General features: G+C 38.8%; 1 protein-coding gene across 1 annotated transcript; it reads left to right on the top strand.

Annotated features, from left to right (window-relative positions):
- The first annotated feature begins 3413 nt into the window (after nt 1–3413).
- Nucleotides 3414–112343, top strand: LOC139741668 (receptor-type tyrosine-protein phosphatase N2-like). Its single transcript, XM_071652247.1, has 11 exons — nt 3414–3476; nt 64138–64338; nt 64771–64950; nt 66130–66277; nt 67980–68053; nt 68719–68796; nt 71275–71463; nt 76718–76812; nt 97456–97509; nt 108307–108445; nt 111939–112343. The coding sequence occupies exons 1-11, from the start codon at nt 3438–3440 to the stop codon at nt 112008–112010; spliced, it is 1269 nt and encodes a 422-aa protein (XP_071508348.1). The 5' UTR covers nt 3414–3437; the 3' UTR covers nt 112011–112343.
- Nucleotides 112344–125071: the final 12728 nt, after the last annotated feature.

Here is a 125071-nt window from a genome sequence, read left to right as displayed (position 1 = left end):
TATCAATTTTCTTTCCTGAAACACAGCTGTGGCTGTTTTGTTGTTGTTTTTTTTAATTTAAATCAAATAAGACTCTGTCAAAGATTACAAAGGAGAACTTCATACATGAATTCTTTTATTTGTCTCAGTGTTTGTTGAATTTTGCTCAAATTATGACTGGTCTGCAGCTCGTTAGCTAGAGATACTCAAATTAAATTTTCTTGTGATCCAGTGCTTCTTTAAGCACACTTAATATCTGTCTGTCTGTCTCTCTCCCTCTCTCTCTTTGAGCATAAAGTCCCATAAAATTCCACATTAGTTTACACTTCTAGCAGACTGAAAGGTGCCTTGTTTTCTATAGTTTCAGTGCAGTAATAGCATGCAGATTACAATGTGTAGATGACTTGGCTTGAAAGTCCAGGCATGTTTACATTCTTCAGCAGTTGATACATTTGTTTGTGTGTTTGTTTTAGCAATCATCTTCTCACATTGAGGTACGCGAATGATTAAAAAAAAAAAAAAAAAAACAGCAAACATTAAATTGGCATTGAGACTGTACATAGTGTGAAATCAAGGAAACCCAGACAGCCAGGGGCATTGTCATTATATTATAATGCAGAAAACTTCATGCCAGCACACTGTTTTAAAGCTTGACGTGTTCTTCTTGAAACAGTGATTCTTTAGCAATCAATTTCTGTGATAAAACCAGTAAAAAGGAAATTAGGTGTGTGAAAGGATACTAGGTAGAAAAAACAAACTGTGTAGCTACATACTGCTTCATGCCAGCCAAAATATGTTGAATGTAATAACACGTCAGAATCCTGAAATTCAGAGAGTAGGTGATTAATGATTAAGATGATAATTCCATTGTTTTAATGTCCATCATCTGTAACATCATAATTTACAAAAACTGTTTCCATTACCACCACCATTTCTGAATGGAATCATATCATAATCAGTGCAATCATAACTTTCATTATCTTATTAAACTGTCATCATAACATGAAAAATCCTTATGTTACAAAGAAGATCAAATATAATTCTGCATTCATTCATAACAGTGAACCAACACATACCCTGGTTTTAAAACATCCCCCTCCTTTATGTCAAACCCTGGGTCCTTTTGTTTATTCATTAATCAAATCAAATCAAATCAAATCAAATCAAATCAAATCAAATCAAATCAAATCAAATCAAATCATTACATCATATCTATAATTTTGTGAGACTATTTCACTGTTGAGTACCTTCCACACACCTTTCATAGTTCCTACTTCGCAAAAAGATTGTGATATTTACCAAGCAATTCTAGACTTGATAAGGGGAAAACATTGAGCACACCCTTCCTCCCCCGTCCCTTCACCTTCCACCCTTCCAGAGAAAGAAATGATGGTAGGAAAACACTAACCATTGGCAAATATTTGTCTTAGCATTGACATTATTTGCCATGTGTGGTTCCCAATCACAGACTTTTCACAGTTTGAGGATATTTTAATAGAGAGAAGTGGTTTTCTGCACAGAAGCAGGATATGTTCATCTGGATATGTTCCAAAAGGGTGAAAAAACAAACAAAACAAAACTGAACACAGGAAGCTGATTAGTCATTCCTGTCATTTGTCTATTCAACATGAATTTTATGTCCGTGATTGTCTACAAACTCTGTTGTATGTGCCATTACTGATGTAATTGCTTCCGAAAGAAGAGAAAGATAATGAGGAAGGTCAGGGCTCTGCGGCAGACAGAGTTATTAAACTGTTTAACCTTTTTTCAAAACTACTGGTTTTGAAAAGACCAGAACAGAAATTCTGTTTTTGAAAAATAGAACTTTTGAGCTCTGTAGTATTGAAATCTGTGCACCTTCCATGAAGAAGAAGAAATATTAAAGGTAGATGTGTCAGAATTGTTTGTTGTTGTTTTTTGCAAAAGGAAAAATGTTTATAGTGTTGTCATTGTTGTTGTTGTTGCTGTTGTTGTGGTGGTGGTGGTTGTTTTTTCGTTGGGGGGGAACCAACTAGTGTGTAAGTAGCAAGACTTAGTTCTGTTCGCCTTGACTAATAAGCTGAAAACTCTTTTGTCCCTTGCCAAGTTTTACCATTTATTACAAAAGAGAAAATTGTCGTGGGAGAAGATGAGACTGCTGCGATTCTATATCAGCTGATGACGGGAAGCAATAATCAGATGAAATCAGCTCATGGACATGGAACTAGATCCTTGAAAGCAAATCTTAATAAAACTAATTTAATGTGTATAACAGTTATGATTACATTCTAAAGGCACAGAGATTTTTTTTTCTTTCTATCTTTTCTTTTCCTTTTTTTTTTTTTTTTTTTTGCTTTGGAGGACCTTGTTGCAAGGATAATAGGGCAAGACAAGGAGCTTGTTATAGTGATTATTTTACCAGCCATAGATGACTATCGTAACCATAACTATTAAATCGTGCTTTTATTGGACCTACATTAATATGTATTAATATTTCCTTGGTTGCTGTTATTGCTAAGTTATTATTTGAAGTTAATAATATGGCAGTGTGTCTTTGGCAGGATATGGGATTTTTATCGGCTGTCTTTTATCTCGCAAGCCTCCATAGCTAAACATTGATTTGACAATCTGTAGGTAATACCTTCCTCTCTCATGACCAGGTAGGGACTCTTGGAGTGCCTTTACATTTCAAAAGCATTCAAGGAACCAATTTGCAATCACAAAGAACATTAGTGTGATTATGACATTGCTAACAAAGACACTCTGCCATATACTGTAAAAGCGGAAATTTTCGCGGTGTTGAAATTTTTGCGCATTTCGCGCAATCAGAAACTAGCGCGAAAATAAAAGCATGCAAATATTTTTGCTTGCCATATGCTCCTGTGCGTGATATCTCGATTCCGCGGAATTAAAAACATGCGAAACTCTTCTTACCCGGTCAAGCGTGAAAAATTAGTCGCACGAAAATATCCACTCTTACCGTAGTCCTGAGTGTTCTCGGGCAGGTGTCTATTGGAAATGTGTGTTATATTACAATCAGCTCATACTCAATAGGTTAAAAGCAGATTTCTCAACCAGAAAAATGTGAGCTGCATGGTCCTACTTCCAAGCAAAGTCACTGATATTGTGTGAATATGAAACTACAAGAAAACCAGGGTATAGAAAATAAATGCTGAATTCTTCAAAACAGGTGAAAATCTGAAAGTGACCAGCTTGGCTGTACTCATAAAGTATAGTGTCCAAATACACCATTCAAATTGGTTGCTAGTATGTTAATATTTGATCTTACCAGATAATCTTGGTATTGAACTCTAGGTGAATTCTCGTGCAAAATACGAGAAAGTGTATGGGATTGCAAATGTCTGTATGATGTTTTGAAAAATGTTGGATGGAAAATGAGTAAAGATAGTTTATCCTGGATTTTTTTTCTTCTTTGTTATTTTCTTACAGTCAGCACCAGAGTAAGCCTTGCTGCAGTCATGGGTGTACACATAGAAGAGGCTGTTGTGAGCAGTGAGGTAAGTACAGGAAACTTTCATATTTATCTCTGTGTGTTTTCTGTACAATGTTGGTTTGTCCAAGAAATGTGTGAACAAACATTGGTGTCAGCATATACGTCGTTGTGATCATATTGTGATGATGAGTGGATGATGGGAAATTTATCACAAATTTTGTCCATTTTGAGTGGGTGGTACATTTTTTCCGTTCAAGATTTTTCACATTTCTATAGCTTACCTGCATATGAGGATATACATCGGATGATTATTATTCTATAATTACATTTTATTTCATAGTTGGTTTTGATATCCCTGTTTTGGTGTGTATTTAAGTGTGGCCAGTGTTCAAGAGCTGTGTTGTTTGGTGTCAATCTAATTTCTTTTGTGTCGAATCTCAGATTTGGTGTCGTTGCTAAATTGCATTTCTCATGGAGTATTTCACAGTATATTTTCTGGGGCTGGATTGAAGTGTTATATTTTTCGAAGAGTTGAATGTATGATTGTCTGTCAAAAAAAAAAAAAAACAACAAATAATAATCTACATTTGCGGGAGTCAGGTATGAATTGAGTAATCAATAGTATCTGAGAGTATGCGAGCTGTATACTGTGAGCTTGTGGATATTGAAGATGATTTGAAATGTAGAAGGTTCAGAGTATTGCAGTGAAGTGCCACAAAAAGAATAAGAACTGGCAAGGGAAGGAAATAGAGAGAGCAAGAAAAACCTGTGATAATGAAATGAAGACAACAGCCTTGACACTGTTTCATGAACTCCATTCAACACCCTCAGATTTGCATTGTCTCAGAGTTCCAGCATATCTGCAGATGTTTTTCAATTCCGGTTTATTAGGGGTATGAGGAGGGAGTGTTCTGGAGGGGAAGTGGTCCTTGAGCCGAAGAAAGAGGGGTGGGCGGAGTACATTGGAGGACACCGTTTGTGTCTTCCATTTAAAGCCTTGCCCTTTGTGTTAAAACTGGATGAAGAGTGGAAGATGGATCGGCGTGGTCTGGCAGAATAATGGCGTTATTGATGAGATCTGCAGCGGGGAGCTGTCACTCGACGGTTGCGTGACTTTGACCCGGTCGTTTGCCACGTGTCTGATAAATATTTCATCCCCTCAGCCCGAGAGATGCAGGCATCTCACTTGTGTGGATGAGGTATCTCACTTCCTTGACGACTTACACTGTAAACTGGGACGAGGAAGGATAAAACTTGCCCTCATCTCTCTTGGTGTGGTTGTTGCCACGGTTACCGCTGCGGCAAACACTTCTTCCTCCTATTTCATTTTCGCAGTGAAACATTTATGGCTGCCACTTATTCTTCTTCCTTTTCCTCTTCTTCTTTCTGTTTTCTCTCTCTCTCTATTTTTTAAATCCTTATTAAAGTACCCTGAGATCTGAAAGCCAGAGCAAGAAACACCTTAGACAGTGCGTGGGTTTATTTTCGGGCTTGAAATACACAACTTTCTCATCACCAATATCATGAATTTACTCACTGCTTACTCGGGCTGGAGTGAAACAGTATATTATAGCTTGCAATTACAGTTTGTGTGTCTCCATTGCAACCCTGCAAATTAGATTCCTTCCATAAGCTGGTATATTGTACAGGTTTCCTCAGAATGACCAAAAACTGGAAACTTCTTCATGAAGGAGGGGGAAACAATACTATAGACATCCAGTGAACTTATTCGAACACCCGAAAAATTCCGACCGTTATTCTTGGTACAAAAGGGGAGCGTATTCTAGAGTTAAGTATATTGGGTAAGTTTTGATTTTTTTAAAATCTCTTGCAGTGTATTATCATAATATTTCATACAGAAGATTGGTAGACATTATTCTTCAACTTGCAAAATTGTTTGACATTTGCAAAAGGGATAGCCGACGTTGACCTATCAAGTCTCACAAAACACACCTTTGTGGTTTGGCGCCTCTTTCTGATGACTTGGACTCTTCATTGTTTAAGTTTCATATGTTGGGCAATTCCGCAGTTAGGTGGACATGACATGGATAAAAGAAATGTGCCTCTTTATCTTACTCTTTAATCTAGGTATCAACTAATGCCATGAATGTTCACCAATCATTAAGGTCTTTCAAATTCAGTAGATTTTATCTTTCGTATTGATTGATTTCGCGAGATCTAAAACCATCATTTAAAATGTACATGTGGGACTGGGGATGCTGAAATTCACTTAAATGCAAATTACAGTGGGTTCCTTTGAAATTTTTTCCTCAAAGTTTTGCTTAAGGGTGAAAGATAAATACATTTAAATACTCCAGAAGTCATGTGACATTTTGTCAATTACAAAAGGGTGAAATGACCTGCGGAATTACTCCGGACAAATGTAACGTTACTAACCGTAACGTTACTAACCATGCTTTTGGGGGTCTAGCTAAGAAATTATTGGTTGAACTGCTAAAAAACATTGTGTGAACATTTGTCATGATGCAATAATTGAAATTAATGCAACACTTTGTTTGAAGTAACTTGAATATTTGCACACTTTTTGTTACAAGACATTGATTTTTTTGTCATGTCCTTTTTTCGTAACGTTACTAACCAGCCCTTTAAGTTGCCATAGCAATGCTATTATTTCTTGGATTGTATTCATTCTTTTCTGTATCATAAACCTGGGAATGATGAACGTGTTTTTGATATAATTTTGGCTTGAAATGAATAAATGGTAATTTAGTAGTAAAAACAAATATCTAAATTTGTTCAAATGTAACGTTACTAACCGCGGAATTGCCCTGTTGGTGTTCACTTGTAATTGCTTGTTTTGGTTGCAAAGTTGTCTAAAACCACTTTGAAGTACAATATTTTTAACTGATAGGAGGTAATTATCTTTCATGATGGTCATCTCTAATCAAAGATATTGAAAAGTCAGAATAACATTATAAATCCACATTTTTTTTCTTATTTTGTGACTCTGGCAAAGAAAATTTGATTTCTTGGTCTTTGTTTTTTCTACTTCTTCATTTCATTTTCTCCACTTCTTTATGTTTTTTTCCCTTCCTCCTCCTCCTCTTCTTCTTCTTCTTCTTCTTCTTCTTCTTCTTCTTCTTTTCTGTCTTCTTCTTTGTCTTCTTCCTTTCTCTTCCACCATTCCATCTTCATCGTCTTCTTCTTGGTTGTACTCCAATGTTCCTGCACTGTCTCAGTTGTAGTGAGCCCTCATGTGGCAGAAATAAGCAAAGCCCACACTAACTTTGTCAATGTGGACCCTAGTATGTGGGTATGTGTATATGTGTGAATTCTTGTGTGACGCAGGAACACAAGTAGTATTATGTTAATGTCTCCATTCAAGCTTGTATCCCATGTTAAAGTGTTTATCATTTGTCACGGTTTCTAAACAATGATGTCAAATAATTCTTTTCTTGAGGTTTTTGAAGTTGTTTGCTGCTGCTGTTCTTTTTAGAAGGATTTCAAATCCTTTTTGAGTTCCTGTTTGGCTACCTCCTGTAAAATGCAATAATGCTTCGAAATTTTCCTTAATCCTCCTGTATGCAAATGTTAAGGAAATTTGGAATTGTCAGGAAGTGAAAAGATAAATATTAAAATTGTCATTGTGTGTGTTCACAGCAGTTTGAAAAGTAGAGAAGTAATATCTGGTAGAGATTTAGTTTCCTTTGTTCTCAAGAAACTGAAACCTTTCTATGTCATGGACTGTGGACAGTGTGTATAATGCTTTGGAGTTTTCTGTGCCTATCAGTAAACAGAGCACAAAACTGGTAAACAAAACCTGCATTCTTCAAGATTTTAGAATACCCCCAGAGATAGTGGGTCTACTGTGATATTCATGGAAACATGATCGCCAATTTGCATAGATCTGTTACAATTTCTGAGAGAGTTGTATGTACACATATAGTTTTGGACTTTGAAGCTGATTACATACATCTCTATGTCTGAGAGAGTTGTGTTTACATCTCTCCTCATTCCTTTCAAATCAGGCTGAATAAAGCAAAATGCACTATACTTTCAAGGACCAGGTACTTGTATGATGGCTGTGGCCGAACGGAATGTTGCCTAATATTTCTAAACTGAATAAAAATGAAGTGCATTCAGTACGCGTGGGAGGTATGTGACTGCAATTATATGCCGGGAGGTGGTTGGGAAGCGCTGTGTCTTGCTTTGACTTGACTTAAATGTATTGGAGCAGAATGAAGGTGAAAGGCCATCGCCTTTGCCGTCACGCACTGTTTGAGCCCAAAAAGCGAGCTTGCTTGCTTTGACCTTTAATACATTATATAATGTAGTATGCATACCTGAGCATTTTGGGAAGCAGGCTATGCCCGGCAAGAAGTGGCAGTGTATGGTATTGATGAGATATTTCTGTGTTGTCCACAGAATGGTTCTATATTTTGCATTACACATAGGGTAATAGTCTCCCCTCAAAATGAGCTACATTTGAAATGAATGTTACTCTATTAAAAAAAAGCAAAGCAAAGCAAAGGAATATAAAAGTGAAGAGAAGTGTATTCCAAAGAGCTTTTCATTTCCAATGGTTGGTCTGAAAGGAATATAAATCCTCCTTTTGCAATAGATATATACACACATATAGTGCTAATTTATAGTTATCAGCTTGAATTCTACCTATATTTTATTTCACATGGTATTAGCGATAGACGAGTTGCACATCCCTGCTAATGAACTTTAATCAGAGGGAACTGTTTTCAGTGAATGGGGTAATGCAATACTGTAAAACATGATATATTCACGGCACAAAATTTTCGCGAATTGGAGCCGACGGCCTTTTTCGTGGCAAGAAATTTTCGTGAATTGCCTCTTGCGTTCAATGCATATAGTGTGGATAAGAAATTTCGTGTGCATTTTAATTTCGCGAATCTTGGCGCTCGCGAAATTCGCAAAATTAGAATGCACGCGAACATTTTTCGTTTTACAGTAACAGTTTGTGCCAAATATATGACAAATCAGTGGAGAAAGTAATATTGTTGAAACATCTGCCCCCACATGAAGTATAGAACATGGCATTCAAATTCTACACACTCCTGTCTATCCATGGGGGGGGGGGGGGGGGGGATGGGGGATGGGAAAAACAAAAGAAAGAAAATAGATTAAATCATTAACGATAGGTCACTTATTCTCACAGTATGTACTTGTCTTCCTCTGTAGTCGTCTTTCATTTTCCTTTTAAAAGCACCTTGTATCATTGACTTGCTCCCATACAGAAATAATGTTTGAATAGCGCTTGGAAATACACACTGAAGTTTGAATGGATTGACCTTTAACATTTGTCTGAGAGTTGTTGGTTTTTTGTTTGCATTTTTTTTTCTTTTTTCCTTGTTATTTCTACATCTTTTGACAAGGGCTGTTTAGGAGTTTTTGGTATTGGATGCTTAGGTGATCTGTATGAGTTGTGTATTCCCAACCAACCCTTATTGCATTGTTTAAATTCCTTTCAGTTCTGATTCAACCCTCTGCAAAGAAATCCATTCATCTTGGTCCATAAAACAAATATTGACCACTACGACGACTATACTTACAATCCATTGACCCAAGATGAATTGCACAAACGGCATCTGTGACCTGCATTAAGTTCAGAGGTCATAACGTGATTGGAACTAGACTCTCGCCTTCTCTTTCTGTCAACAATTTCTAGTCTTCCCCAAATTGTATCATAAAATAGCTAATAAATGTGTATTTTTTCATATACCAAATACGTCAAAGATGGCGTTTGAAGAATAGAAGATTTCTGCACCAACTCAAAGCACAGACTGAAATACACTGTCCGCATATCATGGGATAACATTACTTCTGAAGCAAAGCGTGTAGCTGTCATGAAAATGTCTGATTTTAAAAGTCACTATACATTGATTTTTCTGATTTCACATGAACAGTAATACTCTCATGCTTTACAATTCAATTTATAGATTTATTTATTCATCCATTCACTCATTCTCATTCATTCATTTGTTGATTCAGAAACGGTCCAAAAGTCACTCACAAGACGAGCACAGGATAATCACCTAGTATATTCTGGGATTGTGAAGAGGCAGGAAGTTTACTTTTTTAAATGCAAAAGTTAAATTCAAAACATCATGAACATGCATCATGTCTACCAGTAGTTTTGTAAATTGTAATGTAAATTGTAATGTAGATTCAAACATCAGGCAGTGAATGTAATTCTTTCCCAGTTTCAGCCAAGTCAACATGTTTTGCAATTCCTTTGCTTTCATATATTCTTGGAAATGTAATGATGGATCACAAAATACTGTTTTTGTTGGGGGGGGGGGGGGGTTGTCCATCCATCCTTGTGCAGAGTGAGGTGAAATTATGAATGAATGAATGAATGAATGAATGAATGAATGAATGAATGAATGAATGAATGAATGAATGAATGAATGAATGAATGAATGAACACATTTCACAGTAACAGTCAGAGTCATACGCAAAACCAGTTGTGAATGGGCTAGTACTTCCATTGAGCTGTAGACTCAATGTCCAGGTGTTTCCTCTGTCGGTGAATTCTCTCTGGGTGAAGCAAGATATTAACCTGTTGCCTACAGGTTCACGGTTAGTCCTGCATGCAATCAATTTAGATGTCAGACTCTGGAAGGGCAGGGGTTAAGTGTATAGTTATTTGCAAAAAGGTTCCTGCAATTTAACAGTGTCCCAATCATCCCAGTTTAGAGGAGCCGTGTATTGCAGAATTTGCGGATGAGGTGAGATACCCACTCTGTGTGACTAGGATTGTATGGGGCAACACCCGACATTGTTTGACACCGGGTGCAGGTTAACACCTTCAGTGTCTTTTGGTGTGAACCAAAGGTGGCTACTGTGTATACTTACACAAGAGGAGCGATGAAAGGCTTAATATTTTCAGCTGCCGTTTTCCACTGTTTGATTTTTCACACCTGTGTGTGTATTTTGGGCGGGCAATGCACGCGTAGAAGCTCTGAATACATATATGCAACTGCTGTGGAAGATGGATAGATGGATAGATAGATAGATAGACAGATAGATAGAGAGATGGATGGGTAGATAGATCAGTGGATAGGTAGATAGATAGATACATATAGGTAAGTGGATAGATAGATATAAATAGATAAGTGGATAGGTAGATAGATAGACAGACAGACAGACAGACAGACAGACAGATAGATCAGGCCGTCATGTAGAAGTTAGTGGGAAATATCTGAGATAATGAGAATGCAGGAGAGAGAAAAGGAGAGATGGGAGATAGAGGAGAGAGAATACAGTAGTGTAATATTCCTTTTGCTTACTGTACCTTGAGACTTGTGATTAGACAGATAGAGCATCTCTGTAGAAGCCGCAGTTATTTACTCTCATTGTTGTTGACTTTTTCTCTCTTTTTTTGGCACAAGTTTCTCATCATCCAGTGTAGGGGAGGTAATTGCAGCTGAAATAATTCAATATTTTTTTGTTCACCTGATGTACGTAAATTGCTGTATTGGCAGGGAGAAACATTACAGCATTACACATGGTACCAGGAAGATTGCACCTACATAGTATTATATATGATATAGATAATCTCACCCCCCTTTCTTTGTCTCTCTCTGATCACCCCCCCCCCCTCTCTCTCTCTTTATTCTTGAATACATGTACCAGGACTCAACATCAACTTTTTTTTTTTTTGCTCTGATGGCCTAAAATAAAAGGAAATATGAAAATTCATTTTGAATTTAGCTGTCCGATCGGGCCACCAAGAGAAAAATCCGGTGGTCTGACATAAAATTTTAGTGGTCACAGACCACAGGGCCACCACTAGTGTCATAGCCCTGCATATCTATGTACATACTACTTATATATGTATATGATTATATATATGTACATTGCATAGTGCCGTTGGTTGTTGATGCACCAATGAATGAAAATAACTGGCTGAGCTTAGTTGGTATGTTGTAGGAGCTGTATAGATATAGACTCAATGGCCCGAATTCACGAAGGTGGTACAAATGAAATCATGGTTTAAACCATGGACAAAAACCATGGAGCGCCAAGTGTCGCACGGATTATTTCGTTACGAAATCAGTCATTTCGTTGATGAAATGATTATTTTGTAACAAAATGACAACATTTTGTAACTAAATAAACATTTCATCCACGAAATGATAATTTCGTTAAAGGAATGGTCATTTTGTTGAAGAAATGACCAATTTTGTAACGAAATATTCCATGTGACACTTGGCGCTCCATGGTTTTTGTCCATGGTTTAAACCATGGTTTCATTTGTACCACCTTCGTGAATTCGGGCCAATAAGAGGCATAATCACAGGGAGAAGGGGATAGCACAATGAGACAAAAGGAGACAAAAAAATCATTAGAATGTAAAGTGGCATGCGCAATCTGTACTTCCAAAGATAATGGTATAGATGTAACATTTTATGATGGAGACACAAAGAAATCAGTGTGAAAAAAGACAAACAAACGGAACAAAAGAGAACATGTCCATACAGTCACACACACAAGCAGCATATTGACTGTAAGTTTGCATACACTTGTACCATACACTATATATGGCAACATTTGTGCACACATGGTTTTACCCTCATATTTTGAGCTGTAATTTACAAGGTCTTATATCCAAGTCTACCAGCAGAATTTATAGAGCTGTGATTGTTTTCTCTCCATAATCACTCCCTCTCTCTCTCTCTCTCTCTTCTCTTTTTCTCCTCACACATATTTTCTTTGTCTTCTCCACGGAGGCGTGGATCCACCCGCTTTCCTTGCGTTTCAAATTTGTCACCTTTTCGATGGTTTTTGTTGAAAAAAACAAACAATACAAAGCAAAAAACAAATGTGAGTGAAATAGATATATTGCATACCAGCCACTTCTTGTCGATTTGTATCATAAATCATGATGGGATTGATATTTATGTGTATTCTTGCTCATTACAAATGAAGGGTGCCATATGATACATCTTTCTGTCTGCCTGCCTGTCTGTCTGTCTGTCTGTCTGTCTTGGTATTCAGTATTAAAGTAGAACATGATTTCCTTTGTGTTTTCCCTGTGGGTTACAGAAGCCACATTTTAATGAAGAGCTAGGGGTGCCGGAGATACTGGTGGTAGATTTATCTATATTGCATGGTATGTATGCCATATTAATGCTATCTCAAACTGGAAAGTATACAATACTTGAATATGTATGTACAACTGTGTATATGTAGGAATAAAGATATATACAGTGCACTCCCGTTATAATAAACATGATGTACAAAAATGTAGACCGCAACATTATCAGCTCTATGTCTTTTATTGTATATTTGTTCGGTTATAACGGAATTTCGATATAACGAAAGAAAACTGCCGGTCCCGATGACTTAGTTATAATGGGAGTCCACTGTATAAATTACATTCATATTTATATATACATATTAGTTCATATAGGTATTGATAGAATGTAGCTGTTTCCCTTCCCCAATTACACTCAATGGAGTGCAGAAATGTAACAAGTTGCAAAGGATTTTAGACATTTTTATCGTGAGCGAATTACAAGCCCATCTCTAATTAGAACTACTGTACTCAACAGCAAAGAGAAACATTTTCCTTTTAACTGGTGAATGCTGAAATTAGATACATATCAGTGCATCTATTTTTGCAAGTGTCCAGCATATAGCAAGATGAAGTGAATATCTATAAGCATTCCATTTATACCTTAGTATATCTGTGTGTGTATGTATGTGTGTGTGTGTGTGTGTGTGTGTGTGTGTGTGTGTGTGTGTGTGTGTGTGTGTGTGTGTGTGTGTGTGTGTGTGTAAAAGTGGGCGTAGTTGTGAAGGAGTTAACTGACACGATACCCATGGTGGCAGCTGTGTAAACACTGCTACATGTATCAGAGACAGAAGGAATATGAGGTTGTGTTGTGGGGAAAGCCCAAACAGTTCTGTATCATGTATTGGGCAAGACATATTATATTTGGTAGAACTGAGGTTGTGCAATAGTAAATGCCACTAAGTGGAAATATATTATTTCTGTATATTGCAAGTTCAGACTTGATTGGAAAATGCCAAATCGCTCTCATTATTGTAGTTATGCTAGTTAGTGCTTCGTTTATATTTGTTTGTGTGTGTGTGTGTGTGTGTGTGTGTGTGTGTGTGTGTGTGTGTGTGTGTGTGTTTGCAGAGTATCCTGAATGTGAAGGGTTCCACTTGATATAGGTGGGGCATGATTTTTAATAGGGTGTGGTGTGTTGGGTGTGGTGGGTAGGGCATCATAGAGGACCGGTGTCTTCCATTATTATATCCTCCTATATGCAGTTTGATTAATCCGTTGAGGACAGTTTGATTTTGCTACAACACGCATTTCCCATAGACAGCTGCCCGAGTATACTCCGGACTCGTCCTTAACGGGTTAAAATTGTGTGGAGCCTTATGAGTAATATTGTCTGAAAGTACCAGGACTTCTCTTTCTTCTTTTTCTCCCTCTCCCACAGAAAAAAAAAGACCAAACAAAACAAAGCAAAACAAAACACACACACACACAAAAAAGGGAAAACATTTGTCAGGGCAGGGCAGGATAATTAGCATTGATAATAATAGGCAGAATTAATGCAACACTTTCTTCTTTGTGTTGGTGTATAAGATTGATGTTCTCAAAGGGAGGGGCTGAATGATCATAAATGTTCTCATGTTGTCCCATTAGCTGCTCCCCCACATAATACATCAAGTTTTGTGCAAGTTTCAACTACCTAGGTGATACATCAGAATGTGGAAAGAAGGGGGGGGGGGAGATCTGAGGGGGAAAATAAAAGGTTTCTTGCATGCTTGCATCACTGGTTTCGCTGCATCTCATTCTGTCATGCAGACATTTTCCTCAAAATTTTGCTATTCATTAAATCCAAACCTCCATCATGTGGGTGGGGGGGGGGGGGGGGGGGGGGGAGAAAGCAAGCGTCTTTTGGTGGTATAGTGGCAACAAGAGGAAGATTCTCCGCTACGCAGTTTAAGGATGCGTCGTCGTGGTAACACAACATTATGTTAGCCATCCAAAGCATGCCTGCAGTGCATGTGAAGTGCATGCACAAAGTTGTGTTCATGGTCTGGTGTTGAATGTGAGTGCTCATGTCTCCCTTTAAGCATGTAAGAGCATGAAATATATCTATACATCTAATGATTATTTTTTTTCTATCTCTTGTGCTTTTAACGAAATATATCAGCCATTTTTTTTTTTTTTTTGGGGGGGGGGGGGTGGGAGGGGGGTTGGGGTCTGAAAAGTGAATGGTTTCATAACAATAGTTGATATTGTACCCGCATGTGGTACAGGCTTATGAATGTAAAAATGAACATAGATGAAGAAGTATGAAAGAGGCTAGTTTACAAGTTTTCATATTAGAAAGAAAGATGGAAAAAGAAAAGTTTAAATACTCAGTAACATGCAGTGTTTGTGTTCCCTCCCCCACCACCACCTTTGACCCTTTGCTGGGGAGTTCTGCTGAGATATGCCTCGCCAGCTTTTCATCCTGTTTTGGTAGTGTGTATTCGTAGGTGGAATTGCAAAATATCGGTACCCTGTGTTGTGATTTCATGGTATGATCCGATTCTCATGAGGTTATTATTGATGCCAGACAGACTAATCAAACAGCTCAATATGGTTCCACATCAGCTGCCTACCTCTCCATTGGCTGTGACCAAACCATACGTTGCTAGCATTCTCGGCGGTTTTCTTTTCTAATCACTCTCCCTCCCCCTCCCCCTCCCCCCTCTCTCCCTTCACAGGCGCTATCCTTCTTGCCTGTAAATCAAATTTATATTTTCAACGTGTTTCCTGGGATCTTGCCCAACTGCTGCTCTTTAATTTCCATAGCCCTAAAGAAATTCTGTGCCTACAGCTGCGACCAATGAGTGAAATATGCAGGTTTTTTTAAATATATTTTTGCTGGTTTTGTGTGTGTGTGTGTGTGTGTGTGTGTGTGTGTGTGTGTGTGTGTTTTTGTGGAGGCAGTCTGCTAGTTCTCATCGGAGACATATTTGAATTGCTTTCTGCATTAGATGGCAACATACAGCTACCTTTGAGCCTGAGCACAAGACATGTACACATAGTGGTGTTGCATTCAAACTATCTGATGTATATTGATACACGTAGATGGATGGATGGATGGATAGATGGGGATGGATGGATTGAAGGATTGATAAAGAGAGGGAAGGAGACACTTAAGGTATCATAACTTTCAAAAATTCATGATTAAGGTCATCTTATTTTTCCCTTTGTTTGCTGTATGTCCACATATCTGTTACATGCTTTAATATCTACCTGTATTACTATTATGAACACTTTCTGTCTATGAATTGTATGTGATCTACATAATAATGTATATCATATTCTAGGTGTAGACAGATAGATGATATATAGATTTGCTATAATGGCAACATTAAAGGTAGTTTGACGATGATTAAAAGTGACGATGAAGCTACGAGAGAAATTTTGAGAGGATTCAGTCGTTTCATGTGTATACATGTGTATCCTTCCAATTTCCAGCAAAAAATGGCATTAGTCTTGTAGCTCTTGAACCTTCCTTTACCACACTGCTTTCGGTCTCTCTTATTCTTTATCATTTTCTACCCCCCCCCCCCCATTTTCATGCGGCTCTCAGTCTCCGTGAGGTTGAACGTGAGGTTGAACTTTAAGGCAGTTGTGTAGTCGACAGTTTCGTGTTGCCAGGGCAACTCCTGCAATTTGCATCAAAGCTTCATCAGCACCAAGGATGACAGACTTGTTAAGCCGATGAAGAAGAGAGAGAGAGATGAAAAAAAAAATTGTAGCTTGAAGCAGGTGATTTTTTTTTTCATTTGCCTTAATTTTAGCTTTCTTTTTCCTCTCAGTTTTTAGTCATCAGTGTCAATAAATCCCCACTCTCATTACGATGACAATTTTCTGCATTATCGAGAAAGAGATAGAGAGTGTGTGTGTGTGTAACATATGGAAGGCATCTGTGTGTGTGTGTGTGTGTGTGTGTGTGTGTGTGTGTGTGTGTGTGTGCGTGTGTGTCTTTGTGTCTGTGTGTATAAAGACTGGGCTGAAGTCAAGGAAAAGATTCAAAGTACTCAGTGAGTCTTGGATTTCAAAAGAACAGCATGGGGTCCTACTCTGCATCACGCTCAGGGGATAATGGCTGTTCCTCTGTCTTTTCTTGACTGCCGTTTGCTACACAGTCAACTCTGAGACACAAGAATGATGCTGTCACTCGAGCAAATATTCACCTTTAGGAATAGCTGATGCATGCTGTAAAGCAAGATATTTTTGCTGCATGAAATTTTTGCCAAGTGGAGCTGACGACCTTTTCGCGGCATGAAATTTGTGTGCATTGCCACTGGCATTCAATACACATATAGTGTAGTAGACAAGAACTTTTTACATGCATTTTAATTTCACAAACTTTGGCTCTCACGAAATTTGCGAAATTAAAATGCATGCAAACATTCCTGGTTTTACAGTATGTTGCACACGCAGGTTGTAAGAATTTAATCTGGCTGTGGCAATTTTTATTCTCCATATTTAGTAATTCAACTAATCTTTTCTGCAGTATCACTGTAACTATATGTATATAGATATTTTATGTATTATAGATATACTTCAAGTTGGCCTGAGACATTCACACACCCACATCACAACCGACACCAACCACCACTGCCACACAGCACACACCATCATACATACACCAGGTCTCCACACTGATTTTTGTCTCTGGTGCTAGCCCATTCAGGCCACTAAAATCTTTACATTCGACATTTTTGTGGCTCATAAGAAAAATTTGGCCCCAAATAGAAAACATAGCTGTCAATTTTTAAATCTTAGTTGACTGAATGAGCCACCAAAAGATATCCTTTTCTGAAGTTTGGTGGCCAGACATCAATTTTTAGTGGCCCCAGACCACTGGGCTACCACTAAATGCCGAGCCCTGCATACACAGCACACACTCCCTATACCATTTGCACACACACACATACACATATTGTCACACAAACACACACACACATCCATCTAATCCTGATTGAGGTGACAAGGAGTCTAGCATACAAAGAGTTGATAATGTCCAGGCGGTCATCTCACTGTCCATCCACCTCCCTGTGTATGTCTTGTTCTTTCTTCTTTATGTTTTTTATTTGTTTCCTTTCCATGATGTCATCAACTTTATATACTTTGAGTTTATTTTTCTCTCTTCCAACCCCCTGTTATTCCTGAACACCGCTACTACATCCTCGAAACACCAAAAAAAAAAAAAAAAAAGAGAGAGAAAAAAAAATATTGTGTGACTATGAAGTTGCATTAATGGGATTTGCTTGCTACACCACTCCTGAGAATCCATGAGGTTGCCATAGCAACAGCAAAGCAGGTACCCAAGAGGGGATGAATTAACGGTGAATAAAACAGCTGCCATAATTATGCAGACTCAAGAGCTAAGTTTAGGATCTTGGAGGGTTGTTTTTTTTACCCCCACCCTGATGTGCTTCTTGATTTTTAAATTTGTCTTTATCTGTCTTTTTTAGTGATTAAGGACAATATACTTCATGCATCCCTTGAGGAGATGAGGGATACCAGAGCTGCAGGGAAAATTAGATCCAAGTCAGGAGTCGACTTGATATGAAGACAGTGGCACACATGTCAAGCATTCATGCAACAGCATTCATGCAACATGAATGTCAAGCATTCATGCAACTGTTATCGATTTATGCATTTATTTCACTGCACTTGCTATTCTTTGTCTTTGTACTTTTTGAAATTTGTATTCAAATTGTATCTGATTGAATGCAGATATAAAAACAAGCAAACAAGCAAACAAACAAACAGAGAGCAGAACTTGATTATTTATTGTAGAAAGTTCCATTTTTTTAACTCTCTAACTAAACTGTATACACCATATATTATAGCTAGTCTAATTTTTCGCTAATCAGGACTTCCGAACAATTCAGCGAGTGGTTAGATTGGCATTTGTGGAGCACAACCCTGAACGGAGAGATGTATATGATACGTGCCTGTCACATTCATGTTGGGATCAGAGTGTAATATCTTTGCTTGTTTTTAGATTTTCAAATAGCACCCAAATCACAAAATTCATGAAAGTAAAAGCCTCACAAAATATTCGGCATATTATACAGTTATGTAATGCTTCTACTATGGTATTTGCTCTGATAGCAGTTTAGTTCCAGCGATCAGCAGTATCAACTTGGGCACCTAAATCTTTTGTGAGGTTCTCCAGTATTAAGCAAAGTTTTTCTTGCTCCTCAAAAGTATGTCCTTGATGCAACTTTCCAAATACTTCTGCCCTTTTGCTTTTCAGACATGCCCCTCATTCAGAGATTTAAGAACAGTAATTTACTCTTTGTAACAAAAATATTCTCTTCTTTAGATATCAAATCAAATATGTGATATGCGCTTAAAGAAGATGAAGGAGGGAACAATGGAGAGAAACACATGGTGAACTGAAATGAGGGGAGAGGATGAACATTTATGTCTACCAATAATATCTGGGTGATTTATCCATCAACGCTTTAGTCACCATGTCAAAAAAAAAAATTATGCTTTCATCCCTGTGTTATAAAAATTCATATACACACACACATCAAAGTTTGACGTTAACCTGTTGGAAACAAATCCCCGAGTATACTCGGGCAGGTGTCTATAGCAAATGTGTGTTTTTAGCAGAATTAGCTCGTCCTCAACGGGTTAAACTTGTTCTAAAAAAAATTCCTAAGATAGCTGTGCCAGACACAAATGGATGAAAGCAGGATACGGGGTCAAACAGCAAATGTGAGAGAAGGTCACAAGGATGCCAAGCTCAAATTCAGCCGCCAGTTTGCAACCCTCTTTCCGTGGGAGTGATGAGGAGGCTGATGGCGGTATTCGGAGGATGATCAAAATCAACCCTCCACCCTGTTTCGTTCCGTGCGGGGAAACGGGCAATCGTCACGTAACGCGTGAACTTTACAGGCATGACTTATTCATTGCCTCTAAGTGCCTGTGAACCCATTAGCATCACGACAGAACTTTTTCAGCCTGATGGTATCCAGAGGGGGAAAAGATTTGGAAAAAGAAAAGGGCAGAGACAGACATACAGACAGATGGGTGGACAGACAGACGGACAGATAGATGTCACCAGTTGAGAACATAAATTAAAGAAGTCTTTGAGCAGGCTGTATGAGAAATGGAGAATCTTCAGAAATGGTGGTGGAAGATTATATAAATTTAAGAAGGGGATGGAAATAAAAGGATAGAAAAAAGAAAGAGGAAGCAAAGAAAAAGAAGAAGAAAAAGAACAGGAGAAGAGAAGAAAAGGTAGAAGAAGAAGAAGAGAAAAAAAAGAATACTCAAATTACCAATCTCGTAGCTTTCAGTTTCAAAATAACACTGACAGAGAAAGAGGGGGCCAAAAAAAAAGATATGAAAAAAGAAGAAAATGTAAGTTTTTGAACATCTGACCTGGAGAAACATGCATGATCTATTTTCTTATTCTTTATTTTGTTTTGTTTATTCATTCCAATAAAAGATCAGTGGGTACAGAAAAAAAAATCAATCAAAATGAAATCAATTACATATATCAAGCAAACAAAATTAGAATTTACATTTTTTTTTTTTTTGCCATATCAAGCAGTACATGGAAATAAAAAAGAGAACTAGAGAAAAGCCTTGAGGCCTTGTATGAAATAAGTTCTCTCAGGTATGTATGAGTGTCATACAATTTCAAACAACAACAAGAACAACAAACATGAAAAATGTGAGAATCATATAAAATGTGTGTTTTGGTGAGTAGTAACTTCATTAGACAAAATGCCTGCCCTTCCTTACTATATTTTGCTTGCAGCATGATTTTACTTTCATGGCCCATTTCGAGGGGGATTTTGTAGTTATGTGATCTTTTTTTTAGCTCACTCTCTGTGTCCCCTTCTACTTTTGTTTGTATCCAAGTAAAATCTACTCCAATAGGGGAAAAATAAGGAAGGTAAATTGAAAGTTCCTGTATGCATTCCCCCAACAGTAATTAATCCTGTAGCATTAACCTAGATGTTTCCAGCACTTCAAAAAGGTCACATGAGGATGTAGACATGTGTAGAATTATCCGTCAACATGTTGCGGAGCCTCTTTCCTGACATGCATTCATGACAATTAGTTGCTCATCTCATGGACATCTGTATATGAGAAGGCAGGGCTGAGCAACTTCAAACTGATCATAATACTCTTTTTCACACTAGCGTGGTCTCATGTCTCCTCATTTTCATTCATAATGGAAAAAAATTTGTGCTGCATTCTGACTGATATATTCCTCCTGCGCTAACTCACATGATGTATTTGTTTCTTGACTCTTTGTTTTGTTTTGCCCTTTATAGTTATTTTTGTTTTATTTTTGTTGTGAGTCATGATGCCGTATTAACCCATTGAGGATCGGGTGATTTTGCTGCAACACACATTTTCCATAGACACATGCCCGAGTATACTCGGGACTCGTCCTCAACAGGTTAATTTCTGCCATATCAAGTTGGTCATAAGTTCTCTGGCAAATCTTACATTTGCTTTAAACTGGGCTTGGAAATTCATATCGGGCATGACCCAGAAATTTACTGCTGTCTTGTTTGAATTAATTGCTCCGTGAGTTTTGTCAAATTTCGGCCCATTGTCTCTTCTTGAGAAACAAAGTCGGTCCAGTTAGTGCAACATGTGATTGAGATTTCAGAATTCCAGGGGAAGCGGGCTAACTGAAATTAACCCATTGAGGATGAGTCCCGAGTATACTTGGGCAGGTGTCTATGGGAAATGCGTGTTGCAGCACAATCAGCTAGTCCTCAATGGGTTAAGGAGTGAGAGATTGAGGGACACACACAAAGAAGACAAATTCGATTATCAGATTGTTTTATTATGATTTTTTTTTTTCCGTCGGCAAGAAGATATAAAAATCAAGTGCATTTTGTGGTGCTTTCTGGTCTATCTATTCTTTATCTAAATGCCACTGGGAGTGACAAATTTCATCTTTATCCAAACTTTCAAGTTGAAGGCCATGTTCTGAAATGCAGGCTGACTAATTGTGACTGCATCTTTGCATGTCATACATCTCTCTCGCTTTTTTTTTTTTTATCAGAGCAAGTAGTATGATACAAGGCTTCTAATCTGAGGTAGTGGAATTGACAAGACTGAATTAGAAAATGAACAGAAGAGGTAGGAAACAAAACAAACAAAAATAAGAGAAAATGATGAAGTGGGATGGTGGGACTAAGTGGCAAGATTTTATGCATCTAATATGTTTGGCTGGCGTGTTTGATGTATATATATATCTATGTTTGAGTGAATAGCAAGAGTGTGCTTAATGCATTTCTTATCTGCAACGAATCGTTTCACTGACTTGGTAAGCATCAAAGTATCTTTCTCCCCAACTCTGAGCAATTATGATGCAGCATGAAATATGCTGTTAAGATATTGTGCATAGATATTTCTCTAAAATTTGATTCAGATCAGTTTGATGACTGAAAGTGTCCTTACAGAAAATCACAAATTAGCAGAAGATGTGTTGTTGTACAAGGTGTACAGAGTTAACAGTAGGTGGATAATTCTTTTTGTGTATATCCCTTTTTCATCTCCGACTAGTCTCTATGATATCTCTTGCTGCCTCTTTCCGCAAACAAACACAAACACACACACATTCATCTATATAATGTAACAGATATATGAATATCTAAATACATAGATACAATATAGATATATGAATATATGAATATATGAATATATAAATATATAGATATATGAATATATAAATACATAGATACAATATAGATATATGAATATATGAATATATAAATATATAGATATATGAATATATGTAATCGTCTGTGTGGTCATACATATTCAATACATTCATGTTTGATATATTCAATCATCCCTTTCCATGATGCAATGTTCTATAGATGTGTCTATATCTAAATGCCTCCAAAGATGTTTTATTACAGCTAACTGCAGAATGCACAGTGCGATCTATTAATTAGATACATCAAAATAATATGATTTCGGGCCAAAAGAATTTAGACTAGTGATTTTAACCCCATGAATTATTTGCTGCTATCAATCTTAATTCACCAGAATTACTGTCATTCTTTAATATAATATAAAAGTGTTTCTGGCCACAGTTATCTCAAAGTAACAACTTTGGAACAATGTAACTACTTGGGAATCTCATGGTAAACAACAAGATTATCAGAATCTATACTGAAAAATATTCCACTGTATGCTTCTACTCTCTTTCTTTTTTTTTATGTAGGATATATTTAGTTTCTACAGCACAAAAAGATCATCGCAGTACCAGACATTATGATAAATGCCCTCACATTAAGTTTCTGTGCCAGACGGTAAATGCTAATGCCATCAAAATGAGCTCCTGGCTAAGGCATTGATTTGAGAGGATTTCATGTTTGTATTGTATGTGTGTGTGTGTGTGTGTGTGTGTGTGTGTGTGTGTGTGTATGTGTGTGTGTGTATGCTGCAGTGTGTCTGTGTGTGTTACATCTCTCCTGTGAGACGAAATACATAAAAAAAGATAAAAATGTAGATGCTTGCATAGGTAGAAAAGCCATTCATGGAGATTCCGAGTAATGACTTAGTATTTCCAGCTACGACCTTAATGTATGATCAATTCCAAAGGTTGATAACCAGGTAGATCAGCGGAAGATTGATGAGTTAGATTAATAGATAGCATATATCAGTAAGCATTAGAAGCATACGTGCATTCCTTTCTCAAATATTGAAAGTGTGATATACCCAGGAAAAATACTGTGTATGATTTATGTGCTCTGGGGACCGAAGACATACTGCCAAGCAGATTGTAATTTGCAGATTCCAAACATCTGTCACCTGTCGTCATGGCAACCCTGAGGTCATCCAATAGACGGCCTGCCCTGGGCCTGCCATATTTGCATCAGGAATAGCTCTTTACATAGCCCGCTTTTTTTTCCCTCTCCCTCTCTGTCTGTCTTATACCATTTCTCTACCACTCTCCCTCTTTCTTTCTTTCTCTCTCTCTCCAAAGCATGAATCGTATGGTTAAGTGGTAGAGAAGCGAGGGACGGCAGTTAAAGAAATGTGTGTGTGTGTGTGTATGTATGTGTGTGTGTGTGTGTGTGTGTGTGCATATGTGTGTGATGGCAGGTACATACGTACAGAGTACATGAGGTGTGTGTTTGTGTATGCTGCTCTTTGCACTTGGAAATGCGGGCCTGCGCGTAGGGGCGAACGGCGCGGCGGCGGCGTCTTCGCAAGAGTAGGAAGGGGGGACTTGCTTCATTTCTTCCTGATTTATTTCATATTTCCCTCTCGCCTTGCATTTAGCGCATTTTTTTTTTGTCCGATCATGTTTTTTTCTTCATGCGCCATTGCAATGATGGTTGCTTTGCATTGTTTAGGCTGCAGTCATGTCCGTAGCCAGGTTGCTAAAGCCATTCCACAGAGATGAGGCAGGATATCCACTAAGGAGTGCAGGTAGGACCAGGAAACCTGTCAATTCTTACCCAATTACAATCTTTTTTTTTTCAGATATAATTTATATACTCTTAACTAAGAAAGTTTAAGTGCTATTTGTTATTGTGTGATGAAAAGCATGGCGTGCATATTAATGAAGGGTTGCTAAGGAGCAGCAGCCAGATTCTTCTCAAGTTGTGCGCAGTGATGTTCTTTCGTGTTTGATGTGATGTATGTGCATATGTTTTCGTGCATGTGTGTGTATGTGTGTGATCAATAGAAAAAAGATTGCAGTGTGGTCTTTCAGTAATGTGATTTTAAGCTTCCCTAGACTGAGCTAGCATCCCTTGTCTTCGTTCTTCAGTCCCATGCCTTTCACTTCCTGTTGCCTGTGCCAAAGTTCGTTCAAATCAGCAGGCAGCATAGCATCCTTAAGACTAATATAACGTGCTGGGCATACCATCCTATATCGGGATTGAAGCATCTCTTTAGAGATGCGAGAGATTTTGATGGTGATGATGGCGATGGTGATGGTGATAATGATGATGATGATGGAGTAGATGGTCTATTGCAGTTGTTACTAAAGGTCATCACATATAGTAGAGATTTCTGTGAAATTTGTGTTCCATATTTTGGTGTTAGCCTCATATAACAAGCTGCTTTTCTTCATGGAGATGACACATTCTTCAAAATGCAATTCAAATTGAAAATTAAGTGTTATTGAGAGGAAGACTCCTGCTGATCGTGTGATCAGTGTATCCTTTTTGTAGACGAAGATCACAAAGTGCATGAATAGCGACACTAATTGCTGTGATTTACATGATTATACCAATCAAAAGATGGAAAAAATAAATGAGACAATGATGACCATAATAATTATGATGATCGCTGGTTATGATGAAGAAGGCTGTAATGACCAAATTGATGGTGATAATGCCCAGACATATTTCAGTCTAATGTTCTCCTGGTAGATGAAGTCTCTATGCAATTATCACAATAATCAGGCGTGGACAAGCTCACAGATTATCTTGATGCTGTCAAAATAGTGCAATAATTCTGCAGTGTTTTTCATCATGCAAGGTCCAGTCCAGCAGTCTTACATCTTCAATGGAAGGCAACCACGATACCTTTGGATGTACAAGCACATCCATTCTCCTCACCCGTATAGATGCTGTTGTGAAGTAGACAAGTTATAGGTGTTGTGACCTTTGCCAGTTATCGTACAATTTTCACTGACTCTTTTTTTTTTTGTGAGTTTGAAAATGCTTCATTTAATTTAGGAGAGCAGGTCTCACCTCATCAGCTTCTTTTACTGAGGACCAATTTGTGAGTATAATTGCGCTGCACAACGCAGGCTATGGCAGACAGTGTTTGCCAATTAGATGATACCACACGCTCACATCCTTCAAGCTTGCTCCACCACATATGTGCAGGTCCTGAGATTCTGTCTGCGATTAATACTTCAGTAAAGGATACGGAAACCGAGGAGATGGAATTCACTGCAACTTGGAATGTAAAGATTTTGCTGATAGCCTCTAGAGATGACGATGAGTGTGTTGATAATGGTTTTAATGGTGGCACAGATTTTGTTTGGTGCTATTCCTGATGCTGTAATGCTGTTTAACCCGTTGAGGACGAGTCCCGAGTATACTCGGGCACGTGTCTATGGGAAATGCATGTTGTAGCAAAATCAGTCTGTCCTCAACGGGTTAATAATGAGGACATACTGCTAATTGTTATCTAGATTGCTCAATATTGTGTAACTGTAAGTAGGAGGATGAGAATACTAGAGGTAATGCTGATGGGAGTATAGTGGGGAGGGGGGTAGGCATTGCAACGATGCAATAGCTTCCCACAATATTTTCAGTGTCGATGTAATGACAAGTGCAGGAAAGAGTCTGCTAGATTTTATCAAAAACAGGATGGGAAGTCAGAAGGCTTAAAATGATCTATCAAATTACCGTGCAATTACTGGTCACCTCGGAAATGGATGGTGGACCCCAACATGAACTATGCCGCAGCTGGATATGATGGGAAGAAGCAGGTAAGGAACAAAATTTACGAGGACTCTTGCAAATATGGCTGATAGCTGGTACGCTTAGCCTTTACATCAAGTCGATGGTTGATAAAGGAGTCACATTTATGAGACGGATAGAGAAGGGGGGGGGGTTATGAGAGGGTGCGAGAGTCAACACTCTTGGTGGGAATGACAGATGAATGTTTAGGAGGATTCCATGGTGTTGTGAAGAGAGTGTGGATGAGGGGGTTGCCATGGCAATGTCTTTCTGGTGTCAGGATCAGGAGATCATGAATTGTGAGGGAGCCCATGAGGAGTGAATAGATCGAGAATGGAAGTGATGAGTGAAAAGGGAGACTCTTTGTTGGAGGAATGGTTACAAGAAGTTTATTAACCCCCCCCCCCCCTTCCAAAAACCCAGTGGATCATGTACACATGAGGTCTATGTGGATTTCAGAGTCCTGTAAGGTATACATTAGGATAGTCATATTTTATTCTTCATCCATGGTCCGACGCTATTGATTTGCTCACAGTGATTGTGTCAGTGTGATATTTTGTCCTGCTGTCTGTTTGTGTGTGCGTCTGTTTGTTTGTATGTGTCTGTGTATGTGTCCTTACCCTCACCCTAACCTAGTTAAAAGGAATGGCTACTACATAAAATTCTGTGCATCGTTTTAACCTAATTTACAAATGGATCTTTGACAAAGTTAAACAGCGCATACATCTTTCAGGTGATTCCAAACATTCACCTCATCCCATCCCACCCCCAGTAATCTAATGATCATCCTAGTACCGACCAATTATCATTTTGATTCTGAAGACATGTAATGTTATGTCTGTTGAAACATTAATGCTGGACTGTCATAGTTTTGATGTGAATGTCAAGAAACTTGATGCATAAATGTAAAATGATGAAGAATGAAGCATGCTAATGTATGACTTCTTCTGTATCTCTGTATTTTCTTCTGCAAATCACACACATACACCTTAAGTATAAATGATGTGTATAAATGATAAATAGAGAGATAGAGAGAAAAAGATAAAAATTGCTAGATATGATAGATATAAACATACATGGAGAGAGAGAGAGATAGAGAGCACAAGAATGGAATTGTATTTTATGGGAAATACTACCACCTGTGTTGAGTTGAGAGTGTTGCAGAATTGATTTTTTTTTTTTTTTTTTTTTGGTGGGGGGAGGAAACAATACTGCACAAAAGCTTTTGATCAAAAGAGATGCTTTTCACACGCAATCTGTAACCGCTGCTATCGATTGTTCACATAGCAGGCCAGATATCCAATTCAGCTGCCTGGGCAAATGTGTGCTACCGACGTGCGACTCCACGCCTACCATCAATGGCAAATATTGCGTAAATCTCTTTGCGCGCATCCCATCTGTTGGTATCAAGTGATGTTAAATTACCATGAAAAGAAAAGAAAGAGTAGACTCACGCTGTTAATAGCCAGTGATGACGGAGTAATGTGATGGTAGTGGATTACTCACCTCAGCTGAACTCACATGCACAATTCTCATAAATGCAAATGGATTGCAGTGCTGCTGTAATGTAACTACCTTGCACTAGAATCCATAATGATAGTGTTTAATGCCTGCATGGTGTGTTTTTTCTTTGGGTGTACAATGTAAGTTGCTTTTTAGTCTGACTGAGTGTACAGGATCAGAGATATGTATTCTTTTTCTACCATTTTAGAGCAAATTTCTGCCAATTTTGCCATGCTGATCTTCTATGTTTATCCCATATAGTGCCCAAAGCTCAAACACACACACACACACACACACACACACACACACACACACACACACAAACTGCACTTGAAGAGTGGTTGTGTCAGTTGTCCGTGTAGAACCATGAGCATATGAATTTAGCTGGCATCATTTTTCAGAGGTTTGGACATTGTCATGGAGACAGTGAGCACTGCTTCTTCTCAGTCTGATGTTCTGGTGCTTCTAATTTGTTAAAGGCGAGCTGATTTTGCTATGACATACATTTTCTACAGACACCTGCCCAAATATATGCGGGAATACTGTATACGCTATAATTTTCGCGTGCATAAATTTTCGCGAATTGCCGCTGTCGCACATTTTCGCGAACGGTTAAATTCGCGATTGGGGGACCAGAGAAAATATGAAGTGGCAAAGAAAGTGTGAATTTTCAACTTACTAGCAAATAAGAATGATACTAGTTATACACTGCATGAAAAAAACTTACCAAACTCTGCGAACTAGTAAGTTAGAATTCAACATTTTTGAAGTGGTTAAGTCCATCGCGCTAGATTTCTGACGAGTGGTCCCCTTGCGATAATGGATTGGCTCTCTACAGTATTCGTAAGTAGACGTGGACGTGCGTAAACAAGCTTAACCAGTATGGTCTGTTCGGTAAGCCATGACATGGTATACTAGTACTGAAATGTTCGTATCATCAAGGCAAGGGATTCATTTTGGAAGGTAATATTTTCGCGTGTTGTTAATTTCGCGAATAGCTCCCGACTCGCGAAATTCGCGAAAATAAAACCCACGCGAAATATATAGCGTATACAGTAGCCTTCAAAGGGTTAATTAAGGTTCATGTTAAGGTCCCACCAGTGGTGTAGAAACCATGCCTGAAGACTGTCTGTTTCTTTAGTGTATCGATTAAGAGCTTGAACTCTCTTAATATTGAAAAGAGAGGAAGGAGTTTGATGTTAGCAGCATACCTGCGCAACCAAATCCAAGTCTTAAAGATTGGCTGTGAAATTTTATGCCAAGAGGAGAGAAGCTCGCCCAGTGATGATGCAGGTTTAGTTTGATCTTTTTCCAACTGTGCAAATGGTGATCAATCTTTTTAAAGAATGAGCATGCCTTATGTGGGATGTTTGATTGCAGGACTGTTTACTGTTTGATGATGAGCCGAGCTTTCATTATTCCATCTTCCCCCCGCTGCCAAGCCGCTGCCAAGTCACCACCGGCTGAAGGACCCTTGACTCCGGTTTGGTGGAGCGAGGATTGAACTTTGGGCCTCGGCCATTAGCAAATAATGCGATTAGCTGTTTGCCCACGCCATGTTCTTGGTTGCTAAAGAGGACCATTTCAGGGCCGCCCCGAGAGGGAATCTTCCACGGAGTAAGTGCTTGAAGGGCAAGATCGGCTTGAGTGTATCACACTTCCTCCAAGCTCCAGCTGAACTTGTCAATATGTGTGCTTTTGAGCAGAGTGTGGCTTAATCCTTTCTGTTCCAGGGACTGTGGACAGTGTGTACAGTGCTATGGGGTTTTCTGTGCCAGCAAAAATTCAAAGCATGCGGAGGGTTAATTTATAGCAATCATGACCCACTGCTTCCAAGATTGTGCAATTTTCTCATAGAATCAATGTATACCTCACCTGTATCTTGTGAGCATAAGGGTAAAGAGTAGGACAAACTGTCCATCTTTGATAGGTTGCCAGATATTGCTAATAGGAGGATTTTAGTTGACACATGTGACTGCCCAGCTCAAAACTCACAAAAAGTTGCAGATTAGGATTCTCCGTAATGGACAAAAATAGTCATTTCAGTTGACCAACTCAAATTTTTACAGTTTGTCCTACCTGTGAGAGTAGTCTCTTCTCTACCTGCTGTCAAAATTTGGTGACTTAAAACAAAACCAAAATGGAGATATAAGCAGGTTTTTTCTTGACAATATATTTTTGGATATGCCCTGCAATCAATTTGATTTTCATTGATACTTCTGCACAGCATGCCTGAGTGACTCTAATCTTTTAATCCTTTTTCTTCCTTTTCTATGAAGCTGCACCTCCTAACTCTCTCTCACTTCAATCACTTTTTTAAATGGGTTAGAATGGTCCAAATTTAACAAGTTATATATCATTTTAAAGCTTGGTACTGACTCTTTTAAAATATGTAGAAAAGTGAAAATTTATTTTGGCCTACTTATTATGGGTACTGAGGTAGACAGTCACATATTGCTTTTTGTAAAGCAGATTTTCTCCTTCTCCTTTTTAAAGATAGTATTTAAAATCATCAGTGTAGCAGATGAGCACATCCCTGCTGGGAAGAACGCAGTGTTCCACAGTGTGAAACATAATATGAAACACAGTGTGAAACATAATATGAAACACGGTGTGAACACAGTGTGAAATCTCTTCACACTGTTGATTTCAAGCATTTTGTGAACCCATTATGAATCATCAATTCACAGTGTGAAACAGAACATTGCTATGTGAACACTCTGAAAACCTGAATACCTCAGTGTGAAATTACCTTCACACTGTTTAATAAATTTGAGCATTTTCACACAGCTGACTATGTGAACACACTGTGCACACACTGTGGGACACTGCGTTCTTTCCAACAGGGATATACAAACTAACCAAGAGTACATGTAGCTCTATATACTGGGAAGTGCTAGATCTGGTGTATTGCCCATTTAACCCTTTCAATGCCAGGGACTTCGGACAGTATGTATAATGCTATGGGGTTTTCTGTGCCAATCAGCACTCAGAGCACACAGAGGGTTAATCTCCAAATTGATGAATCGAGAAGACAGGTTGTCATGTAGGTCTCCTTGAGAATTCACCCTACCCTTCGGTGTCACCCTGCTCAAATCATCAGCAAGTCATTTTAGTGATCTACTGCTGAGTCGGGGAGAGCATAATCTACATTTTTTTTTCCTTTTATTGCTGTCTTTTTGAGCGTGATGGTAAACTTCCTGCTGAGTATAGGAGGCCACCGTGCTGCTGTAATTACATGAATGTCTCTGATTCTTCTTCTACCGGGAGGCACAGGAAAAAATAACAAACAAAATTGGGGCAGTGCAACGGAAACGGGAGTCTCCGTGGGCTGCCCTAATTCTTCCGTAATTTGCATGATGGGGAAGTAGCATCTAGAGAGTAGAGAAAGAGAGAGAGAGACAAATGGAGAGAGAAATATATTCATTTCAAAATCAATAGAAAGGAGATGGGAGGAAAAGTGAGATAGATAGAGAGATATATATGTGTCGTATATAATATGTTTTATGATATATATGAAATATAATTTATAATATATGTTCACATATGTGTACTAGTATGTGGAGATAGTAGACTGTGATGTGATACTTGTAGTGGGGGAGAAAAAGAATAATATATGAAATAACATGGAGGATGTATTCAGGTTAATGCGTAATGTATATGTAATGTGTGTTTATTTGCATGATTGTTATACTTTAATGCCTCATTATGTTCCACCAGAGAGAGAGAAAGGAAGAAAAATGAACCAGTCCTGTTGGGAAATGAGAATGAATTTATTGAGTAAGACAGAGCAAAAGAGTGCCAGACCTTTCATCGACTGTATATGCCGAATATTTCGCGAGGTTTGTATTTTCCCGAATTTTTCGAGTCAGGTGCTATTCACGAAATTAAAGACACGCGAAAATATTGACTCTGATCCCAATGTGAATGTGACGTGTACTCTTCTCCTTTCAGTACAGGACTCCACGATCGCGAATTTAACCGATCGAAAATTTAGACTCGCAAAATATATGCCGTATACAGTATATGTGAATAAAAGTATTACTTAAAAATTATGTTAGGTGCATGTTCTGCTTCATAGCCATATCCCACCCCAAATGATTTTCACATAGGCTTTTAATTTTTTGTATACATCACAATTTTGTCATAATTACACATCTCCACCTGAAGGGTGACTCTATGGTGGCCTAAGCTATGAAAAATAAAATCACTGCTGATGTTCTTCATAAACTGAATCTAATGAGAGGTTAAAGAGGCAAACTTAAAAGTGATAATTCTGAGTAATCAGTGCCTGTAATAGGAACATTGCCGAAATTCCTGACCCACAAATGATCATCAGATAGGATTTGCAAATGCAATGAGTGTGCTGGGTGGGGTAGGGTTTACCCCTTTTACATTCTTTTGTTTTCCACCCAAAACCATTCACGAACATAGTGAATGTGATCTTTTAAACCCTGTATGCTAATGCTGTCATTCAAGAAATGATGATTACATTAAATTGTCAGTCTCCATGCCTCCCAGATCCTCACAGTAAATCACGATGTCAGCTTTTGCCAGCAACACATGCTTCCTCCCATCGAGTCTGATATCCACGGTGAAGTTAATCCGATTTCATCACCCTGCCTCCTCCCCACTCCCATTACAATCATTTGCTGATTTTTCTCTCATGAGAATACAGGAGTGTGGTGGTAGAGAATGACAACCAAGCAGAGAATGTAAAAAGAGAATTAGTAGTGGTAACAAAGAGCACTTTTGGTGACTTGACAGGCATGGGTATTGTTCAACTTGACACTAACTTGGTATTGAAGAACACCGCCACATTCACTCTCTCCATACAAGGGACTTTCCCCTCATAGAAAGAAAAAGAAATCATGTTCACACGGGCTGTTGAGAAGAGCATCATGACTATGGTCACCACTGTGGATGTATCAATAGAATGTTTCATTGCATTGAGAATGTGAACACATCCTCCTCTCACACCGCTGACATCACACTGAGTGACTGTGCACCTCAAAGAGAATATCCTGTGATGTGATTTGGGGCATCTTAAGGGGAAGATGTCATGTTGAGAACAGCACAAACCTAGCACAGTCCGGTGTCTAGATGAAATTATAAATGAATATTTGATAGCACTGAGAAATTGAACACACTTGGGTTACGCTCAGCTTGATTCACACACAATGCCACCACCTGCAGAGAAAGCAGCATCTCTTCTAAGGGTGTTTGGTATGTTCTCATACTAAGACTTCAGAACACCTGCACTTCCACATGAGAGAGGTTTACAATACACTGTAACCAGGAGGAGAGTTACACTGTATGCTGCTGGAGAGAGGGACCAAAATTCACTCACAATCACATCATACTATAATCATATACACACTGTGATTTCATGCCAAGGGAAATCATACCACTACTGTGCAACCCACAGAGGAAATTGCATTATTACTGTGTGACCAGCGGCACTGGTGTAATCATAGATTAGTGTACTGTGTAACAAAGAGTTATGCTCTGCAACTGTGAAAAACTAGCACACAGTATTCAACTGTGGACCTGAGAGACTGTAGCACACTGTGACACAGTGTGGACATGAGAAGTTGTAACACAGTGACACACCGTGGACATGAGCGACTATAACACAGTAAAACACTGTGGAAAAGAGACTAATACAGTGTGAAAATGAGAGGCTATTGCACACAGTGACACCCTGTGGACATGAGAGACTGTAACACACAGCATCACACTATGATAGAATGTTGCACAAAGTGATACACGTTGGACACAAAAGGCAGTGTGACATAGAATAACACACTATGGCCCTGAAGAACACTGGAACACTGTATGACTCGCTGTGGCTGTAGGAGACTGTGGTACAGTATGGCACAGACACACTGTTGTAGCTGTGAAATACAGAACATGACTGTGGCAAGCTGAAATTTGTAAGATTTGAAGTGTGTGATGTGATACTCTACTAGTAGTGAGTGCTTGTAGTAGCAGAGGGTAGCTTGATTTCTTACTGTGTGTAATACAGTGGCCATACCTTCTTATCACAGGATATAAGCCTGCCACTTACAAGAATTATTCATCTTTCTCCCCGTGGTAGACAAATCCGGGATTGCGGTGGTCAACCTCAGTAATTTCATGCTGCGCTATTGGGTGACAGATCTCAAGGCTGCAGTTACTTTCATGCCAATGGAAACGAATCATAGCATCAAGGTCTCAAAATATTGATCTAGCGCATGACACAGCTACACCACCTTGCGTTGCATCCTGTTTCAACTCCAGGAGTATAGAGGAAAGAGATACCGAGAGAAAAATGAGAGCTCAGATAAAAGAGGAGAGAAAAAAAGGAGAGAAAGCAAGAGATGATTCATATAGAGTAAAAATGGTTTAGTGGTATACTTGTAGGAAAACAAGAGGATAAGATTGGTACGGAAAGAACAGGATCTTTGATGTGAAAATTATGGCAAATATATCATTATGTACTTTTTACACAGTGCATATACATTGACACAAATTGAGACACATTATATCTATCAAATCTTTTTCTCTGTCTCTCTCTTTCTTAATGTATGTATATATCATATACTCTGTATTTTCTTTCTTGTTCTGTTTACACTCATGATTACATTTATAAATACATCCATTGTGACGAGCAGAGGGGAAAATCGAGAGAAGAGGAGTAATAATATGAAAGAGACAGTAACACAAGCAGGTGATGTGTGTGTAGTTCCTACTGAAGGTGTATTGAGAGGGGATTTTTCTTTCTTTCTTTGTTTATAGATTTTCTCTCTCTCTCTCTCTCTCTGTATCTCAGTCCAAGAAGCGTTCTGCACCTGTTTCTGTCGCTACCGTTTTCGTAGTCTCCCTTCCCGTTTCGATTCCCATTCACCAACCTGTTTGTGCTGATCCCTTGAATGGGCAAGGTTGTTGCTAATTAAGCCCCTAATGAGCCAAATGCCTTTGAGTGCCTCAAGAGAATGAAGCCCCCTGGTTTTATTTTTTTTATTTTTTGATTTGCTTTGCTTTGCTTTGCTAGTGAGTGGTGGTCCGGCCCTCGCCGAGAAGGAAAATTGGGTTCGTTAGCGGAGTAATTGGGAGAAAATGAGACGGCTGAACTTGTCACTGCTGTAAAAATTTGTGCATTAGCATAACGTGCATAATCATCTTACTTCGGAAAATGATCACCAACACCTGCATGTGGTGTATCCGCCATCAACTCTGATAATGGATACGCGGGGTAGTGGATGGAGGGATAATGGGCTGATGGAGTGAATGTGATAGGCGGATGAATGAACGGATGGGGTGGATCGATAATTGGAAGATGAGATGGATGGATGAATGAGTGAATGGATGATGCGGTATATTTGTTTCTTTTCGAGATAAGGGAATGAATGTTGCCACATTTCATTCAGACTCCCATAGACTGGTCATAAGAAAAGTCATGTTCTCGTGATAGATTCTATATTTCTACATTTTATATTTCATCCCTCATCTGTTGTTGTTGTTGTTTGTATTCATTGTACCTGCCATAGACATTTATATAATGTAATTGTGATGCGAGATGTGTTTGTATTGTCATGGTCATTCTGGTACAGTGTAATGTCAGTGGAATTTTTTTTTTAATGTCTCTGACATAGATCAATAAAGATGAATTGAATTGAATTGAACTGAATCTGCCAAAGGATACCAGATCTATCACTTCTTTTTTTTTCCCTTGATCACAGTTGAGGACTCACATCAAAATATCCAAACATAATCATTGTTCTTACTTGCATATCTGTGGCCATCCCACCTCCCTGGTATAAAGGCTGATGATTCCCTACCAGTGGGGATTCCCCTCCTTATTCGCACCCTTCTCCTTCTCTTAACCCCCTCCCCCTTCCCAAATAAAGTCTAATTGCGACAAAAATTCAGATTACAAGTGATTCTTCCTTGCTCATTGAACAGGTGTTTCAAGCAATGTGTGGTCCCACCCATAACCTTCGATCCATAGCACGTTGCTCCATGCACTGTTGTTTGCCAACAGTGGAGTTTTTAGGTATGAGCTGCTCTTTTGGAGCTGCTATGTCATGTGTATTGGATTAAATTTGGCATTCAAGATGGCATGACGCAATCAGAAACAAATGTATCCTTGGTTTCTGTATGATTTGGAGTGCAGGATGTGTATTTTTGTACCCATGTTTGCTTTGCGCATTCAAAGAGATTTAGTATCAACTCAAAGGTGAAGGTTAAGACTTATCAACACTTTAACCCTTGTGTTCTTTGAGTGCAAATTGACACAGAAAGATCCTATATCATTGTCACACTGTCCAAAGTTCCTGGCACAGAAAGGGTTTAAAAAGAGAAAATCTCCTCTGTGCATCAGACTGACTTTTTTTGATGAAAAATACTGAAGTCAAGCAGAATGGTAATAAATCTAGCAGTAGGAGTGGATACAGAATATAAAGAGAGTTAATATAATTGTGATCCTAATATGTTTTGGCAAAGCATTGATTATGAAGCACAATCACAATATGCAAATTAGACTCGGTAATGTATTCATCTTGCCCCCATTTGCCTTTACATGATGATATAACACCATTCTTTTGGTCAGAAATCAGCAACTCCAATCTGCCTTGCTAATGGCATCATTTACTGGATTGTAACAGCACAAGCACAATCTAATGGGAAAGATATAACTTCCTGAGTAAATGGCAAATTAGTGACTACGAGAAGATTTTCTTGGATTTGACTGTGTGCTTTGTTAATGTGTGCTTGTCTAGAAAGGGGCTGTCCCGTTCCTCTAATTTGAACTGTACACGTTTCTATTTCCCTGGAGTTTATATTGTTTGCTCTGCTCCTTCGCAAGGTAACCCAAAGTGGTCAATTCACTAGCGGTTACAAATTAAAGAATATATCCATGATGTGTAGCAATCTTAATCACTGGAGGAAAAATAAAACCTAGATGAAATGTGGTCATTTACTAATCAAACAAAGACACAAAAAAGTAAGATACAAAATGGTAACTTTACTGAAGGTATAGACTCCTGAAATACACCATTCTTACTTGCAGATCATGTGCTTGAATAGATACCATTAAACCCATGGAACAATTTTAAGATTGATCCAGCATATGTTTAACAAAATAATATTATAACCTATATATTGACTTTGTAGAAATGAAAAGCTACTAATTTTAGATGTTTGTCCATATCTTTGTGATATTTTAAGCTATGTAGTGTTTTCAGCCCTTTGCCATTCACATATAGTATGATCGTTTGAGTCAGCTGCAGAATTTCTAAAAACCTTGTAACTGTGAAAGTTCAAGGAAATTATCAATTGGTAGCACATTTTAGAAGATTTCTATTCTGTCTTTCGTATTGGCCAAATTGTTTAATATTTTTTTTTAATATTGTGCAGATCTAATGTACGTAATGACTTCTACCTAATAATATCTTTTAGATTTGCAGTGATATTCAGAGCGTGCCTATTTAATGATGATGATATCCGTGCCAAAATTCCTGCATGACTGGCTGGGTTATATTGTTAAAGCAAACTTAAGGTTTGTGTACAACGTGTAATAAACTGTTGTCCACCAATTGAAGCAACTGTGCTAATGAAAAGCTGGTATCACGCCAGTGTGTTGATAACAAGTGTAATGATCTGTCACCTAGCATCTTGTTAGTCAACCTGTATCAAATAAATGAATGTAAATGAGCATATTATGTTCAGCCTTGATTGAATTCCCTCGTTCGCATATATTCACTTTTTTTTTCCTACCAGAGCTTTGCAAATCTTTACTTTTAGAACAGAACGTCTTTCTCAGTGTACTGATTTTGTCAACTATTGCAGTGTTTTTTATTTTCAATCTACTTTTGTACTTAATGGTTTTGTTTTTGAAGCTGAGATCTGTAATGATGATTGTAACTGTACTCCCCTCTTCAGAATTGAGAAGAGTAGCTATGGCACTACGTACAATGTTGCGTGGACCTTCCCATTCTTTGCAGGACAGAGGCATTTACACCTCTTTACACGCAATCTTCGTCGCAGCTGTTGATTCTCCCATATCATTTACTGTTTGTCTTTTCCGAGCACGAACCGCCGCCGTCGCCTTTTGTCCGCCCTATACACGTTGCATGTTATGTCCATAGAGGCCTGTTGTTTGCACAACTGCTGCAGCAAGTAGAAGGCAATTTTAAAGTTCTTGCAAATGAAATTTTCAAAAGTCTTACGTCTTCCTGTGAGATATGATTATGATTTTAATATCACGTAAAATTAAATTGATCAGAAAGGATATTGCCACTTGTTGCACCTCATTCCATAAGGGACATCATGTAAAGTGTTTCAAAAATACATGCTGATTGTAACGGAATGAAAGTATTGGAACTCCAGTCCTTTAGGGAGCATGATAATGCACTGAGCACATGTCTTTGTGTTGCTTGTGAGACTATCATAAGATATTATCAGCTTTAATTTTACTGAAGTTCTGGTAGATATATTGACACAGTATTATGATTACTGGATTATTCTGGTTAGTTATTCTACTTTATCTATGCATAAAATACATTTTTTTCTTTATGTTGTTTTTTTTTTTTTACCCATTCCGTACTGAATTCTGAAATTTCCATAGACTTAATACACAGGCCACCAGGTTCCCGTATGGAACGGGTTAAGTTATCTTTTTCATACGATGTATATTGGTAAATTCCAAATCCGTTTGTTATCCTAATCCATACCAGAAATTATGTGTTGTTAAAGCAAGCACATCACTGATTTGCAGAGATTTTGGAGAAGAAGCCATGAAGATTTTTTTTTTCATCTTTCTTTTTATCTGTCCACTACAGCCATTCAGGTCAATCACAATAGTCCCTGGTGTAGGATTCTGTGTTTGTGGAAAAACACACACACAAAAGCACACACTGCAACTACAGAGGGCAGGGCGTTGGTATCGATGTAGACACTGGCAGTGGAAAGGAGATGAAAATTGGAAATTGATATCGATCTCTTTGTTTGCTTTGTCTCGTATGTTCAGCCATCTGTGAAGTCGGTAGGATATTGCTATTTTGGAATCGAAGGCATCTGTGTACTTTCCCATAGACTGCAAGAGATAGCCAAGATTTGATTTACTTTTTTTTTTCTTTTGCCCCATGCAAAATTGGACAAAGTATCATAGAAGTAGCTGTTTCAAAGTGCTGTAATTCTAGTTGAACATGTGACTCTTTCAGGGTATGATAGTTAGTCAGAATTGTTGTCATAATACTGCAGTTGATGGTTTAGTGATATACAAAAGTGAATGCATTTTCTAATTATCAAAAGTTGTGCCATGGCATTCTTTGATTTTTTTTTTATATACCATAAAGCAAGATGTTTTTGTGGCATGAAATTTTCACGAATTCTCAGAGCGAATGGCTTTTTTCACAACATTATATTTTCACGAATTGCCACTGTCATTCAATACATATATCATGTAGGAAAAAACTTTTGCATGCATTTTAATTTCGCGAATCTTGGTCCTCACAAAATTAAAGTGCATGCTAAGATACATGTATCTCGTTTTACAGTAGTTTTTTTTTTTTTTTTTTTGATTTGTTGTGAGAATTAAGACAAGGCAGCAATCTTATGTGGATTTGTGCTGGATTCTTTGACCTTCTATAGTTCCAGTGATATCCCATTTGTTAAGAAGACACGGTTCTTCTTTTCCGTTCAAGAATCCCCTTCAATCCTACAATCATGCCTTCGTTATCACCCATTCAGATCTTTTCCTCATGCCTGACATCTTATCTATTTGCAGCATCAAAGCCACCCCTCATCCTTTACCGGGTTGTTGGCACGGCGACGGTACCTCCCCGTCTCCCTGCCCCAGATCACGCTGGCCTTTGCCTCCGCTTTCCTCTAATTGATATCATTCTCGTTTGCATCTATTATCATGTCATTCGAAGGAGAGCGCTGGGGGCCCCCAGAGCTCGCCGCTGTCGTCGGTTGGAAGCGGGGGTTAGTGGCTGACCCAAACGAGATGCCCTCTCGTTAATATGTCTCTCTCCATCTCTTTCCGGATCACTGTTTCCATCTTTCTGCCTCTTTCCTTCTCTTTCACTCTCTCGCTCTCCCCCTCCTTCTCTCTCTCCTTCCATCTCTCCTTCACTCGTCTTCTTTGATTCTTTCCCTCCTTATCTCATCTTCGTTCATTTTCTCTCTCTCCCCTCCACTCCCCTCCCCCCCCCCTTTCTCTGGTACAGTTTTATGATGCTGTCTTCGGCACCCTGTGGAGCGGGTCTTGCCTTCTTTGTCATGCGTACCATCACATTAGTCACGGCCAACGGCCCTCTGATGCATAATCAGATTGCGCTGCAATCAATTGCACCTACATGGACCTTACTCGTTCTCACAGGGTTTTTTTTTTTTTCTCCTTTTTTTTTTTTTTAAAGATGCAACAAAATGTCTGTAATGATATGTTGCCAAAACAGGCACTATGAAATATTCACCGTTAAGAGGTGTCCATCTTCTGAGGTACTGAGAATATAATGATGCATTTTAAAGATGATACGTCAAAGTCATCTGTTTCATATGCACTCCATATTTGGAGTTGATTGCTCTTTTTCACGACTGTCAAAGACAGACATATATATTCCAGTAAACTTCAGGAATTTACTTTTTGGTACTTCGTGAACCACAGTCAGGACTTGCATATTATTCATTTATGAAGGTTGTGGTATGTTTGCTGTAGTGATTTAAAGCATGTTAGTTATATACATCAGATTAATTGACTATTATACTTGGGGCCTGTTTCATAAAGAGTTACAATAGATCTTATACTTCATTTATTGAGCATAACTCGTTGAATCAAGCGTAAGTTCAATATTGAGCATTCCAAAAATAAAGTCCTGTTTCATAAAGACACCTACGCTTAATTTCAAGAAAAATCAAGCATAACTTTCAGTGGATTGAGCATTACTTGTTATCAATCGCAAAGTTGTTTATGAAACACAATTTGCGATTGATTGCAACTTACGCTCAGTCTTTATGAAACAGGCCCTTGGATTCAGACAGTTCCTTTATAGCTTGTCATATTGTGATACAGAAACATTTCTTCTGTTACACTACTGCAGTCAACATGAAAAACGAGAAAGTTATAAACCTGCTCAAGATTTATCTGCATATAGTGTGCATCACAAGCATGGTAATATCCCAGCTCATGGGGATAGAAATTGACTTCTATTACTGTCTGTAATTCAATTTCAGTGTACACCATCATGTCTTGTGTTAGTTCCACAAAAATGCATACATATATATTTGAGTCACCATGTAACACATCAATTATGAGAATATGGCATGCAAAGAGGTGATATAATGTGGCTTTTTTTTTAAACCAAACATCTTCCTGATGTGTTGCATGTATTTCTCTGTGATACCATTTCAGACAAGTTCATTGTTGAAGTGACTTTTACCAAATAAGGGGGGTAATTGCTTTTGCCCCCAAGGCCTATAAAACTGTCTCCTGAATGATTTCTCCCCTCTGGAAACTTGTTGTGAAGAGTATCTTTGGGCTGAAATGGGTTGCTATGGCAACGTAATGACTGGGGAGCACAGGGAGACCCCGTGTGTTATCTTGTCGGATACTTTATTTTCCTATCATGAGTGCAGTAATGGGGTGTATCGTTCTATTGATGGGATTACACCGTCATGGCTGTTCTTGAAGTGGATGCTGAATGAATTTGTGAAGGAGACTTTGAGGAGTTTCAGACTTTATACACGAGAACTGGTTTCTAAGCTTGTTTTATGGGGACATGTTTCATACAATCGAGCCATTGTTGCAAAATATGCCATACACGTTTCTCATGCTATGCTTGGCCATGCATGTCCAAACATGCATCCAGTCACTATACACTAATTAGAATCATAATTCATAATAAATGCATTCACAAACAAGAAATATGTGTAGTCTGCTTTCATATTGAACAATTGCTACCTGCAGCAAAGATAGTTACATGAAAACTGAGACCAGTGAAGTGATAGAATCATTCCAGTTTCACAAGAGTGGATGTTTGTATGAAGTTTCTTTCTTCTTTTTTTTTAACTTTTCAAGGACCTTTATAATGCAAATGCATGTTGACTGGTGTTGATTTGTGACACCCCCAACATACTGTACTTATGGGGCCAAGTGAATACATGTATTTAGATATGTTTCATGTATTTCATAATATCTTTTATACTACTTTTTTTCAGACTGCTTGGATACACCCACACACACACACACACACAAACAAACAAACGAACAACACACACAAACCTTCCAAACTATTAAAGTTTCTGCCAGTGATATCATCTGTCCATTAATTGCTAAAGTGCTGACATGATTAACAGAAGACATTGGAATACACCTATCCCTATGATTTTCAGGGTATGAATCAACATGCATTTGCACTGCATACCCGGTAGTTCCTTTAACTGTGTAGATTTACAAGTGTTTTTTGCTGGTCCGCAGATTAAAAAGCATTAGCTTGTCATATGAATGGGTCACGTACATTGAAGAAATCATTTTGTTTGATTTAGCATAGTTTCTGTAAACTGTGGCTGTTTTTCTTCTGGTTTTGATCCATCTGTAGAATATATTTATTTTCAATGAATGTGTGAAACTTCTTTTGTTTCAGCCCTGGGTCACTGTCTTTGTTACTAAGGAGAATCATGTACATGTGGTAAAGCAATTAGTGTGGAGTGAGGGGTTTTTTTTAGTGACATAAATGATGGTATAGTTTTATATTACAGAAACATGCTCTTCTTTTACCTCCCTTTTTTATCACCATGATAATATGTTATTAAGTACGTGATACAGATTCAATGAGGAAATGGTCCCACATAGTTACTGTTTTGATTGTAGAGTGAGTATTAAAGGCATAATTTACCGTTTGCAGATGAAACAAAAACCCATCATTAGTGCTTTTAAATAGTTCTTAAATGTGAGATAGGGATAGAAACAACCACTGTAAAAATTTGAATCCGTATAGTCAATGGTAAGTATTGTTGAATACACAAAATGTGAACAATAGTTATAATAAGAATGCTTCCAGATTAAACCGTCTACTGTTACAGTTACGGTTTACTGAGAAAAATACTGATATCACCTTATATTTTAGGCTTTATTGCTAAAATGGTAGGATGTTTTGTGATACAACAGACCTACACATATGCATCAAATGTGTTATCTTGAACATTTTTAAAATCACTGCTCCCAAGGGTAAAGTGGCCCTTTAAAGGAAGAGTTAAATAAAAGCTGTTACCATATGAGTTCCTAGTGTTAGCTGGTGTACCAATGTGGGGAGAAAGAAAAAAAGGTGAGGGTATTATACCGTGGTATTGTTATGAATCAGTGAGGCTGGTAGCTCTGCAGACCATACGGAGGTCGCGCCTGTCGCAGCTTTGGTGTTCCGTGATTATGATGCTAATGATATAACGGGGAGATGGCAGGAGAGATAGGGAGAGAGAATTAGAGAGGGAGAGAGAAAGGGGCATATATTCATTCTGGTCGGGGGATACAGTGAGTGGAACACTTGATGCTCCGTTCCTACTTCAGCGGATGCTCTTCCCTTCTCTCATACCGCGCGCCATCGAGTGCGGCGTTGGTTGCTTCGATTTCAGCGGCGTTCGCCACCGCGTTCAAGTGTCTTCACCCGCATATGCCCCTGTACGTGTAAGTGTATGCGTGCATATGTGTGTGTGTGTCTAAGCCTCTGTGTGCGTGTGTGTAATTGTGTGTGGGTGTGTGTGTGTGTATGTATGGCTGACTACACTGAGAGAGAAATGCTGGCTGTGTAGCTGCTTTATGTGAAAGGTGCTGTGAAAGAGAGTGGGGGAAAAAGAGAGAAGAGAAGATCGTAAATGAGCAAATGATAAAAGTGCTATTAATAAAGCAGGCTTTCTTGTGCATTCCCTAATGCCTAAAGTGTAGGGTTTTCGTTCGGGTTGTTTTATTTTCTCTCCCTCTCTCCCCCCCCCCCCCCCCCCCCCTTTTTTTTTTTTTTTTTTTCCTTCAGCAGTGTATGTGGGCACCATTGCCTTTGCCCCTGACTGGGTAGCAATCTTACGAGGGGTTGCCAATTTTATGTGCGTCGCTCTTTACATGGCTTTTTGCACCACATTGCCAGTGCATTTGCTGAAACGTGAACTGTCCAACATATGGGACGCTGGGTCGGTAGTATAGTGGTGTAAACCTCGGAATAGAAAGCTGTGGGGAAGCATTGCCAAAGACAGAGGTCATCCCAAGTATCTCATTACTTGTGACATTGTCGTGGAAAAAAAAAATCTGCCCATCTTCCGCCGGTGGAAAATAACGGGGGAAAAAATTTCGAAATAGCTGCGTAAGTATTGCTAATGTCAGAGTGGAGGCGACGGGACTGAGCAGGGGAGAGAGAGGTGCAGCGAATGCGATGTTTATGATATGTGCCCGAGAGTTGTCTGTGCATGTTGAATGCCCCCCATTAAGCTGCAGCATCATACTGGTGTTGACGATGCGGCCTGTACTGTCAAAAGGCCATATGGATGGGTTGCTGTCACTGTGCGTGGGACTGAACGATATGATATGTGTGAAAAATGTCCTCCCCCGTTCCGTTCTGCCCACTCAATATTTGTGCTGTTGATACATTCTTGGAGCCGACTGTTTGATGCTGTGTACTTATGAATGAAAATTTATGTGAATGGAGTATGGTCTGTGATAATTAAACCTCATAAAAGTCGATAAGCCGGCTCGCAGTTCCGTGCTTGATGTTATACCGTCAGTGGTTTAATACCATCTGTTACAAATTGGTCATACCAGCGTAATTTTTGCCGCTATGATATTTGCAATTATCTGTGATGACGTGTGGAATATACATAGATGGGAGTACAGGTTGTTATTGCGCAACCATTCTTCAGATGTACAGTGTGTACACAAAGTGATGCCAATACAGTGTCTGTGTGTGTCCAAATAACACCACTGTGTAGTTTTAAGTGTAGTGAAATACATCAAGTACTCTAGTGCTTGTGATTGCCTAGTCAAAATCACAATTTTGACACTGAAACAGTATTTGAACACAAAAAAGAAGAAGAAAAGGCTACATTTGTGCAGGTGGTACAGTAATTGATTTAAAAACTCTTGTAGACAATATTCTCATTTCCATGTGGTACACATAATATCACACATATGTGTATGTATGTATATAACGTGTGTATGTGTATATTTATGTGTGTGTTATGTATACAGTTGTACAATGTATATCGCACAAATTAGTTCATACCTCAAGGTATTATGTAGGTATTATTCTATCATGGTTTGGAAGAAATAGAGGTTATAGTGGTAATTATGGTAATTGTGGACGTGGTTAATGTAGTTATCATCAATTTGTGTTCATAGAAGTAATTATCCTTGTCGGGATCATACAATATAATGATAACAGATTTCAGATCTGTAATTCTGTGTTTCCCTTGTTTTGCTGGTAATGATGCTGGTAACACTCTGTAGCTACAAGGTTGCCAATTGATATCCAAAGGTCACAACTCATTTTTTTTAACCGCACTTGCAATATAATCTCTGTATCCTTGATGTCTTTCTGTGAATAGTTTTCATTATGGCCACTGTTTCTACCATATTCAAGGAAATACATGCAGTAAATTTTGTTTGTAGAAATTTCAGGTAAAAACAATGTCCAACAGCCTTTTTCCATGTCATCTGATACCCTGCACATTTCCAGTGGCAGATAGATATAAAAAGGATAAAAACTTGTAATAAACTGCACAGTGTGAATGGTGTCTGGGATGTCCCCAGCCAACTGCATGTGTGGTAACATTTTGTAGAATTGTTTATTCCCCGTCATTTTCTTTGATTTTGCACTTCTGCCCATGGAACAGAACATGATGGATTACAACTAATTAAATGCATAGGGCAATACAAAGAATAATTCTCCCTCTACCCGGCATGGCCATGGGGTTCATACTTCATACAGGCAAATTATAAAGTATCTACACATTTTACCCATCCACCAGTGAGTTCTACTTGCCCAGGGCAAGCTTACTGGAGGGGCAAGACAGTATACTGTAAGTTTATCACCTTGCCACTGACCCCTTTGTGAACTCTTTTAGCTGCCAAGAATGTGCAGCTATAGCCAAGGTGTTGTAATCTTGGACTTAAAGGCATTATTTCCCATTTGCAGCTGGAACAAAAACCCAGCTTTAGTGCTTCAAAATGGTTCTTAAATATGGGTTAGGGATATAAACAACCAATGTAAAAATTTTAACTAGTAAAATCAGTGTTAAAGTATTGTTAAGGACAGTATATAAAAATGTTAACAATAGTTATAAATGATAAAATTGTTTCCAAAATAAACCATCTACAGTTATGGTTTATAGAGAAAAATAGTGATATCTCTGTAGGCCTATATTCTAGGATTTATTTTGAAATTTTTATATGGTAGGATGTTTTGTGTACAACTGACCTACACAATTGCATCAAATGTGATAACTGAAACATTTTGTAAATCACTGCTCCTAATGCAATGGTAAACAGTACCACAAGAGGAATCAATATATGAAAGATATTTGATGGGATTTGGTATGTGGTTTTTGAGGTCAGTCATGCTGTACCAATCCCCACATACACATACCTGGTATCTACACCACAGGACTTGAACAGCCACTGAGCAGAATTCCAGATTCGTGGTACTATTTTGAGACAGTATTGGAAGTGCTGCTTCCAAGGATATGGATGTACATGTATGAAGGATGAACTACCCTTTGTGTATGTTCATGGACACTTCAGCTTCACATTGCTAAGCTTTTTCATTAGCATTCAGTAATTATCCAATCGAAACTTGTCTAATTGTAAAGCTAGCAAGCCCACTCAGGTGCAGTATTGTGCATCAGCCCAACAGGAAGGCCACACGTGGTGATACAATGGGAATTATGTTCAAAATAAGGATTGGGTATTAATCTCTATTCATTGGCAATTAGTTTCTGGTCATTTGTGCCATTCAGCGAAGAAAACACTCCAATGTGTGTGTGCCAATCAGTGAAAAAAGGGTTTAAGATGGTTTAAACCTGTATGCATGTGAGTGTGCGTGAATATTTATGGATAAATAGCTTTTTTGGCTACATTTATATGTACATATTTGTTTGTTACAAAGTGTATGTGTGCCTCAGACCTGCTAATCAATGAGCTGTCAAATTTACACACGTAAGGAAAAAACATTAAAAAGTATAATTTGTAAATAGTGGAGAATAAACATAGTTAGGACAATCCAGATGTAACATTTTTTAAATTTTTTTTTTAATATTAAGTAGAGAGTTATCAAGCTTGAGTTCAATGTTGATATCAAGTTTTCAAAATCCTTTAGCCTATCTGTGCCAGGGACTTTTGACAGTGTGTACAATGCTATGGGGTTTATGGTGCCAGTCGGCACTCCGAAGCACGTAAAGGGTTTAACCGTAGTCCACATGTTCAACAATGCTCAAAACTGTGATGGTTTACAATTATTAAACTAGATCCCGGCGAGAGTGGTATCACATTTTGTTTTGTCTGATTGATTCTGGTCACAGATGTGTGTTCTAATGGGGAATCATGCACCAGTCCCACACACCGCAAATGGGCGACACCCTGGCGCGGTGTGTACTGAGTGGTGTGGTTATATTTGCTGTACTAATGAGTGTGAATAATTTGTGGATATAGCTGTAATAGAGCAAAGCGACCAATTACCGTGGTCGCATGCTGATGTATGACAACGACACACAATTAGCATGTGTTGATGTTGTATAACATTTCTGAAAGGTATTAGGCAAGTACTCAAATGAATGCTCCAGACTGCATTAGATGTACCGATCATTCTCTTGTGAATGTGCTGTAACTATTAAGAAATCAAGAGAAGTAGATAGATTGATTGATTGATTGCATGATGAATTAAGTCTGCCGTGTTTTAATGAGAAAATGTCAAAATTACTACATCAGTGGTAGAGAGTATTGCATTGATGGGGAGGGAGCGATAAAGATTTGTACGTTAGGGAGATGTTGCACATCGAGAAGCATATCGTCCACAGGTTTGTGTGTTTTTTAACAGAGAGGCAAACATTTTGTGTACTGCACTAAATCAATTAACCCGCTGAGGACGGGCTAATTTTGCTACAACACGCATTTCCCATAGACACCTGCCCGAGTCTACTCGGGACTCGCCCTTAACTCTTGATGTGCCATTGTATAAACCCTCTGTGTACCACATTATTCTGAGACAGCAACGAAGTCATGCTTTGGGAAAACATTCTGTTTTTAAAGTCTATGTAACTTCTATCTATAGATTTTTGTTACCTTTGACATGTTATGAGCAAACATGTAGAGACTATGCCAAGTTTTGCTTTGATGCAAATTGTACAACACATTTATGATTGTTTTCCTTTCAAGTGACCAGAAGCTATATTATTGTAAAGGCATGGACTTTTGTACACAAAACAGTGACAGAAACTTAGAATTTACTCGCAAATCCAGTAGGGAACATTGCTTGGTAGTCAGTCACCACATAAAATGCAAGCTACAAACTTGTACATGTGACAGGAATGGATTCGCTAGAAACAGTTTCATTGTACTGTGGCATCTGGCGATTTATTGATCAGTTTGGGAGGGTTTGTGCTTTGAGTAGAATATGCAAACTTCACACGCGGTCGACTGAGTCTGGCGTGGAAGGTGGCACATAAAGAGTTAACGGGTTAATATTACTTCAGATAAAAATACTGAATGTTACTTGAAACATTAAGTAGCGATACCATTGTTTTGACATAATTCTGACAAAAGGCAGTTATGCCAGTACATATGAAATTTCATTGGGTTGGTTTTTTTTTTCTTTCTTTCTTTTTTTCTTTTTTTTTCTTCGTGAATGAAAGTTTTCTGGTCAAAATCTGTCTCCTAGGCTCCATTCAACCCTTTTGGTTCAGAAGAAGGTCAAAATTGAAGAAAAACAAAAATACTTTTCAAATACTGCCATGCATTCCTGTGCCCAAAAAGGAAAACGGAACAAAAAATATAACAATCAAAGCTACTCAGCATGAAAACATAGCATTCTGAGTCATTAGCATCAGATTAAACTCTGATTAACCCTGTAAGAGATTTGTTGGCAGCACCATGAAAGGAGCTATCAAATATCCATCATTGTGCCAGTAGTTATTTAAAGGAGATATCCGGACCAGTAAAAAGTTAGTCTGAAAAGAAAGAGTAACATTTTTTTAGCAAAGCAATAAATATTTGGTAAAAATTTGATGAAAATAAAGGAAGTTATGACATTTTGGAGTTTTGCTATATTTCATTAAAATAGTTCTTGAACAGTTGATATATATATATACAGTGCAAATGGTGAATTGATAGACGTCTTCCTGTCGCAAATTGCCCTGCAGTTTGTACATCGTATTTTGCTATTTCCAGTTTGTTTGTTTTTTGTTTTTTTAAAGTTCTAACGCAATTATGCCCCAGTCTCAAATCCTTTTACATACATATGTCTGACTGATCATTATTTTGAAGTTATTCAACCGGGGACAACAGTATATGTTACACTTTCATAGCAGAAATATTGAATTTCTTACATTTTTGGTACAATATCAATGGAAAATTGTGAGGTGATGACATTACATGTATGAGCTCACTCATTTACATATCATATCAGCTGTTTGAGAAACTGTTTCACAAATATTACCAAATCTTTGAAATTTGATAACTTCCTTTTTTTTAAATCCAATTTTGACCAAATTTTCACTGTCAATGCTTGTCATCTTCTTAACCCACTGAAGACTGCCACCAAATATACTTAGGCAGATGTCTACAGGAAATGAATGTTGTAGCAAAATCAGTTCATCCTCAATGGGCTAAGCACAATGTCCTAAACAGACGAAATACACAAACAACAAACTAAAAACCTAGTTTAGGTAGTGACTTAACAGTAACGAAAACGAAACAGTGGAACAAGGATTGGGGGGAAAAAGAATCAATGACTGAATCGAATCCAGCGTGGGCGATATAACCTATGTCTGAATGTTTTCTAGAGTTTATTGCCTTGGTCAAGAAAAGGGTGTGCAGTGTCAAAACTGGTATCCACTAGGATGCAGCTGAGACAATGGTGGTGACCCTATTGTGCACCCCCACCCAGCAAGCAGGTGCTCAGACCGATTCTAAGGATTTCGTCAGACCCCTCCTCTCTTGTAGCTCCAATGCCACGCGACAAATGAGGGCAATATTCTCCCTTTTCTCCCCCTTCCTCCCCCCTAAAAAACCCTCCTAATTCGACCCTGTTCAGCTTCTGGTGATAAAGGCTTCAGTTCTCTCCCTCCCTCTCTCTCTTACCCCATCTTTTCTTACAGGGATGGTGTAGTTTTGGTTAGGTCCATGGGTTGAGATGGGGGATTCAGATTTTAAAGGGGTGGTATGGTTTTGGTTGACATTGGAGATTCAGATTTTAACTTTTTGCAAGATACTGAGAAACCACTCATTGAATGTTAAAAGAGAATACAATTCTGAGAGAAATTCAAAGTTTACAACTCTTGTATCTCAGCTAGGGAAATCAGTTTTGAAATGACTGAGATATCCAAATACAGAGTAAAACAAAGTGGTCCCAATAAAAAATGGGTCCAGCCTTCTATTAGAACCTTTGTTTTTAGGTATTTCGGCCATTTCATAACCAATTTTCATAGAATAAACTTTGAATTCCTCTTAGAATTGTATGCTCTTTTGTATTTCAGAAGAGGTTTCTCATTATCCTACACAAAAAAGAGGTTGGAAACCTGTATCCCTATCTCAACCAAAACTATATCATCCCTTTAATCTCTTCTCTTTTAAAGGGATAGTATAGTTTCTTTTGAGACCTGGCTTCAGGTTTCAAACTTTTTTTAAATGGACAATGATAAAGTTTCAAACCTCTCATGGCATATGAAAGAGATTGTAATTCCAAAAGGAATTTAATGTGTGTTTGATAAAAATTTTTTTTGAAATGGCTGAGATATCCAAAACAAAGTGATCTGAATAAAAGGTGGGACTCACCTTTTTTATTGGGATTGCTTTGTTTTTCTCTGTTTTTGGATATCTCAGCCATTTCAAAACTGATTTTCATCAACTAAACTTTTAATTCCTCTTAGAATGGTATGCTCTGCAACATTCCATAAGTGATTTCTTAGTTTGTCACGAAAAGTTCAAAGCTCAACTCTCATCTCCACCAATACTACACGATCCCTTTAACCACCACCACCGCCCCCCTCCCCCTCCCCCTCCCCCCCCCCCCCCACCATTCCTCCTCTCCTCAGTTTCTCCCTTTTCCATCTCATTCTGGAAGAGACATTCTTCCCTCTCATGCAATGCCTCGTTAAGTGTTGGTAACCTTTGCTATTTACCCCAGTCTCATCCGATCGGTATTAATGAATTGATGTGAATGTCAGCCCAGTGTTCAAGGTTTTCTTTCATCCCCGTCATCCAAAGAAAAAGAAAAAGAGATAGATATAGAGAGAGATAGAGGGGGGAGTTTTTAACTTAACTGTCATCCCACCCATTCTCCTTTTGTTGTTGTTCATTTTTTGGTTTTCCCACTCTTCACGCTCTGTTTCAAAATGAAGCCCTTTACGCCAAATGTTCTCTCTCTCCCCTCCCTCCTCTCTCTTCTCGTTTTTCTTTCTTTCTTTTTTCTCTCCATCATTCCTTCTCTTTCAACTACTTTTTTTCTTTTTGCTTATCGTCCTCTTTCTCATTTTTTCCAATCATTTCCATGTGCTGCTTTAATAAAATTTATGTCATAAATCAGTGTTTTTTAAGGTTGTATACTACAGTAATGCTGACTCTTTCAAATGTAGAAAACCTATTGCTTTATTTTTCCAATGTTAAACTCTTTTCATTTCTCCCATCTTTTGTCCATCAGATATCTTTTCTTTCTTTCCTTCTTTCTCTCTCGTTTTACCTCATATTTTTTCTCTTTTTTTGTTCCTTCCACTGCTGTCGTCCACGAGAGTTTCTAGTTTCAAGTCCGAGGGTGTCTTCCCTGTTGTGTGTGTGTAAAGCAGCTTTCATTCAGCGTTGTGTGCATGCACACAGCCTTTTTCTCCGCACTTGATCCCTTCGGCTTGGTCGGACAGCCCCATGCTCAAAGGCCAGCTGGTGCACCAGGCCATGGGCAGTGCTGTACACAAAAGGCAAAGTAGGGTTTCACACCGACAAAAGGACTCGCTTGTAATCTGGGGGGTTTCTACAGAGCATTTCTTAGTCGTGTTTTGAGCTCAGATGGTGAAATGAGTCTTACGGCAAACAACTTATTCACAAGCTCGTAGACCTTACTATCAATTATGCTACCCTGAATGTGTTTACTTGTATCAAATGTATGGGTGTACAATGTATGCATGCATTGTGTGCAGAAATGAATACTGTCAAACGAGGAATATTTGTGTGAATTTTAATTTTGCGAATTTCGCGAGAACGGAGATTCGCAAAATTGAAACGCACGCTAAAGATCCTCTCTTCACTATTATGCATTGAATGTTTAAGAGGCAAATAGCAAAAATTCACGCTGCGAATAAGGCCACTGGCTCCCATTCGCGACAATTTCATGCCAGGAAAAAATTGTGTTTTACAGCACAAGCTATTATAACAAGAATCATAAGTCAAACCATTCAGATTGCAAATGTGCAACTGAAGTTGAGCCAAATTTGATTGCAAAAAAAACCCCACACAACCCAACTTTCAGCCAAGCAATTATGAAATGTGTTGTTAAGCAGTGTACAAACAGGTTATTATACAAGTGTGAAAACCCTCATACATTTGTAGCTGATGAGGCAGTGAGCCGAGTGTGTGTTTGTGTGTGTGTGTGTGTGTGTGTATGTGTGTATGTTATTGAAAGAGGATAGTAGAGAATATGATTTCATTTGATAGTAGAGAGGTCAGATTTGCATAGTGGCAAGTAGGTACTTGATTCATTAACTATGTGATCTTTTTTCATTATATTCTCATTTTCTATTATTGGTTCTCGTGAACAATATCCCCCCCCCCCCCTTACTCCTTTAGTTACAGCAACACTGATGAGTCGGTTGTTGTGTCCAGTAGTGGATATACCCCAGGAGTGACCCTTGATTATGCAAAAATCTCCATATCTCATATTGCATGAATTCTATTATTCTTTCCTATGGAAAGGACATAGTTTCACATCAAAATTATATCAGATGTGCATCCTGTCTGTCGAGGAATTTTGTTTGGATGAAAAACACACCATCCCCATTAGTAACTCAACACATGTGTGTAGCCTTTTAACCCGTTGAGGACGAATCCCAAGTATACTCGGGCAGGCGTCTATGGGAAATGCGTGTTGTAGCAAAATCAGCTCGTCCTCAACGGGTTAAAGGGATCATATAGTTTTGGTTGAGACCTAATTTCAGGTTTCTAACATTTTTTGGTGAGATAATGAGAAACCTCTTATGAAATATGAAAGAGCATATTATTCCATGAGGAATTCAACATTTATTTGACGAAAACTGGTTTTGAAAAGGCTGAGATATCCAAAACAGAGCAATTCTAATAACTGTGGGACCCACACTTTATTACGATCGCTTTGTTTTACTTTGTTTTTGGATGTTTCGGTTATTCCAAACCCGATTTTCATCAAATAAACTTTGAATTCCTCTTAAAATTGTATGCTCTGTACTATTTCATAAGTGTTTTCTTGGTATCTCGCAAAAAGTTAAAAGCCCAATTCTCATCTCCACCAATACTGTACTATCCCTTTAAAACCATCTTGGCATACCCTTGCAGTGCACGGTTTCTCCTTTCATTAAAAAAAATTGACACACACACACATACACACACACACACACACATGCACACAAGCAAACATACAAAAGTAGATAAAAAGCATAATATGCACTGTAATGCAGGGATTGTATTCTGTAAAGCAAAGTTTCAAAGTTTCTTTCCATATAGTAACTGTATTTAAAATAGTGTTTCATTGTTTTTTTTTACCAGAAAGACAATTTCTGCAGATCTGACAGGTCTCCCTGAATCTTCAGAGGTCTTCCTTGAAAAAAAAAATTAATCTCAAATTAATATCAAAGCCTTCCTGATTGGAAAATTATGTTTGCCGGTTGAAATGCATGTAAGACACGATTATCTCCTTGACTACTCCTTGAAAACTCTCTATTTTTGTGTTACTAACTTTTTTATTATGTGACCTCCTGCAAGTTTTGACTTTTTTAAAAAAAATCTCACTGCCTGAATCTCAAAATCCCCTGACTACATGGAGATTTATATATTTTCTGTGTGATTGATCATTTGAAAGACCATTCCATTTTGTGTTTAGATTTGTTTCTTTTTTTTCAGGAAGAATTCTAGTCTGCAAAGTTCACTGAAACAAAGAAACAAACAAACCTGCATTTACCCTGTTTTTATGTCCTACAGTCACTGCAACACCGTGGCAACCTGGCAAGAGCAATTGCAACAAAGAATCAAGATTAGCTTTATTCAATGTGTTACTTGTTGATATAAGTGTGAACATGATGCCTAAGGTGTGTTGAAGTGCTCTCCTATTAAAGGCCTACTGTACCATATCATACCCAAGCCAGAGGGAGGGCTTGAATGTTCCCAAACTGTACCCGGTACTCTACCATACCGTACTACGTAAGCCAAACCTGGACCACTTCCTGATGTGCTCCAAAAGCGTACCTTCGCATACCAGGGGGGTGTTTCATAAAGCTGTTCGTAAAGTTACGAACAACTTACGAGCGACTGGTGATCAGTTCTGATGTGCTATACTTATCAGAATTTCCATAATTCAGCACAAGAACTGATCACCAGTCGCTCGTAAGTCGTTCGTAACTTTACGAACAGCTTTATGAAACACCCCCCAGAAATGGGCATGAAAAGAATGCGAGTAACGTGCACGTCATACAATGTAATACGAAGAGTTGGTTCTCTTTGTTTTAGTAGGGAAAGCTGTATGTAGCTTTTTAAGCACGCCAGTTGCATGGCCCTCTTGCTACAAAGCGTGCGACCCTTCACCTCTGACTCACGTCCAAGGAATAACTCATGAGGTACACTTTTTCCACAGATCATGAGCGCTTGCATGCTCCCAATCTGGCATGGTACGTGTATGGTACATTACGGTTTGGTTCGCTTTTAATAGTACACTTGAACATGGCCTAAGCTCATATTTGCTGAAGAGATCTTGCAATGTAAAGGTGTATATAATTGATTGATTCAAAAGGGCCACCTCCAGAATCTCCAGGCTACCGGGTCTGTAACACCCCAGTGGCTTGACCAGAAGAAAGACACAGCGAGCTCTGCAAGCTTGAGAAGGAGAAGAGAATATCACAGCTGTTATAATAAAAATTCGGCATTGAACATCGATGATGAAACTGCTGCACCAATGTCCCAGTGACTCATATCAAGTTTCACAGATGCTTCTCGAACGCCATGTGCTGTGGTCCATTTCTTTGTTTTGCCATTTACCTATTAAACAATAGATCATGTCCTCTTATGCCTTTAATAGTAGAGACAAGAAGAAAAGGACCTTCCCCTCAATAACTGGGAAAGATTTTTGCCTGCGAGGTATCCGACCCACCTGTATGATTCACATGCGTGCTGTCTCGCAGAGATAGCCTGACGATTCAGCAAACACAGTGACACGTGTTGACTACATCAATAATCGGACCCGGTGTTTGCTTTCGTGTGCCGTGTTTAAAGGAGAGAGACTTTACACGCCAGATTATTTAGCAGTGTTATTAGCTGCACATATCTATTCTCAGGAAGCTATTAAACATGCAGCTGTGTATGTGCAGACCAGATAATGTACAGAAAGGGAAAAGAAGGAGAGAAAAAAAAATTGAGCTGGAGCTTCAGTATGATGAAGTTGTCTTACATGTTGAAATGCTGTTGTTGTAAAAGGTTGTGTTGAGGTGATTGAATGTGTAGAGTACCCTGCAGTTTCACATTTGTAAGATTTTTTTTTTTTTTTTTTTTGCCAGTCTGTGTATGGATTGGGGCACAGCTGTGAAGCGCCACATCATGCAAAGCTGTGATTGGGTTGGTGTGCATGTATGCACAACTCAGTAGTAGGGAAGTGGAGCGAGAAAGAGAAAGAAGGGGGGGGGAATAAGATTATAGCTGATCTTCCAATAAAGCGGGCGGGTCTTTTGGTAGTAGAAGACTTTAGGCTCCACCCCCTTGCCACGTGGCCGGCATTGTGCTGCCGTGTCAATCATTCGAGAACAACACTCTTTCCCCTATTGTGCGCTGGGAAATCGTAACCCAGGGTGGGAGAGAAAGAGGGAGATATGGGAAGAGGAGAAAGAAAGATTTATTGCTAAACCTTGGAGCAACCAGTCAGTATTCATTCATTCTTCCCCGTGCCCTTGTTGGAGGAGGTAGCAGCTGGCTAGCACAAAGGGAACTCACCAGGTCGTTGGTATCCAGTGGTGGTGGTTATATACCGGTTCTTTTCTCTATGTCCAGTGGAAACTTTCAATGCTGTGTTGCAGGCAGATCATCGCTTGCTCTGTTCTACCGGCGAGATTTGATTGAACTTCTTCCAGCACATTTCTTCTTCTACCTGCTGCAAGAACTTTGGACGAATTTTCTTTTTCTTATTAGCAGATACCAGCTTTATATAATTTTGGCTCTTATATGTTTATTTGATATCAGATGAATATCCCTCTTTGTAGTGAGAGCAAAAAGTAGATTTGTGCATTTCAGCAGCATTTGTTAAAAGATTCTGCTTCACAGTTCAATTCTACTAGGGGAATATAGCGTACTGATTCAAATTTTCAGCTTTTCAGATACATTGCACTGAGCACTTCCTACTTTTCTTATCTTTTTTTTTTTTCCGAGGGAAGTACATCTACCTCAAAGCTTCATTTGCTCCCCTTCCTCTACCTGTAATTTGTTTTGGCACATCCACAAAGAAACGCCTAAACCTAGAAAATTCTGTTTTATTCTTGGCCTGACTCAAATGCAAGAGCCATATGAATATCTTCAATTTGACCTCACTACGGTGCATCAGTGAAAAGGAACTTGGTTTAGTAGCTTCCACGCAATCTTTTCAAAAGCATTTAGAGGGAAAGTAAGCATTTGTGATAGGCTGGTTCTTCAGATATCATGTGTCAAATCCATCTTCCTGAAATCAGGTCAGTGAGGGTTTAAATAATCTTCTTCACGTCTTGCCCGAGATATAGTGTGCTGTGAAAATTCTGCCTTTGAGGTTGACAAAGGCATTCTTGTGAGATGCTCAAAGCAAGTTGAAGATTGCCTCAATATCTTGCTGTGGTGATCCAGACCCAAAGCATAAGAGTACGCCAACATCCAACAGCACCAGCGACTACTCATCCGTGAGCTTTTATACATCAGAGAAGAAAGAGACCAAAGCAAGGCAGCTCTTCTTGCAGTCAACAGGGATTCTGCATCACCTACTAGGCTGTAGTGCAGACGTTGAGAGGGTAAACGCTCAGGGGAGTGATTCTGCGGCACCATTGCCTTGCCTGTTGTAGGGATGATAATTGCGAGATTATCTCTCTTAACGAAGTCTCCGTGGGAACCCTCATTGATACTGCCCTGTCGAAGAGTATCCAATCCGGCCCGACCTGCTTCCAGACTTCGCGATGAAGATTGGAAGACCTCTCTCCTTGTGCAAAAGGGACAATGAGGTGAAATCAGTGCAAGTGCCAGAACGGTTGCTGTGGTCACGGTTTAGCGTTGGTGCATCATCATGCGATCACAAGTGTAGAGTTTTGATCGCACAAAGGCAGTAGAGTCTTTTGCCACGTGAGGTTTTTGTAGAATGGACAGACGTGTGAGCAAGGATGTCGCCCGATACGGTGAGCAAACTTTAAAGGTCCAGTCTACCTTTGGGGTCAGTGATTCGAAAAGTGTTCAAGATATCACCTTTCATGCATATGTGTAGGTCTGTTGTTCTACAAAACACCCTCCCATATAAATTTTTTGCAATAAAGCCTAAAATATAAGACGATGTCAGTATTTGTCTCAATAAACCGTAACTGTAGACGATTTAGTCTGGACACATTTTTATTATCAACTATTGTTCACATTTTGTTGATATTTAACAATACTTAACATTAATTTTACTGCTTTGAATTTTCACAGTGGTTGTTTCTATCCCTAACTCACATTTTTACAACAATTTTAAAGCACTAATGCTCATTTTTCGTTTCATCTGCAAGTGGTAAATTATGCCTGTTTGGAACTTTGATTAACATATCCCTCTATAAATGGTTAAATGTCATTCATAGAATAAGAATAACAGTGAGTGTTGCATACTCAGCTAGTAGAAGAAAATTAAGGGCAGGAAAGGAAGGAGAACTCGAGAAAGAGAGAGGGAGAGAGAGAGAGAGAATGATAGGCGAAAGAAAAGGAGGAGAAAGAAGCCATACAATATAGAAGAAGCATGGCTCCAAATGCTCTCTTGACTTGAATCTACTACATGTAGCATCTGGTCTAGGAAAAACTTTCCAAGTAACTGGTCAATACTGTGATTTCAAATATGGTTACTTGTATCCTAGATATGTTCTTGTATGTATGTATGTATGTATGTGTGTGTGTGTGAGAGAGAGAGAGAGAGCATGTATCTATATCTGTACATATCCTACATGACAGCTGCCAGAGGAAAAACTCAAACCCTTTGAATATTCTGTATAAAATTCCCACTTTTCAGAATTAAACAAAAGAATGGTCATTAACCTTGTTAGGAGAAGTATAGGAGGTTCATGATTACTCTAGTTTGTGGAAGATGGATTTTATCATTTAAAGAAATGAAATACAAATCCTGAACAAAGCAATGCATGCAAACTGTAATTCCTTGAACTTCAAAAGACTACCCAGTAAGGTGAGAGAACTTCACAAAGGGTGTCTTTCCTTTTATTGCAATTTTACTAAAAATCCAAATTTGTAAGGTTTTGTTGTTTTTTTTTGGTCTCTTTCTCACTCTCACTCTATTTGTATCTCTCATCTTTTGTCCCATTGTTGTTGTTTTTTCCACCAATAAATAAATCTCAATAGTCAAATTTTCCACTCGTCCCTTAAGTTCCTTCCTCTTCGATCTCTTTGTGATGGGGGCTGCCATGCCGGAAAAGCGCCAGCTGTCTCAGCCAGGTATGTTTGCTCTGCGGCCAGGCACTTGAGGATGTTAGTCGGGCTGACATTGATAACACCGCTACAAAGGCCGTGCGAGTGGATTGTTTGTCTTACTGCAGATATTCTTAGATATGATCCAGGCAATGAGCTCGTTTTGTTTGGGTTTTTTTCTTTTCCCGCTCTTTTTTCCCCCTCAATCCCTAAGACAGTTGCATGTATGTAATATCCTCTTACACACTGACACACACACACACACACACACAAAAAAAATAGAGAGAGAGAAAAAAAAAGTCTTTTCTAATAAGATTTCATGCAAGACATAGAATATAAAGGGAAGTGAAACTTGTGGTTTCAGACGTGCCATTTATGTCGGTCTTCGGTATCCATGTAGGTCAAGTATCCATGCCTTCGAGTGATAGGCCTACATACTCATATGCACAGATATAGGTGTATATATAGACATTATGTTTGAACATAGAGAGAGAGATAGAGATGTAAACTGCTGCATACGTTAGTTGTGATTGTGCCTAAATATGGCACTATTGCAGGTTTTGTTTCTTTGTTATAGTTTCATCTCTGCTGAGAGATATTTATTCAAAAGCGAAGCAAGGAGTACTCGCCACGTGATGAGTATCTGGTTTCATGGCCCCCTTTGTCTGTCCTCGCAGACAGAGAAAGGAATTAAATTTCAGAGCAAAGTGATAATGACATTGATATCATTTCATCAGATCATTGGACAGGGGATGTATATAGGGTGACAGGAAATGTAAATGAGTAAATGTGTGACAGAGTGCAAAGGTCATGAGTGGAAAGGTCAGGTAAGGTTAGTGACAGAAATTCTCACAGCTTTCTTAGTAAATGAATATATAAAAATCAACATTTACTTTCTCCAAACCATGTGTCGAGAGTAAGGGAAGCATGACAAGGGCAGTGAATGAATCAGATTTGTGCACAAAATTCGCCAGTGATACTTATTGGACTTGGGGTCAGAAGTCAAGGTCGAAGGTTAATGTTGATTTCAGAACTCTGGCTGATGTAAGGCATTTAGGAGTAGGATCTACATTATTCAGATGTATTTCATGGCAATTTGTTAGAGACGCTTTGAAAGGCACCCTAAGGTACTCCTACGGGGCAGATGGATCAGCACTTTTTTGATGATGCACCGCTAATGAAGCAGAGTAAACTCTTGAGACAGAATTTGCACATATATTTCATCATACATGGCTGTATTCAATACAGCCAGGTATGCCGAATTATATGAGCAGTGGACATTACATCGCAATGGCGACTTCTGCATGACCGATTTTGATAACTGCCGCACATCTCAAAGTACAGCACCCTAATTTCACGTTGCTCCCAGCACCAGTATGATGGAAGAGTCTCCGTATTGCCCAGGGGTGCGTAGTCTTATTGATTCCACAATCGCGGGTTCAGGAAAGTGTGAGGATAGGATTAAGAGGAAAACCCCCAGCTTCTTCTCTTTTTAATTCCCGCTGGACGTGTGTGATCGAGATGGGGTGGGGGTGGGGTTCTGTAGCTTTGGTGGACAGCGCAGATATGCTTTAAAAAATAATGATGATTGGTTTCATTCTAGAGAGGAAGAAATGGCTTTACTTCTTTCCATCTTGGGAGGGATTAATATTACTCATGCTTGATGGTAATTTCATTCAGTTGCGACATGCATGGTATGAAATCAGATCATAGAAGTAGCTTGTGTGGCATACTGCATATTTGAACATTTTTACCACCAAGCATATTTTGCAATTTTCTTCTCCGTTTTTTTCTGCACGATGAAGTATCTGGTACTAGTCCTGCTTGATATGCAGACACTTCTTTTTGAAAGGAGAAGACCTATTTCAGTGTAGACAGAAAAGAAGGGGGAATGGCTGGTTGGTAGACCAGAGAACAGTAAATGCAACACCTGGGTCACAGTGAATTGTGCGAATTGATTCTGGATTTTGCAATTTTGGGGGCTTGTCCGGATTTTTTGGAAAAGAATTGATGAGCAGATCATCAGATTAGATGAAGGTGACTGTGCTCACCGACTTCGCTCTGTCAACCTTTACCAGTTGAATACTGTTCATTGCCCTGTACTCTTAAGGGTGGGTCCATATTGCCAGCAGTTGATTACCTGATGATTTCGATTGAACGAGTGTGAATGATGAATGAATGGAATTGACGTTTTCAAACAATCAGGTGCGGGAGCAGATGAGAATCTTGGCAACCTGCCCAGTCAGTGGGTTCTGGAGCCAGGTGCTTCCCACAGGTTATTGGGGGAAGGGTGGGGGAGGAGCAACAAGAATGAACAACAGTAGATTTGTAACAGAATGTTACTCATGGCAAGGGTTTTGCGTAGGAAGAGAGCTGGAAGTGCTCTTATGTGTTCTTTATCAATAGGAAGGTGTGTTCAGGTATTTTAATATAAATCTGTGGATACTTTTCCACAAGGATCTTGCACTAGAGAGTTATAAATGGCAAATGCTGGTTCCTGCTAAATACATGTAAATAATGTTCATAAATACATTTCAATGTAGTGTGTATGCATTTCTTGTTCCTGGAAAAATCAGTTCCTTGCAAGCTTTCTGGCTGTCAAGAATGGCTTTTAAGCAGGAAATATGGACACTGCAAGGTAGTGAACTAGTCTTTGCTGGATATGTCAGACTGATGAATGTCAGAGGAGATTCAAGCTGAATGGTCATGATTCTTGTGCCTTGTTGCAGACTTAACGTCTGATATGTGAGAATGTAATTACCCATTACAGGTGTACAATCTAAGCAGTGAAAACATGAGTACAGAAAGCAAATATTTTGGGGGATGCATTTTGCAAAACTTTGTTAGCTTTTACCTGTCGGGGATTACAAGACTGCAAGCCAGGATGCTGAAAGTTGTTTTACATTTAATAGTAGTTGCAGAGCCAGGAAAGTGATTACAATGTTTTAAAGTCCATGCCCTCTAAGTCATTCTGTTCTATCAAAAGTTAAAAGGGTAAAGCTTGAATTACTTCAATGGCTGGGACAGAGTGACCTCACAGAGGTAATTTGAGAGAGAAAAAGAGACAAAACTGAAATGATGTTGAATTCAGAGACAGAGCTTGTGTATAGGGAGTCTGTGCAAGACATGCATTGCTCATAAATGACTGCAGCATAGTATGCCAGTAGATATCTAGTGCTACATGAATGGGAAATAATGCTTTAAAGGAATGATGCTAGTGTAAAAAGCAACACAAGGGCACAGTATCCCAACGGGAGTGAAAAAAAAAAGACAAAAACTAGATATTGGACAGATAAACACAACTTCATTCGATTTTTATATAGATTATCTACAAATCTCTCTGTGTATCCATCCATCTATTCTCCTACATATTTATCTATCAGTCTATCTATATCTGCCTATCTAAACGTATACTTGCCTCCCCAAATGCATTTTATCTGGATGGTTGCAAAAAGGTCATATACTTGTGCGTATCAGCACAGGTTTACATATTAATAATTAAGACCTACAGATATATGATAGCTGTATATTTGTAAATACATATTAATGCACATGCACACACAAGAAAAATCAAGAACACCTAGAACTCAATGAGGAAAAATTTGAAGCAGGAATCAGGCAGGAAAATAAAAAGAAATTGCACTTGGATTTGAAAGATGCGGCAGTGGGAGTCAGCGCTGCTCAACCGCAGTGGTGTGATAGGTGGATCGATCCCTTGATAAACCAGTTTATTGATTGATCACAGGCAAGATAACTCAATTAGAACCCGTGGGAAAATAAGAGAGAAAAAAAATCCAATCCTACGTGGACGGGCACCGGATGTATGTGCAGGAGGGAGAATAGGTATGAAATGATGTAAAATTGCAGGAAGAAAAAGAGAGAGAGAAAAAAAAAATAGGAAGAGTTTTGGAATGATAGAATGCCTGCAAAGGTCGATCAATGCAGATTGGGGAGGATGCTGGGGGCAGTCTTAAAAGCCAGTCCAGACTGAAATCTCGACACGAGAGCACACACAGACCCCAATCTAGAGACAGTGAAGTAGCTAGAATGCGTCTGCCCATTTTTTCCTGTCTTTTCTTTCCTTGTTCTCTTCTTTCTTTTTACTTTCTGTAATACATTTCTCCTGTTTTTATATTCTTTTTTTTTTTTGACAAGCAACCAGTCTCTATCTTGATATGTGGTACTTGAAATAGTCTTGCTCTTCTTAGTCTTACATACATTGCCACTTGGACCTAAAAAAAAAAGAAAAAGAAAAATGAAATCTGAAGTCGAGGGGTCAATGGTTCGACTCAGCCAAACGTCAAGTTAATTGCGGATGCAGTTCTTGGGTTTCAGGCTGAAAATCAACTTTAGCGCATCACTGCATTATTGATTCCAAATCTGCAGAAACTCATCTAAATTACCGGTAATAAAAAAATTTCTAGCTTGAAGGTGTACAGTGGTTTGGTGTATCATTTGATAGTTTGAGAATGCTGATCTTCTTTTGAAACAATAGGAAAGGGAAGTGGTTGACCTTCAGAGATTGATTGCAGTTTATCCGTGCATTGTATGCATTTTCATCTCCTAATGTGTGTGTGGGTGGGGGTTTTGGTTTTACTGTGGCATTAAGTTCATCTCATAAGGTGTATTTTTCATGTGAACAGTTGAAAGTGTCAGGTTTTTTTTATCAACTGAAACTGCATACACAAAAGAAGTCACGAGGGGTGGAATGGCAGTTGTGTGTGGGTGATGAGGGGGGATGTGTGCAGGTGTGTATGCATACCAAGTGTGTATGTAGGTCTATATGTTTGCATTCATATAATGTCTATGTCATTCTATGTGTGATTGCATTGCAGTTAAAGAACATGATAAGAGGTGAAAAGTGAGAGTTACAATGATATGTTTGCAATATGCTATGGTAATGAGCACTTGATATATTCGCAATCTGGCGCACTTTCTCTCTCCTTTAATATCAGGGAAAGAGAAGGACTAATTTGCTGTCAGCAGCAGATTTCACTCATGTTTGAATGGCTTCATTTTGTTGTGATGCCATACATGCATAGCTCATATATGCAGTAATATGTACCCATTGTATGTGACAAACAAATGTGCTGTATGTAGTAATCCTTTGGGGGAATTGAAATACCGCTGAGGTGATGGGTTGAAAATATTGTGCATTGATGTGTGTCTAATCCTTACCTTTTGTGTCCATATGTAGTATAACAAAGATGATGAGTTTTATAGAGACAATAGTGCCCAATTATAGATACTGGCAATAAACCAGATCAATTTCTGATGTACAGGATTTGCTGAGAGAACTTTATGTGCAGCAAAGAAGGAAACTTTAGAGAGGAAAAAAGGAATGTGACCCATTAGTATATCTTGCAATGTATATATATTCTTATATGTTTGCCTTTTACTCCAGACATTATTGTGAGTAATACATTAAGCTTGCAAAGTACATGAATTTGAACAAAACAAGATTATAGTCTGCCATTTTTGCTAGATAGTAATGATATCAATTCATGTTTCAGATAAATATCATAACAAATCAGAGATTACTGTCCATTTAGATATCCAAAAGTATGAAAATATAGGTGAGGAGATTTTGTATAATACTAAAACTATTGAAGTAGATATAAATGCTCGGGAGTTTGTATCTCTTGTTGGCTATGTTGTATTCAATATATTTGACTCTTTCTCGTCCCTGCAGCCCGTGAAGGTGATCTCATCGAGCAGCCCAGACAACTTTGCTCTGGTCATCCTTACTGTGGTGCTGGTGGCCTGTGTGGTGGGCATCCTCGTCGCCATAGTGACCGTCTACTGCCTGAGGAAGCGGGCCAATGATAAGGCCAAGGTGACGGAGCTGAAGCAGGGAGAGGGGAAGGACAACGAGGCTTCCGCTGACTACCAGGTGAGGACTCGTCTACCCCCCCCCCTCCCACATTCCCTATTCCATCGGTCCTGCCGCAATTTGTTACCCCTTTCTATGCTCCATTGATACATTGTTACATCGTCTCATACACCAAGTTTTGTTCTCGGGCCAGTAAATGTAGCCAAACTTATAGATATTTCTTGTGTTATGACGTGGTTAGCAGCACTCTCTACATAATACATTTTGATACTGTAAATGAGTTTGCAAGCATTTTGTTTTATTTTTTTTGTTATGTTGGTGAAAACGTTGAATAAGTTTGTATAATGATAGTATGGAATGGAGCATCCTGAGCATGCTCCTGGGTCCTTGATACTGCAGTTTGCTTCTCAGTATCTGCTGGAAGTGTATGTCTAAAAGAGGAATGAATATGAATATATACATATATATACGCACGCATATATGTGACTCCAGGATCTATGTCGACAGCGCATGGCTACCAAGTCGGAGAAGCCGGAGCCATTGACCCGTGTGAGCAGCGTGGCGGCCAGCGATGGGGCCCAACCTAGCCCGTCCAGCAGGAGCAGCACCTCGTCATGGAGCGAGGAGCCTGTCCAGTCCAACATGGACATCTCCACCGGTCATGTGGTCCTGGTCAGTATATCGATTGCAACTGTATCTATCTCTCTCTCTCTGGCTCCATCCATTGATCTCTCCTTTCCTCTTTGTCTCCAGTGCTTAAAGGGATGGTATAATTTCGGTTGAGATGGGGCTTCAGGTGTCCAACGTACGTGATCATACTTTGAGATAATGAAAAACCTATTATGAAATATGAAAGAACATATAATTCTAAGAGGAATTTAAAGTTTATTTGCTGAAAATTAGTTTTGAAATGGCTGAGATATCCAAGAAAAAGCAATCCTAATAAAAGGTAAGACCCACCTTTTTACTAGAATCGCTTTGTTTTACTTTGTCTTTGGGTATCTCAGCCTTATCAAAAATAATTTTCTTGAAAGCAACTCTGAATTCCTCTTAGAATTGTATGCTCTGTAATATTTCATAAAGTAGCTTCTAAGTGTCTTGCAAAAAGACAAAAGCTGAATCCTCACCTTAACCAATACCTATACCATCCCTTTAACTCTTTATTTATATGCTTTGAGTGTCAAGTGGCACAGAAAATACAATTGAGGGGGTCAGTGCAATATAGTGCTAACCCACACTTTTGTCAAAATTGAGTTACATGCATTTTCATAATCCTTATCCTTCACTCTAACCTCCGTGAAAATATCATATTTGAATTCAACCAATAAGATGGTAGAAAATGCATGCATTCATGTTTTATCAATGTACAATGTATGGACTTTCCAAACATTCAACAGCAATTATCTCAAAATTACTATTGTGTGGGTTAGCACTATATTGCACCAACCCCCTCAATTGTACCATAGTGTTGTACTCGATGTCCAGAGTACGTGGCACAGCGAGGGGGTAAAGTAACTTGTGCGTAAAGGAGATGTGTTTAATGTGTCTGTGCCTGGATGTAGCCCCGATTCTTTCGGGTTTTTAGGGTAGCTGGTCTAATCATCCGTAGACCTAGAGTTGCTTCAACTATAACTATTTTAGCAGAAAAATTTTCAACATCGAATCATTTACTAATTGTTATGAGGATAGATTCTGAGTTCTTATATGAGCCATCTCGTACAATACGTAATTGAGTTTTGTCTTGTAAAGTTTAGTCATGTCCAGTATCATACATGTATAAGTGAGCTGTGTTTGTATGAGAGCGAGTATGTTCTTTGAGACTAAAATGTGGTTTTTGTTCTTTTCATACAGAGCTACATGGAGGACCATCTGAACAACAAGGACCGCATGAGCAAGGAATGGGAGGCCCTCTGTAACTATGAAGCTGATCCATGCAGCACCGACATTGGCAAGGCACCAGAGAATGTCGACAAGAACCGCGTCAAGACGGCCGTGCCATGTGAGTACTGTATCTTGTGCATCATTTGCCATTGGGATGCTTGTGAGAAAGATTTTGATTTAACTAGTGAAGTTTCCCCATGTCACTAGATAATCTTTCTTTGTTTATAGAGGGCTGTCAGCTACAAGTGTCTGCTGTTGTACCAAATTATCCCTTCACCCCCAAAAGGTGCTAAGTAATATTTAATATGCTGTTATTTTCATGTACAGATATTTTCGCGAATGAGGAGGTCATAGACATTTTCGCGAAATGTTGTTTTTGCAAATTGACGCCGACGCTAACGTAAATGCATGGAAACATTTTTTCTGTTGTTAAATTCACGATCCAACTGTGATTTGCAAAATTCGTGAAAATTGAACTCTCGTGAAAATAACATCATATACAGTAATATTTTTTTGAAATGTCTGTCCATCTGTCTGTCCGCCCCATATCTTGCTGTGGAAATTTAGGAAATAATCCCCAGTGGATTTTTGTAGAGACTTGGCCCAAGTGTTGTATTTGAGGCTTAAAAATGTTAATTAGATTTTGGGGAAAATCACTTTAAGTTCATGCACTGATCAAATGGTCTATGTACAAATTAATGTAAACAAAGCTTGTTGGCATACAATTCAGTTCTACTTTCTCATGCCATACGATCAACATTCCATTACCTGATACTGTTAGTTATTACTGTTTGTTAGTACACATACGATGGACACCACATGGTGAGCATGCTTTTCAAACCAAAAGTTACCCCAAACCAGAGCCCCCACCAATGTTAGCCAACGCTGACAGGGTCTTGTAAGGCAACAGCGCCACCTAGAGTTCAACGAGGGAGGGACCTAAAGGCCAGAGAGAGTGACTCTGTGTTAAGCAGTGCAAGTCTGAAAGCCGTGTCCTGTACAGTCACACAATACGTCAGAGCTCCCCCTTTTGATAATACAGCTCATATGAACTCCTTAGTACATGCCTGATTCCAAGTCCATCCATAAAGAAAAATGTTTGAAAAGCTTTGGGGTTTTGATACATCGTATATAGATATATATATGTATACTATTATATATGGGTTTTTTTTTTCAAGGAGCCGACCTCAGAAAGGAAAAAAAACTTCCATAATTTTCATTTTGTTATTTATTTGTTCATTTATTTTCACCATGCACCAATAATATTTTATATGCTTCTGCAGACAGGGAATGAAAGTTGTATGTTGATGGTATGAATAATAACAAAACAAAACACAATGTAGTATTATAAGTTTTATTTCAAAATATATTTCCTTGCAGTCTGAGAATTGAAAGAGCAAACCATGATAGACATAGAAACAAAGATAAAGCGTATTCAACTGTAATAAAGATAAAGTGTATTCAGCTGTGATATTTCAAGATGCAAACTTTGTGTGCTAGGTATGGTATCCCATTCTCATGAAAAAAAAAATAAATCAAACAAAGAGAGGGGGGGGGGGAGGAGGAGGAGAGAAATTAGATGGACTATTGTGTTATCAAATTTGTGTGATATTTCACCCTTCCCCCTCTGCAAATGCATGCCCCCCCCCCCCACACACACACACACACACCTGTAAGAGGAAGAAAGGGAACTTGGAGGAGGTTTGGAGAAAAAGAGATGCTTTATTGCACGATAATCTGCTGTGATGAATTTATTGAGTCTTCTCCCCAATCAAGCAGTGAACTGTCAATGGTTTTTATTTCACTCATCGCATTTACAGATGACCACGCTCGCGTGAAGCTGACGGAGTCTGCGAGTGCCGGCAAGTCAGATTACGTCAACGCCAGCACCATCGTAAGTCTGACTGGTTTCCCATCCTTTACAGCAAGCCATGTGCCGAGACACTAAAAGCTTACCCTCAGTGTCAGACAAAAGAGTTTAGAGGTCTTTGCAACTAAAAATAACAAATTTGAAATCTAATACCGGTTTTAATGATGGCCAACCGGTAATTTGGGACCTTTAATTTTCTCAGCGATGTTTGTCTTGGTTCTGAGATTCAGCCATTCAGCCGTTCTGTGCTTGTACAAAGGGGAAGAGATTGAACATTAATGGAAGCCTTCATTATCTTTGTTGATACACATGAAACATTACTTCAATTTTCCAATTTACTTGTTTGTTCATATTCTGTACTTGTACTGAAACTTGATGTTCGTGTTCAGACATAATCTTGGATAGTTTGTGTTGGGTGGTTTTGATTTCATTTTCTGCATTATCTTCGAGAGTAGTGACTCACCATGCAGTGTGTACAGTATAGTCCTCAATCTGCAAGAATTAAACAAAACAAATATGCACTTTGCAGATTCGTATTGTGTGACTGTGGATATTATCCCCTTGTGTAACTATATTTTCCCCTTGTGTAAACACAGTTTTGACTTCAATAGCTAATTTCACAATTGAAGCACTTTAGAAGCAACTTTTTATCGCTTGACCTTCCTTCACCTTTGACCTCTCTCCGTTAGATGGACATTGACCCCCGAGCACCAGCCTACATCGCCACCCAGGCCCCACTGCCAAATACACTGGCAGACTTCTGGCAGGTATGGTGGCAGTAAACATACTTCAATTGTAGAAAAATTCATTTTGGCTACTTTTGTAACTTATTTTTTGAGCATTTTATAGTAGAGCATGAAATAGTGATTTTCCACATGTTTTGCTCATGTTTGTTAATCTGTAATGACTCAAGGTTTTCAGCTTTTCTGAAAATTGATTAATTTTGGCTATTTTTAGAACTTATTTTTTTAGTATTTCATAGTAGAGCATGAAAAAGTGGGTTTTTCACATCTTTCCATCATGTTTGTTTAATAACCTGTAATGACTCCAGGTTGTCTGCTCTTCTGAAAATTAATTCATTTCGGCTATTTTTAGAACATATTTTACGAGCATTTTCTCTCTATGTCATCGCCTCACTGTGAACCCACAATGATAGTGCAGTTATAGATTCCCACAGAATCTACTCAGTTCTTGTAATCTGTGAATCTGGTGTGAAGTTGGTGTTTGGTATGAATTTTTGGTGTTGGTGGTTTGTGTTTACCTTGGGGTATACTTTTAACCTGTTGAGGACGGACTGATTTTGCTTCAACACACATCTCCCATAGACACCTGCCCAAGTATACTCGGGACTCGTCCTCAACGGGTTAATAGAAGAGATTGTTGGCTTTTGGCAATTGAGTGCCTGTCCTGTGGGAGATCATTAGATAAATTGGAATTTACAAGTTGTTTCACAACCTGTACTTTTTGTAATTTGACATCAATGATGATGCCAATGATTATTGTAATTATGATCATGATATTAACACTATCCTGATTATAGATGTAGAAAAGATGAAGATAGTGATGGTGATAAATCTCATTATCATAATCATGATTGTTATCATAAGAATCACAATAAGACTGGAAAGGATCTGTGATATTTGGCTTTTGAGGTTGCTTGTTGAGGTAAACCACAAGAAACTAGATAGTCGTCGGCAAAGAACAAATCACTAGATGTATAGGTTACATTTGAGTAGTAAATGAAAGATGACATTCCATTATACCAGTGCAAAAATCAGAAGATCATTTAATAATAAAGTGGCAGCCAACCCCAGTCAGTGATTTGGTATTTCACTTGACTATCACAAATCAGATTATAGATCAAACATTCTCAAAAGTTTTCATTCAAAGGATGAAAATGTGTGTTGGTAATGCCTTTCAGTAATTTTGGTTATCCTTCTGATGTAATATTGATATGTAAATGTTATGTAGTGGCTGTAGTATGTTCATCGAGTGAGTGATCATTGCCAGAGGCTTGTAAGAGACTCTATTGCTGAGCACTGCAGGTTTGCAACTCTTGAATTAGCTACCTCACGTTAGCATCAACATGTGGGACTGAGAGTTTAGGAGTGGCGGCTTGTTGTATGTGAAATCCAGTCTGTGCATCTTAGTCTAGACAAGGCCTGATAGGGCATCTGATGTGGCGTTAGCATGGAGCAGTGGATGAGAGTGAAACTAATTAACATTTTGGATGCTGCTGTGCATTTTTATATCTATAGAAAGCATGTACAAAGCCTGCAGCCCCAGGCTGGGAAATGGATTTATATCAAGCGCAGTTGGATGATTTTGATCCTAAGATTTGTGGAATGGCGTGATGCCAGACTGGTGTGGCGTAAGTCTTGTTTCATGGAGGAAATTCACCTGAGTCATATTCTAGTGCAGAGCAATATAATGGGATTTGCAGAAAACATAAAGGGGAGGAACCTTTTTTTTTTAAATCCATGTATAATGATATGATATTTGATATAATGCATAATGGCAATTGATACACATTAAGTATTTTATATTTCCGACTCATGAATCTGGTTAGTCATACAAATAACCCTACTTATGAGGAACAAGTATAAAATGAATCTGGTTAGTCATACGAATAACCCTACTTATGAGGAACAAGTGTAAAAAAAAAGTGATTATATTATAATGGAACATTTTTAAACTTAAGCATATGGAGTTGTTGCCAATTTACAGTGATTTGATTTCTAGCTGTAAAAGTTATGGAGCTACTTACAACACGAATTCATCAATATCCATCAAGACATTAATCTAGTGATGTACATCACTCATATCAGGCATCAGATGAGTATGAATATTATATGAAATCACACAGACGCAATTAAAAAAAAAAATGCAGCGTGATAGTAGAAGTGAATAAGAGACCAAGCTAAGCTACACGTACATCACATCTTACTCAAGTGTGTTTCAAGAGGACAAAGTTGAAAAGATGACAAGCGGGTGTCCAGAGTTAAACAAAACTTTGATGGGAAAACAACTCAGAATCATGATGTTGCTGAGTAAAATGATTACAGACATATGAGTCTAGACTGCCATAACTAGCAGGGTGGGGGGAACTGGGCACCCATTGATTGGCAATGAGATGCTATTTCTGTATCACCTGCAGAGATTACATTTTTTTTTGTTGTGTGAGCCTTATTCTGACAAACCTTTCTTCTTCTTCTTTTTTTTCCCCATCTCTTTGTCTCATGAAGATGGTGTGGGAACAAGGGTCAGTGGTCATCGTCAACCTGACCCACCTGGCCGAGACGGACATCAACCGCTGCCGCTACTGGCCCGACGAGGGGAGCGCCCTCTACCACTTCTACGAGGTGCACCTGGTCTCCGAGCATGTCTGGTGCGAGGACTACCTCGTCCGCAGCTTCTACTTGAAAAATCTTGAGGTAAGGATGAGCTAGGCTGTGGAGGGGGCCTTGTTTGGCTCACAGCAAAGAAGGGAATGGTCTGTGGTGATGTAAAAAAATGATTTTTACTTGTGTCTCTATCATCTTTATTGTCATTAATAATACTCTTATTACTATGATAAAAATGATGGTTATGATAAAATAACGACAAATCAATAATTAGGATGATAGTAATAATAATCAGTATTATTATTTGTAATTTTTATAATTACAGTATCATTCTTGTCATCATCATTATTATGTTATTATTATCATCATCATCACTGTAATCTGTATATTTAACTGTACAATTGCCATCATCACCTTTATTGTCATGATGATTGTAATTATTGTTGTTAGTATCACCATCACCAGTAGAGTTCATCGTCGTGGCTAGTTGGATTTCCGTCTGTGCGCTATCATGTGACTTCTAAACAAGTCTATCGAAGACGACATAGCAAACACACAAATGAATGCGCAAAAAGGTCATTCCTGACGGCCCCAAAGGCTCATCTGACCACTGAGATGCATAATTTGGTGTCCTGTTCTGACATGATTGTCTGTGATTGTGACAGGGCCTTGTGCTTGCTTTGTTTCTCTGCCGGAGGAAGACCTATCTATTGTAGATACTAGTCTTGCTCTGCAGACCCTGTTGTCCTCTATTCCTACTTGGAGGCAAGGAACTCTGACATACTGTAGCTTTGTTTGCTGTACTTGATGTTCACTTTTATATTCTCCCTTGAATATGCCAGTCCCATCCCAGAAAGATTGTTGAAAATTCTTTTATCTTTTTCTTTCATATCTCTGAAAAATGGAAATCCTGTAAGATGTGAAAAGTTACGTGAATAATGAAACATGGAAGCACTCGCAAGAAAAAGAAAGTATTCAAGCACATGAACTGTGATTGTGGGTTCACGTTGACCCCACATCTGGCAGTGACCTCCTTCTTTTGCCAGTCAGTGTCGGGGTCTTGAGAGTGCAGACTACTGATTGCACCAGTCAGGCCTCATACAGTTAACAGTGCCATCACTTTCACACCTGGTGCTGAAGATCTCGTCAAAGGATATATTTGGCCCAAAAGTGCAGTGTAGCGGTTCACCCACGTACAATACTCCAATGATTTATCACTCCTATTAAGGTGAATTCCGTAATTGTAGTCACTGCACAGGTCCATCTGAGGGACCAGTGACTCATTTATTTTATTTTGTCTCTGTTGGCCTTGGCATGTAAGGAAGTAGCAAGAGATACATTGTATTGAATAGAAACTTGGTTTTCCGAGGAAAGAAATAGAAACCAGCAGAAAAATAAATTCACGCTCTAAAAAAAAAAGAGGAGGGGATATGTTGAAAAAGTGATGATGAATTGTGCCATCCCTATCTTTTTCATGTATGCAACAAGATCTTGTGATTTGTGTTTGTTCGTTTATTTTTCATGAGTTTCATCATGCATGAGCGCCCTTGCCAGCACAAACTGCATTTAAATTATTCAGTGTGAGCTCATTACAAGCATGGGAGTGCAGGAATATGCAAAGATTAGTCGAGATGGACCCCCCCCCCCCCACAATGGTTGTGCCTCCTCATTTTTAATCATGGATTCTTTTCCTGCATTTAAGGTGATGGGTGAGTGTACTTTTTCAGTCCCATTATTACATCACTAGCTGGTGTTCTCTTCTCTTGCATAACCAATTTGCACACACACTGTTACAGTTGACCTGTTTGATTTATAGATAGATTTGCTGTAAATTATGGAGTTGCAACCATGAGCCTGTTTGTTGCAATATTCATTTAATATTCATTATCTCGTGGGCATGGTTCACGACTGTTGGCTGCAAGTAATGTGTGGAACAAGATTACCACAGTATGCAAGTCCGCAGTGCTTCATTTGCAGATGTTAATATCTAGATAGGGTGTATTGAATGCTATTGGAAAAGCAGCATACTAAAGCACTGTGAGCAACATTTCCCGAGTGATGCTCGTCTCTCGGCCAGGCGCTCCCCCCATCCAGTGCTGCCGTCTTCACGGGAGTCGGAAACGGCGACTGTCAGTCAGCCGCAGATGCGATCTCGTGGGTGTTGAGTAACCTATCTCCCCGCCACGCAGACACCTGTGCCGTGGCCGTTTCTGCGGGGCTGCCTTTAGCCGTAGCGACAACACTCTTTGACGAGAATCACAGCACAGCACACATGGCAGACATCGCCCGTGACTTCCCCCGTCAGATCCAATGAATCCGTGATGGATCTGACACGACGGCAAAACGTAAAATCACACATGTTTGACCCATTACACCTCGAAGCCTCATCCATTATAACTCCTCATTTTTTTTGTGGGTGAAAGTGATTATATGAACTCATCGACTGCTAATCACAGTAAAAGGGCTGCTGATATCAATTTTTTTAATCATCAACCCCCAGAGTTGGGGTGGGGGGGGGGGGGGGGTTGAAAGGAGGATGGCAGCTGATCTGGAGTGGAAAGAGAGGTGAATTTCTCACTCTGGTGTAGACGTTGGAATTTCTCCTTTTCCATGTTCCCTTACCATACTATCTCATTCTTCTGGCAGACACGGTGTATCTCAGGGAGATTTGATCCAATTGGAAATGATGACCTCTATCTGACCTATGTCGGATCTGTCCTTCATAGGCTGGTGACATGTAAAACATGCATTTCAGCATCATACGGCCGAGATCATGCATGACATTTTGGAAGTGATTTTCCACTTGTATTCAGTAGTTTTCAGACCAATTCAATTTTATTTTGTGTTTGGAACCTGGTGATTGCAATTTATTACAACATATACTCTTTTTTTGATGAAAATATAACGTCAGTAAAATGTATATGTATGCACACACACCTGTTATATATTTGTGTACATATTTTTACTGAAATTTAGGATTGTAACATATGCACATTTGTAAAGTTCATAAAGAGAGTAAATACAGATTATGCATCCTTTTCTTTAATGTGTGTACTGTCCCCCATGTCATGCCAAAATTTCATCAAATCTGATAGTACAAGTTCTAAATTCTAAACATACATTCTACCTAAAAAAAAAAGAAAAACAAAAGATAGTCTGGAAATGTTGTAGGCATCGCAATCTAAAGTTAAGGGGCATTCCAGATGACTTATAGTACTTTTAGGACACTCTCATATTCCAGTATTGTTGCAATGTAATTCCATTGCTATAACACAAGTTCACCAGTGTAGAATTTATGCATGTGTTCTTCTTTTGATCTGCTTTGTTGAGCACCCAATTATGCATTCTTATGTGAAGCTGCCTTGTCATCATCCTTGTTCATTGTGATTTCTCATGAATTTTGAAAACATTCTTTTATATTCCTCATACCAATCACTATAAATTCTGAAACTCTGTACCTGGTATAGCCAATTTTATAGATGCTGAAATGCAGAAGTCTAAAGATCATCTGGAGGTCTCCTTTAAAGGGGAAACGAAAAACAGTCCTCCAAAAATGTGATAGAGGCATGTAAATGGGAGTAAGAAGAATGTGAAATATAATAGTGATTAATTTTGGCCCCAAACAATGGCAAAGCCAAAGTCTCTGGTTAAGGATTCCCCCAGTGATTCCACACTGGATTTCCTCGCATCGGCGCAAAAAAGTTATATCGGTCTCGATCAGAGACGCAGAGCTGAATCTGATCACAGTCGACTCGAAGATTGCATGCACCGTAAACATGCTTTCAGTTCTATTTTCAATCAAACCCGACGATGGTTGGTGGGGGGGGGGGGGGGGGAGATAGGGGATGGCAACGGAGAAAAAAAAATTGTTCAGGAAAAGAAATGAGTGATAAGAACCCCATCATCGTAGTTAATTCATTAGTGAGAAGCAATGAGCAGAGAACTGCCGAAGCTTCGCCGAGGATGTTGGTCGCTGCGTGACTCACCGGGATGGCTTCCTGTCAGTATATTCGCGGCGACGGGGCATTATGCATACCTGTGCCCTTTCTCATAAACCTGTCACGTTTTGACGAGTTTGATCACAGTGTAATGGCCAGAGAAAGAGGAGTCAAGTGAAGAAGCGATTCTGCAAGGAAAAAATGAAAAAGAGAGAGAGGGAAGAAAGTTGGGTGAAAAAAAGTTGTTTCCATAAATTTGCGTATGTGTAGATGGTATCGCACCGGCAACTTATGAGTGATGAATGACATGCTTCTCCTCTTGTTAGTCTCATTGCTCGAGCTGGGTGGTCGTTGATCTTGAAGGGCTCCCTCTGTAGTTGGGCCCGTGAATATTTTTGAGATGCACACTCATGCGTGGCCCACTTTATACACCCGTATTTCTAGCAAGCGGGAGCTGCGCTTGATTTCAAGTGGCGTGAATTAATTGTAAAGAGAATGCAACAGGTCTTTCTGCATGATTTGTTCACTTTACATGGAGGGATATAAGGCAGATGACTTTAGTGATGTAAAGAAACATTATTTCCAGTGATATATTGTGAGCCTGAAAGATTCTGTTTTTCTTTTACATCCCATTTTTTTTTGTACTACGTTTGTAGATATAACTTTTTCTGCAATTGATCACATGCATTTGCTGTCTGTATTAATAAATTTTGCTATTGTTTCTTATACCATCATTCCTTCCTACTCCATTCCTTCCGTATACACCTCTTTCTGTGTCTGCAATGTGATTTTCCCCTCAAAACTTCCTCACATTTTTCTACCTCACTGCGCATTTTTCCTTGATCTGTATTCATTCCTTGCTTCTTCATCTTTCATTTTCCCTCCTTCTCCTGCTCTTCTCTTCTTCTCTCACCTCCTCCTTGTCCTCCTCTTCCATCATTACTTTTCCTCCTCTCAATCTCTTCCCCCTTCGTCTCCGTGCCTAATACTTACCCCACCATCCCTCCTCTTTTTTCTCTTTCCTCTTCCTCCTCCTCCTCCTCTTCCATCATTACTTCATCTCTTCTCGTTCATTATTACTTTATCTTCTCCCCCTCCCTCCTCCTCCATTTCTTCTCCCCCATCTCTTCCACCTTTGTTCTTCTCTTCTCTCCCTCTTCCAATCTCCTCCTTTTCCTTCATTACTTCATCTTTTCTCAACCTCTTCCCCCTTCGTCCCCCGGCTATATACTTCCCCCTCCCATCCCGCCTCCTCTTCTTCTCCCCCCCCCCCCCTCCTACGCCATTGTTCCTCCTCTCTGTTCTCCCCCTACTCCTCCTCTCTCCTCCAATCTTCCACTCTCCCCTCATCCTCATCCTCCTCCTTTCCATCTTCTCATCTTCCTTTTTTCCCACCTGCCCTCCAGACCCAGGAGACACGTACCGTGACCCAGTTCCACTTCCTGACCTGGCCAGAGAATGGAGTTCCTCCATCACCAAAGTCATTACTGGAATTCAGAAGGTGAGTCCACCAACCTTTACCCCCCTCCCCAGTTTGCTCCCCATCTCCCCCCCCCCCCCCTTTTCTCACCATTGACCAACAACACTTTTCATATACATGTAGACACTAATCATTAACATGAGCCATTCAGATATTTTTTTTCTACCAGTCCAGTATCTTTTCAAGTTTCGTAGTTCCCATTTGATATTAAAGGAGAAAGAAAGAAGGAAAAAACAAGCTATTTGTAGCTCATCCTCCTAACATCATCTTTCAACTACGCCCCCGAGGGACCATTTGAGTACACTGTACCTGCGCGAGGTGTAATATGCTCACCTACACGTGCCTTGGTGTTTTTCAGTGGTGGGTTAGGTTGCAGCAGGTAGTTGTTGATGCTGTTGTAATATTGTTCTTCTTTGCCTTTTGATTTATTTTATTCTAATCCCCTTTATATTTTTGGGACCAGATGTACAAATGTGCTATATGGAGGAATACTAATTGATAACAACAAGTTTTTTAAATATTTTTTATTGATTGTGTTTTCTCTCATTTTTTCAGGGGGGGGGGGGGAAGGGGTAGAGTACTTATCATTTTCAGTAGCAAACTTGTCAAATCATCCTAGTTATGGTTGAGATCAAGCAGATACATTTGACGTGAATCAAAATCACAAAGATAGATTTTTGATATGATGCCTAGATACAGCAAAAACCTTTGGCATGTATTTGTGTTGTTTTGTTGTTTTTACGTTATCAGGAATTATGCAGGTGAATGTTTATACAAATTAATGACATAGTCAGAATCTTGTCTTTTTGTCAGAATCTTGAACATCATTTGACAATTCTTTTGAAATTCCTAAAAGTGTAATGAACTCTTTTAAAAATAACTTCTAGATCATTGAAATGATTCATTGTCCTAAGACTTTTAGTGGGATTTGTCACTTTAACAGCAATATGAGTGGTGTTCAGCATATACCCATAAGTTTGTTACACCTTGCCCCACTGCGAGATAAAATCTGTGCGGCTACTGTCTATAGGAATAGTCTAGAGGTGTAATGCATGTGTGAGGCTGACCCCAGCAGAGGAGGCATTAATGAGTTTGCGCTCGCAGGGATCGGCAGTAATTCGCAACATCTTCTTGAGGTTTTCGGGCCCGCATCGGGCAGAAATGGTGCGGGGAGGAAAGCACGGCTGACAGACGACTCCTAAAATAGGACTAACCCAAACTTTGAGGCCATCACTCGCCTTGATAAGAATCTTCACCTCAATTTCTTGCCTTCGGATGATTTTTTTTTTCTTCCTTTCCTCCTTCGTTTTCTTTGCCCCTTTGCAAAGTATTATTGCTCAGATTCGTGGCTAGTTGCTAAAGTTTGGGAAAATTTGGATTCTGGGTCTGTTTTCCCAAAGAAATTGGGCTGTTGGCATAGAAATGATACACTCAGACAATACAGAGAGAGAGAAATGGTAGGTTTCAGGAATATTGGCAAGGTCTCAAACGCATTCAGTCAACAACGATTTCATCCGCAACCCTTCGTGTGCTTTGATTGCCAATTGGCACAGAAAACCTCATAGCATTGTACACACTGTCCAAAGTTCATGGCAGGGAAAGGGTTAAGACAGACTGTGATGCTCATTGATATGGGAACTACTGAAACATGTACGAAGAAGGCTTGATAAATGCAAGAGTTGAGGAAAGAGATATAGGGAAGCAAAATGGATAGATGGACAGTGAGAGAGATAGAGAAACAGACACAAATAAAACAACAACAACAACGGGAGAGAGAAGGCAGGGTGAGATATATATATATATATATATAGACAAGGTACATGTAAAAGGGGAATATATTGATACTGTAAAAGAAGAAGATATGGAGAAAAATGCAATTCACATGATGTCATAGGGAGATATATGCAGATGTATATAAACAGACAGGAAAAATGTTTGACTGTTTACAATAGAGAAAGATATAGGGACAGAGATGAAGAAAGAAAGATAGAAAGATACTAGAGGGAGACAGGTGAATTATACATAAAGAGAGATAGAGGCAGACGGACATGTATAGTGGGTAGAAAAAATTATCTTTATAGAGAGAGATAGTACAAAATTGGCAGTTGATGTTGAATAGCTTTATTTAAGAAATAAATGCTGGAGAATGCTAGGATATAACCAGACAAGTTTTATTTGAAGACCATGAGAAAAGATGGTACAGTTCAACGTGGATTATCCGGCCTCCTTTTATCCGGAAATCTCTATTATTTGGAGGCATTCACGCAGTGAAGGACTTTTTTTTTTTCATCTAAAATTTGAGGAAAAAAAACAGTGACTTTAACATCTTTTCATGGATCTATTTCACTAATTTCATAAGATGTGCATGATAGGTTTGCAAATTCTCAATATCTAATGAGGTAAAACATGTATGAATTTTACATAAAGATATACCTTATTTTTGTGAAGAAGGGAGTACAATTTTGTGCAGGCTAGCATAGATTACACCACCGTTGCGGGGTACGCTACCTGCCTAGCTGCCAGTGCACTGGCAGCTATATACATTTGTACATTAACATTGTGTCTTCCATATCCGGCCAATTCGCTTATCTGGATGAGCGCCGGTCCCTACATGGCCGGATAATCGAGGTCGAACTGTATTGAGATAAACAGTATAGATTAAGATGTGAAATGTCCTGTGACAATTGCTCCCATGAAGTATCTGCATGCTAGGCGAAACATAAATGTTATCAACAAACATACCCTGACCCTAATCCTAATATCAAACTAAACCTACATTGTAAAAGCCCCATCACAACCCTTACCCAAAGTCCTTGGAGAAAATAAGACCGGAGCAATTGTCGCAGGAGCAAATGTCGCGTCAGCGTAAAATCATATTTGTTAGGAAGGATATCACAGTTGAAGAGCAGTGAGTGTGTGTCGTGCAGAATCAGCTGAACCTCAACTTCTATCCCTTGCCCAAGGTAAATCCTCCAAAAGTGGGTGGGGATGGTGTATGTGGCTTGGATGCGGTAGCAGTGCACCTGGAAAACAGATGATGGACTGTACACTAGCTCGTAATTAGAGAGATGTTCAGAGGCCACAAGTATGAAATCATACCATTAGCCTTCACCTCATATCTATGTCTCTCATAATATGTTTTGTTTTCCGTACATATCTTGTATTTTCCTCTCTTTTTTTTCCTGTTTAGTTTTGTCTCAATACTTCCTGAGCCTGTTAAGGGTAGATCTGTTACCCTGATGCGTAATTCCTCCCAATTTCCTGAAAATTGTCCCAGCAAATTTCATTCCATGGTTCAGATATCATATGTTACACAGAAAGAGAAAGAGGGACACATACACACTAGATGATTTCTCAGTTGTGCCTCTTCTTCATCATCTTTTTATTTTTTTTTTAAGTTCTTGCAGAAGATCATTTGCTATTTAATTTTCAGGGGAGAGAGAGAGGGGGTAAAAAAAAAAATACAAATGTTCAATTTTCCAATGCAAATGTCACAAAACTGGCAGCCCTGAATATCGAATGTCATTGACTGTGTTCTCTTGTTGGATGCGTTTGTTGTTTCAGTTTCCAAAGACTCTGTATGACCTCTGTCAGCAGGTGCAATTAGCTCACCTTGTCCCTCAATTTACCCCTATCCTGCTATGCCCCCCTCTCCCGAGAGGATTAACCCCCTATGTTCCCTAAAGCCCTTGGGAGCGTTCCCCCGTGACCCCGTGGTGGACCCCCCTGTTATCTCATTTCGGGTACTATCTTGTCATCTGTGAGAGAGAGGGAGAGAGAAAAAAAGAAGAAGAAGAAGAAGAAGATGGTTATCGCGGGAGAGAAAAGGTTTCTTGGGTTTTGGGGTGGGGAGAGAGAGGGACTCTCAAAGTTCTCCTGAATTGTGTGCTATAAATCCTGCGCCGTAATTTGCTTTTTCCCTACTGGAGCACGGGATTCTCAACTCAGATTTGCAACCGTGGTTTCAAACCTTTTTTTCGCAAAACAGTACTGTCAGTTCAGAAGCAGAAATATGACAGGTGCGTTTGCTTTATAAAGTTCAAAATGTATGTTTAATTCTCAACTTAGATTTTTGTATGTATACTTTACACATCTTCAAGGAGAAGAAATGAAAGAGAAATGACTTGAAAAAAAAAGATGACATTTCCATAGTTACCAAGTTTCTGTAATTCTGCAGGAGGCTCCTTGAAAACTGAAATATTGGTTCATTACCTCGTCAAGAGAATTCAAAACTGCCCTGTTTTGGTAATCGTTTTCTTTCACTGGCATTCATCTAACATGCAATCATATCCTCCATTGCTCCTCAAAATATCTCAGATTTTGATGTGTTGATATGAGCAGCCCTGCTTTTTGGAGGGTTTCATTTCTAAGTTGGGAGAAGCATGTAGATGTGGCGCAACCAAATGTGAGAGGTACATTATGGAGTTTGCTTCTTTTTTATTGTGCACCTCCCGACCCTCACGTCCTCGTGGTATGACTAACTTTATGTTGAATTTCTGCAACTACTTTTCAGTGCCTTTTTGTTTCTAACTTCATTTACCTGTCTGAAGTTGCTCTATCCATCAAATTCAGTATCTAATAATGAGTAATCATTCCGCATCGCACTCTCTTGGTGATCAATCTGTCCATTCTTTTCATGTTGTTGCTTTCTTTAAACTTTTTTTTTCCAGCCCCTCTCCTCTTACCGTTATAAACATTTACATCATTTGTTACCATGGGAACCGTTCCTTCACTCCCGATTGATACTTCCTACATCCCTCACCTAGACCTAAATATCGTCTATTATAAAGCATATCTCTTCTTTACCTCACTATCCCACCCCTCCACTCTCCCCCTCCCCGTTCCCTCTGCTCCTGCAGCCCCCCCCCCATCTCCATCTCAACATCTTGCTGAGCATCTAATCCAGTAAGGAGACATGCCTGTAATGCGATCTTCCTGCTACTGTCCTGAGCAGCCCCCCCCCCCCCCCAACCTGAATCAGAAAATAGCCAACTCACCTGACACTGGGGGGAGAGAAAAACAAAACAAAAAAACAGCAGCAACGACAACAACAACGATGTAGAAAAACATGGTGATATGTCAAAAATTTTCAAGAGTTGACCCTTGTTCGTGTATGCCAACATGTATCCCTATCCCAAGCAAACATTCTGTAATAGCAGTGTGCGTGTAAGACCATTACCTGGATTACAGTTTGCTCCACTTTACCAGGACTCTGTCGTGTGCGGAGTCCATTGTCGCGATGGAAATTGTATCTTCAGTATGTCAAGCTTAGTTGTACCAGTGCCTATTTGTGTTACAGATATTTGTTGTTCAACATTCTTTATTACATCAATAAACAATGTAACATGAAAGGTCTCTAGAGGTTGTCTCCTGGATTAAACAGGAGGTACAAGGCAAAGACAAAGGTCAATACAGAAAAAACATGTAAATACATCTTACATATTAAAAAAACACACTCGACAAGTACAGTTACATAATCACAAACAAATTGACCCCAAAAAAATACATTTATACACAAACAATTTGAAATATGCAATATTTGATTTCATATCATACCTTTCTGTCATAATTGCAGCTTTATCTCATTCTTTTTTTTTCATCTTTTATGAAAGGGACAAAAAAGAAAAATTTGGAAAGGTGCCCAGAAGCAAGTTTGTCTACTGAGTTATTTCAACATACAGGTGTACAGATCATTTCTGTTGTTACGCCAGAAACACCTCAAACATATTTAGCATAAACATACTGCTAGAGAGAACTGTCAGTATTGTATGTCTTAGTGAGGCTAGGGAGATGAAACTTAAAAGATGATTGATGTGCTACTTGTTTAAACTATTTCTTTCCACACAGTGCTAAACTCCCCCCCCCCCCCCAAAAAAAAAAAAAAAAGAAAGAAAGAAAGAAAGAAAAGTAGGTTAGATCTGTCAAGTAAATTTGTGACATATTTGTAAACTTGGGATCATGAGCAATATCTGGCACCGCTGATTCATACTTGTGGAAACACTGACTATTCATATTTGAACAAATGTTGGGCAGATTTCACAAATGTCATCATGTTCACGGGAGAAGCTAGGCCCAATTTGAAAGCAAATTTGTGCTAGCTCAATTCTGTACGTGCTGTGTAATTTGTGTACTCATGTGCAGGTGCACAATGTACTTGTGCAGCTGCAGCATACCTGCAATGATGTGACTGAGAGGGGATGTGCAAGGTACTACTCAACTACATTAACCCGTTGAGAATGACCTGCTTTTGCTATAGCACACATTTCCCATAGACACCTGCCCGAGCATACTCAAGACTAGTCTTCAGCGGGCTAACAACACTGAGCTCTATAGCAAATGTTCAGGGAGCTACTGTAGGCATGAAAAGGGTGCTATATGAAAGGGTGGGGTCTTTGGCTGGCAAATCCTAATGCATGTACAAGAGGGGAAGGTGCTGTATCTAACTTTCAAAGTGTATCACGTCTGAAGATGGCAGCCAAAAGTTTTCTCGGGTTTATCTGGTTGTTGAATTGTTTTTTTCTTAAACCTGTTAGGTATCAAAAGTGGAAGATGTTGAATATATGCTTGTTCCATTCAAAGTGCTGTACTAGATCTGGTTTCAAAGCAGACACAGGAACTGTACTGCCTCCCACTCCCACTGCCCTAGTCATACACGTAGACGTCTGTTACAGGGAGAGATCATAAATCAATTCAAAGAAGACAGGGAGAGGATTTCAGATCATCGGCATCCTGTTTTTGGAATATCTTGATTCCCCCAATTAATAGTCCCTTCAAGGCACAAATTTGCTGGGTCACATGAAACGTCGGGTCAGTATGGCTACCCACTTTGACCGAGCGAGAATTGTTGTAGCACAAAAGGGAGTTGCATTGGTATAAACTTTAATTTTTTTTTTTGTCTTTTTTTCCTCTTTTTCACATTTTTATGTACTTCAGGCCAGGAGCCCAATTGGGAACTTTCTCTCATTGAGATGTGACAAACCAAACCCCTGGGGAGAAAAACAAAAAATGATTCTATCATTTCATGGCATGTGGCTATATAACGTGTTTCAAATGTGGTAGCATGTCCCATTTTGTGTGGAAATGATATCTGTACACCACATGTTGTTTTAATAGGTGTTGTTTTGATTGTCTATTAATTACATGCTCTTGTTGCTTTGAGACAATGTTAAATCATCAGCATTTCTCCTGCACTAAGAACAGCTATCATACATCCCAGTCTAAAAGCAGCATCTAATCATTTTAGTGCCACAAAGCTGACTTTTGCTTGGAGGTTAGCAGGTAGATGTAACATGAGGGCACATACATAGAGGCAGTAGCATTCAACTTTTTCTCCCTTTTTTTCCCCTTGATTTCTTCATAGTAGAGATGAAATACAAAGTACCTTCTGCGATTTTATTTGGCTGAAAGCATCATGAGTGCCTAAAAGCATCATGCACTTCATATGCAAGTGCTGGCATTAAAGTTTTTCTTGGCCATTGTGTGTCGAGTTTTGGTTGTCGCAATAATGCACAGCTACATTGTACATATGACACAGCATCACGTTGGCTTCCAACCATCTTCATTCAAATCACACTTTTCTACCATTCATCTTAATTCAGCCCTCCCCCCCCCTCCCCCCCCCCCCAAAAAAAAAAGAGTACAAGCACAAATATCATATTAAATTGTAGGTGAAGACACAGGTTTTTCCTCCACTATCAGACGTAAACACAAACGTTCAGAGTTAACTCTATTATGCTGCGAGTGGGTCCCGTTTCAGGAAGACGATGAAACTTGCATGACTGTGCAGGAATAAGTACTCCTTACAGAGTTTGTACAACTCTTGCAACATTTACTTTTGTGGCTCTAACATTTCTCAACTAAACTAAAAAGAAGAAGGGGGAAAAAAAGATTGTGGCCAGTCCTTATCAAATTTGACTGCCATGTCAGGAGCTGTATAATGCTCAGCAATCATTTATTTGATAAGAATCCATATCTATATTCATATTTATCCATATATATATATTTTTAAAAGTGACTGTTATGCAATTCTCTTCTCTCTTTCCTTTTTTTTCTTTTTGCCAAATCATGCGCAATTAAGTCATATACTGTAAAACATGATATATTCGCGGCATGAAATTTTCGCGAATTGGAGCCGACGGCCTTTTTCGTGGCATGAAATTTTCGCGAATTGCCACTGGCGTGCAATGCATATAGTGTAGACACGAAATTTCGCGTGCATTTTAATTTCGCGAATCTTGGCGCTCGTGAAATTCACGAAATTAAATGCACGCGAACATTCCTCGTTTTACAGTATTCGGAAAATGGATGGCAATAATGGCAGCTGAAAATGTTTGTATGAGATAACGTCTATGGCTTTGCCTTGATAAAGACTTGTTCTATTTCCCCCTAACACTTCACAAAAAAAGCTAAAAAAGAAAAACAAAAAACAAAAATTCAAAACAAAAAAACAAAAAAACAAACAAAAAATTGAAACAGAACAAAATAACCCAGGAAAAACCAAAGCTAAACAGATAACATCTGTTGATGCAAGGTTTTGAAACAATATATGCAAGAGATGAAAGTCTTCGTGTAAAGATAATGAAGGGGAGAGAATGAAACACCGAGATGTGGAAAGAAAATGGAAAAACTAAAACAAAAAGCATCCACACACAGACGCACAATCAAAATGAAACTAAAGTAAGTTTTTATCTTGTTATCTCAGTTGATATATTTTCAGGCACTGTTCAAAATGTTAGCGTTTCTTTGTATTATTTATTATTTCATTCATTTTTTTCCCCCTTTTTTTCTATTCCATGAGTTATGAGTACTGTTGGGAATTCTTCTTTTTTTTTTCTTTCTTTGGCAACAATCTTTGAAAATGAAACATCAGTATTTCTTATCACCAGGGGAGGAAGCTAAGTAGGGCAAATATTTCACCCAGGTGTTATTTTACGCTGCGCTTGGCTGGCGTTTTTGTGTCAACGGTGCACTCACTCTGTTCCCACCCGTCCGAGTTCAAGGCCAAGTCGGGACTGCGTGTGCCCCAGAGTTTGGGGCAAAGCGTTGGTTGTCGGCTGGGAAAGGAAGCGGATTGGAAAGGTGGTCTCAAATTTATATGTTCTTTTTTTTTTTTCTTCTTTTCCGTACAAATGTGCCCACAAATTATGCAGCTCTTTTGAATGCTGTGATGCATTGGTAAAGGGTTATCAAGATATTCACTCATTTTCGATGGTTGATTGAAGGAAACAGGCATTTTTTTTTTTTATATGATTCTGCTCTCATACATTTTTCATTCAAACAAAAACACACAGAGAAACAAATATTTGACAATTGCCCTAACAGAAATGCTGATGTGTACGTGTATTGGTAACATTTGTTTAACCTAGTTCTGCCAGTTCCAGGCCATAGAAATCCATCTAATTGTAAGGTGGCTTGCCCTAATCTGATTTCATATCGTTTGAGTGTTGCGAAGATCAAGTTCACTTTATGCTTGCGGTGGCAGTGTTGCAATGTGTGCTGAATGACTGAGGTATACCCTGCATTTTTTTTTTCTAATATCAGTCAGAGCCGACTAACCATAATTTGTAGAACTGAACTCATACATTGTAAGTAATGTAGTGTAACACCATGTATGGATGCGCACACCACTGAACAGGACTAACGTCACCCTACCACCACCAACCACCACTTGGAAATGGCCCCCCGTGGACTAACCTCCTCCTTCCTTAATCCATCACTCACACTCCTCCCGCCAGCCCAGTCATTTTTGTGTTTATGCAACTCTTCTTGTTAAGAGTTGCTCGCTCGGGGCGCAGTTGCATAGTCACAAAAGTGATTGGGACGGGTCGGGGTCTAACATCTATGCAACGCCGTTGAGAGCAAAGAGGATGATGAGAGGGGGTCGGGCTCGCCCCCCTCCTCCCTCCTTCCGACAAGTGTGTTCTGACTAACCACACCCTACCTTGTAACCATAGCAACCAGATGCAGGCGTTGGAGCCCACTAACTCATCTATCCCGTGCCGTCATCATCCGAGGAAAACATGTTTGCCATCTCTCCTAACCTACCAAAATCCAGACGGAATGTTCAAAGTTATCGTTTCCATATGTCCATAATATCTTCTGTTCGTTTGTTTGTTTTTTTCTTCTGGAGAAGACATTGCATGAGTAGCAACATTACTCTCATACCATTTCCAGCGTTATGTACATAGACACTGCATGTATTTTCATGGGTTGTAGTAACATCGACATTTACCACAAGGTGTTTGTACACATTTTTGTACTTGAAGAGTTTGTTCGCAAAAAGCGATAAGTCCATATTTGCCAAATGGAGATATTTGCGATTAAAGGTCAAGAAAAATAAAGAGAATAATAAGCAAATTTATGCTTCTTTTGACCAGAACTTCAAAAATGTACCTTTATATGTAGTGACCAATATATCATTTAAAAGGTATTATTTTGTACTTTATGACAGAGACTGTACTTCAAAATCTTCAAAAATGGACTTATCAGGTTTTGCGAACAAACTCTTCACTTTATCCTTCTGTTTAACATAAAACTTCAACGTGTTGTTGTTGATGCTAACAAGTGGTACCAATTTCTAAACCTGGAACACCATATTTAATGGAGTAGATGTCTTTTTCTAACTCAACTTCTTCAAGATGCATTCAAATCTAATGAAAAATACTAATATTCTGTGATTAATGAGTAGATGATACTGTTAGGTTGACTTGTCAGTTATCCATATGCTGTGTTTACATACGAGGGCTTCCAAACTTTGGCTTAGTTAATGCTTAATGGAAAATAATTTGTATCGTTATTATTTGCTCAGTCATTATCATTACCTTTCAAAATATGTGACGATTCAAGAGAATTAAATGTTTTATTTTTTAATGAATTAATCAAAGATGGAAACTGACATTTCTAAGGTAGGAATGAATATAGTGGGAATTTGGTATGAAGAGAAAAGAACAAATAAAAGATATCTGCATAGGAGCAGTACTGTTTTGTATGCTAAGAGAGTAATATTGTTGTCAGGATTTCAAAACGACTTTCAAAAGAACAAACAAGGCTGAGCTAGAACTATGCATAATGGAGAGCAAGTCTCATGGCATCACAAGACTTTGATTGGTGCAAAGCTGTGTGCGTGATGCACTGAGGAAAGAGAAGCCAGATCAGCCCAGCATTTCATCTCCAAATCAGTAGCTATATGCTTTCCATCTTTTTTTTTTTTTTAGTACAGTGTTGTTTAAAATGGAAGCATAGTGGCTATTATTTAAACCTCAGAGCCTGAAAGGAGACTAGTGTACCTTGAGCTGGTGGTGATATCACAGAGCTACATGGTAATATGATGTACTTACAAGACTAGATGATGGATTAGTCTTCTTTCTTCACCCTTGGTTTTTTAAGCATGAGAGGGGAAGAGGAAAAGATGGCCAAATATGGAACGGATCTCGGCTTTTTGCTGTTTATCTTGGACGAGTCATTTTAACTGACACCCTATGCCTGGATGACACACTCTAGAGTGGAGGATGAGGACTTTTATCACTGTCGCTAGGATCAGCAAGAAGTAATTGACCACGATGAAGGCAAGACGTGCGAAATGACTGGCTTGGTCGAACGGCGTGGATCCTCATCATCGCCCTTGACGACAGCATCTCCGGGAATGCATCTAAGAGAAACATGGGGGACGTGCATCGCACAAGGTGATGAATCACCATGAAGATGGGGGGAGGGAGCAGTGGAAAACATGAATTAATCATCATCATCATGGACAGCCCCCATAAATGACTCCCAACGACTTTGCCCTGGATACCGAGGGATGTCGAGCGAGCTTTTTACGCTCGTGCCGCGACACGGGAGGACCGAAAGACCTTGCAGCGTGGTGGATATCCAAGAGAATACACGGTGACTCATCACCATGGTAACATGCACACAAAACGAGCGGTGGAGGCGAGGCCGCGGCCATCCGTCATCTGCCGTATTTTTGCACGTAGTGAGCAGAGTGACTCCAGGATTTCTGGCCAATATCGTTGAGTGATATCTTGATTGGTGGCCATTAACATTAAGTGGAGTAAGAGTGCTGGAAAAATATTTTTTTATATCTTTGAGGGGGGGGGGGCATTGGTAAGACATTTTATTGAGTTGTCCTGAGCTATGAATTGGCAATAAAAGTAAATTATTCAGCTCAGTGAAAATCTAATGAAAGTTCAAAGCAAAGATTATGAATCCATGTAACTTGTCCATTTCAATGTCAGTACAAAATCAGCTAGCATGTTTACATATACAATTGTACTTGATCATCCATGTGTTATATTACAGATGCAAGCAGATCTCGTGGTAATGTTTGATATTCATGGGTATAAAGCATATGACAAAAACCAGAAGATGGGTTATGGTGCCAAAGTGAATACTGATGATAGAAGTATCCATGGCTAGAATGAGTCGGCTAACCCATTTTGGGTGATTTTGGGTTTAGACAAGCCCCCTTATTCTGCCAAAGTACATGTACAATACACCTAGCACATCTTCTCTCTCTCTTTAACATTAACATCATTCTAACCTTCTGTTAACAAGGTTAACCCGTTGAGGACGGACTGATTTTGCTCCAACACGCATTTCCCATAGACACCTGCCCGAGTATACTCGGGACTCGTCCTCAACGGGTTAAAGCAGGGGCTACATTATGATACCTATTAGGGTGTGTGGGCAACTTATGCTATGGATAGCTGAATGCCCAGATCTTCAAAATGTAAAAATGTGTGCAGAAAAAGTATCATTCGTCTAAGGTTGTGCCACCAATTGTATGTGTACTATGGAGCATAGACACTTGCAATTTCTGAGCATATGTGTGTGTGTGTTTGTGTGCTTGTTTGTGAGTGTGTTACAAAGTATGATCCAAATGTTTCAATGAATCAATTACCAGTAGATTGTGATATTAAACTATGTTAACTGTCCATCAATTTTTACAATAATTGTAATGTAGAATATGTGTGTGAATATATCATAGTTTTTGATAAGTGTAAAATCATACGTTGTATACATCAAGTATGAAGGGTTAAAATGAGTATGTACACATCAGATTTCTGTATGAAAAGAGTCGAATATATGTTGGAAATGTGAAAAAAAAAAGTTGGTAGTCGTGAGAAGCAAATTTTGAAGTGTCGAGTTTGAGAGCTTGTTGAGGAAATTTTGGGTTTGCTAACAAAGGAAGCAAAAACTGAAAAGACACAATGGAAAAGTAAATCATATTTTGGACATGCATAAATAAGCTCTCTTATGACTGAGAAGGGGGGGGGGTGGGTACTCTCCACATAATATTGCAGACAAGCTTCTCAGCTCATACAGTGTCTTTATACTCTTTGTAAAATTATATCACACAAGATTGGGTTGAACATTTCCCAATTTCAGTTATTTTGACAGTTTTTTGTCATTGTATTACATTTCTAATTGCCCCTTAAATCATTTTGAACATGGTTTGATTTTCCTCTCTACAACACTCATTCCCATTTGCCCCAGCCCAAGAATATTCGGGACAATTGTAAGTCTTCAGTGGGTTATGGTATGAAAAAGCAATCTTGAGTTGATACCAATTTTCTGTGGACGCGATGATGAAGCAGATGGGTACGACTTTTCACCTTGAAGAGCAGATCTTGAGAAACCAAATGTTGCAAACTCTATGCAGTTTGTTTGATTGTTTGTTTGTTCATTTCCATCTGAGAAGATGGCTTGATAGCCCTTATTCAGCTACATTAAGCTGGTCTTCCGTGGGGTCCAGTTGGATGTGAGGTGGGACCACTTCACCGGGTTAAACACCCTGCTCTTTGCGATGAATGAAATAAAGCGGGATCTTTTGCGTGCATGAGTTGTTACTCTCTCATACACGGGACCTCCATTTTATGTCCTATCTGAGGGACAGAGTGTTTTGCCTCTTGATAGACTGCTGGTGTCTCTCTGGTTGTTCATGTATAAAATGTATGGGAATTAGGGAAATCTTGTAGGAAATGGGTAAAATGTATAAAGCAATGTGATAGACACACCAAGGACAAATTCTTAATTTTGGCTTTATTTGTTGGTATGGTTTTTCTTTTGTTTTGTTTTTTCTTTTGTTTTGTTTTGTTTTGTTTTTATTTCATTTGTTTTAGAATGTGTTGTTCATCATGCATTGCTTCAACTTTCCCCCCAGAAAGCTTTGGAATTTTATCTCCAGCAGGATTTAGAGTCCAAACTGTCCGATGCTGGAGATGATGTGGAGAGTGTTGCAATTGAAAAAGCTTGGGGCAATGCTGTACAAATTTGTAGTTATCAAAAGTCCGGAGGGAATGATTGGGGGGGGGGGGGGGCTTGAAGAGGGTGATGGGTTATTTTAGAACTCTGCAATCAGCTTCATTCTGGTAATTGATAAACTCGGTGTGATTTGATAGCTCCGCAGACGTAATGTGAAACTAAAACCAAAATGTTGAGGAGGTCGAATGGAAACAAGGTTTTGTGATTCTCAGGGGGTAGTTTGAATTTCCTCGAGCAAGATGGATCCATGTCCTCAAGTTAAGTTTACACAATTGCATCTTCTTCTTCTCTTTTCCTTTTTTAGAGGGGGGGGGGGGGAGGAAGAAGATTAGTCGATGGAAAATATGGCACTGTTCACATCTTATCTTACGCATTCACTCATTCTTGTTCATACCAGATCTTATGGAATCTAGGGCTGCGTTCACATGAGAAAAAATATCCTTTGCAACGGGGATTGCTGCAGAATGTACTTTTGCATACCATATATACTTCTCTTCTGAATTGTCTATATGATGGATGGGAATATGTGGTGAAAGTAATAGCTATACCTACGTAAAAATTTTGCGAAAAGCATTATTTTGTCAACTGACTTGATTTTTTTTAGGGGGTGGGGGCTTTTCAAGTTACCGTAAAAGCGGATATTTTTGTGTGAGTAATTTTTCGCGCTCGGCTGGGTAATATGAGTTTCACATTTTTTAAATTCCGCGAGATCAAGACACGAACCACTGGAACATATTGCAAGCAAAAATATTTGTGTGCTTTTAATTTTGCACTATTTTGTGGTTGTGCGAAATGCGCGAAAATTTTAACACCGCAAAACAGTCCACTTTTACAGTAAGCCAGGATTAGTCTCTTAACCCTAAAAAGACTGGGCTTTTTTGGTAGCTCGAAAGACTGGGGGGGGGGCCTAAAGGGCCCCCCCTTAAGATCTCGGCCGTGGATCGCGCAATCGCCGCGGAAATTTGCACAATGGTAGTGTGCGATGTAATCTACAAGATTATATATTTAAATTTTCCAAAATAGTCTTCTTTCATTTTATTTTGATTAATTATGCTAATTTATGCGAGAAATCAGACTTTTTTATCTAAATCAGTAAATAAAGCTCCAAAAGTGCTCATTTTTGGTCTAGATATTCTTTGTATCATTCTTAGCAAATGTACTTGAAAAAAAATTCGGTATCAAAATTAATTTCTTATTTATTTTATTGTTTTATGAATTTCTTATGTATTTCTTTGTTTTTTCGACCTTTTGTTTTCGTTGTTTTTTTCAGTAAAATTTGTGGCAGACCCTTTTTGAAGCAAAATACTACTAAAACAAATTGATTTTAGCCATTGAGAGTAAAAATAAGCATATTTATATGAACCATGTGATAAAACTCAATTTGTATTGACTTTGTACACAAAATCACATTTTTGAGCCATTTTCGGTCTCACGTGCATGTACAAAAAGTTATGTAACTTCAAAACCGTACCCCCGGGCATCACAAATTTGGTGTCAAAATGTGCGGGAAACTCAAAAGAAAAAAGTCATAGAGCATCGCGGCGAGAGCATTGCGTGTTGCTGAGTAATCGCGCGAAATGTCGAGGGGGGGGGCCTTTTAGGCCCCCCCCCCAGTCTTTTTAGGGTTAAGTCTGATTCGTCATCATAGCAGTATATGAAATTCCTTATCCCGATGAGAACTGAGGATGTTTGGCAAGTATCAAAAAGCTTCATGTATTTGATACTCTATCGACACATTACTGTCACAACATCTCCTGTGTTTAACACTGGAGTGTTATTTCCCTGCGGCTCATATTTTGTACATCTTACACGACTTGCTGGCTTTCAATTATAAAGTCAGTGTAATATTGGAGCTGTCTGATGTAATTAGCATCTGCCTGCAACTAGGAAGACAATTCCATTTCAAGACATCCCATGGTTAGGTGATTTGATATGCTGGAGCCATTCAATCATGACTGGGCCTGTATTGCCACAAATCTCAGGCATGCCGGTGTAATTCAAGGGATACACTGCAGGATGAGTGCTAGTTTAAAATGTGTCGAGATCTAGGAGGTCATTTTAAAGGAGAAGTTTCCCCAAATATGAATGTGAATTCAGCAAATGCGGAAAGGTTTAGTGAAACTCTTGGTGAAGGTATGAGGAAGATCTCATGATATCTTCTGGAGTTATGAAGTTCTTAAAGGGATGGCATAGTATTGATTGAGGTGAGGATTCAATTTTTTACATTTTGTGATATACTTAGAAACCACTCAATGAAATGTTAAATAGCATACAATTTTAAGAGGAATTCAAAGTTTACCCGATGAAAATCGTTTTTGAAGTGGCTGAGATATCAAAAAACAAAGTAAAACAAAGCGATCCTAATAAAAGGTGGGTCCCATCTGAATTCAAAGTTTACCCGATGAAAATCGTTTTTGAAATGGCTGAGATATCAAAAAACAAAGTAAAACAAAGCGATCCTAATAAAAGATGGGTCCCATCTTTTATTAGGATCGCTTTGTTTTGGATATCTCAGCTATTTCAAATCTAATTTTCATCAAATGAACTTTGAACTCCTCTTAAAATTATATGCTCTTTCATATTTCATAAGAGGTTTCTCATTGTCTCAAAAAAAGAATCAAAAGAAGTTAGGAACCTGAAGCCCCATCTCAACCAAAACTGTACCATCCCTTTAAAGTTAGAATCCACGCACCTATGCTCAGAGTTTTTAGGTGTCCGGTTTAACTCTGAAATTACAAAATCAAATCTGTTTAAAAACCATCCCAAAACATACACATATAAACAATTAAAAACACTCACATACTGCAGAGCACAATCCAATCCAATACAATGTAACACAATGCAAAGCATCGGAGCATACATGTATAACCTAAAATTAAAATGCAGGTTTTACCGTGCATTAACGCGCCCCCCCCCCCCAAAAAAAAAAAAAAATAAATAAATAAATTAAAAAAAAAATAGATAGATAAATAAAAATAAATAAATAAATAAATAAATGAAATGAAATGAAGTGAAATGAAATTAAATGAATAAATAAATAAATGAATAAATAAATGAATAAATAAATAAATAAATAAATACAAATGAAAAAAAAAATGTATTAAAAAAATGGATATCAGCAAGCCTCTGGCACCCTTTATGATCTAATTATGTAATTCTATTGTTATGTTTTTTCTAAATTGTGACTGACAGGTAGGCCCACTGCTAGAAATCAAAAGAGTGAGAAACTAAATCACTGCCCAGTCACAAGATAACTTGCTTGGTCTCGGATTGGTGTACTCAAATTTAATGACTCTTGCATTGAGTTGTTTTTATCATAACTGACTGAGAAATTGCTCTTCATTGATGTAAATTAGCTCCGATTATTCAGTGTTTAAAGTAATAACCATGGTAAAAATCATGGGTATATATTCTCCGGTGGGATTCAAACATATTAGTTACGTTCAGATGACAAGCCTTAACCTCGAGGTTAAGCTCGTAGTTAGGGACCGTGTAGACGCACTCGTAGTTAGCTAACCTCGAGGTTAGCTCGATGTTAAGAGCCACGAGATATCTCAGGGTTAGCGCTCTAACCACGAGCCCCGGCGGGGGGGGGGGGGGGGGGGGGGGAGTTCCCACTCCTTGTTAAGCACTGTGTGGACACAAAAATCAATGAACTCAAAGGGGCAGGAGTTTAACCTCGAGGTTAAGCTTCGTCGTGTGGACGCACATCGAAGTTAGGGTGCAAGAGCTTAACCTCAAGGTTTCCTAACCGCGAGGTTAGGGCTTGTCGTCTGAACGTAACTATTATCTCCTGGACAGGCTTTATATCCATTAGACTACCAAGCTTCAGCCGATAAACAGTGACAGTTCTGATCCCTCGCAGCAGTGGGTGCTGCAAATTGACTCATGAATGATTCTGGCATTAAGTGGTTTTTATTGGAACTGATTGACAATTTTTATCTTGGCTATTACTCTAAAAAATAAAACACACACACAGACACACGCACTAGAAAGTCAGTGCTCATTTACTTCAGTGAAGGGCAACTTGGATTGGTGTGTTGTGTATGTGTTCCTATCCTGATGATTTAAATACTCGTTATGAAATATGGCTTGATCCATTTGAAGGCCTACATTCGTACAGGTAAATGTGGAAATCTCACATTAATGCTGCCCAAACATCCTGAGGATGGTGATGGACCTTCGTTTTTTCTGGCCAAAACATCCAAAAATAAGCCACGGTTTCTTCATAAATAGATGTAAACGAGGTGTTAATTCATTCTCGCCGTACTCGTTCTTGACGAGACACCCGCAACGTAAAAGAACCGCAAGTTCTGTGATTACATTAACACCCACAGGGTGACCAGTGACCCTAACACACTTCCCCCACCCCAGGCACAGGTACTTCCCATGTACATCATGCGGACATTAATTTCTTGGAGTGGAAGCGGTAATTGGCGCCGTGGAAGTAGCAATTGATACCCTCCTAAGGTCACGTGACCAATGGAAGGCTTGACGTAGGAATTGAAGTATCCTCCCATCCTCCATAATTAAAGTGCCCACCCCCTCCCTGTCTGTCCCCCTCCTCTCCCTTAATCTAACCAAATCTGCTTTCTTTCTTTTTTATTCCTACTGTCGACACATCTTCTATTTCCACCCCTCCCTCCCCCACCCCCACCCCTGCATATCAGGTGGGTGTGTACCCCACCCATCCCTAATAGTTCATCTCATTTTGCAATTGGTAGTCAATGCCATGATAAGCAAAGCCTTGTGCCCCAGTCACATAGACATCCCGGATCACCCCGGATCTGATCCGGGATGATCCGGGGAGAGATCCGTGCTGACGCCTTGGACATCCTTGGACATCCGTGTAGATCCGGGGACATCCGGGAGACCAATACGGCAACTTTTGGAGGTCAAAAACATCCGGCGTCATCCGGGGATTGCCGTGTTGGCAGAGCAATCCGGGGTGGTCCATGTGGCTGCCGTGTAGCTGCCGTGTTGATCCGTGTAGATGCCGTGTTTGTTCGTGTAGACGCCGCGCTCTTCCAGCCTTATCCGTGTAGCTGCCGTGTTGATACCATGTGTACAATCATACCAACGCTCGTCGACACTCCATCGAGGTCGAAACTATCGCGGATCTCCCCAAATCACCGTGTAGATCCTTGAGGGATCCATGTTTTAGATGTGACTGGGGCCTAAGAGAAGTGTAGGCCTATCTTTCTTTACATACACATGCACACTTTCTTACTCTTATGAATAATCCTTCATCTTCATACTGTACCAACAGTCATTCCAGCAACAGCAACAAAGATAATATCCACAATTAACCATATGGTGCCAGTTGTATGTCGCATGTATTAATGAATGCGCTAATGTATGGATTTTCATGCAGACATTCAGAAGCAAAATATTATACAGATACATATGCCCCACACACTCTCACACACATACACACACTTGTACTGTATCTCTCTATCTTTGCGATAGTGTGTGTCACATTTTGTCTCGCTTTATACAGTTATCAAAAATCTATGATTACATTAATCCAAAATTTCTCTTCACCCCCAAATCAAATGTATTATATAACTACTGTAAATCATGACACATAGTATTCCAGTACTAATCTTCTCTGCATAGAAATTATCTACAAAGGTTAAGAAGCTTGTGTAAGAAAAAAAAAATGGCTGTCACACTCCCTTGTCAACAGACTCAAGGCATTTCTTTGTGGATTTTTTTTTGTGTGTCTTTTTTTTTTTTACATGTCTGATATCACTTGTAGCAAATTAGAGGAAAAACAAATACACAAACAATTTGACCTCTGGTGCAAATTGACAGGTCAGTTTGTGGCCGGACACTGCTGCTGTAAAAGGTGAAATGATTTTTCCGTTTGATTTGTCTGAGGTTTGCAAGATAAGAAACCACAGAGATTTTGCTATGAGATTATGCAACCACGGGACCCGCTAGTGGAAGCCGTGAAAAACGATTCTGTAAATAAAATGTTGGGCAAATTATGCATTATATTTCGGTTGGATATGATGATACAATGTAAATTCAGCATCTCTTGTGTATATTCACCCGTTGAAGACGAGTCCCGAATGTACTCTGGCGAGTGTCTGTGGAAAATGCGTGTTGTAGCAAAATCAGCCCGTCCTTGACGGGTTATTCTATTGAAGCCTAGTCCCGAATATACTTGGACAGGTGTCTATGGGAACTGCATGTTTTAGCAAATTAAATTAACTCATCCTCAATGATTAAAGTGTGTTTGAGTGTGTGTACGCAGATGTCTTTTGTATGCATGTGCTTTTGGGGCAACAGAATTACCCTTTTCATGGGAATGAATGTTGTAGTTACAGAATTTACTGCTTCTTTATCATTACAGATTTACTTGACACACTGCTAATGTTTTATCGTCCCATGCAGAAAAGTCAACAAGTCATTCCGCGGCCGCGCCTGTCCCATTGTTGTCCACTGCAGGTGAGTTTGATGTCAAAACTAGGTGAATGCATTAAAGGGACTGTACAGTACTGGTTGAGGTGGGGATTCAGGTTGATAACATTCCTAAGTGACATAATGAGAAACCTGTTATGAACTATGAAAGAGCATGTAAGAAGGATTCAACGTTTGTTTGATGAAAATTGGTTTTCAAATGGCTGAGATATCCAAAAAAGTGATAATAATAAAAGGCGATAGGCCACGCCTTTTATTAGGATCTCTTTGTTTCACCTTGTTTTTGGATATCTCAGCCATTTCAAAACTGATTTTCATCAAATAAACTTTTGATACCCCTTAGAATTACATGCTCTTTGACGTCTCATAGAGTGGTTTCTGAATATCTCGCAAAGCGTTAAAAGCTAAATCCTCACCTCAACCAGAACTGTACAGTCCTTTTAACCTATACAATGCTTTGCTCACCGATTGTCACAGATGTCTTAAATCAAATTGTCAATGCATAGAGATTAGCTAATCCTCCTAATCCAATTTGTGCCACCATGGCCTTCCTGTTGAACTGAGGCACATTGCTGCACATGAGTCGACTTGCAAACTTTACAGTTACATGGAGGTCAAATCTGGTTGTATTACTGACTGCTGACAAAAAAGCCTGGCAACTTCAAGCCACAGTAGCACCTGGGCACATGTGGCATTAATGTAGTGATGTGGGGCATGCGTGGATGTCACCATATTCACGTACTGTGTTATAGACAGCAAGGATAAGGAAATGGTGCTGTCCACAATGCTGACCAGGTGACCATTCACAGAAGCAAAGAAAGGAGTGGTCACTTTCTTTCTTTTTCCCTTTTTGGCCCATCCGTCCCCCTCTTTTTCAAGTTCCCTAAAGACCTGCGACAAGCTTGTATGTAGCTTTTAATAGTCATCTATACCAAATGAAATGAAGTTGTTATCATTTCTGTGTGACTAGCGCTAAACTAAACAAGCAGATGGCCGATTCACCGCAAAAAAAAATAGAGGAGTTTCCATTGCGACAGAATTTGTATCACCCTCTCCCATCCCTCATGGGGATGGATGACTTTTATGCTATAAACTGATGAAATGGGAAGTAATTTTGAGGATTAAAGGTAATGTGACGCTGTGAATTCAGTAATGGATTCTTTTTGTTTTGTTTCAGTATACAAATCTCGTTCCAAAGTTGGACATGACTGTTGTTTGTTTTGTTTGTTGTTTGTGTATAGCACATTCAACCATTCACTTCTTTGTAAAGAAAAGAAAAGAAAAGAAAAGACGAAAAAAAAACTTGGTTATCGTTCCGCCATCAGTCTTGCGAGACCGGAGTATACCGCTGGGATGAGGTATTGATTCGGACACCATACTCATTAGAGAGCCTTGCTCGTATCGGCTTTCCAGGATGTCTGTCCTCGCCCCGGCCAAATTTCGGACACTCAACTGATAGGACAAGGGGGATTAGATATCTGTCAACACTGCTTGGTAAAGGGGGGGGGGGGGATACACTGGGGTAGCAGGAAGCAAATGAGAGAGTTTGATTCCATTTGTCATTTTATCCGCTTGAGAAAATAAAACAAGCTAAAAAACTGGCGCTGTCAGTAGTAGTCGTACGAAGTGAGAGCATTTATCGACTATCTTTTTTTTTTTTCGTACAGAGGTTTCCTCTTTTGCTGTCACTCTTTGTGAATAAGATTGTTCCTCCATCTGTATCATCAAAGGACAAGTCCACCTTCATAGATATATAGGTTGAGTGAATGCATCTGTATTCAGTATCAGTAGAACACATCAGTGAGAGTTTGAGGGAAATCAGAAAATCCATTCAAAAGTTATGAATTTTTGAAATTTCCACTCCCTTACGGCTGGATGAGAAGACTACAACAGCTTGTGATGTTACACGTGTACAATGATGTAAAGAAAATATGAAGAAAATTCAACATATTTTCACTTTTCTCGCATAATAAAAAACACTTGACTTGCCTCTTTCCGAAGGCAGAGGGAATGATGGGAATGATACAATATAACCCTTAACATTAAAGTCAGTGACAAGTAGAGGAAATGTGTTACCAAACTCTTTCGAAGCAGTCGGGATTGACCCACATTGTAGATCTGACAAAATGGATATCCAAGTTTAGCTATCTTCTTTTTGTGCAGAGCTTTCTACTCAGAAATGGTAAATTCTGTTATATTTCTGCATTCCCTCATATTCTTTAGTGAAACTTTCTGTTCATCATTTTTTTTTACTGCTGATCTACAATTCACAACACATCTCATTGATACACACCGATTCCTAGTGTGATGGCTCAATATTTCAAGTTATCTAACTTTACAGACTGTGCCATCTGATAATGTTTATGTAGATGAAACACTCTGAAAGCATACACAAGTTTTGAAAATCACACAGGACTAATAATAAGGAGATCTCCATGAACAAATGTCATCGTTCTGGTAAACCCTTTCAGAAACTGTTTATTCTTTTATTACACCACGGTCTATTGATTGATTGATTTCATTTCCGCAAAATAGAATATGTACATTACTTCTTATCAAAGAATACCAAAAAAAATTATCACAGAACTACATGAAACTGCGACTGGATGGCTCTACTCTATGAGGAAAATTCAATAAGACTAATGTGGTCACTCACAAACTTCCATTTCTTTTTCTTTATCTAGGATTTAACAATTATTTTCAACTGTATTTTGGTTTTAAGCTTCATTTTTACCCAGTATTGAATACATCAGTAGTGTGATGGGCCATACATTTATGTACAGTTCAAGAGTTTCCAAATTGGAGACAGTGTTGACAGCCCCATACAAGATGCTGTAGTGCTTGGCATAACGAAAAGAAAATGCTGATCAATGTTAAAGGTAATGCTAGGGTCAAGAGTCGAGGGAGGCAGAACATTGGATAGTCTTTAAATATCAGACAAGAGATTCAAATTGTCGCTTGGGATAGTCATTAGTCAGAGCCCAGGTAAAACGTTGAGCGATGGTGGAAACATAATGCTGGCCGAGCTGAACATTCTCGCTGTTTTGATGGCGACCAGGGACCGATGATTCACGCCCCTGCGCAAATAGCGGAAACGTTCAGGTGTTTCGCATCCCGAGGGCACAAAAGGAAGAGAAAATATGAAAATAAACAAATGAATGAAATGGACCGCACAGTGCAGATTAAGTCTTCCTGCGACTTTCTCGTTTTTCCTTCGCTTTGCCATTGTCCGTCGTTTCCGCCTTCGTAATTTGTCTGGGGAGGCGGGCAGGCGGGAAAGGGGAGTTGCGTTACGCTGGCGTCTGAGTGAGGCCCCGCGTGTTGTCATGAAAGAGAGAAAACAAAACAAAGCATTGCCAGAAAATGTGTCGAATCATGCAACATTCTAGCATTCGCCCGCCACATTTGTATATCGGAGGTTGTCTGTACCCCTTATCACTGGGGAGAAGAGTTTTGGGAGGGTAGGAATACTTTCGGCCGAGTTGGTGAAAAATGAGCAAAGGGTTCATCCCCAACGGGCGTAGCATGTATACTTTCTTCTATACGTTGATGTACTATGTTCGGGGGAAGGCAGCTACAGTACTGTACGGGATGACATGGGGTAAATGTTTTCGCTGTCGACACCTTCTCCCCACGAACACCGCAAGAAATGCTTGGTCATGTAGGATAGAATGTGTCTCGTGGTCATCCTCGGCGGGTTTGCCGACATCCAAAGTCCCCAAAAGCTTGTAAAGTGACATTTAAAGTGCATAGAATATTTTTAGAACCACTCTGTACACCGTTGGTACATGACATTTGACCTTAAGCCTGCTCTCTTTCTTTTTGTAACAATTAAGTATGAACATTCTTCTCTGCTTGCATCACCATACCTCATTTTATCCCTTTGGCATAGTTTTCTGGGTTTACATCTCACTAAAGTTTAGAGTATGAAATGCTTCCTGTCTAAAAAAAAATAAAAAATGTTTTTCCTTTTCCCCCATGGCACGTGATGGAATTTTGTTACAGCATTGATAGGGAGGTGCTGATGGTAGTGTGAGATTGTGATATGGATCCCAATCCTAACATCGATGGTTTGATCTTGATCCAAATGTCACTAATTTGTCGTGTGCACCTATCAAGCAGAAAAATTGTGATTTGGAAAAAAGACAAATCTATTTCTTGATTGCAATTATTCAGTAAGAATATTTGTGTTGTTGTGAACTATGATTTGAAAAGTGAGATTTGGATGGCGATTTAAATCACAATTCAAATCTCACTCCTGCCGTTCGGAACGCACATCGTGACAGTCTGGCAGCTCCACTGAAATGTTTTTTAGGGTATGCTCGACAGGTGGTTTAGATGTGAGGATTTGTGCCAATTAGGTTACAATGAAAAATAAGGTATTGGTGGATTAGGTAACTCTTTGTTTTTTATTACTGAGGGTAAAGCAGCAGCGAGAGGTGTCACTGGTTTTGATAATTAAATGTTACCACTTTTTTTGGGGGGGGGGGGAGGGGAGGGGGTAGGGAAATAGGCTCTTTCTCACTTCTGGGTTGGTAACAATGAACAGGGAAGCGGCGACAATTTGGTGTTATTGATGTGTTCCTCACCTTGTAATTGGCTTCATTAGTTGGCTTGAACTAAGCACAGTTTGGAAAGATTCAATACAGCATCTGGTATTCAAAGTGTACTCTACAAATTTGTATGTGTGCCTTGTGCCTCAAGTGGCTTCATTCAAATGATGGGATTATATGTAAATTTCTTGAAGACTTCTTCTCTCTTCTTCAGATTCCATAGTTCTGTTATAAGAATCGAGCCCAAGCAGATTCCGATGTTGAGATATGAGCAACAACAATTGAGAATTGAATATTTCAATATCAATATCTAATGTAGCTTCAAGATGTTAAAAGTAGAAAGTGATTTCCCTTGATACTATATAGCAGGAATAGATTTAGGATATGTCACAATTTTTGAAGACTAGTCCTGCCCTGTTGAAAATATAAAAAGTATGTGTGCTAATGTTCATGTGAGGCTTGAAAGCAAAAAACCTGCTGTGAAAAATGCCGGTAGTCCCATGTGCTTATTTTCAAGGAGTGATGCAATATTGAAACCATGTGTGACTTGGCACATTTTTTGCAAATTTGCTAATGCAATTGTCATCTTGGTTGAGGAGGGGTGGAAGAATTAATTAATGACCGTAATTAAATGAGCCAAAGGCTATGGTGGTGGTTTTTCATGGAGGGGGGGGGGGGATAGAAGGAAGGGGATGGAGAACCGCAGGATGTTACATAATATGCTGAAAATATCCTGTTACAATCTATGGTGCTATATAGGCCTTTGTCGCATTGCCGATGTTAATTAGAGTCCCATTTTTCTCTCATGCTCCCATTATAGCGTTTCCCCTCCCCCCTTCCTGTCCTTTTCCCATAGCATTCTTCTTTTGTAATCTGGCAGGGCGGTGCGATATCTCCTGTTTGTGGGGGGGGGGGGGGGGAAGTGGAAGGGGGCAGGGGGCAGGGTAATATGTCTTCCGTGAATGTGTCACATAATAGCGCCCTCGGGGATATGACAATGCAGATTTATTAATGTTTTCCAGGACCTAATTTGAGACAATGAGTCTTAAGCAATGCTGCAAATCTAATTACCTCAGGCAGTGTTGCGGAATGACAAGACGACGTAGAGAACAATAAGAAAAATCATACAAAAAGAAAATTCAGGAGTCAGTAGGAGCTTTAAAAAGTAATGAATTTATTAAAGTGAAGCCCCTACCAGTTAGGCAAATACCTGAGACTATTTTTGTAAATTGCGTTTTCTTGATAATCCCCTTTTAACCATACCCTTATCTCAGAATAATGACATGGCTTGGCTTCGTTTTGATTTTTAGTGTCTGAGTCATTGTTTTTTCTAACCATTTTCAACAGATTGTGTGGTAATTTTCCATGATGTTCATAGCCTATGCATAATATTAATGTGAATGAAAATGTATCATTTGTGATATGATTAGCTTGGATATTTTCTGTCAATGCCGAAAATTTGGAGAGCATTGTTTATCTCAACTTTGTTCTACCATATCTGGAAAATGGGGTGTTATGTCTGAGAGCTTTTAAAGATCTTCCAAAAGTAAACTTCTGTTAAAGATTCACCAAATATTGAAGATTAAAGGTAAATGCAGATTGGGCCTAATTAATTCAAATCAATAGTCTTGCACAAGATATGAGAAAAGCAGCAAAAATGAAAATGAAACCTCCCCCCCCCCCCCCAAAAAAAAAAAAAGAAGCTTTGTCTGCCAGATGCAGAACTCTAATGATCAAAACTTTTTTAAAGGAATCATGCAGGTGAACTGTGTTTCCTGTACTCAATAGTTACTCATTTTGCCCTCTTTTTTTTCTTTTTTTTTTCTTTTTTCTTTTTTAGACAATGCACTTACACTATTTTCCTCATTTCAAAGAAATTGTGAGGTTTCTCTGCAGAAAAAGACAAGACAATGAAGAAAGAGGGGGAAGGAACTTCTTTCAAAGGGCTAGGGCAATTACATGTACCCCTTTGGCAATTACCCCAGACCCTTCCCCTGACCCTAACCCTAATCATAATCCTGAACCTAAACCTAATCCTAACCCAAACTCTGTCCCTAAACCTAACCCTAATATCTGTACTCTAACCTTATCACTAACCATTATTTTGGGGGTGGGGGGGGGGGGGTAATTGCTCTGATACTTCTTTCAAGCATTGTTCCACTGTATAGAGAGGTACTGTACCTGTTGTTTACAGCTCTGACTCCGTTTTATAGGCAGTTCCTTCCACAAAATTCAAGGCATGCTTCATTGTACATCCAGGTTTTGGCAAACTACGTTATTAGCTGTGTCTGACTATGATTTTAAAGTTACACTGTAAGTGCATGTATCATGATGTAGTATTCTCCCATGAACAGATCTGTAATTGATAACATTTGCCTATGAGCAAGTGATGTGTGCAGATCACCTCATGTCAATTCTTACAACCTAGCTGTTGACTATTTGTCAGAGTGTTTTCTGTACCCATATGTATGTAGGTCAGACTGGATTCTTATGGACTTACTTCAGCAACCACTGATCTTGACATGAGGATTTTCGTTACATGAACAGTGGGGCCCACAAGAAGTCTACACATTGAGCAGAGAACACCCCAGTTTGGGGAGGTGGGGGAGGGGGTGGGATGGGGTGGGGTGGGGTGGGATGGGGGACACATGGACGCTCATGTCAGTCAACACTGACTGCAGTCCCAGGTTTTTTCGCTGTCAGGTGTGTCATAACCCCCGGGCAGTCTCGGGTTCTTCCCCGCCTTGACCTTCTCTCTCGCCTGTCAATATAATCCGGAGAGATGAAGGAAAGTGCAGTGAAGGGACAATGTGTCAGAAACGAGCATTAAACAGCATGCATGTTTCCGTCCATGACATCTCAGGATATTCTTTCTTTCTTTTTGAAGCTTTTCTGAAGGACTTTGAAAAAGTTGTGACAAAGTTTTTGGTTTGTTTTTGTTTGTTGTTTTTTTTCTTCTGAACTTTCTTACCAGGCATCATTGGAAGATGTGAAGCCACTTTTCCAAGGCCCGGTATTTTATTGAGTTTGAAAAGTCCTTTAATGACGGATGATTCATCTGTTTTGTTGCCACACATTGTGAGGTTTTGTTGTTCTAGATGCAAACAGAAACATTCACTGTTGGCCTGATTATTTGCTTGCAGGTGACTTTCGTTCTCAAACTGGAAATGCTAGGCAAGGAGATACAGTCGGAGACGCCCTCTGATGAAGTACATGCAAGCATCATACAATCTTTTTTTTAAATCAAATCTACATTTCAGAATACTCCTCTTTTGTTTTCTTTTGCCTGCATGGATTGAGGGGTCAATAGAAGTTCATCCAGTACCTTGCTGTATATGAGGCATAATGGTTTAATAACATACATCATGTATTTTACATAGCCTTGACTCTATGTGTGTTTTTACTCTGAAATATAATGCTATGTACTTGATTATAGCATCTTCAGAAGAAAAAAAAAATCTTTCCATTTCAAATAATGATTGTGAAAAAGAAGATGAAACCAAAAACACCTGTCCAGCCTCTTCCTGGCCCATCGAACAGTATCACTGTTGTGATTGTTGCCATGCCAACGGAATCATAGCTAAACTCAAAGGAACCTAAAAATAATCTGCATTTCAACTCTAGAGCATTATATGAAAACTCAGAGACAGGTGCAAATATGTAGAGTCTTGTTGGTGAAATATTCATTTTTATGAAAATGGAACGGTATGACTGCATTGTGGGAATACATCTCCCCATTGGTACATAAATGCATTTGGGGCTTGCCACAAGGAACAACAAACACCGCAGTATTCCAGGTTTGGAAAAAGAACTACAGTAGATTATTCCTATGGATATGAATTATCTCTCAGACATAATCTGGAGTGTCATCAGTGTGTCACTCAGTCTCATTGTTTCCAAAGGAAATTGAGGGTTGTAGGCCTGAGCGTTCAGAACAGAACTTCTCATGATATAATGATATATTATTTTGGTGTCTGTGTATTAAAAGTAAAGCCAAAAAAAGGAGTATGAGTGATGTTCTGCTTCTGTCTCCTCAGCTAACCTGCTAGAGATGACAATTTGGCAGATGTAGGAGAGTCGTGCTAGCTTGGACATGACACGGCCAATTTGTCAGAACTTCTCAGCCTGGCAGAATGATTTGTTCAAGGATGGTGGAGTTGACTCTGACATCTTTGTCATTTCCTCTTCATTTTGGGGATTTTGTGTGTGTGTGTGTGTGTGTGTGTGTGTGTGTGTGTGTGTGTGTGTGTGTGTGTTTTCTTTTGTTTTGTGATATTGTGATATGCATTTGTTAGATCTGTCCTCCTCTTTCTTTTTCTTTATCAATCTGTCTATCTACCTATCCATCCATCTATCTGCATGTATCTATCTGTCTGTCTATCTATCCATCTATCCATCTGTCTCTCTATTCATCCATCTATCCATCCATCTATTCATCTATCTATCTATCTATCTGTCTATCTATCTTTCTATCTTCAGCCTGTTCTTCCTATCTGTTTTTCTGTCTTGTTTGTGTCATTTGTTTTACATCTCTCTGTACTCTCTTTCCTTTTGCTGTTACTCTCTCCTCTTTCTTGCCCTCTCCTCTGTTCTTCTCTCTCTTTCTTTCTAATGTCTCTCTATCTGGTCTCCTTTGTATTCTCAATCTCTCTGTCTCTCTCTCTCTCTCTTCCTTTCTTTTTTTATCTCTCCCTCTTGTCTCCCATATGTTCATCTCTCTTTTATCATCATGTACTCTTTTTCTTTCTCTCTTTCTTTTCTATGCTTGTCTGTCTGTCCCTCCTTCTCCCTATTTCTCTGTCTTTTGCTTTGTTCTCTCAAGTTACCTCTTCATCTCTTCTCCCCTCTCGCTTTATCCGTGATGACTCTGTTGATTCTTTTTATTATTATTATTTCAATTTCCATGGCCATTGATATGCCAAGACCAGGTATGCTAACATGGCATTGGGCACCAATTTCGTATATGCACGCGACATTGTCACATGATAACTTTGATGCCTTATGTATCTTGCATTTGGGACTTCAATTTCATGTGTGGACTAGCCCCATGTTTGATAGTTCAGTGTAGCCTCCTTTCTTCATCCTTGTCAAATTTGAGGTGCAGTGTTTTCACCTGTCTGTTTGTTTGGCATTCTTGTTGTGTCTTTGCTTGTATTTTTGTGGTGCTAGATGATGGTGAAGTGCCTTGCCTCTGCCTTTGCAGATTCCATGGGTCGTTCAAAGCCATTTCAATGTCAGTCACTTTGAAATGTGTACTTTTGACTTACTAAAGTGTTAAGAGAGGAGCAGCCCTAGGGGGTCTGACTAGCAGTAAAGAAATGATATCACCAAAAAAATGACAACTCACCAATCTTGAAAGTGATTCTGTCCTTGGACCTACTGCTGCCGTGATCTGGCCACAAGAATGGCTTGATGATACATATTTGGATAATTGCTGATGTGTTATTCACTGGGCTTGTACGTTTTTTGAGGAGCTGTCACTAAAAATCACCCCATTTTGACAGTGTCATTACTTATACCCTGTTCACACTCTAAACATGAGACTGCTTAGAACACAGTTTTACAGCATTAGAAACCTTTGCATGTTCCAAAATCTGCTCAGTTTGCGTTGACATGTTTCCAGTTTAAAGCCATCCTCTTCAAGCGATTACACTTCCTCACATGGCAAAATGGGCACTGTCACTGCCATACCTTTGCTTTGATGCAAATACAAGTACGTCATGGACTATCGGAAGAATGATATCAAAATGTAGCACAGTAGATGTAGGCCTATGCTGTTGACTCAGTTAACCCGTTGAGGACAGACTGATTTTGCTGCAACAAGCATTTCCCATAGACACCTGCCGGAGTATACTTGGGACTTGTCCTCAATGGGTTAAGCTATAAAATCTCTATCAACCCGTTTATATGTCCCTCAGTCTGTCTATCTCTGATCTGCCCATCTCAACAGGTGTGATGATTTTGAACATAATATGTTTTCAGATTTCAGTTTACTGCTTGGCCAATATTGCTTCTGTTATTGATGTCATCTCCTCCTCCCCATCTCCTTCTTGTCCATCTCCTCCTCTACTTCTTCATCTTTTCCCCCTTCTTCTTCCTGATATCTTGATTACTTTTGTTCTTTATCCAGTTACTGTACCTGAGGAGGTATGATTTAAACATTAATGTTAAAGTTTCTGTCTCAGAAATCACTCATCCATCCATGGAGCATTAGACTAAATCCATCTCATTTCTCTTTCTCATTTTATCTCTCTCTTTCTCATCTGACCAGTGATGGCGTTGGCCGTACAGGAACCTACTGCTTGCTGGACCTGGTGCTGACCCGGATGCTGAAGGGGGTCAAGGAACTGGACATCGCCGCCACCCTGGAGCACATCCGTGACCAACGTCCAGGCATGGTCCAGACCAAGGTGGGCTTCATTATTTTAGAAGGGCGTGGTCCAAAGAAGAATTGATACCACCCTCCCAAGGGGTTCCACAACCCTTTTATAGGCTTTTATTGATGGGTGTTTGAATCTGACAGGTGTATTTACTAAAATTCTACAAAGATTCAAAGGGAAAAGCAAAAAAAAAAGTGTTTAACACCAACCAAGATGAATAAAAAGGGAATGGGGGCGGAGGCAACAAAAATTGTCGAACACTTACAATGTGTATCAAGATGAATAAAAAAAGGGAATGGGACAGGGCAGCAAAAAGTGTTCAACACCTATCAAGATGAATAAAAGGGGAATAGGGGCGGGGCAGCAAAAAGTGTTCTACACCTATCAAGATGAATAAAAGGGGAATAGGGGCGGGGCAGCAAAAAGTGTTCAACACCTACCAAGATAAATAAAAAGGTAATGGGATGGGATAGCAGGAGAGGGAGCAATGCTTGGAACATCATTCCAAATGTCACTGCACTCCTCTGACCTGGCAGTGAAACTTTGCCTTCTATTCATTTTTTATTTTATTTTATTTTGTTTTTTAATGTTTGGGATGTTTTCTTGTTTTCTATTTGTTTGTTTTCTATGTCCATGTTTTAAAGGTTAATGTCATGAGCGTGCTTCAAGAGCGGAAACAATAACGCCATGCCAAACACCAAGAGAGTGAGAGAGTTTGGTAGTCGCGATATCCCACGCTCGCCTCAGGTGCAGAGATAAAAGAGCCGGGAGAATGAATCTGGCTAGTCTCATCTACTCTCAGTTTCGTACTCCCAAGAGACTTGAGAAAAAGATGCAAGGTTGTAAGAGAGACGGGAATGATGCAGAAATCTTTTAAGGATGTTTGGATTTAGCGAGGAGACACATTCCTAGTTTCATTTTCCATCTCTGGGTGTAGGCATGTCTTCACTTTTGAAAAAAGAATGTGCTCAGTATTCCGTCCAGGTGTTCAAATCATGTTCTTTCTGCACGCATCCCCACCTCGAAAGCTCCTGAAGTCATTTTCAATCAGGCACCTTCATGTGCAATGAGCTAAGAATAAAGCACACAGGTGATTGTTCTTGAAGATCCGAGACAATAAGTTATCCTACCTCCAGGGGTTGCACAAAAATCTGAAGGGAAGCCGTGTGATCCAGTAAGATACGTGAACCTGTGGGTAGTTGATAAGGCAAGTGACTCACTGAAGGTTTAGGATTCAGTCACCTGCTGAAAGGGTACAAACTAACGAGATTGATATTAATCAGGGCGATTCTAAGATAACAAGATATAGATATATGTGTGTATTTATGTCTCTATGAATGTCTATATTAAAACTGTATCTATGTTTTATTAAATCCACTCATCCATATATCAATACATCTGTGTATATGCAACTGTATGTATGTTTGTATATACATCCAAACATACATATACTAAATATATATATAAAAATATGAAGAATAAGGTATATTGTGTGTATAACAAACAAACAGTCAAAATGAATCAGTAGTTCAATCAATTTATGTGCTTTCCACGTGAGGACAATGCTTGAGTCAGATACTGACAATGAAGCTGAAAACAGAAAATTCATCCAAAAACACAAGTTTATTGATTTCATTGCAATCGTGAAATCAGTATTTCATAACATCCAAATACAATATGAGTCTATCATATTGTTACACTGGTGTATGTGGAAGCTTTGGTGAAATGGGAGATTATGAGGAAACAAAGAAACTTGATATATTATGGGTTCTAGTCATGAACTATACAGAATGAATACAGTATTCAATCATTACATGTTCCAAGGTTAGCAAAAACAAAAGAATAGCATCTGAGCAAGGCATCTTGTGATTGCTGAGAGGAAAAAAAACCAACCCTAAACACACCTGATATTTCTTGCTATCAAAAAAATGATATGGCACATTGTGTCAGCAGCAAAGAGCAGTCCTGAGTCAAAAACAGCATGGGGGAAATCAGGGAGAACGGTGGCCCAGAAACACCCCTTTCCTCCCCCATCCCCTTGTCCCTGATTGTGATCACTTGCCCAATAAGTACTCCCTAGTCAGCTAATGTTGGAAAAACTGAAAGATTTTCCTGTTCAATTACATGCAATGATTCATGCCTCAATGCTTTGGAGGGTCCATTGTTATTTCATCTCAAGTAATCCTACATCAATATGTAGCGGTCTGCATGTCATATGACCATCAATGATATATTTAAAAATTTTGTCAGATATCTTTGAGCAATTGTTTTCCTCACATGTTTTTCCTTCATAAGCCTATATTGAGGACGGGCTGATTTTGCTACAACACCCATTTCCCATAGACACCTGCGCGAGTATACTCGGGATTCATCCTCAACTGGTTTATAGGAGAGAGGAAAAAAATGTTACCCCAACCCTCTCCTCTCTTTGAGATTCAAAATGCTGTTAAGCACAGGCCTTCAAAGCTCTGAGATTTACGATAGTAAAAATCCATCAATACGCTGTGTACCAAAGCACTTCTAGGGACACACCAAGACTACAGGCAGTAATGCCAAGGCACAGTGTTGGCTTTTATCCATGCTATTGTATAGATAACATCAATTTAGTGTCAAGAAAAACAAAACAAAGCAGCATATAGCACATGACAGTATGAGTGAGTTAAATGTCAGTAATCACTGCAGGCGCTCCATTTTGCAGCCGGGACAAGAGAAACTAACACAATATGCCAGAAGCATTTTTCCTCCTTTGTCTTTTTCTTCCCAAGAACAGTGTCGTATGACAGGCTGTGCATATTTCTTGGTGTGTTGGCTTATTTCTGACAAATGAAGTACCATGTCCTCACCTCAATCCAGGCAGTACCCATGAGAATGATGATAATCAGGAATTATAGCCCAGAAAGACTTATTTTTCTGTTACAAATTATGATCGTTTTCTCTTCTTTTTTTTTTAAGGGGGGGGGGGGGCTGTTACATTTAGTGCTTCTTCACCCTCTGTATCTGTCAAATCACTTCTAGTGATCCCTGCCAGAAATCTTTGCAATGATTGTTGTATTTGCATTTTCCTTGTTTTTTAGATTAGATGTACTGTTTTACCCCCTCTGGGCTGCTTTTCTCTCCCCCCCCCCCCCCCCTTCACATTTTTTCTCCTTTTTTTTTGGGGGGGGGGGGGGGTTAGGGTCAGGGCCCTGGGAAAATTGTATGGAGAGGAAGTAAGGACTGCCTGCCAGAAATGTTTGTTTTGTGTCCCATGATTTTCATCTGAACTTCATTGTCCCCATCAGTAGCTACCCTGAATTTGTGATGAATTCAACTTTTTTTCCAATTTCATTTTTAAATTTTCAGTTTCATGCAATGAAGAATGTTTTATTTCCTCGCAGACAATGAGTTATTATGAAAAGAAAAGAAAAACGTACTAAGATTCACAACACTTCAATATATATTTGTTGTCATATTTGATACTGGACATTTACATAAGTTTCAAATTCTCCCTTCTTTTCCCCATTATTTTATCTTGCTTTTCCAGGCCCAGTTTGAGTTTGCTCTGACGGCCGTTGTGGAAGAGGTCAACGCAATCCTCAAGGCATTACCTCAATGACCTTTGACCTGATCTCAGGGTCGATCATCCCTCCATGTGACAGACTTCAGATTACTTTCTTTCGTCCAGGAGAAAAATAAAACATAAAGCAAGAAAAAAACAAAACAAAAAAGAGATCGCTCCTCCAACTACAAATTTGATTCATCCTCCTCCTTATTGGTGGCCAGAGAGTAATTTGGCCATTGCAGTGTCGAGCTTCAGTAGTGATCTGTGCACCCTCAGAAGTATTGTCAGTGTTTTTGGGAAGCGATATTCAAATGAGCATTAGGTAATCATGGCATTTTAATTTTCCGTAGGCCATTGATGGTTTATGAAGGCAGTGGCATCCACCGTTAGTTATTAAAGTACTAGACGTGATTCAGTAAAGACACAGGAAGATGAGTATGCATCGTGAAATATAATTCTAACAAATCAGTTGAAAAATTGTGATTTGAAGATTTAACAAAAAAAAGAAGATAATGTGCTACTTATCCTCGTGCAATTTGTGTTGTTTGTGAGTAGATGTGATTACATGACATGATTACTGTAATATAAAATTTAAGGTTTATCAGAGAGAGATACAGATTATTTAAGATTACATGATAAAAATTAAAAAGAGACAAAAAAAAATATGAGATTTGTGTTTCAACATGCACTTTGTTTGAGGCAATAGAAATGACCTCTTTCCCTCCCAAAACTCTGTCAGTGTTGACCGTATGTAAATGGAGCTGACTTTGTCTTTTGTGTTGAGAAATAATAATCATGTCTGTCTGTCTGTCTGTGTCAGGAAAGCCACTTGAAGAATTGTGAAATTTGCAATATAGGAGGTGAGAGCTACTATTAAGAAGTGACGGTGCCAGTGTAAGTCTCCTTCATTTGAATTCAGTTTGTAACTGTACTTTCAGTAAGGGTTGTAAGTTGTGTCACAACCGCACCCTCAATCAAACAGGAGGGGGACACAAATATTTCAATGATATCATTTAGTTGGATTGATGTGCAATGATTGATTTTTTTCAAAAGAATTAATGCCCAATTAATGATTTCTTGTCATGTTATCGCTGCAGTTCTACTGTATGCTTTGTGCAGACTTTTAAAGTTACTTGTGTTCTCATGTACGTTATTAACTTTATCTGAAGCTGCAATATGTATAGGTATATTTTTGTTTTCCCCATATTCGTCTCTTGTTAGTACAAGGAAGTTGCAAAATCTGTTACGTCCTTTTGAAGCAGCTACAGAATCTTTCATTTGGCTGGACAGGCCGAGCTTGCATGCCAGCAAGTAGTCAAGGAGATGACCCAATTGTATATTTGCAAACAGAATGGGCATTGAATTGGAATAAATTTGTTATTAATCATTCTGTTGCTGTTAACCAGTGCAATTTGGAGATTTGGGGATCAGTTACGTCGGTTATGACCCATATTTAAAGTACCCAGCATTTTGAATTTGAATGTATTTTTCTTCTTTCTTTCATGTCTGTTCCTGAAGAGAGTGGACTGCTCTCCTATGCAAATAAATGCAGTTGTAAGAGATAGAATGTGGATATTTTTTTGTAGATTTATGCAAACATATGTCAGCTTTAAGTTCTTCATTTAGTGCCAGAGAAATACGTAAGAGCTTGTGAGCATGAGCCACTTTCGAATTGTACTCCGATCATGATATCAAAATCACATCACTCTTTAAATTCATCACTGTTCTATTTGTGGTCATATTTTGAAATCGTGTTGTCATGGTGATGATGCTGTATGAAAGCCTCATCATATCCCACGCAGAGAAGGGGCATCTCAAAAGGATATCAGCATCTATCAACGGTTCAAATTGGATTAATTCTTTGCTACATTGCTGGCACAAAATATTTACCAAATTCATTTGGATCTTCTTTGTGTTAGACTAACCAGAAAGAAAAAAAAAATAATTCATATCTTGAGAATGCAAAAAGAGAAAGGAAGTTATAAACGTATACAATCATCATCACCATGCTATGATGTTAATACTATTCACCATGAACAGAATGATGAATATTTAAAAATGATGCTGAGAATGAGTTGTCATTTTTGCTTATCAAGAGGTTCTAAGTGTGGGAGAAATGAGGCCCAGAACAACTGGTCTTTAATCACTGCCAATTTCATAACCAGACACGCCCACTGCTGTTGCCGATTGATACAAATTAGAGTGGAAACATCATCTGAATGTTCCATGGTTGAGTTGCTTTTTTAGAAGAAGGAATTAAGGGAACAAATGTCTGTCTATCACACTGCTATGGGGGTCACTCTACCTAGCATTAAGGTCCTACTGGTGCTAATTGATATGGACCAAGTGCCCACAGAATGACAAACTTATGAAAACATTTTATTTTCTCAAATCCCGGAGGGGGGGGGGGGGGAGCAGAAAGAGAGAAAATTGTATCCATTATCCAATGTTGTGTTTACTTTGACAGAAAGTTCATGTGTATCTTGACGATTGTGTTCCTTTGTATGTACATGTATTATGAGATGGCATTATACACATGGGCCAATTCTCTCTGTCGCTGCAGTGTCCTCCGAGACACTGATGTTGCCGCTATGTTCATTTCTTCTGGTGAGGAAGGTGTAATGATGATCGAGCTATTCTCAGCATTCCTTGCTATATTTTAACAGCATTCTGATGGTGATATATATACTTTCCAGTAAGGATCCTGTGAAATGTGACAGTCTCACTAGGAATAATACATTGTACATTCCAATATGTTTATATTCTACGACATTCCAGTCGCCGAGCAAAAGGAAGTTTAAACTCCCTTGATCTACGTCCACAAATATTTTCTTTTTGGAGAATGAGGACCTTAGAACTGTAAGCCCTATAATGCATGTGGAGTTCATGCCATCTGCTCTTCAACTCATAATACTGTAAGATTAAAGTTTGTTTCTAAACTGACAGATGAGACAACTGGGTATTTTTTCCCCAAGTTGGAGGCTCTGCAGAAGAAAATATTCACTAGGCACAAAAAGCAATGTGTTATTTCTTTCAAATCAAACCACTTCCCCACCTTCTAAACTCTGGGCTCTTTCGTTGTCAAGGTGTTTGCCGTTTCCTTTGATCTTTAGCATTCACGTCATGTTGTGGGGGATGCCACAAATTCCTCAAATGTTGGCCACAATGGTTTCTGTTTCACCATCTGTTTCATATGGTGCAGATTTACATTTTCTTAGTTTGTCTTTCACTAAAAGGAAACAAGTAAGGTTTGTATTTTGGGGACAGCCATCCCAGGTAAAATTTGAACTCTTACTCGTCAGTGTCCACTCCATCCTGTGATGACTCGCATCGAAACAGTGCCAAAATGCTTCCGAAAATACCGCACCTCTTGCGTGCAGAGAATAGAAAACTCTTCTGTGTTTTTTCCAGGGTGGGGGATGTTTTGAACATTATCACGGGTGTCTGATTACATGGATTTGGGGTCGATGGTAATGCACACCGCCAAAAACTGCATCTTCTCTCCCCTGGATTACCCTGATGCAATCTCAGGTGCTGATACCTTGTGTAGGGTTTTAAGTTTCAGTTTTTAGAAACTTTCTGGTGCAGCTTTGAAACGAAGGATATTGCTTAGTTACTGGAAATGAGAGTGCGTGGGGAAGGGATCCTGTTGTTTTGTCAGTTTTGAAACTTGTTGCTTCTATTAAACATCTTATGACTGACCCACAAAATAAAGTCAGGTGAGGTGAAGTTCCTGCAACCTAACTGAACTACAGAAAGAAAGAGTTGATGTTCCTGTGTGAAATGACCAAGTTTTCTTGGGAGAAAAGAAGATAGCAAGACTCCCAAGTTTCAATTTAATATGATTTTTAACTTGTATTATTATCACCCGAGTCTATTGTGAGATCACACTTCCGTTTTGCCAGGAAGTTGAATGCAAACTGCTGCGCATTGAAACATTTCTGGTTTTCAAACTGCAAATCAATGACAGCCGTATGATATAATCAGTAACTTATCATTCTGCAATCTTTTCAATTTGTTACCCCATCTATGATCTCTTTTTCTTTTCTTTTTTTGTCTCTCCCACATGGAAAAGTCTTTGGCAACAGGACAGAAAAGTTTTACAATTTCATGTCTCTTTGTAGCAGAAGCTGGCAACAATGATGTAGCTATGGAATGCAAAGGATGCCAATTATTGCACATCAACAGGACATTATTTACGTGCTCATTCAATCATGTGTCTATACTTTTTGTTCATTTTCTTCTTCCAAATTCTTGCACTTTTTTTTTGTAGTTCTCCAATTCACCTTTGATGAGCCAAGATTCATTTTGTTTTTGTTTAGAGTAAATATGTCATATGTATGACGGGAGCTCGTAGTGTCAGTATAATTATCTACTATGAGCAATATCGGATGCACGTAGATTTATAAGTTTGTGCATTTCTTTTTTTTTCTTCTTTTTTTTTTTGAAGCAGTGAAGCTAATTTCCAACAGTCAGGACCAAGTTTTATCTGTAATTGGATTTGGGGAAGTTACTTTGTGCGAACTCCAACACACAATGCATGTAATGTAAACTTCAATTCACATCCACAAAGTGTAAAATTGGGCTTTATAATTAATGACAGTTTTCTTGATTGATAGGTCATTTGAATGGCACACATGCACCCATGTGGTATACCTCATGATAGCACTTGGCTTCAGATGTTTTGGTGGGGAATACCCCATGAGGTATACGTTTCCGAGGTCAAGAAACCATTTGTTGTGTAAGAAGTATTTGAGGCACAGATAAAGGAATTGACAGACAAGTGTAATGTTTCCGTTAATGTATTCGTTTCTTGTTCTCATCGTTTTCTGTCTTTTATTGTGTATTCCAAGCTCCTTGCTGTCACTCCGAAGTCCTATTTATGATGCTATTATTTATAAGTCATCGCTTCAGCTCATGACAGAAAATGTGTACACTCTCCTTTTATGCGCTATATCAAGCACGTGATCAAGTGTTTTGAGTGAATTGATTGCAGTACAGGAGATGAATGCGCATTATGTTTCTGCGACCAATCATAAGCAGAGAAGAATCTGTAACCCCGTCATTGTACCGAGACAGAGACTGTGTCCATCTCCCACAAGTTGTGCAGATTCTATTTTATGCTCCATTATGTGTTGTTTTGTGTGTATAGTTTTTTGAAGATGTGGAATTAAAAAAAAGAAGCACGTAGGCATTGAATGTGGACATGAAGTATGGTTGCCTCTTATTTCGCCGACTTGAATTACCTTTGATGGATGAAAGTAATTGACTGAAAGTTGCATCGTGAGGATGAATATAAAGGTATTTTCTTTGTACAGGAGATAAAGAATGAGGTGATGGTGATTATGATGATGATGATGATGATGATGATGATGATGATGATGTTCATAGAAATGGTGATAAATAGAACCACTATATCATCACAATTTATACAGTCAACCTTGCCCAAGTTGAATCCCTTTGGACTGAAGAAATAACTTCAACTTAAAGAAAATTCGACTTATGGGGATTAAAATCAATTGAACAGTAAAGAGAAGAGGACTTGAAAAGACCTTCGACTTTTGCAAAGTCGACTTAAGCAAGGGTGACTGCACTGATAATAGATCATTGTGTTCTTATTGATGATGGTAATGATAGTGATAATTATTGTAATAATTCATGATGATGATGATGATGATAGTGATAGTATTATTAAGTAGGAGTAATGATAAAGATTGTGATGATAATGATGATGAATATGACGGTGATTACAGAATTGCCAATATAGGCCTACTGCTACATACTTGATAGGTCACAGTATTTTCATTGTTAATGATAGTAATGATAGTGATAATTATTATAATCATTAATGATGATGATGATAGTACTGGATTGTTAGATAGGGATGATAATGATGCTAAAGATTATGATCATAAAATGATGATAAATACCTGATGATGATTACAAGTGTGCCAAATCTTCCTGATTTTGCAGGAGGCCCCCTTAAAATTTGAATATCACTTCATGATCTGACAAAGGGATTTAAAGTCTCACCGGCTTTAGAAAATGTATTTACCCATTGACATACATGCAAAACACAACTTAGATTCTTCCCAATTGTCCTTTGAAAAAAAAACACTTGATTTTATTGTGGGAATGCTGGCAACCCTCAGGTAATAATGATAAAGATTTTTTAAAAAGATATATCAATTATGATGATAATGGTGGGGTTGGGGTAGTGCTAGCATTGTCAATAGGAGGAGTTCATTATTCATTCATTCATTCATTCATTCATTCATTCATTCATTCATTCATTCATTCATTCATTCATTCATTCATTCATTCATTCATTTCCATTTCAAAATACAACATTTAGAAGATTCAAAATATTATTGCTTTGGTACAATTTATCCATTTTGAATAAAGGCATCATAAAAAGCACACATGAGGCTTGTCTGAGAACCAAGGACGCCCAGAATGTTAATGATATCAAATGAAAAAGAAAAAAGCGTAACAAAACAAAACAAAATGAAAGCCTGATGGGGTGAATAACTATCGGAAAAGGAAGTTCTCAAGTCTTAAATTGTGCTTGGTAGCTCCAGCATTTGAGTCAAACAGAAATATGCCTACCTGTATATCCATTGTTGCTTTTAAAGGACAACTGTTGACCAGCTAAAAGTTAGTCTGAAAAGACAGAGTAAAATTGTACAGCACAATAGTTAAAATGTGATCCAAATTTGGTGAAAATTAGGAATGTTATGAAATTGTGAAGTTTTCTACAGTTCCACGCACAAAAACAAAAAGTAATTGAAGAGTCATAATGAATATGGTAATGAGTGAACTGATGATGTCATCACCTCACAACTTGCCATTTAGTTTGTACATAAATATTGAAATGTCCTTTTTATTTTCAAAATACAATCATACTCCAGTCTCCAATCCCAATGTCTGATTTCATCATTATTTTAAAGTTATTATCATCATTATTATTATTATCATTATCATTATCATTATTATCATTATTATTATTATTATCATTATCATTATTAGTAGTATTATTGTAGATATTATATTATTATTATTATATTCTGCACTTTTAAGACACTTTCATAAATTTCATAAACCTTATTTCCAATCAGATTTTGATTAAACTTTCATCATTGAGCTTGTAAATAAGTTGTCTCTATCTCTTTGATAACTCAAGTTATATCTGGTCAAGAATTTTTTTAAGCATAAGCATATGTATAAGATGAAAACTAAGGTCTTACTGACACAATGCTTTATTTCTCTTGGTTTAAGAAAACAACTTATTATAATATCCGTTTTGCTCATATTGTCCTATGCATTCATAAAACGTATTAGGTATGTATACTAAAACACACACACTATACAAATACTCAGTTGATTGACAATAGTTTCGTCATTACTCATTAATATATCATCATCAAAATTTTGAGCATAATAAATTAGCCTTGTTAAATACATCATCATCAAATAAGCGTAACAAATTAGCCATAGTTTGACGGAAATATTTTCTAGGTCTGCCAAGTTATGAAATATATATACATGTAGGCCTATATATATTTTTTTTCTTTCGTCGGCCAGCCCCGCAGCTTGACGTTTCCTTGCCATCGACGCCAGTGTCAAGGCCAGGCCAGCGCATCGGGCTGACCGCCGCCAAGCCTTCCGTCTCGTCGGAACTGTGCCACTTTGCTGAAACACAGACAGTCGGAAGAAGACTATACTCACAATACTGCGAATATCAGAGAGAGAGAAAGGGAAAAGTAGTTTTAGATAATTATACTCGCAGAAATCTCAAACAATGTCAATGTTATTTGCAAGCAGGTTTTATCAGTTGGCGCCAATAGACTCTAGCAGACGACCAAAAAATTGTAAAGAACTGTCTGACCAATAGATTGATTTAAATGAGAAGCGTTTAATAAAAGTATTGGTTGCGGTAGGATCATTGCAATACGTCTGGACTCACTGACCGTATATGCTACATGTATATGCGTGTCTAGAGTGTCGACGTGTGTCCCTGAAGTTCATTATGTCTTTCCAGTAGAAAGAATGAATTGTAAGACGAAGTGATCTACTTTTATATCGGTCTCTTAAAAATCATGACCAGACAATATTGGCTAGTTCGGCGCATTTTTGTCGGGCTTATTGAATAGAGACTTACATGTAGGAAACATAGACAGCAATCGAATTCAGTTGTTCGCTATATGAATATAGATAAGAAGAAATACTGAAGTATGATGAATTTGAAGCTTGAATGGACAATCTTCCTGGAGGTTTGTTTGTTTGTTTGTTTTCATTTCCGTCTTCATATAAAAATACATACATTACAAGTTGCATATACATTGCATATACGTACAGAAGAAACGGGGGATTGCCTGTTCAGTCATATTATCAAAATATGTCTGTTCTTCCACAGGGTCCCTAATTTACAGTACAATACAAGAATAATAAACACTGTATATATAAAACATAAGAAAAAATAATTAAAATCATTTACCGAACTGGTACAGTGAGAGTCAACAATAATCAGAGATAGGTAGAGAAGAGCAGAGCAAGGAAAAGAAAAAGAGGAGGAGAACAAACTTACAAAAGAAAAGGCAAGACTCATATACCCCCCCCCCTAAAAAAACACAAAAAATGGCTGTTACATTAATTTGGTACTCCATTGAGTCTTTTTTTAACCATAATACTCTATCTAAATAATCAGATAATAACATTTGAAAAGATCTTAAAGTTGATGCGTTACGAATTTCATTGGGCAATTGATTGTACATTGATACTCCCCTGTAAAAGAAAGTCCTTTTACAGTGTATTCGAATTTGGCTTTGGAAGATTCAAATTCTGGTTTAAACGCAGTGAATAATTAAGAAATCTTCTAGAAATATTATCAGACATGTAATTGGGGAGAAAGTTCTGCAATATCTTATAAATCATCATACTCATATTCTTTTTATATCGATATTCAAGAGATTCCCAACCCAAAATATCATGAATATGTTGAGTAGATACAAAAGAATATGGATTTACTCTCATAATCATACGACCCGCTCTATTCTGTAGCTTTTGAAGGGCTGACAGAGAACCTTGTGGAGCGGAATACCAGATAACGTTTGCATAATCAAAATGTGGAAGAATCACAGATTTATATATCAAATTCAAATTTGATTCATTTACAACATGTCTTAATCTTCCAAGAAAACCAATCAATCTACTGATTTTTTGGCACATTTTATCTACATGAATATTCCATTTCAACTCAGCGTCGATATGAATTCCAAGATATTTTACCGTTTCAACATTTCGAATCTGGGTATTTTTTATTTTTACATCTAGTGAATTACACCTTGAGAGCATACATCTCGTACCAAAAAGCATACTGACGGTCTTTGAATAATTCACCAATAGTTTGTTCTGTGACATCCACTGATCCAAAACTTGCATTTCTTTGTTTAAAATGGACTCCAAGACTTTAACATCTTTGTTTGAGTAGTAAATGACTGTATCATCCGCATAAAGATGAACACGACATTGAAAAATGCGAGGCAGGTCATTAATGAAAACACAAAACAGTAGAGGGCCAAGAAGAGAGCCCTGGGGCACACCATGAGTTAAGTACATTTCATCAGACAACGCGTTGTTGACCTTAGTAAATGGAATTGGTCTGAACTGGACTGAAATGAATAATCTATCTGTATCAAATACATGTCATTCTCGTAATTAGCCAACTTTTTGAGTTTTGAGCTATCGCTCACTTGAGGCCTTTGCAAAATTGAGGCCTATGCAAAATTGACAATCTCTGACTATTCAGAGCAGGGCGTAGCAAAGCAGACCGTATAGCACGAAATAAGGTCGGTGACCTAATTGAACGAAGTCGAGTGACCTGAAGTGAGCTACGAGGGAATGGAGTTGTCACCCGAATAACGCGAATCAATTAATTGTGCCATCGATAATATAGCAACTACAACGACAGGAATATCTCTAAAATCAGACGGTAACTCTCGACTTCGCCCGTGGACATCTTCTGGGTTATTGACATTCTAACGGAGACGAAACTGCGACCCAAAACTCCACGCATCCCGTTAGCATTACCAGTGTTTCCCATGCGAGTAGTTCTGCGTTACCTTTAGGTGATGCAAAATTAGAACATTTTGCTTGAAATTTCTATGTATGGACACCGCACTTTAGTAAACTTTTATGATGGATGGTTTCACTCTCCTTTTTCGAGTATTCGTATTCTTCTTCTTCTTGTTGTTCTTCTTCTTCTTCTCTTTCTTCTTCTTCTCCTCCTCCTCCTTCTTCTTCATCCTCTTCTTCTATTTCTTTCTTTTCTGTCTTTGCTCCTATTTTCAGCACAAAGCGCAGAAAACTAAAAGTACGGTAGTTTAAAGTGTAGGAAAGTACAAAACTATTTAAATGATAGAGCTTGTATTCCAATGTCAGTAGTGAAAGAGAGGCTGCTAACACATCTTTGTCTCGATCCATGAAACAGTTTCCTCAACTGCGATTTTCAAAGAACAATAATGACGTGTAGTTCCACGACAACCTGGGCCCCATTTCATAAAGAGTTGATATGATAGCAACTCTTCCTGGAATGGCAACTTCCAATAGCAACAGTCAATTAGAAAGCTGGATTCTTGTCGTTACCATGACAATTGCCATTCCAGCAAGAGTTGCTATCATATCAACTCTTTATGAAATGGGGCCCTGTTCTCTGGGCATTAATGCTATCGTAATACGTTTAGTTAATGGTGGATCTACTTATCCCATCAAGGCTTAGCTTCATTAACTTTCATTTTCAGTTTGTTTAAACGAAAACCATGATAGTACCCATCCCATCTCCCCACTCTTTTTCTTTTTCGGTGACACATTTGTTCCTGCGACAATTGCTCCGGTCTTATTTTTTTCCAAGGACTTAAGGGCTTTTTACACTGGCAAATTTTTGCTTAGTCCCGTACCAACGGTGGGGCTAAGGGGGGGGGGGGGCACCGATAATCCCGTACTGTCTGGCCCTGCAGGGTTAGCACCGCAATTGCGGTGCTAACCCCGCAATTGCGGTGCCAAGCAAGCGAGTGTAAACAGAACGAAAAAATAATCCGGGGCTAAGCGACGGAGACGAAGTCCGACCCCCACTGACCAATCAGAAACGAGGTAATCAAGTGCTGCCGGTGCGTGCGTGTACTTGTACAATGCACAGCGTAATCATGAATATTCATGTGGTTTGGAAAGTACGGGACTAAGAAATACGAATGTAAAAAGGTCAATTTTCTCCTTAGCCCAGGACAAGAGCTTGGTACGGGATTTATTGGCGAGTGTAAAAAGCTGAAAAAATTGGCACTGGACTAACGATAGTCCTGGGTCAGAGAAATTACGGGGTTAAGAAACACAAGTGTAAATAGGGCTATAAAGGATTAGGGTTAGAGTTGTGTTAGGGTTTTAGGTTTAGTTTGATGTAAAGATTAGGATTAGGGTTACTGTTACGTTTGTAGGTAGGTTTTATGTTTGAGTTAGCGTGCATATATTTCATGGGAGCAATAATTGTCGCAGGAGCAAATATCATGGAACCTATTTTTTTTTTTCTGATTTCACATCAGGGGGGAAGTCACGTTATCACAAGACAGTGCAACATGATACCTTGACACGTGCACTGTTGCACGACGACCTGGAAATGAACAGACGTCCGTCGTTACTAACATGCTGGACAAACTAGAAGTATGGGAATAAGGAAAAGAGAAAGTAGAGTTGTGACCTTTATCTTAAAGGGATAGTACAGTATTGGTGGAGATGAAGAATGGACTTTTAGCTTTTTGCAACATACCAAGAAATCACTTATGAAATAGTGCAGAGCATACCATTCTAAGAGGAATTCAAAGTTTGTCTGATGAAAATCGGTTTTGGAATGGCTGAGCAATCTAAACACAAAGTGAAACAAAGCAATCGTAATAAAAAGTGGGTCCCACCTTTTATTAAGTTCGATCTTATTGGATATCTCGGCCATTTCAAAACCAATTTTCATCAAATAAACTTGAATTCCTCTTGGAATTACATGCCTTTTTCACATTTCATAAGAGGTTTCTCATTATCTCACCAAAAAATGTTTGAAACGTGAAGTTAGGTCTCAACCAAAACTATACGATCCCTTTAAGAGCCGTCTCTGACTCTCTGCATTGCCACTACACTGGCGGAAGGATCGCGGCGCTCCTGTTTTCGGCCCGGGGCTTTCGGCCTCTCTGTCTCCTTAATAGTCCGGAAATCGCCCTGGAGAATCTTTCGGTGGAGAGGAATTGAAAGTTGGCGTGGAATTCATGACGAAAGTCGCGCTCATAACTGCATAAAGAGGAGAGAAACCTGTGAAATAGCCAACTTTCCTCTCAAACTCCATAATGTCTAATATTGGATTGAAGAAGAGGAGTACTAGAGTGATGATAACACAAGAAATGATGAGGGTTAGGTTTCATATATTCGATATGATACTTTTCCACAGGTCATCGTCATTATGCTTTTTAACGGAAGCACAATCCATGAACTTCATCACCATAATCCGTACAAGATTGTGCCGAGGCACGTAAGTATTATGTTATAATTTATGCATAATCTCATTATCAGTATGTGCGAGTATACAATATTTTGTTTGCCTGCTTGTTATGTATTCATATTTATCCAAATATAGCGCGACCGCACGTAGGAATGACTTTTTCAACGTGTTTTTTTTTTCTAAATCAGTGTTATTTTAGTTGCAAATACAAACAGAAAACTGGTTAGCAGTGAAAGAGCCGTTATCATTTTTGGAACATCATCATTTTTGGATATGCATTACATGTAGGCCCTATATGATATATATGATATATATATATATATATATATATATATATATATGCTATATATATATATATATATATATATATATATAATATATATAGCATATATATATCACATATATATATGTATATATTCATATATATTATATATATATCATATATATATGTATATATTTATATATATACATTACATATATATATATATATATATAATATGTATAATATATATTGTATATTTCAATGTAACATGAGAGACGTATAGCAGAGATTTTGCTTTACATTTGCAACACGGACAATCTT

Source organism: Diadema antillarum, unplaced genomic scaffold (assembly GCF_040938485.1).
Source record: "Diadema antillarum isolate AM-2024a unplaced genomic scaffold, OU_Dant_1.0 seq00000945_RagTag, whole genome shotgun sequence".
In the NCBI taxonomy this organism is placed as follows: domain Eukaryota; kingdom Metazoa; phylum Echinodermata; class Echinoidea; order Diadematoida; family Diadematidae; genus Diadema; species Diadema antillarum.
Note: the sequence above shows the minus strand (reverse complement) of the source record. Positions and strands in the feature narration are given on the sequence as shown.

What these genes read in the sequence shown, in the direction of transcription:
- LOC139741668 (XM_071652247.1), top strand. Translation starts at nt 3,438, where the DNA reads ATGGGTGTACACATAGAAGAGGCTGTTGTGAGCAGTGAG. An exon ending in AGGCTGTTGTGAGCAGTGAG is followed by an intron (nt 3,477 to 64,137) that starts GTAAGTACAGGA and finishes TCGTCCCTGCAG; the next exon opens with CCCGTGAAGGTGATCTCATC. An exon ending in ACGTCAACGCCAGCACCATC is followed by an intron (nt 68,054 to 68,718) that starts GTAAGTCTGACT and finishes TCTCTCCGTTAG; the next exon opens with ATGGACATTGACCCCCGAGC.